Source organism: Poecile atricapillus, chromosome W, assembly GCF_030490865.1.
Source record: "Poecile atricapillus isolate bPoeAtr1 chromosome W, bPoeAtr1.hap1, whole genome shotgun sequence".
NCBI classification, from domain to species: Eukaryota; Metazoa; Chordata; class Aves; order Passeriformes; family Paridae; genus Poecile; species Poecile atricapillus.
The window spans coordinates 26,565,113-26,700,997 of NC_081288.1; the positions used below are offsets into that span (position 1 = coordinate 26,565,113).

Consider the following 135,885-nt stretch of genomic DNA (forward strand, 5'->3'; position numbering starts at 1 on the left):
TCTTTGTTCATTTAAATTACCTCCAAGATCAGATCAAAGTAGGATGAAGAAAGCAATAATAAAATTTACTTGATATAAAACTGTTACCAGTCTTCAGATTTGGTGACAATGCCTCTGACAAGCTTGCATTTGAATCAAAGCTCAGTCATGAGTGTCCATGGGTGAATATCTTCATTTCACTAAGTAAACCAGAAGAATTGACTAAACAATCCTCTGCTCACAGATTAAATGGGAAGCCATTCCCCAAGGAATGAAGTACATCACATGGCCAGTCCCTGGCACCAGGGGCCTGATCAGAGTACAGAGCATGGCCAGGCTCCTACACTGCCCTAACTAATGCCCCATGTTCCAGCTCTCAGAGTGAGCCTGAGCTTAGCTTTAACCCAGTAAGGCATTATGATTTGCTTTTCTTCTATTTGTATTCCCTCTGGTGCTTATGTGAACAGTAAAAAAGGAAAGATGGAATCAAGCAGCTGGGAGATGAGGGAGGGAGGCAGGGAAAGACTGCCTCTGCACAGTGTTGGATCACTTTTGCCATTTGGTGGACTGTCATCGTTCCTGTAGCCAGAGGGACTTCTCTGAAAGTGAATGCAAATACAGGGGGTAGAATTTGTCTGGCAGCAGCTGAACACATTGGTGCACAATAAAAAATGAGAGAGAAGCAACAAGGATTTGTTGCAGGAAGCTGAGTCAGAAAACTTGATTTAACTGCAATAACTCATGAGAAAGGAGTTAAAACAAGAAGATGTTTCAATGCCTCAGAACATAAGACTCTGTGTGTGTATTCTTCACAAGGAGATTCTGACTCCTAATCAAAGTTGGAAGTACTGCAAATACCATCTTAACTGTTATGGCCAAAATAGTCAATGCTTCTTTAACTTATTCACCCACTAGCACTGAAAATCAGTTTGAAAAAGACATGAAGCAAAGCAACTTTATGCACCAAACATAGGACAGCAGGGTTTTCAGTGTTACAGCTGAAAAAACCGTAATTCATTGAATGTCTTTTTCTCTCCTTTAATGCATTCCAGCTCAAAGAAGCTGAATGCTTCTGTTGTCAAGTAGGGTGAATAATGACTTTGAGTACACTGCTCTGTTTTGTACTCAGGACAACATTTTCATTAGCATGATTCAGAAAGAAGAATGTATTTAAAGTGCAGCTGATAGAAAATTTTAAATTTCTACATCATGGCAGATTTCACTGGTCACATCAAATATGATGTGTTACAGGAAAAACATTTTAAAATCACATTTGGAAGAAATTCAGCACTGGTATTTGAGACATTTGTTCATTTTTAAAAACCTCTGAAGAGCCTCTGCTTGAAAAACTAAGAAATTTAACAGTCTTTCCACATTCCTTATCAGTTTGGAAAAGCTCAAGTTTTCTAGCTTAGCCTCTCAGTTGGTGTCAGATTTCCTTTTAAACCAACCATGTTGCAATATGCTCTTCCTTTGGCCAGTTTTCTACTCTTGGCTTTGCCTGCTGCTTCCAATTGAGTTTTTATGTAAACCACAGATAAAACCCCACTCTTGCTCCATTTGTATTCCATGTGTTTGCCAGTCTATTGGCCACAAGAGATCAGAAGCAGTTTGTTTTTCAAACCTCAAAACTTGGATAGGCAATCAGTGCATCATCATACAGTTATTTTTACATTAGAATAATATTTAAAGGTCCCAGGAATTGTAATTGACTTTAAAATAATGTTTCCTTGATTTTGCTACAATAGAGACTTAATTTTCAGTAATGGTCTGGCTAATAATTTTCTTCAATCTCAAACCTTTAAATTTCAGAGATTCATTAGCCTGATTATTCTTTTTTAATCCATTGCTCTCCTTTCCTTGGATTAACATGGTTTCTTTACCAGCCTTACTGGAAGTTGAGTTCTTTATGAACCACTTCTCTGCCCATATCTGAAAAAAAAAGCTGTTCATCTCTCCTTCTCATGTTTTTTTTCTGAATTGGTGATTGTAACTGACATATCTGTGTTTCTGAAACTCTGTGCAGGTGCACAACTCCTACTCGGGTTCAATATACCCAGTACTTTCTACTGCAGTCTTTCTTCCTATTTTGTCTGTCCTCTGCTGTTCTTCCACTGATGATTAAGGCAGCACTTCCTGTTTAAACACTCAGGCAATCCAAGACAGAGGACTAGGTCAGAGTTTCTGAGACCAGAGTTCACACATGACCTCTCTTCTTAGAGCAATAAGTATCAAACAAGAAGGAAGATATAAAACACTCAAATACTTGATTTCAGAATTGTATTCAGTATTGAACTACAGCCATATGCTCCTAACTGACCAGCCACAGCTCCCCAGCCTCAGCTATTGCATGCTGCTGAGGTAGCAAAAGCAAACTGGCGATAAGAAGCTGAAGAGAACAACAACCATTTTTCATCCTGGGCATTTGTTAGAAATGACTGAGTGGTCTTGAAGAACATTTTCTAAAGTAAAAGCATCTGCAGATCAGCTCAGGATTCTGGATTGTCTGGGTGAAGGACATTCCTGGGTATCGATTCAGGAGGAATTCAAGTACATTTGAAAGGAGAGAGGACCTCCTTCAAAAGAAAGGAATGTCCTCTCACCCATTCTTCTCAGGAAGACAAAAAGGTTTAAGTGGTGATTGGTAGGGACTTCACTGGCTTAGGGGCAGAATCTGTGAGAAAAACTGTCAAAAAAGCAACACTGAAGTGTGCAAAGCAACCCCACTTCCACACTGTCTTTACATGAGCAATTGCCCTAAAGAATTTTTTTTTTTTTTTTTTTTTTTTTTTTTTTTTGTAATACAGGGTGTATATCAGTGCCAACAAATCAGCTTTGTCAGCAGGAGAGAGAAAAAATACGTCAGTCTATGCCATCATGCCCTATCCTTCTCCAAATACTGCATCACCTCTCTAGGGTCAGGTGCTATTTTTAGTCCTCTAGTTTCAAACACACATTGAGACTTCTTCCAAATGCTTTCCTTCTTATCCTTTTCAAGCTTTGCATCTTGGGTGTGGAGGTCTGAAATACTACACATTAGCAGTCCAGATTCCCTGTGCTTAGCACATGTCAGTGAATCCAAAACTTAAGGAAGCTTTTTGCACTACTTAGGCACACAAATGAACACACACACACACATGCACAAACAGCTTTGATGTGTTCCAGCTGTCTGGGATTGACAAACACGTACACATCTGTGTGTAACTCTCCTGATTCATGTATGGGGAACGTGTATTATAGCATAGTAAAGGCCTTCACAACAACAAGACTGAAAATTCTTAGTAGAACAAATAGTGTTTAACCTTTTCTTCCCCATTATGTACCTGGAAAAATCACTGGCTTATTTTTTACTTGTTTGAACTTAGAAGATTTGCGTGTTTGATGAGGATGGTACTTGCTAGAAGATTTTCCACATCTCAGTTCCTTCAAGAGAAATGAAGGGCAGAAAAAATATCAGTAATTTACTATATTGTTAGGTTTAATGCCTTAATTCTCATGTATTCCCATTAAAAAGTCTGGCCCATCCCCAAGAAAACACAGCCATCTCTAAGGCAAAATACAGCAGCACTAGTGCTAACAGCTCCATGCTGTAGTCATGGGAAAAGGAATAAAAAGCATCCTCTCCTTTTGAAATTGGAGGAGAAATTTCAGGGTCATAGAAGGCATTTGTAGTCTTGCAAAATAGCTATGACACCAGGGAATGTCCTTATCTAGAAAAAAGCAACTGATGGAATTATTCCACAAAGCTCACAGCCAAGTCAGCTGTCTCCAACAGAAACAAGTTTGGAATGTTTCTTCCTTCAAGATTTATTGACTCCATAAACTGCTTTCACAAAATTAACAAATCACAAGACAGTTGTATGTTTCAGTCTGCCAGCCTGGATAGAAAATGGCACTAGAAAATCACATGGTTACTGTGTTTTTAGAAGACAGTTTTATAAGCAAACTAATTTCTCCCAAATTCCACTCCCTGCATAATTCCTTACTGAAATATGTTTCCCCCTTGCTGCTCCATGGTGATAAAGCAGCACCAGTTAAAGGGCTTTTTCTAACATGCTGTAATGGCAATGCCCTGCCTGTGGCAGGAGGAATGTGGCTGGCAGCATGGCAATATCACTGGATGATACTTAAACATAAGCAAAGACAGCGATTCCTAAAATTAACAAGTGACCTGGATTCCATCAGCATTGCTCTAACAGTGACTATTAAAAGAAAAAATAAACCGAACTCAATTCAGCTTGGTCAAAAGAAGCCAAAGATTTTGCTTCCACTTGTTGACAGAAATGTGGCAGCACAAACTTTCATTACAAAAGTATGTAGAAATCAGCAATTTGAAAACTGAATAAATTGTGTGTTATGCTGAGAGAAGTCATGGGCAGCATGAGTAAATATAAAAGGTTTACTATACCTAATTTCAGATTTTAAGGAGAATAGCTTGCTCTCCTCCCAGCTTGTTTTCAAGGGCTCTGGATTTTAACACCTATTCCTTCTCACCCCACCTCCTTTCCCTGCTTCAATGTACAATACAGGAAAATTCACAAAGTGTATAACAATATAGGCATTGTTCTTAACTTCAATTTAAGAGCACTATAATTCAGTTTAGTTCCAAAGCATTTGTAATGAAATAAATGATTGACTCTATCAATACCAGGTTTTAATATCATCACAGGCTTCTGTATCCGGTGTATTCTGTATTCAGTGTTCCCAGCCTCTGATTCAATGCAGCCCATGTGCATTTACCACTACCATTCCTCCCACTGTTCATACTTTCATCCATACTGCTTTGCCCAAATATCCTTCCATTGATTTTTTTTCCTCCACCCTTACTCTCTTTGCACCCTGTTCTTAGAGCTTTTCCCTTTTTTGGGTGATAAATAAGCATTTTTCCTTTTTCCTAAAACACAAACAAAAAACATGTCCGAAATTCCAGTGGTTTTCTGTTAGACATTTCAAAGTAATTTGCTACTCTCTGCCCAGCTGCAGTGGTCATGCATTATATTCCATCATCCAGATTATTCAGGTCTCAAGATATCAAACCAGGAATTAAATCAAGGGCTCATAATTAAACTAAAATTTTAGTGGTGGGCACCTGCAGTTCCCATTGACTGCAAAATAAATGCTTATTATGGAGTGTTTTGGAAAGTGTCACCACTTGCCTAGGTCACCAAATATTAAATTAGGACATTTATTTTGGATACTGCAATCCCCATTTTTTTACTGGCAGATTATCCTTTTTTGCAGCCCACTGCACAATGGCTTACCTGTCCCAGTTTCTTTACAAGCTTTCTTGTAATCTTGTAATTTCTGGTGTTCTACACCAGGCTTGACATCCTGACATGATCTCTGGCATCAAGTTATCGCTACCAGTTGTTTAATCTTGGAACTGAAGTAGCACATTACTTCAACTGTAAATGAATGAATGAATTGTGAGAACAGTCTGTCTGCTGACCCATGAAAACAATTTCCCTTTCTTTCAGAGTGACAAGATCTAAATCTTCAGTCACTCAGATTTTCATTTGCTTTTATTTCCAAAAAGAATCAAATTACATAGATGTGTGAGCTGGGAACTGTTTCTAAATATGACATGCCTTCCCTCCCATTAAAAAGATGAGATTCTTTACCATATTTAAGCACTTGGTGCGTAAGTCAAAGTTAAGTATAATTTTCCCTGTACCACAATCTTCCCTTACTTCTTTTCTAAAGGAAATGTCTGCTGTATCTTGGATCTTGGCTAGTGAGTACCATATAGGCAGTGCGTGTTGCCTGGGGAATGATGACCTGCAATAAATAAGAATCCCTGAACAGCAGAGGAAGTGCAAAAGGTGCTTGTGGGCATGTGTTTGAAATTAGGGTAATAGAACATCTGCCGAGGACTTCAAGGAAGTCTTTCTGAATGGTTACGGAACAACTTCAGTTTCATGTCATCTGACAAATCGATTAAAAAAAAAAACCAAACAAAATCCAACAAACCCAAACTGACAAACTTTTCAGTTTTTGTAACAAGATGAAGAGTGTTGAGGAACACATTCAGTGCAGGTAGCTCGGAGTGCAGCTGCAGTGTCAGATGCAGGTTGGGCTCTGGGCTGTGAGAGCCCCAGGCAAGAGGCCAAGAACTGGCACTGACCCTTTGCACAACAGAGGGCACAGGACCTGTGGCACAGCCAGGTGACCGGACACTGAGACACAGCAGGAGCCAAGGACTCCGCAGGAAGAGCCAGGACTTCGTCACACACAGATTGGGAGGGTGTAAAAACTCAGGGCTTTCTTTGGGGTCCCTTCTTGGAGGCACGCAGCTTGAGCTGCTATTTTTTTGTTGCACCATGGTTAAATTATTTTAAGGATCCAGATGTCTTGAGATTCTGCTAAGGGAAATCCCAGCTCCAGCCAGTAAGGAAACCTAGTCTGACTCTGGGAGTGTGGGGGGTGGACAGAGTCAAGCGAGGCACCCGCTGGGTCACTGGAGCTGTGTGCTGAGAAAGGGTTTCAATCCCAGTGTGACTGACAGAGTGGCTTCTGGATGGTCAGACAAGAAAAGTTTCCTTAAGAGCAATGAATACTTTTAATGAAAGCCTGAGCTTCTGTGACACATCCGCTTGCTGGCCACACATATTTGTGAATATATTTTTATCCTGCATTCCTACCAGTCTTACCAGTCTTCTCTGAACTGCTTGTCATCTTGAAGGAATCTGAGGAAGGAAAGCAGAATGAAAAACACAGTTCCTAAGTTTAGAATCCAAGACTTAGTTTATGTTTTATTTTCAGTTTATGCAGAGAGAGAGCACCCGCCATTATGGCTCATTTTGCTTGGGCATTTAATGCAAATTCAAAATTTGTACTTTCACGGTTTGCTTTCCCTTGTGAACCAATGAACTTTAGTGCTGCTGAACACACTTGACACTGTGCAGCTACTTGTATGACAGTTGTTGACCAACCGAGATCATCTTCTGCCTGGTCATATGTCTCATATTTGCATCCCTTTTTATCCCCAAGAACACCACAGAATTAGGACAGGAAACCAAAACCAACCAGATGTCCCATTTATTGCTGTAAATACTACTGTACTTGGCTTTCACAGGTCTCAAAGGAATGGATTCTAAATTGACATCCTGGAGTAGTGCAGACCATTTGTGAGCTGTCATCTGCATTCCTCAAAAGCCTGAAAAGCAACATCATCTGCATATGAGCTGGCAGCAGACACCCAAAAGGACTTTCTGGGCCACACTGTCCATTGTCATGTTGTTTCAGACTCCACATCATCTAAAGACCATGTTAATTCCAATTTTTGCATTTGATAAGAGGTCATCCACAGGCATACCTTTCTAACACAAAGAATTAGTGTAGAGTAAGACCTATAGATCAAGGCAACCTGGGGGGAAAAAAGACCACCTAGGTTGGATACAAAATTCTTATTTTGATTATCAGGGCGTCTAAGGAGGGGGTCTATGGAGAATGCTTACCTCAGTGTTCTTATGACTCTCCCTTTGGTGACAGCAGTTTGTTCATCTTGAATCTTTCTGGTTCCAACGGGGAATAGTCCCAGTTAGTGTAGCTTCTTAGCGATGATAGCGTGCCTAAGTGAAAGTATAGAAGGAATGGTGAAAGAACATGGAAGAGGAAAGAATACTTAGCACTTCTCTCCCACCTTCATCGCATGCTATACACGCTGAGCTTCACAGAATCTCATGATACACAAGTGTGTTTGTTTGTACAGGCAAAGCACAGGTGATGCTCTTCTGAGGCCTCAGATGAAATCACCTTGGAAGGAAATTTAGAATGCAGGCCCTGTTTGCTCTCCGTTATAAACAATACAGAAGTGCAGTCCAAACATCTTGCCGCCAGTAGCTGGTGAAGGGTTATAACAGCACCAACCCATACAGAGAGATGCTTGAGACCTTTTCCCTGGTATTCCTTTTACCCAAATCTCCTCATTAGGAACGTGCAGACTAGAGGCTTAAGTTTCATCATTTCCTGGAAAGGACATCTTAAGTGAGCCATGGAAACAGATGACTGTGAAAGTAAGAGACAAGGAAAAGGATGAAATACAGATGTGGAAGCAAGCAAAGAATAGCCAAGTAATAGGAACAGAGTGAAATAAAGCTTAACTCAAGCTTTCACTGCTATGTGGGCTGCACATGTTCTCTGAACCTTTGGTCTCCCAGTTATCAAGGACAGCCTTGTGGAAAACTCTGCCAGGAAGCAATGGATTCTCTCCAGAGCATGTGAGTGGCTCAACTGCCTGCATATTTGTGTAAACTCTTTCAAGTGAACAGTGTGGCCAGAATAGTGAGCAATGATTGGAAAACCTCCTCAGAGGCCTGGGAACTTTGCCTATTTCATGCATGGCTTCATTTACACTTTTTCTGCTTCTCAGAGCAGAAGATACATGTTTTCCACATTAGTACATATTAGAGAGGCCAAAATACACAAATGTAAACATGTTGCATGTATGTGTGAATTCAGGGAAGGAGGGTAAGAACTGAGTTTGAAAGACAAAGGGTAACTCAGTTTGCAGCTGAGGGTAACTTACAGCTTGCAGGAGCTGCTTTTCCTGACAGAAGCAAAACTGTTCTCACCTATCATCCATTCTGAAACTGCATTGCAAAGCTGTGTCTTGGACTCATCAGCACTGAAACATGTGGGAAATAAGCACAGAAGCAGATATACAAGGCTTGACTCAGCAGTGAAGAGAAAAATAAATAGCGTTTAAGGAAAAAAGAATGACAACTTTATATACTTTTTAGTCAAGAGATCACGTACACAGTGTTCTTTTGAATAACAAAGTCTACATTTCAGCCAAAGTAATGACTGCAGCTTTGAAAAGCCAGTAGGGAAGAAGTACATGATTTGCTAAAAAATAAGGATAAAAACATTTCTCCTTCCTCCTTTCCTTAAAGGTCTGGTTAGCAAAATCGAACAATCAGAAAGAGTGTTAGTGCAGATATTTAGAACTTTTAGGACACTATAAAAGCCAGCTGTGAAAAGTGAAAAAGAATGAAGAACCTGTGGATAAGTAACTAAAAGTGAGAAGGCAGAGGCAAAGTAAGTGAAGGCATATTTGTTGGGTGACAGAGGGCACATATGAGGGATGAGAAATATAACCTGTGCTTTACTGCATTTTATTATTTATTTAGGTTACTAAGATCCATACAGAAGACAGAGGCATGAACTTTTCTGGCTATCACTCGTCTATTCAATGAAGGGTACCACCTGCGACAGACACTCCATTATCTCCAAAACTCATGTGTATCAATGATAGTTGGACATTAGGGTACTTGCAATAATTAAAGATGCCTGCACAGTACTCTGAAAGTCTCAATTTATAGGAAAAGTATTAATTTCAGAACACTCTTGTGCGGATGAGTTTCTCCACTTCTTTTCACTCTCCTTGTGTTTTCTTTGCCTAGCTATAAGCGCTGGAATGAGGGCCTCCTGGTGGTGGAATCTGTGACAGTCAAGCTGGAGGAAAGCACATTTCTTTACAAAGCAGTGAAACGGCTGTTCTTTTATCTCTTGAGTTAGCTGTAATGAAACAAAGAAACAGAGAGAGAAAAAGAAGTGCCGGCTTTGTCAGCAAAATATAGGTGAAGTATTTAATATTTAGGATTCTAAAAGAAGGGACATCATTAACTGCACAGCACTGGGGCAATAAGAATTACCTCACTGCTGAAAAATTTAATTGGGCAAGGAATTAATTTCAAAATGCCAAAAAAGTTTTATTTATAGGTTTTAAACTCAGTCTCATTTAGCCCACCAGGTGTTACAGTATAACATTATAGGTGGCATTATAAAGCCACTAGGTTTTATACAGCCTTACCTATAGGTAGGTAACAACCAGGCAACGTAGCAACTTTCACTACAATAACTAAAATAAATACTCTCTTTGGCGTCAGAGTGAGCCTAGAGTAAGTCTACTGAATTCACCAGTCAATGGGGTTTCCCTGTAATTATTGATATAACAGAGAACAATAATAATCCTGTAGTGTATATGAAAAAAAGCAAGAGAAACACTATGGAGTTAAAAGCAGCTCTGAGAACATCTAAGCTATAGATTCTCTATCACTTTTGAGCCAAAAAAGCTGAAGAAGATGCTCCAAATTAGGCTACCAAGAACAGCTTGGGTCTATTCCAAAATTTCCACACTGCCATGTGCTACAGCCTTATCTTCATCCTGACAATCTCTCAGCCTTCCACCAGTATTTTCAAAAATGTCTCCCTGGGAAAATAGGCAGCTTCCTTACACAAGGACTGTAACATAAAGGTTCTTCACCATTGGGGTGAAGAACGGGCTTCTGCAGTTTCTAAGTGATCTCTGTAGTTACTGTCCTGGGAGAAAGAGTGTGTGCTAGGTGTTCTTTTCCCCACAGAGTGACAGGAACAGAAGGATGCATACTACTACACCATAATGCTTTTAACATAGTTGAAAATCATATGTCAAACCATATATAAATATATATATATGTATATGTATTTACCATATACTGAGAGACAATGCTAGAAACAGCAACAGTCCATTCTTTTCTTGGTATCTACCTGATGTAGGTGGAGAAACAATGATGAAAAGCTGCTGCCAAAATACCTTAGGAGACTGGTGCAGTGAGGAAATCCCACAGCATTTTTCAAGGAAATGGAGTCTGGCGAGAAATTAAATTTTGTCAAACCATGAAGAAGAAAGATTTCTGAAGCAAATCACAGCAAAAATCAAGACACTCAGCCTCCTTCTTCTAATCTCCAGGGGAAGCTTTCTGAACTCTTGTTGACAAACCCTTCCAACTATGAGACCATTCACACAGGTATTATCCACTGTGGGCACAGCAACCGAGCACAGAAGGAAGCATTCATCTCACATGCCAAGGTGGTGGGGATGGGCTGCCTGGCTTTTTCCAAGTCTCTGCTCCACAGAAAGAGGCAGTAAGAGAATCACTCTGAGACCCCAGATGCATGAGACAGTTGGGTTTTACAATAATTACAGTGTATTTCTACAGTACTCATCCTGCTCAGCACAAGGAGAACTCAAGTAATGTTTCAACTGTGCTGAAACATACAGGTTTCTTCTAGGAAGGTGAACACTACTGAAAATAACACCCCAACCAAACTGAGCTCAGTCCCTCACTACCCTGTATGGTCTTTGGCTCTTATAAGCACCCAGGTGTGCTGACTTTATTTTCTCATTTCAAAATTGTAATTCTACATGCTCTCAGCTTTTCTTCTGAAGTCCTTGCCCTCCTTTATCTGGACCTTCCTTTCATCTTTCTTACCCAATATATGCACACACGTGTGGGTATTAAATGGTGATAGAAGCCACAACTACTTCACAAAGATGTTGCTCTGAACAGTGAGCATCCCATTACAATCACTTCTCTTATTGCAAAAATCACTGCTTTCCAGTGCACAGACTCTGGTGTACTGAGTCAGAAGGCAACTGTTTTTACAGCATGTGTCCTGTAAGAGCCAGATGTTGGTTAACTGGACTATCAAAAGATACTGCAGCACCAGAGGTTTTTCTTGTCTCAAGTCACTGGGTTTAACTGTGTTATTTTTCCAATTCTTATTCCAAGTGAGCAATTTTCTGGTTCACTTAAGGCAGGGTGCCAATTAAGCACTCTGGGAATGAAAGACTGTTAGATCTTTTTTTTTCCTTCTTCCCTGGAGTACTAATACATCTACAAACCAAATCAAAATGTTGGTGATTCTCTTCTTTTCTTCTCCTTTTGTCTGCCTGCCCCCTGCTTTTTTTTTTTTTTTTTCTTTTTCTTTATTGCTCCCTTTTAACTAAAGTCAGCATCTTAGTATCTCATTAATCCAAAATTTTTCAGGAAAGCCCCAGGAAGTCCTTAACATAAGCTTTTTTAACAATGAAGCAAGTAACTTCAGATCGCTATTCTAACATATTGGAGAATTATTTTATAGCTTAGGACTGGCATTTTGCCTCTGTAACATAAAAAGTGCTGGTGATATGTGTTACATACCCGTACCATTCATTCAAAATATCCAAACCAACTGCCACTGCTACCTCCCATGGAATACAAGCCGGCAAGTAACACAATGAATCTAAATTTATTCCATCATGTGCTGAAGAGGGAGGACTTTGCAATGTGCACAGGAAATGGGGATGCTGGGACTGCTTCAAAGGAAGGTGTGTGAGAAGCTGCTGCTGTGGAGTCACCGTCCCTGGAGGTGTTAGGGACAAGAGTGGACATGGCACTTAGTGTCACGGCCACGTTCACATGGTGGTGGTCGGGGCAAAGACAGGACTTGAAGGTCTCAGAGATCTCTTCCAGCCGAAGTGATTCCGTACGATTCTTCTCTCTACAGCCCCTCACCCATCCACCCCTGAACCCGTGCAGTCCAGGACGCCTGACCTCCTCCACTTCTCCCACGTTCCCAAGCCAGGAAGGGCTTTCTGCCTAATGGCGTTTAGCTATTTACCTGAAAAAATAAACGAAAAATCCCTACCAAAACCATTTTCAACAACTCTTCCAGACGATTCGAGCATTTTAGGGCAGCTGTTAAGGAAAGCGCGGTCAGCACGGCACTAACTCGACGCAGCCCGACCCTGAGCGGAGCCCGACCCGCAAGCCCGCTGCCCGGCACTCCGCCCCCGTCTCCCTCCAGCACAGGAGGCGGAGCGGAGCCGCGGATCCCGTCGCCACGGTAACGCGGCGGCCGCAAACCGCTCCCGGGACACGCGGCGGATCCCACCGGCGGCGGACGGCGAGCGCCGGGAGCGGGCGCGTCCCGACGGAGAGGTGCGGGCCCCCCCCGGGAATAAAGGCGCAGCTCGATGGAACAGCCCGGCCCAACCGCCCCCGCACCGCGGGGCTGGCCCTACCACCGCGGCGCGGGGGGGATGGGGGGTGAGGGGCATTCTTCATCGGCTCCGCTCTTGCCGAGCCCGCTGCTTTCGCCAGTGAGGTGCCGGGAGGGAAAACGGGACAAAGGAGCATGCCGGTGGTGTCCCGTGCGGGGAATAGCGCCCCGTGGGGCTCCCCTTGCAGCTCCTCGGCGTGCCCGTGGGCTGATACAGCCCGTGCCCCCCGAGGTGCCGGGCCGCGCGGTGCTGGGGGTACCGGCCGGAGGCGGGGAGGGCCGGGGCGGGTGTGACACCTCCTGTCCCCAGCCTGGCTCGGTCACGTGGAGGTGGAGGTGCGAGGGACGTGCCCGTGCACCGAGGGCCGGTGCTGCCTGGTGGCAGTGGCAGGGAGGCGGCCAGGACTCGCCCCCCAAATCGCCATCTTGGCGTGAGAGCTGAGGCGCTCTGCCTGGGGGAGAATGGCCACCTTGTCACATCGCTCTCGGTCCACAGCCTCGGACCTGTTGTTTCTCCTTCAGGAGCCTTCCGTAAGCCTGAGGAGCAGCGAGAGATGCCTCTCTTTGGGAACTCCTTCAGCCCGAAGAGGACCCCACCCAGGAAATGGGCCTCGCTGTCCAACCTGCACCTGGTGAGTCCCAGCACCGGGGGTTTGCTGCCTTGGTGGCAGGGGTGGGTGGCTCCTGCTGTGCGTGCCATAATCCTTACAAGAGCTCCCAGCTGCTTCTGGGGCAGGAACAGGTTCTTCACCCAGAGGGTGATTGGGCTCTGGAACAGACTTCCCAGGACTGTGGTCACAGCCCGAAGCCGTTCAGGACGTGTTTGGACAGTACTCTCAGACGTGGTGCAGCTCTTGGGAATGGTCCTGTGCAGGGCCAGGAGCTGGACTCAATGATACTTGTGGGTTCTTTCCAACTCAGTATATTCTATTATTCCAACTGTGCTGCTTTCTTCCTGCAGTGCAGCACCTTTCCTGATCACTGGTGACTATACATGAAGCTAGAAATGGAATAGCCCAGGGAAGAATCATCACCCCACCTGCAGTCCAGAACTATGTCACTGAAAACTTCTCACCAGTGGTCTCCAAGTGCAGGGAGATGAGTGTGGGGGTGGGAGAAGGTGCAGAGCCAGTCCTCTACTGCAGCAGTATATCATCCAATTAGGGTTCCAGGGCCATTTGGACCAGCATCTTCCACTGGAATGCCAGTCACTAAGAAATTAGAAAGCAGGGGGTGGCTCTGGAATTCTGTGAAACTCTGAGTGTGATCTTATCCCTGCAGCTGGATAGATCCACCCGTGAGGTTGAGCTGGGCCTGGAATACGGCACCCCCACAATGAACCTTGCTGGCCAGAGCCTGAAGTTCGAAAATGGCCACTGGGTTTCAGGTAGAGTACAGCTCAGCTTGCTCTGGTCTGAAGTAACCATGGTTGGCTGACAATCTGTATTTTGACCTCCTTCTTTCCTCCAAGAATCAGGAACCTTTGTGGGGGGGGAGCGCAGGGAGCTGCAGCGCTTGCGCAAACGAAACCAGCAGCTAGAGGAAGAAAACAACCTACTTCGGCTGAAAGTGGACATTCTGCTGGACATGGTGAGCCTTTGCCCAACTCCTGCCTGCCCATAGCAGTGGGAATGCCCGAGCAAAGGGTGCTGGGTCCCCTGAAGAAGGCTGCTCTCACTGCACCCCACTTTCTGCTTTACTCTGCTGTGCAACCCAGGTGTAATGGCAAAGTGACTGTGGGAGTAAAGCCTGATCCCCTCTGTGGAAAAAGGGGAAGGTTCCCCCCACATCAGAGCTTGTTGCAACCACTGTGACTGAGGAGAGAGAAGCCCAGGCAATGCCACGTCTCCTGTTTCCCTTTCTGCACAGAATATAGCATTCTTCTTGCCACTCTGTCCTCTGCCCTAACTATGAAACTGAGTTACAGCCACTATCTCTGGTCACAGAAGATCAAAGCTTCCATCTGCTGTCATGAGGGGTGTGACATCTGTCCTATGTGTAAAACTCTGGATGACAGAATTTCCAGTAAATAAACCAAAATTCAACCTTACCCAGAGATCTCAGCTCTCATGCTTAAAATCTGGAGAGACATTCAGTGAAATAGAAACACACATCTATTCTCAGTTAATAAGGGATTTAGCTTTTATGTCACTCTAAACAAATATTTTCTTTCCTTACTCTTCACATATTTTAAAGCTGGAAAATGGCTTTTGTGGCTGGAACATTTAGCAGAAGTGCTAGCTGCTCTCCAGGTTTTCCAGGTGATCTCAGTGAAGCATGACAGGCAGCTTCTCCCTTGCTCAACAGAAACAAATTCCTTCCTGCAGGACCTGGCTTGTGGCTGTAAATCTGTGTGCTGTGAAGTTGGAAAAGCCTCACAACTTTTAACTCCTGTTGTTTCCTGTGCATTCCAGCTCTCTGAGACCACTGCTGAGTCCCACCTCATGGAGAAGGAGCTGGAGGAGCTGAAGCAGCACAGCCGGAGGAAGAAGTGAACAAGAGGTGGCCAGGCTGGTTCTAGGTCTTGGCACACGGGATGCTGGGGCTGGCTTAGGCCTCCCAGCCATGTTGGTACTGTGTGGAGGTACTTGGTTTCACGGGACCACGAGTGCCGAGATGCCTCCAGCGTTGTGTGGTGCCGTGGGTACTGCTAATGGCTGATTTGGCACCACTGTGCTGTTAATTAACACGATTTTCCTCAGAGCACTTTACCTTGCTACATTTCCTCACCGCAGCCCAGCACAGGTACCCTCTTCTCTAAGGCAGCCGGACAAGAGGCGGTGGAGAAGATCCATCTCCATGAGGGCTCCTCCTCGCCTTCCCCACATACAGAAGCGGGGAGACCTCTGCCCGCTCCCCCTGGGGAGCCCGCGGGTGATTGTACAAACCTCACCGTCAGCCTTGGGGGAGCAGGATGCTGGAGTTGCTCGTTCTCGAGAGTTTTTCATATTTTACATAAAACCTTGCAATTAAAACCCGGTTCTGAGGGTTTTTGTAACGCGTCGTGCTGTGCTGCCGGGGCCGGGGTGGGGTGCGGCCGATGCTCCTCCGGGCCGCCAGGGGGCGCTGTCTCGCCCGGGCTGGGTGGCGGGAGGGCTGCCGCGCTTCCGGCGGCGCTCTGGCCGCCGCTCCTTCCGTCCTGTGTGGTGGCGATGGCGGCCGCGGCGTCCCTGTCCCCGGAGGAGCTGCTGCCCAAGGGCGGCGCGGGCAAGGCCGAGGAGCTGGAGGACGAGCTCGAGGAGGAGGAAGAGGACGACGAGGAGGTATCGGGGCAGGCGGCGGGGAAGGCCGGGCGGGCGCGGTGACCCCGCGGGGCGCGCAGGGCCGTGCGGCGGGGCCTGACACGGTGGTGCCGCCCGCAGCTGGACGAGACGCTGGCGGAGCGGCTGTGGGGACTCACGGAGATGTTCCCCGAGAGCGTCCGGTCGGCGGCCGGGGCTACGTTCGACCTGTCGCTGACGGTAGCGCAGAAGATGTACAGGTGAGGGGGCGGCGGGCCGGGCCGGAGCCCTTCGGAGCGGGCCCGGCGGGCAGAGCGGGGGCGCGGGGCGGCTCCGCCGGCTTTCGCGGAGGCTTTGGCCGCTGGTAGCGCAGTGCGGAGCCTGCGGGGAGCGGAAGAACCGTGGCTTTTGTTTAAGGGCGGCTTCTAAGGGCGGGGATAAAGGGACACCCCGGAGTCCGGGGTTGGATTTGGAGGCAGGTTTATGGTTGAGGCACGGAAGGGAAACGCGGGATTGTGCCAATGAGAACTGATTTCTAGGTTTCTTTCTCCTTGATAGATTCTCTAGGGCAGCTCTGTGGATTGGGACCACCTCTTTCATGATTCTGGTTCTTCCTGTCGTCTTTGAAACCGAAAAACTGCAGATGGAGCAACAGCAGCAGCTGCAGCAGCGACAGGTGAGGCAGGAAGGCCCAGCCCTTTGTCCCGGCCCTGCAGAGTTGGCTGGAAGTGCCTGCACCTCCTGCTGCGAGCAGCTGCTGGGGGAGCCTGGGGAGACGGGTGCAGACTGTTGTACACTCTGGCCTCACTCACCCCACCAGATTCTCTGGCTGGATGTTCTAATGGTACAATGCTGCTGATTCCCAGTGTCAGGCTGGAGGCAATCCCTGGCAAGCACAACCTGGCTTTCACCAGTGGAAATGTGCTGTGAGGGGCTAATGGGGGCTGTGGTCGGGCACTGACCTTAGCTGTTGTAGCAAGAGTGGGACTGGTGCTGCAAAGGACCACCAATAGCTTTGGGAGGAGGGACTGCATGGCAAGGTGTCTTGTGTCCTTGATACTCCTCAACCAATTGTTTTCCTTCCAGATCCTCCTCGGACCCAACACAGGGCTCTCAGGGGGAATGCCAGGGGCCCTGCCTCCACTATCTGGAAAAATCTAATTTGCGGAAGCTGAGTTGGATTCATATCAAGTGGGAAGACCTTGCGATTATGATATATTGAACTGTTGATTTGTTGGGCCAGGGCATTTTTTGTTTTTATTTTTGGTTCTCCTTTGGGACATTGACCTGTTCATAACAAGGGAGGGAAGCCCCCCTCTGGACCTGATGATGGCTCCTGTCTGCATCCCCCTCTCCTTTAGAAATCATGAGTATTTCCTTTTATTCAATCACTATGCCATAACCAGTTACAGACTTGGACCGGGGGAGCTCCTCTGCCAGCTTCTTGCTCCCACAGAACACCCTGGGGCACAGGTCAGGCTTTGAAAAGCAGCAGTCAGACACAACAAACGCTTTCGTGCCTGATTTGGAGCTGAAGGACAGTGGTGGCAGAAGAGTGACTTTCCCAGCAGAGGAAGGAGGGGTGCAATCAATACCCCATGGAAAATACTCTTTGGGAAGATGCGTCTGCAGAAACACTTTCACTGCAGCTGTGTGTGTGTGAGAACCGAGGGAGCAGCAGGCCAGGTTTGAGACGATCACATCCACGCAGATTCTCTGCCTCATAAAGTAGAACAGACATCAGCTGCGTATTTTTTTGTATGGAATATTAAATAAATCCAACCTGAGCAGTGTGGTTTTAATAGATGTCCTTGAGGGAGGCTCAGTTCTTTCAGAGCTGCTGGGGGATTTCTGGGTAGGGATCTCTCCATTTCATGCACAGCCTGGCAGTGTGGAAGGGACCGACGTGGTTTTGTCACCTTCAGAGGGGTGGGGAAGCCTTGCATGGCTTAAGGGAATTCTCCAGGAGGTGATCCTACCTCAGCACCAGTGTCCACCATTCAAGGTTTTTAACTCACAGAAACATGGTGGTTTTATAACCAAAGAAAAAAATTTATTCATCCTTTACATACTTTGTTACAGAACAATTCAATTGAACATACAGAAGTGATAGGACATTTATATGGAAACTTTTTTTTTTTCCATTTTTAATATTTGGTTAAACAAAATACATCTCTGTAAACAAACCCAAGACAAGGCTCTAACAAAACCAAACAAGCAAGAAAACAAAGGGGCTTCCCCGCTCCCGAGTGGTGGGACTGGACCAGCTCACCCACCCTCGGGCACTGCAGCCTCACCTCCCACGGGGATGTGATCATACACTTTCCCTTTACCTGAGCAGCTGGATCACACTGTTTCTCCCCCGGGAAAGCAGCTGACACACAAGGAGAGGAAAGCAGCCCCAAAGTATTTTAAAACATCTTTGCATATTGTGCACTGATCCATTGGCTTGCAGTTTCCATGCAAACAGGGTTTTTCTCCAAAGTGCAACTTCAATCAGCATAGAAAATGTTGCTGTTGAGATTTATATTTTCCCCTCTTGAAGAAATGGCTTCAAGTCAGGAGCAGAATGCCTGCAGGCTGAACATCCTGCCTGGAAAGTGTTTAAAAACTCTGCCAGCTGGTATTGGTCATTGGAATGTGTTACGAAATAGGACGTTTTAAAAGAGCAGTTTGCTCTTGACTGTGGGAGGCTGTGCTCAAAGGACTGCAAAAGTGCTTGCCAGATGGCCAGGGGTCAGCAAACATCATTGTCCTGTTGTCATGTGGCCTCTGTTCTCTGTTGGGATGGTGCCACTTTTGGTGGTCTCTCAGGTTCGAGCACCTGCTCATGCGTTTGCAGAGCTCTGAAGAGAAAAATAACTGAGAAAATGTCATTATAATCCCTCCTTTCACCAGCTCAAACATCAGTAATGACAGTTTCTTGCATGGTGGAACAGGATCCTTCGAGCTCCATCAGGTCCCAGAGGTTGCTGTTCAACCAAGACATGTAAAGATGGAAGCAAACAGCAGCTCAGCCAGGAAGCGCTAAACACAACGAAGTCAGTTCCAAATTCAGCATTTCCTCCTCCTGCCAAGGAAGGTATGGCTGAGCTACAGCTCTCCTGGGTGACTGGGAAACAGCCGGTGGAGATTCCTTAGTGTCTCCCATGTCTAGTCTCACTTCCCCATGGAAGGCAGGAAAAAGCAATTCAACCATTAATGGAATGTTTGTTGGCCAGTGCTAAAGGAGAGGTTGGGTTGAACTACCAAGCCAGGGTGTCTCCAATGCCTGAAAGTTCTGGTGGACCCTCTGCATCTCCCACACCAGTGGATGGTAGCAATAAAAGGGCAAAACTGACTGCTATAAAGGCTTCCTCCCTTAGCCCATTTTTATTTTATAACTTGACCTCCTTCATTTCACATGACATCTGTGACTGTGGGCTAGACTTCTGAAGAGAGGAAAATAAAAGGGAATTAATTTATTTGAAAACCTTTTCAGCTTGATTCCTCTCTCCAAGGAGCCCCTAAACTACTGGATGACCACGCACAAAACCTAAATAACTTTTAAAAAATAGTAAAAAAAAACCCACCATAGCATGAAGAAACCCAAGCAGACTGTGGCCTCTCTCCAGTCCAGCAACTTGATACTCCTCAGTTAGCCTGTGCTTGCTGTTTCCATGTCATCTTAGCCAGACACACACTGCCAAACAACTGCTCACCACATACATAAATCCTTGGACACCCTGGGGAAGAATCCTCTAGCTACCCAAAGAATTTATTGGAAGATGACACTGGTTTTATTATTGTTTCCTAATTCCTGGCACAAACCAGCCCTAAGAAGCAGAAGGTTGTGCTGAGCACCGTACCATTCCTAGTGTTTTGAGTGTCCTGAGAGACCCTTAGGAATTGCAAATGTCTTCATGACAACTTGTTTTGGAGGGAGAGAACTGTAAAAAGGTGGCAGCGTGCTCAGCCCCTGCTCCTTCCTGACAAGCCCTGGAGGGAGCAGTGTCCCACCAAACGCAGCCTTGAACCACGTGGGGAAATGGAGGCCTGGGGTTTCCTGGCACTCTCCCCCAGCCCAGTTTTTCCAGAGCATGATGCCTTCCAGCTGGCCAAAGGGCACTGCAGCTCACCCACCTTGCAATTAAAGTAACTGGCTTCCAGTTTCCTCTGCTCTGCCCTCAGTTCTTCTCCACCCATTACCCCAATGTCCTGCGCCATTGCCCTATTGCACCAAGGAAGGAAGGAAGAGAAGAGCCTAACAAAGGAAATTCCAGATGAGAAGAGTCGGGGCACCCATTATCCAGGTTTTAGGACATCAGGAGTTCAGTAAAGGGGAAGAACTGTAGTGGGAGGACAGAGTCAGCCCAGGTCACACATCAGCTCTCCAGGTCTGGTGTGCTTCCACCTCCTCTGGCACCACCAATAGGAGTTCACAGTTCTTTCCTCTCAGCTGGTGTTTCAAAAATTTCCTATCATAAAGAGAAACAGAAGCAAGTGCTACTGAATGTAGAGCTTTGTCATCTGCAACAACAACTACATATGACTAACTATTCAGATGGGACAAGAAATGGGGGAAAACTCCACTGTCTTTAATTATTTTATGACAGAAAAAAACCACAAACAAATATTAAATTTTCCTTGATAGATTCAACCATCTCTACCCAGAAAATTCTCGGAATCAAGACAGGCATTATCTTAACCTCAGCAAAGATGAGTCTATATAGGTGCCACTTTCTTAATTTCCAAGGTAAGAAAACAGAATTAAAACCAAGTTTAGTTTCTTCATATTTCCAAGATCAAGAATCCCACCTTAGCTTAAAATAATTCCAACAAATCTGGGAAAAAATATTTTTCTAGTAAAAAAAGAACACCCATCATTTAGATGTCCTTAGCAGCAGTGTACCACTTAGTCATTTGACATGTTTTTTTAGCCTCTTTCTGCACCTAAGCTTTTTCTAATACCAAACTTCGATTACTTCCAATAAATATGAAAAACAACATTTTCTCCAATATCTTCTGGTCCAGGTTTCCAAAACTCCCAGTAGAGAAAGTCCTTTTTTATTGCTGAAGAATAATAAATGCCTAGGATAAAATCCACCAGAACCTCTGCACAGTAGTTTCATAAGAGAGTTACTTTACCCCAGAAATTTACCAAAACTTCAATGGTACAACTGGCTCTGCAAGCACTGCACATGTGCAATCCCTATCTCAGAACAAGTCTAGTGAAGGCAGCAAAGCTGCCAGTAGGATTTATGGCACAATGGAATGGAAGCTAAACAGCAATCAAGAGCAGGTGAAACTTTACAAAGTATTTACAATGACCATCTTGTGTTAAGAGATTAAAGAGGGAGGGGAGCCAAACCACAAGGGCAGCATATGCTTACATAGGAAAAGTGATTCCTAGCAAACAGCTCTTACTGCTGTCACAGATAAGGCTGCACTTTTAGTCTGGAAAGCCTCTTGCTGGAAGCATACAGATTGTTACTAAAGAGGCAAAGAATCTTCGATGTACTGTCATGTTCAAGGAGGGAACAGGGCACAGCACATCTGTTGCAGGTATCACCCACTAATACCAGAGGTGGCCTCTACCTTCGTCACTGACAGAGACACACACATAAGAGGCCAAGTAAAGCTATCCTGTGCTCATAGAGACACCACTGCCAAAAGCACTTCCCTAGCTTTGCACAAATGGGGCATCAATCCAAGTGGAAGCAGAAGAACCTCATTACTCTCACAATTTTTACTGTGTAAGGTCAACCATACATATTTCAATCTCCAACTGCTTAAGGACAGACTCCTTACCTCCAATATGGAAGGATTAGAGGAAATCCTACCTGAGCTCACTTTCACCTCCAATCCACTCGGGCACCTTGAGCTTGGAGTCGAGGTTGTAGTAGGTGCCTCCCACCTCCCGGACACAGATCCAGTGCTGTCGCTTGAGGGGGAGCTTCAAGGGGCCCCAGCAAAGGCTGGAGGGCAGATTCATAATGAAGCCCATCACGTTAGACAGGTTAATGGCATTAACATCCCTGAAAGAGTACAGGACACAAAACATCAACCAGATTATGTTCTGGTGCTTTCACTCCAATCTCTTCCTCATTTTTGTAAACAGTAGCCACCTCCAGAATTACACAAATTCTCAGTACCTGCGCTTATCCCACCAAACCGCCTCGTAGCCTTTGGTCTGAAGTGCTGCCATAATCACGTTCACATCATAGTTCCCATTCCCCAGCATGCTCTTCTTGTGGGGGGTCACCATGGTGTTGGGAGACAGCCTGCAGACAGAAGAGAATGCTCTAGCAGATGCTTGCTGAACCTGTATTCCACAACTGGAAAGGGGCTACTTGCTGTATAATTTGAAATCAACTTTCAGGAGTTTTGTGCTTAAACACAAACTACTCCATCCCCCCTTATCCTTCATCAAATGGGCTGAGGGAACTAAGTAAGTAATGCAGTAAGAATAACCTTGATGTACAAAGCCTCCAAAATCCTGCCTTTGATGTGTAAGAGATCACAAAGTTCTTCCTCCCTGACCCCTTGAACTGGAACTTCTGAAGGATGCTTCAATTATGATTTTTTCTCTATTTACAGTGGAGTAAACGCCAATTTAGGACAATGGCTATTACAATTTCAAGAGTTCAACAGTCAACACCAGTCTTGAAGACTGGATGAGTAAAAGAGGCAGGAGAGGTTGGCTGCAGAAAGGTTGTTCTTTTTCCTCCTCCACTGGTAGATGAAAGAAGTATTCAGACACAAAGCTGTGAAGATACTTGGGGTTGGGAGCTCTCTAAAGTGTTGCTGTTCCTAGATGATAAAAAAGTATCTGTTGCTGTAGGTAACTAAACAGATAATCCTGATGTGAACAAATCCCTTCAGTTTCGACCTGTAAGTTTGCTTAAACATCACTTGCATTACGACAGCATCTAAAAATGCAGAACCACAGTCCATCACATTCATATAATCACAGAATATTCTGATTTGGAAGGGATCCACACAGAGTCAAACTCCTGGTCACAGACAGGACAGCTCCAAGGATCACACCATGAGCACTAGAGCACTGTCCAAATGCCTCATGAACTCTGTCAGGGGCTGTGACCACTTCCCTGGGGAGCTTCTTCCAGTGCCAAACTCACCCTCTGGGTGAAGAACCTTTTCCTAATATCAAACCTAACCTCTGACAGTGCTTCATGCCATTCCTTCAGGTCCTGTTACTGGTCACCAGAGGAGAGATCAATGCCTGCCCCTCCACCTCCTCTTGTGAGGAAGCTGTGGGCTGCTATGAAGTTACATGCCAAAATATACAACAGCTTTTGCACAAGTTCAGATAACGGATGTGAAACACAACATGGAGATGTGTGGCAAAATACCGTGTTAGCCACTTCTATGGTTTTATGTTTCCCCCCTCCGCCCAAGAAAATTTGTAAGGAGGGAAAACAACAGGATGTATTATTATGAAGATGACAGAAGGAAAAGCAAGTATGGGGGAAACTGGGAGCAGAGAACAACGAAGTCGTGTAATGCCAATCCAAAGAAAGTCAAGCCTCAGATGAGTTCTGTTGTGATGAGTTGTTCTTTCCATTGATAAGGACTCCATTAATTCTACTATTGCAAAGTTCAGATTTCATACCATCCAAACATCTGTATTTTACCTGCCTCCTCCTCCTCCTGTCAGCTCCATCCCCAAAACTCCTAATGTTCCTGCACGTTTCTCGGTCAGCCTTTAGCATGCTGCACGTTCTGCAGGCGTACTTCATCCACTGAAAATCCCTCAGCCCTTCTGCATTCCTGCCCTCATTACCCAACAAATTGTATTTCTTTAAAAAGGCATCCATGCAGCAGTAGCAGAAGATGTTTTTAATTCTTTTTAATTCCTTAATTCTTTTTAACTTTAGCACAATAGTGTTTGATCCCTATATCTATGATTAACACTTCATTTTGTACCATATAGTACTTTGTACACATGCCAGAGATTAATGTGGCTTTGTGTTAACCCCCTACATCTGTGACTAATAGTCTTGTACCAGCTAGCGCTTCCTTATTTACCTATATCAGTGATTAGGATGTACTAGCACATGTCTTAGTTTTGAGAACAGAGATAGATTGCCAGGCCAAAGAATGATAAGAGAAGTGCATCGTGACCTGACAAAAATACTTGAGATATTCTCAAGGTGAAAAGATTCACTAGAAGATCCAGAACCATCAATGGAAAATCTGGGGAATGGGATATTCCCAAATGACTACCAAAGAACCTCAAAAGACCCCTACTGATATCCAAATAAATCCATGGAAATAATTAACATATATGCATGAATTTAGGAAATACAATGCATTTGTAATAGAAATGCAGTGACTATATACTGGTTTCATGCATATAACATGGTCTGGTTATATGACTGGTAGACTGCTGGGTGTACACGTTAGGTGGAGCAATTCCCATGCACCCAGCATGCTGAATAAAGTAATCTCAGCTTTCTTACCTAACCAGCTGTGCAAAGTTTATTTCCCAGTTTTCAGTGACACCCTGACAGCATAAAGCATTTGACAAGAAGAAAGCAGTGGACTGGGTAGGGAGTTTCAGAGCAACCAAGGCTGGAGAGGCTACAGACAGGTAGCCTTTGTCTTCAGCTGTGAGTTTTTTCACAGTGGAGCAGTCTGCAGCAGAAGAATCTGGGAAGTGTTCACTACAGAAGGGAGAGGAGTCCACAAGACCATGGTAAGAGGACAAGCTGTTAATAACCACCGTGGGGGTGTATTTTACTAATCACAGAGATAGAACCTGCAGCTTGTCACAGCTCTTCCAGCATCTCCATAAAGCGAGATCACTTGGCTATGGCTAACTCCTCAAGATCATTGCTTCAAACCTACCAACTCTTCTGAGCGCCAGCGAGCAAGGAAAACCTTACAATTCAGAGAGCCCTTTGGGCTGCAGAAGCACCCTCTCATGGTACCATTTTCCAGAGACAAGTTTATTCAAGAGCTGAAAGAACAGATCTATCTTTGCTCCTTCACATAACTTCCAGAGCCCCAGAAATGCGATGAGGTGACCAGCATGGGCAACAAAAAACTGGCACCTGTGAGCAAACTTGCCCCACGAACCACCTCAACATCTTGAACCACTCATACCTAAGCAGAGTCCACAATCATCAGCTGAAAGATTCTGACTAGGCAAGGAATTATATTGTTGTTCTGGTTTTTTTAATCTAGCTACTGAGCTGAGGAAGACTGACAAAGTTGGACAGAAATCCAGGTAATAATCCTCCTAATCTTTCTACATCAGAAACTTTCATCAACATGTTGTCTTAACACAAGATTCCTGCATGCAGTTGTCTTTCCTAATCAGTTCTCAATATGCAGACTCCAGTGAAGCAAAGAGATTTTGTTTGTATCTCCATGCAACACTTGGAACATGCAATCATACTTCCTGCAACAAAAGCCAGAGGAACATCAAAAAGGTATTTCTTATTTTAGAGGAAAGAAGAGGAAAAGAATACAAAATCAGAGGGGTGCCCAGACCAAGTTTTGGCATATGCTTGAGATGATAATCATCAGACTACCCTGGCCTTACACAATAGGATGCAGCAAAAGGGAAGCTAATGATTAAGCAATGTGGTTCAATCATTCTCCAAAGAATGTGGTAAAAGCTAGAGAGCTTAAGTTTATTTGTGATTTTGTTACTTTGTCAACACCGGGTTTAAAAATCAGACCTCAACATTTTTGCATGTTATTAAAAATATTCATCAGTCTTTTATCAATACATAGAATGTGAGTAGAACACAGGAAAAGACATATAAAGGGCAACTAAATTCACATTTCTTAAAGGAAAGTCAAAGAGCTACAAACAAGTAGTCACGCAACAGAAACAGAAAGGCAGTGGCAATTCTTATGCGTAGCTTATAGATCACCCATTTCCAGGAGGAACATCCATGTGTATTTCCATACTACCATGGGGCTGAACCAATCTGTGTATCTTGATCCGAGTATTAGGATGGAACAACTCCAGGTTGGAATAAAAGACAAACTCTCCCTTACAGGGAAAGAGGTCCAACAAGATTAATATCCAGTCTTTTTCTGGGACGTTTCATGCTGCACACTAACTCTGTCTCACCAAATGCAATGAAAGCCAACTAATTAGATCATCACACTCCTTCTACCACATGAACTGCCTTTGTTTGCTTCAGGCCAAGAGCAATCCAGCTGTGATTAAGATTCTGACAATTGCTGCTCTGGAACAAAACCACAGTGTGTTTACGCTGGACAAAGAGTGCCTTGAGCCTGCCATGGACCAGCTCCACTCCACCAGCAGGAGTTTTATCTACAAAGCTGTAATAAATAGCATTTCAGTCTGACACTTGCTATTGTCCTTCACCACATTATTTTGCCAAAGACAGGCATGAGTTTGATGAGTCAAGCACCAGTTTCATAAATTTGCCAGTTTTCAGGAGAGCAGCAACAGGCCCACAGCTCCCTGCTCATCATCACAGGATACCACGACTGCCTCATCCCACAGCACGTGCTGCCATGATGTGGGGTCTCCTGCCTATAAAAAACACGAGATGCTGGCAACTGCTGGTAACAGGTATTCAACCATAACTTACATAATGTTTACAATGTCTGCAGGTTGAGTATCAGAGATGTGCCCTTTTCCTATATCATCACTTAGCTTCATCAGTGGTGGGTCACCAGAACTTACAGAGGCTCACACAGAACTTCCATAAAGCATCAAAACACCATAAAATAAACACTGAGCAAAATATGAGCTATGGCACAGGCCACGTTAATAATTTATATTCATCCCTGTAAAAGTCAAACCCACTTTATTGATTATCTGAAGCTGCTGGGAAACATCTAGCAATGTCACAGGAAACAGGCATCCAGCTACTGAAATTAAACCCAGTTTAAAAGAGTACAAAGAGTCTTGATGCATGTAAAAAAAAGCCCATAATGTTTGAAGAACTTCACTGAACCTCTTGAATAAGGAGTCACTCATTTGGCAAAACTTCTAATTTCTAAAAAACTTGCATGTGTTGCAGTACTAAGTCAGTAAGTTTTTATGATGACCTGTTAGTCATTCCTGCCACCTTCATTCTCCCAAGGTAATCCCCAAATCCATTACTGACATCTAGGTAGTTTATTTACACAAGGCAGGACAAAAATACAGAAGACAGGCAGAAGAGGCAGCAAGATGAGTAGAGAGGAAGACAGCACTCCAACCACATGATAGCATCTGCAATAAAGCTCTTATACCCAAAACTGGGAGCCAGAACAGGTTAAGAAACAAGTAAAATGAGAATTTCTGCATGGAGGGTAAAAAAAAAAAAAAAAGGCTGGGGTTAAAAAAAAAAGATACACTCAGCTCAAAGCAGTGGCACAATCCGAATCCCTCCTTTTCTTTCCATTTCCCCCCAGGTTAACACCCAAAAATTCCTCCCATCAGCAGAGGACAAGGGGAAGCTAATGCCAGTACAGAGAGCATCCTACCTCTGGAAAATCTCCTGCAGGGTTTCCCTAGTGAAGGCGTTGCTGTCCTGGAAGACATTGTTGAGGGCATGGAGGGCGCACAGCTCCCTGCGTTGCTTCTCATGGTAAATATGCTGTGGTGGTAGCTGGGATGGCTCTGGCGATTCCGATTTGGTCTTGTCACCTTTCCATGGCACACAACTCATTTTCTCGATGGGTGGATAGGGAGTAGGTGGTGAAAAATGAAGGAGGCTAAAGTTCCTGCCTCCACAGTCACAACAGCCCACTGCCCCTTTCGTGGGCTAGTGCTGCTTCCAGCATACAAATCCTCCTCTTGTGCTTCAGTTTATTCAGTAATTGGCTCTGATAGCCGGTTTTAAAAACCACATGAAGATCTGCAACCTCCCTCTTCTCATACCCCATAAAATGTAGTATTTCCCTCCACATAAAAGAACAATTTTAAAATGTCAAAATATATGGTTCTACTTCGTGTCAAGATACCGGCTGGAATTTATCACATCGCTCCTTTTCTTCCATCTCCTTCGGTCTACAGTGCCACTAAAAAAGGTACCCAGACCACGTAACTAGGAGAGACCCACCCCCAAACTGCCAAAGGGAAGAAGGCCAGCGCTTGGTACTGCCTATAGAAGCGCAGGGTGGTTAAGCACTTATCAGCTGCATTCCTCCATTCCTTTGGGAACGACTGAATCCTGGCAGGAAGATACCAACAGCTCGGGAAAGGAAAGCACTTCTTGCTAGGCCACGAGAAACCAAAGTCGAGGCTGCGGGGAAGGCGATTCCTCACAGGTCACCCTGCGCTCCGACAAAGGGAAGTCTCCGTTAGCAACCAGAGGCAGCACAAAGCCCGTGGGAGCGAGGGTAGGGCAGGCGGGACCAGCCCCACGGCCTGCCTCGCACCTTTCCACCCCGCCCCTCCCCACCCTACGCCCTCACAACCACCACCACCAAAACAAAAACAACAACAGCAACAGCAACCCAAGCGGGAGCCGCTTCCCACGACCAAGGCCCAGCGACCCCCGCAGCCCACCGCGCTGAGGAGAGTCCCCCGTCTAACCCCCACCCAGCCCTTCGGAGCTCGCTGCCGGGCCGAGGCGCCCGCCCTTCCCCTCGGGAAGGTTGGAGGGGCCCCGCCGGGCCGGGCCAGGCCGGTCGGGTCCCGCCGCCGCCTCCTCACCGCCCGCTCGGCCCCTCGGGCCGCCCCGCGCCGCCGGCGCACGCGCGCGCCGGGCCCCGCTCGCGCCACTCTCGCTCGCTCGCTCGCGCACGCACACACGCGCGCGCGCCCCCCCCCCGCCCCCCGCACGCGCCAGCGTCGGCCACGCCCCCTCTGACGTCAGCGGCAAAACGAGCCGGGACGCAAGCGAAAGCGGTCTCGCCGGCCGCTGAATAAACAAATGTAAATCCTCCCTCGGCTTCCTCGTGTGCCACAGGTTGGCGCTTGTGACGGTGGTGCCACAAGCATGCGTGTGGCCAGGCGGAGGAGCAGGACAGGCAGCTTTCCCCGCCACCCTGCAGGAGTCACCTGCCAGTCCGCAGAGCCCACTCAGGCAGAAGGGTTTCCTCCTTGGTGCTGGCGTCCTGCCTGGCGGTCCCCGCCGGCAGTCTGAGCACTGTGGGCTCGCATGGCAAGCAGGCGTAGGGCTTTTCTCCCGGGAGCCCGGGGCAGGAGGGGCGGCTGGGTCCTTTATGAACCCCGGGAGCTGGTACGGGTCGTGACAGCAGGTCCCGCGGACTGCAGGCACACCAGCCGCGCTCCCACCCTGTTCCATTGGCTGACACAACTATCAATGACAAACCTCCTCTTTGTCACTGGCTAGCCTGAGAGAATGCCCACCCCACCTGGGCGGTCTCTGTTGCAGCACTTAGTCCCACCCAGGCCTTTGAGATCCCTTATTCGATTGGCTGTCAAGGTTGTTTGTCACGAAGCTCAGCTCTCCTATTGGTCAGCCGGCCCCGGACACGTCGAGCGGGCTCTGTTGTGTGTGTATGTGTAGAAAACAAGCCGAGCTGGCAGTGCTTCTCCCATTGGCTTCGCGCGCTTCGGGGGGGCGTGGCCTCTCCTCATGAATAACCACGACTCCACCCTCTGTCCCCATGACAACATGCAAATTTAGCCGCTGCGCCATCAGTGATTGGCGGGCGCCGCCTTGGCGGGCCTGGGGGCGGTGCCGGGGCGGAGAGCCGGGCAGGGAAGGGAAGATGGCGGCGGCGGAGCGGAGCAGATCCCCGGTTCCTGGGGGGTCCCCGGTGCCGGCCTGTATGTTCGCCCCGGAGCCCGGCTCCCCGGGCGGACGGCCTCGCGTGGCGGCGGCTGCCTGTCCCCTCCGCGCAGCCTTCGACGGTGAGGACGGCGAGGCGCTCAACGGCGAGCCTGAGATCGACCTCACCAGTAAGGTAGGCCCGGCGGGGGGGCGGGCGGCGGCGAGCGCCATCACCCCGCCGGGCCCCCGCTGCTCTCGTCCCTGCCGGTCGGCCGTGCGCGGGGGGCTGCCCCCCGAACCTGACCGCTCCCCGCACCTCAGGAGAGCGAGAGGCTGGGGCCCGCCTGTCTCCGCCGGGACGGGAGGCTCCCCTGAGCGCTCCCCCGGCCCCAGCATCGCCTGGGCGGGCGGCAGAGCCAGCGGTGCCGTGTGGAGGCGGCCGGGAGAGGCGCAGTAAAGTTGTCCCGTACCCCGGCCGGGACGGGAGGGTGCTTGGCAGGTGCTCCGCCCTGCGCCTCCCCCGCCTCGGCTGCCCGGGGGGAATGGCAGCCCGCAGCCGCTGTAGCATCCTCAGGAAGCGCAGGGTTTGGAGCTGTCAGCTGCTGCAACGTCCCGCTGACGTTCGCCCTCCGCGCTGGGTCTTGTAGTTATCTCTGCTGCCAGTTGTACTAGTTCCTGGGACTTTCTTCACAATCTTAAAAGGAGGTCGGAGCTTGTAACTTTTGAGCATAGGAGCCCAGTGACAAGGGTGCCTTGCTCTAGCAAACAGGGTTAAGTCAACGCAGAAAGGGCTTGTTCACCTTGTGCAGCTCCTTTCTAGGATCCTAGTGACAAAACTGCGTGATGGTCTTGTTTCTGTCAGAACCAGTTCTCGTTTCTATCTTGTAGGAAGGTACATTGTAGTAATATGTGTGTGCCAGAGCCTGCCACAGACTACATTAACTGCCTTCTGTCACTGTCTTCTATTTTTTTCCCTAATTGGCTGATCTTTCAACTGCATGCCTTTTGCTGCCATGGGTTTGGTGTACTGTGGTGCTATCTCCTACTCTGAAGTCTCCTGAAAACTTAATTTGCTTCACTTGTAATTATGTGATCCAGAAGTCAGCATAGCTGGTGTTTACTCCTACACCTTCTGTCATCCCTCCTCTTCATGCTTCCAACTTAAGTTGTGCCAGAGTCCTGGACTTTCTTGCCCTCTATGCACAGGGAAAAGGGGAGAGGAATTCTCTGTGGATATGGAAACTTTTTTTTTTGTTAATGGTTATTTTACAATGTGGTACTGTATTAAAGCAAATGCTATGAAGATGTTTTGTAAGATAGTAAAGAACGGAAATCAAACCTGTAGTATCTATTGATTGTGCCTTAATGAGCTGGACAAGATTTTTATACAGGATGCCAATATTGATCTGTGCTTTGTCTTGGACGTGACTGCTGTGGAAGAGGGCCAAGGAGGATGCCAAAGGTTGCATCACTGATTCTTGACAGCCAGGAACCTGACCAAAACTCCGTCAAAGAGAGAAGAGTGCTTTTCTCCCACAAACTCACATTTGTGGTGTCAGTCTGTCTTCCATTCCTAGAAATCTGTGGGTGCTGTGGAGGTGGTAGGTAAGCAATTTTTCACCTTTATTACAATTTACATTTCCATAGAGCGTTGTGCACCTGCTGTCTTTTCCCTGGACTTTTCATTCATCCCCATCTTGGATAAGAGCTAAAACTGTGAGCTCTGCTCCATCTTTCAAAGTTAAGCTCCCACTGTGTGCTCAAAACAGCAATCCCATATGGTGAGAATGCAATAGCTAACCTGTGCCTCCCTGACCTCCCTCCCCCATATTTTTTGTCCTATCAGTTGAATTGTTCCACTCCAATCCCTACTTAAAATGGGTACTCCCATTACAATCAGTTTGTTTGATAGTTGCTAGTTCTGTCCTGGTCCTTCTAACCCTCCCCTTGGCTGTATTAATACTTTCCTCCCAGTCCTTTCCCTGTGCATAAGGTGAACTTATTTTAGGGAGGAACACCTTGGGATTCTGTTAGCAAGTGCACCTTGTCAGCTGGTCAGGGAAACAGTTCTGTTCATCAGCACAAATTCATTATCATGTTGATCTTAATGGGTGTTTGTTTTCCCTTCAGTGCACTTCAGCACACTGCAGCAGTAATCAACTTTCAGGTCAAAAACCATAGCACACAAAGCTAGTAGTGAAACTGATACTTAAAATACTAGATCTACATTGAGAACAGAACATAATAGCACCTGAACAATATATGTCTACAGGGCACAGAAAACAAAATATGACATTACACAAGGTACCTTTCCCCCAGCTTCTTGATGGCTGATGGTGGCTTTCCAGCCATGCAAAATGTCAGGCTCTGGTTTTCCAATAAAGAGCAGTACTATGTACCATACAGTATTTGGTTTACCCCTAATACTTATAGTTTGTGTGCCTCATGGAGGCAGGCAAAGCCACCTCTCCCCAGAGACTGGGAAGGGACTTGAGAGGTGGCATTTCGAACTTGTGAAATATGTTTCTTTCTGCTGTCTTAAGAATAAAACAATAACAGGTTGTTACTTTTTTGCCCCATAGGAAACCCGAGGTTGCTAGACCTGCATGGCTCCTACTGATAACTGCTCAGTGCCCAACAAAGTGGAAAGAACAAAAGTGAACAGCCTTTGACTTTGTGAAGACCTCTTAAAAGCATGCATTCATAGTGCAGGCATGGAGCGGTTGCTCAGAGGTGAAAAGCAAAAAAAAGCCAGAGGAGCCCATGGAGGGCTTTTTTTGACCAAGGAGATGGCAGAGAACAGGCTCTCTCCATCCAGGAAGCTAAAGAGATCTTAAAAACAGCACATAAGTCTTGCAATGACCAAGGAAACTGCACAACTGTCTGGGGCTGCGACTGCAGAAATAGTTGTCAGAAATGCTGAGTGGCATTGGAAGGTGTGATCCATGAAAGCTGCTATTTTATCTACACATACTTCTCTTGATGTCCTGCTGTGTCATATGAGCTGTAAGCTTCATCAGCTCTGGAGTAAACTTTGGAGGCAGTCTGCCACAGGAACACCCTTCAGGAGCACCTTTGCATGGCAGTGAAAGCAGCAGTGTGGGGGAGCAGTGTTGTGAGCTGATGTGAGTGAGCCTGTGCTGTCTGAGTGCCAGCCCTCCTGCCTGGCAACGTGAGGAAAGGGTACTATGAGCTGCTGAGTGCCTTGGTAGTTGTTCCAACACCCTGCCTGCTCACACTGCTGAAGCACTTGGACTCAGAAAAACAAAGCTGGTGATGAGGCTTGAAGAAACTGAAGTTAGTGTGCCCAGCGCTGGTGGCTCCTGCTATTTTATTGATCTTTCTGTGTGCTACAGCCTATTTAATAGATCTTTCTCAGTGTCTGGCTTGTGCTGGTCCACTGGCCTGAAGAGTGGGCTTGTCTGCTGTGCATCCAGGAATTCCTGAAAGTACTTGTAGGGCAAAATGAGCCCTACACATCAAAACACAGCCTTCCATTCCTGCTTGGATTGAGCCTCTCAACAGTTGCTGATTTTGCTCTGAATGCATTTACATCCAGTGGTTTCCCTCAAGAAGAAAATGAAACTGAAAGGAAAACAGAACTGAAAGAAAAACTAATAAAAGCAAAAGTCATTCTTTTATAGCATGAAATAGAAAGACTGTGACCTTGCAGCGCAGAGTGCTTTGGTTCTCTTTGCAGACCATGCCAAGTAGTTGAAAGGCTTAGGGGGGGCATGTGTCCAAAAGGGGCACGTGAAGGTGATTGTATCTCTTGTAGCTGTCTGGCCCTTGCAGACACATCCCTGCTCTCTGGGACCCTTAACATCTGTGGAAAAAGTTGCTTTGGCAGCCTTAAACTTTCTAACCAGTCCCTGCTGTCTATACTTCAGTGTCCCAGTATGCATCACTATGGTTTTGAAAGCTGCTTAAATGTTATTTGTGGGGGGTTGGGTTCCTTTACATTCTAGATTTCCAAAAAAGGCCTTCATCAAGTGTGTAATAGAGGTAGTAATAGTAGTGGTAAAGGTAGGTTCTCCTAGAAAACACATTGTCTTAACTGTGCTAAGCAAGTTGGGCTGTGTTAGAGAATGTTGGGCAGACTTCAGGATGTTATCATCAACTGAGCTAAACCATATGTTTTAGGCAAACATCTAATTTAGCATAGCTTTCAGTCTCAGTGCATAGTGAAGTGCTTCTTTCTGGATGTGATTTTGGGATGTGTATGCAGGGACAGCTGTGGATGTTACTGAGTGTTGGCATGGGTGTGCCTTCCCATAGGGCTCCTGGTGGGTGTCAGCCTTTAATAACTGTTACTAAAAGTGCCTTTTTCACAGAAATGTGTATCTCAATAGCTACAGCTATGAGGCTACTGTACTGGGATGCTCAGCCACCAACAGATTTGTAACCATGGAGGCAGCCAGAGAGCAGGTGGAGTGACTGATGGATGTCTCCTTGGTCTGTCACTGCCATGCCACCATTGTGGCTGCTCTGCAAGTGTCCTCAGCTGTACTGTGTGATCAGTGCAGGTTTCTGCTAGAAACACTGCTATACCGGTCTAGCAAAAATCATTCCTGAATCACTCTCTTATCCTCATTTTTTGCTTTGTTTCTATTTTATTTTTCCTTCTCATGATGTTCCTGCAGGGAAGGGCAAAGGAAGTTTGATTGCAATAGCTACAGTCAAAGTTTGTTGGTAGCACAGCTGCTGGCCTACAAAACTGCAGCTCTCCACTGCTGAGACCTCTAGATGTGCTCATACAAATTGCTTTGCATGTCTGCCCCTCAGCACTGTAGTGTGAAGTACCTAAAATTTGGAAATAATGCTTATTCATGTTCTCTCCTTTCCTTCTGTCCTCTCAGAAAACAGAAGGGAGCATCAAATATGGGAAGGCCTTAGGAGATGCTCTGGATTTTGGTGCCCAGGTGTTCTCTGCAGTGAGGTCTGGTTGGCTTTCTCTGGCTGTGCAGTCATGTGTTAGGGGAGCAGCAGCACTCCGCAGCAGAGAGTGTGGAGTACCCAGCTAAGAAATTTTTGTGGAGAAAATATCTGCTCCCCTTTCTGTTTTCCTTGAATGAAAACATACTGGAGTGTTCACTTAAATGTGGCTTTTAAACATTGGTTACATCAAAATGAGATGCTTGGTGTTCTTACTTGCTTTGAAGTGTATTTTCCTGCATAAATGAACTCTGAGCTCAGACAAACAACCTTGTGTGGTGTCACAAGGAAATAGCTGTCAGCAAAACTGGTTTAAAAAACAAAACAAAACCACCACAAAGCGGTCCTGGAAATATAGTCGTTCTCTTTCAATAAAGCACACAGATTGATTGTGCTTGTAACTGAAGCTGGTTTTGAAATTGTTTGCCTGACATCTGCAAATGGCTGTTCAATCTTTTTTTCCAGCTGGTGATGGTGAGTCCAACTTCAGAGCAATATGACAGTTTGCTCCAGCAGATGTCAGAGAGGATTGATGAGGGATGTGGGGAGACCATCTATGTCATCGGACAAGGATCAGGTGAGTATAGCTTCCCCAGCAAAACAACAAAAAAATATTAAAATTGTAAGAAAAACCTGGTTTATTTAACTAGGCTGCTGCTGAAGGTAATACTTACTTTTCATAATAACTTGAAAATGTCCATAAAATATAGCAGAATATGTGGGGCAGATTCTTTTATCTTATTCCTGCCAACAACTGTCTCATGTAGTGGAGCTAAATAATTTTTTTTATAAAATCATGGAAGTTCTTGTTTGGAAATAAGGCATATCTTGTCTGAGCACACCATGAAAAAACAAAGAATCTACAATTATAGTAACAGCTTTAGTATAGATGTCCTTAATGTCTGTGAAGGTCTTGTTCTGTCTGATTTTTTTCACTGTTCCGTTGGAAATGACATATTTTTACCCCACAAGAATGTATTACAGATACTTCATATAGCCAAAATACGTGCTGCTGACTTTTTTTGTTAGTATGTGTCTACTATGGAGGGAAAAGTTTTCCTTTGCTCAGCATAAGACCTTTATTGTCAAGTTGTCTTGCATGTGACTGCAGTCATTTGCCTTTGCAGATTTTAGCAGTTAGCATGGATTACATTTTTGTTCTTTTTGACAATTTGAATATTTGCATCTGATGCTGGTGAAATAATATGGAGCATGCCCTTGCTTTGGAATTGAAATTTCTGAATATGAAATAGTTGTCAATGGTTATCATAAGGCAAAAAGCATGTTTCAGGTACCGGATATCTACTGAATATAAAGTTGTCATGATCAGACATTTGCTGTGTTTGAGGAAGAATATGAAACCCTGCCAGGGTTGGCTAAAATAATGGAGGGAGGGAGCTGTGTAACCTCAGAACTGCGTGCTTTTTGGGTTTTCTTGGAGTTTTGTGAAGCAGCCAACATAGAGGAGAAGCCAGAATTAGATGGCCAGTGTCCATGCAGCCAATATCACGGGGGATTACGCTCTTCCCTTGGTGTTTGGGATAAGCACATCTGCAGTGGAGATCTAGCTAGTCAGGCTACTACCTGCTTTCTCTTCTCAGATACCTTGTGAGAGTGTTAAGTGGTGGTTGTTGCAATGATTTACTTAGAAGTAAGCATTTGTTTCTTAAAATATGAGGTTAAACTTCTGACTTCATTTTGGGTTGCAGTATAGTCAAGGAAGATGGGGATATTTTCAACAGAGAAAGGATCTTGGTATCCCTGCCACTGTCGCTCCTTCTCATTCCCTTTGAGCATTTTTGATTTTGATAATCCCAGATACCCAACTCAGCTGACTGAGAAGCAATTGAAGACTGCCACAGGAAGATTATTAATTGACCGGTAGTGACCTTTCCCTTTCTCCCTTGGGTCTTGCCCTCTCCTGTCCCCTACTTCTTTTTCCCCTCCTATAATCCAAGACTTGTTTTGATTTTCCTCAGTCTCAGCCAGCTTATGAGCAAGGTTGGAAATCACCCAGTAACTCTGCTAGTTTTAGAGCTGGGCAGTAATTAAAATGCTGATAAGTTCATGCAAACTGCAGTTCCTGCTTACCAGCCAATGAGTCAGCCATGCATATGAACATGTACACACAGCAATAACTTTGGTCATCTGGGTGCAGTGTGGCTCTCCACCTTTGTATGTTGATTTGTGGGAATTTTTTACCCAGAGAGGAGATTCTGGGGTCAAATCTATGCATCTTCACAGCACCTGGATTGGGAAAAACACAGTGGTGGCCTTGACCTTATCTAGATAGTTGTCACTGGCATGCTCTGACCATCAGATTTTTGCTGGGTTAGCTGCTCAGAGGAACCAGTGCCTCCTTGCTTTTTTCTGGTCTTGTGTGCTGTCAGTATTTCTTTCAAGTGCTAAGATGAAGGCAGTGAAACATGCCAAAAACATTGTTTTAACTGGAGGACATGGGGTCTAAAGAAGTTGCTGTGCAGGTCAGACTTGCAGAAAATGTTTATATGGGGTGTGGTTTTATAAAATAAGCTGATTGTTTACAGTGGTCCCACATTTACTGGCTAATTGTGGTGATGCTTCACTCATGCTTTCCTTTTGTTAATGCTTTTACCTTTTCTTTCAATGTGAGAGGAGATACTTTATCTGACTGAAGGACACAAAGTACCTTCAGCACCTGAAGTAAGGGAATTAGACAGAAATGTGTCTTTCTTGCCAATCCCTACATACTTGCTTGTAAAAATCATGAAGAAAACTCCTCTAGTTGAAAGCTGGTGCTTTTCTAGTGTCTTTTAAGAGTTAAAGTGAAGACCATCCGTTTTTATTTTGTGCCAAGGGTGTTTATTCTGTGTACGTGGCTGACATCTCCAGCTCACATTAATCCCGATGGGTATGAGGGTCCCAGGCAGGATGAGATCGCTGCTGCCTGTTGCAAGGTGGTGCTCACTGACTGCCCTTTGTCTCCTCAACACCACCAGATGGGACTGAGTACGGGCTAAGCGAGGCAGACATGGAGGCGTCCTATGCCACGTTGAAGAGCATGGCAGAGCAGATCGAGGCAGACGTGATCCTCCTGAGGGAGCACCAGGAGGCCGGGGGCAAGGTGCGCGACTACCTCGTTCGGAAACGTGTGGGTGACAACGACTTCCTGGAGGTCAGGTGAGGAGCCGGGTGGAGACAGGGTTAGTCAGCAGCTCAGCTGCATTTTTACCGTGTGAGCAGTGTGTGCTGCTGAGCCAGCAACGCCGCTTGGAGTCTGGGTGTTGGAGCTACCCAACAAAGGGTGTCGAGCTTGACCACTCCTTGCTGATGAAATTGCCTTTTTGTTGTTGCTGTGTCTTCTGTGAGCAAACTGTTGGTGGAAATTTGTCTGTGTTTAGCAGAGGGCTGTTGCTCTCTGGGTGACAGCCTCACAGCTGGGGGCATCTTTTGTGTGTTGGGTTGCCAGAGGGGAGTCCCGTGTGCACATGTATGTATGCACACTGCTAGAATACACTACTTTTGACAAAGGATCCAGTTCTGTTCCAAGACTGTGATGATCCAAGTCACCTTTTAATGGACATATACTCGCTTATATAACATAACTTGAGAGTCTGCCCAGGCCTGGATGGAGAGGATTTCTAACATTTGCCAACAGCCATAATAGCCACATTGATTAGAGTCAAAGAAGGAGCTTAGTGGAGGATATGGCTTTCTCCTAAAATATTTCACTTCTTTTTCAGCTCATCCTTTTTGTGAGAACAATGATTTTAATTTTTGTGCTCTACTTAGCGCTTGGTCCTGTTGCAACATGAGAAATGTGAGAGGTGTTCTAGACCAAGTTGGGATTTAGTCTTCCTTTTGAATTGCCACAGTGTTTATGTTGGATTGCAGAGACAAGGAGTTGGAATAGAGATGCTCTGTGTGGCATCAAGCAATGTCACGTTCATTTGACTATGTTCTGGACACCAGTGGCATGTTTCCACATCCCAGTCTCCAGAGTCTGGGATCTCCACTGTTAGATGATAAAACTAACTGTAGAAGAATCTCTGCTCTACTTGTGGAACTTTAACATTTTTAAATCTCTATTTGAAGGATAGGGAGCAAAAGCCAGTTATTTGCAGGAGCAGTGATCTTCGGGTCTTTTTGATCACTTGTTCATTTCTTCAGGTACCATATTTTACCATGCTCCTTTTTCCTTTCCCCTGCAGGGTAGCAGTGGTTGGCAATGTGGACGCAGGGAAGAGCACCTTGCTGGGTGTCTTGACTCACGGCGAGTTAGACAATGGCCGGGGCTTTGCTCGGCAAAAGCTCTTCCGCCACAAGCACGAGATTGAGTCAGGCCGCACCAGCAGTGTGGGCAATGACATTCTGGGCTTTGACAGCGAGGGCAACGTGGTGAACAAACCTGACAGCCACGGTGGCAGCTTGGAATGGACAAAGATCTGTGAGAAATCCACCAAGGTCATTACTTTCATTGACCTGGCTGGTCATGAAAAATACCTGAAAACCACCGTCTTTGGCATGACCGGCCACTTGCCTGACTTCTGCATGCTTATGGTAGGTAGCAAGAAAGATGGACCATACCAGCTGGAGTGGGGCTGTTCACAGCTTTAACAACCTCAACTTCTTTATTGTTGCAAAATGCCTGTAGGGTTTTGGAGCAAGGCAGTGTCTCAGAGTGCAGGAGAGCAGAAGCCTCTTGTGGCCATCTGTCCTGTATTGTCAGGCAGGTGCCCCAGGACTGTCAGTCCCAGACAGGCCCAAGGTTTGTGATTCTTGAAAATGGAAAGATTTCTGAATTTTGGAAAACCTTGTTAAAACTGGGGAGAAATGAGTCAGTACTCTGCCCCAGTGTCCAGCAACATCTGAGATGAGCTGGGTCTGGTCATACAGCCCCAGTGGCACATCTGCTACCTAATCACTACTGCATGTCTGACACAAGGCCTTCTCTGTAATCCATCTTACTGAAGAAGGAACACTGACATCCCTGTGTTTTATATCTCTGGTGTAGGTTGGGAGTAATGCTGGGATTGTTGGAATGACCAAGGAGCACTTAGGCCTGGCGCTTGCACTTAACGTTCCTGTCTTTGTTGTGGTGACCAAGATTGACATGTGCCCTGCCAACATCCTGCAAGGTGAGTCTTACAGGCTCACTCCCAGGCTGTTTCTTACCTCTGTATGTGTTGCTGTCCTCTGCTCGGGTTCAGGAATTACAGCTGGAAGAAAGCTGCTTAATCTGGTTCTGTCTGCATCCTAAACACCTTTCAGAAATCTGTCCTTTTCCCTTGCTCATTTTGCAGGTGGTTGACTTATATTCACCATGTCAAACTTACCCGTGCTGGGAACTCAGCTGAGCAGCCCAAATGTGTTTGCTACAAGGTTTTACTTATTGAGCTCTAAGAGGAGCAACATACAATTGGAGTCTGGGCTTTGCTTTCTCTCTGGGTATTTAAACCTGGAGGAAGAGTCTGGAAGTTCTCTTGAAAGCTGCTTTCCTCCCTGCCCTCGGTTTGATTGTGATCATAAGCTGTGATTGGACTTGATCTCCTGCTGCTATTAGTGAAGGGGCAGCTGCTTGTTACCTGCTGCTCACCTGGGCACTTCTCAGGTATGCTGGCATAACTACAGCAGCTCCTTCCTCTTGTCTGAACAACCAACCAACACTTAATAAATCATGGTTTAAAGCAGCTACATATGTAGGCTGTGGTAGCAGGATGGGAGGCAGGACTAGACACAAGCAGAGATTGCAATAGGTAGCATGGGCTAGTGATTTTTTTCTCAGCAGAGTTAAAGCACCACCTCTAACCCCAGCAGTGTCCCATTAACCCATGCATGACATGTTTTCAGGCTGTGACCTATTCTCACTTTTAAAATTCTCTTTAAGCATTTTTCACACCTTCAGAAACATGCTGTGGTTAATTGGAGCACTGGGTTTTTTTGACAATCAGTCCTAAGAATCAGGGAAGCGAGTGCTCCTGGTACTGTCTGTAGTTCAGTTCATTATTATAAAAATCCTAAATATGTTTCAGGCAAATAGATGCATGTGATCAGAAGATAATCTGTATGTCTCTATACTAGATATTTGGCAATTAAATGTAAGGCCTGTCCATAAGATAATAACTGGGAAGGAAGGAGAGAACCTTTGGCTCAGCATGAGGAGAGAAGAGCTGCTCTTGGGAGAAGCTACTTCTGTGACATGCTCTGTTTAAAGTAAATAGACTCAAGATTTGACTCAAGTATATCTGTGAAGAGCAGATGGCTCTTCAGATTAGATATTTGTGTTTCTGTATCCAAAACATTACTTTCCCATAGGCAATCATTTGTTTACAAAAACACATCTAATTGGATGACAATTGTAGAACATAAATGATTTCCTCTTTTAAGCCCTTAGTACCCTTTTCTGTTTTTTCTTTGTTTATTGTCAGGCACTTAGTAGGAGGTTGATGCTAGTGCATCAGGTAATGTCCCTGCTGGCTGCTGGATATGAGGCTTAGAAAATAAACTAAAAAGAGGCAAAAGCTGAAAACTGGGAGCTATGAGATTTGTCCCAAAACACTGATTTCTGAATCTGGTCCACCCACAGTGTCCTAGTCTATGATGATAATCTTTACCTCTTTCATGCATCTCCAGCTTCCAATGGCAACTTAACTGCCAGGGAAAATGTATTGAGGTTTGCTTGGTCAAAATTGATTTCCAGTTCTCATATTCTCAAACATTTCTGTCACTGAGCCCTGATTTTCAGTCAATTCATTATGAAAAATCCTTTCTAGAAAGAGGAAATACTTTGTAACTGCTTAAAGCTACTAACAGACAGCTATGAAATGTCTACTTCACAGCATTGCAAACTTGTCTGTCTGTTCATGTATGGCGTCGCTTGGCAGCAGGCTACCTGGCATGAAATGGAATGGACCCTAAGTCCTACCTGGGCTGCAGCAAACTCAGTCTCACCTTTAGCCATCTTCTCCTGTCATATCTGTGGCCAGAGCACCCGTCTCCCTTCGGGGAGAGACCCCACAAAAGTGGTTTGTAAAGACGGGAGATGCTGCCCTAACAATATTCATTTCACCCTTTAAGAAACCCTGAAGCTGTTACAGCGACTGCTGAAGTCCCCAGGGTGCAGGAAGATTCCCGTGCTGGTTCAGAGCAAGGATGATGTCATTGTAACAGCCTCCAACTTCAGCTCAGAGAGGTAACGGGAGTAGAGGAGAACCATTTCTCTTTCAATCCTGTGTGGAGACTGGGTGAGGAGATTCAGAGAGTCCCATTGTCTAGATGTGTGAAGGATGCATCTGCCATGTGGTGTGTTGATTCCATAAGTGTGTTGATTTTGAGGTTGACCTGCTTGTGTTCCCCCCTCTAAGGCAGAAGTGAGTGGCTGCTTCTGGGCAGTCTGCAGAAGACGGCAGGGCATTCGGCTGCCCTTCCTTCAGAACCTTACACCTTTTCCCAAATGTCATTGGAAGGCAGAGGCAATGTTGCAGGTTTTCAAATGGGGTGTTGTGCATCTGACTGCTTGCCAGCCTCTCCCTTCCTAGCACTGTGTATTGAATTAGTCCCAAGATTTTGGATGTCTCCCTACATGTGGAAAGCCAGGTAGGAAGGTGAACTAACTCCATTTTCATCAATTTTCCTTTACAGGATGTGCCCAATTTTCCAGATTTCAAACGTTACTGGGGAGAATCTAGATTTGCTGAAGATGTTTCTTAATCTCTTGTCTCCACGGACCAGTTACAGGGAAGAAGAACCAGCAGAATTCCAGATAGACGATACTTACTCTGTCCCGGTAAGGGGCCTGGTATTTGGAAGAATATTCTAGAGCTCTTCTGCTGGCCTCGTAGAGTAACCACGATTACTGTTCTTTCTTTTTTGGCATAGGGTGTAGGAACAGTTGTGTCTGGGACGACACTGAGAGGCCTAATCAAGCTAAATGACACCCTGCTGCTGGGGCCAGATCCCCTTGGCAACTTCCTCCCTATTGCTGTCAAGTCCATCCACCGCAAGAGGATGCCTGTCAAGGAGGTGCGGGGAGGCCAGACTGCCTCCTTTGCCTTAAAGAAGGTAAGATTATCTCCTCTAGACCCCCAGAACAGGAACTGTCCTCTTTATTTTTGAGTGTTCTCAGAGTTCAGCTGCAGTAAGGCTGTTTCTACAAACATCAGCTGCCTCATTTTGCAGTGGAATGGAATCCCATAGAATCTCTGTGGTTCCACATCCTGTTTTTCCCCCCTAGGAGCTGCCAGGGGATAGCAATGCCACTAGATAATGATGTTTGAGATATTTAAGAAAGTGGAGGCATTGCAAGCAAACTCTCCTTTTGTGCTGGAACTGCATTAGTAGCCTGGCCAGCATATTTACACTACTCCTCTTGGCTTGTAGGACCAGCTGCATGGTTTGGGATTTAAAAATCAGCAACATTTGATATGACTCCTCTTGCAAAAGGTTTCTGTCTATAGAAGCTGCACTGATTTTAAGGGGATATAGTTTAAGATAGACCATACTTCATGTGTTCAGGCTTATCATGTTATATTAACAGACATCATGATTTTGGAGAGATCATTTTCTTGGATAATGTGCAACCAGGATGTATGTTTTGCTTTTAAAGGATCAGTGAGGTAAATGTGTCAAGTGTCCAGCATTTCCACTACTTTAAAGCTTCCTTATAAACTTCAGCTGAATTTGATTTTTGCAACCTTTACATAATACCCTATACATAACATACAGCTATGCAGCTCTTGCTTTGCCTTTTGCTGGGCATGGGATAGTATCTGTAAAATCCCTTAGGATTCTGCTGGATGCAGTCAGCCAGAGCAGCAGATTTCTTCCCTGGAGAATCATGCTAAGGTTTTTTGTGCCTCTGCTTTTCAGATCAAGCGTTCTTCCATCCGGAAAGGCATGGTAATGGTGTCACCCCGCCTGAATCCACAAGCATCATGGGAGTTTGAAGCAGAGATCCTGGTGCTCCATCACCCCACCACCATCAGCCCACGATATCAGGCCATGGGTACGTGTGTCATTGTTGGTTTGTCTTTGTTTCCCGTTGGTAGCAGTTTGTATCAGATCTAGCGTAAGATAATTTTGCTCCTGATGTCTCTGACAACCTGAATATATATATATACCATAGTTCCTAGTTTTACCTTTCCCAGCTTTGTGGAAGAGAGGGAAGGGAGCTTACAGAGGAGAGTGGAGGAGACTATAAGCTAAGAAGGAGATGTGTGCCCTCAAGTGTACTTGGAGCCTGACTGTGCTATATCTCCATGGTGGAAAGATTCTCCACTTTCAAATGCTGATGGAAAGATTGATTTTGGGTACTGCCCTGTAGCCCAGCTGCTTAGTGTGTAGGATTCTGTTGAGGGTGCTTCAGGACAGGCACAATTTGAAGGCAGCTGTTCTAGCTTACCTGCGTGTTCTTTTTGGGGATGGAACAAAGGCAGCTGCGTGACCCTGATGGTCTTTGCTGTAGGGTGAGGAGGTGCCTCAGATGTTTCTGAAGCTCATTCCACTAATGGGCCTGGCTGCTGAAAGCCTTTGTGCTTTACATTCACAGTGCATTGTGGCAGCATCCGTCAGACGGCCACAATTCTCAGCATGGACAAGGACTGCCTGCGGACAGGGGACAAAGCCACGGTGCACTTCCGCTTCATCAAAACCCCGGAATACTTACATATAGACCAGCGGCTGGTCTTCCGGGAAGGCCGCACCAAAGCTGTGGGTACCATCACTAAGGTAAAGGCTGCTGAGACCCACTTGCTTTTGCCCATTAGCTACTTCTTACACTGAGAAGCCAGCGGGAGAATCCGGATAGCTCTGGAAAATTGAGGGAAGAGGCTGTGCTTCAACCACAAGCATCAGCCCTGACGTGGATTGAGGATGACCGATGTGCTTTGTCATGTGGTGGGTCTTCAGCTGGTGTGAATGAGGGAATGCAAAGGAAAGGGCTGAGCCACATGCTGCTGGTTCTTAGGGCTCAGTCTCTTTCTGACATCTTGTAGCTGGTTCGTTTGAGTCACGTTGTGGAGGTTATAGTGTTACCTCAGCCAAGTGGCCCTTTCCAAGGGTGGAAGATCAGCGGTCTAGGTTTCTTTGAATAGCTGCTGCTGCATTCTTCTCCTTATGGTTATTTTTACAAATTCTCCTGAGGCTTTTTGTTAAAAAGCAGCATTGAACCTCGCCAGATCAGCCTGACTATTTTAATGCTGAGTTTGGCCTCTTCCTTTGCAATTTGCAGCTACTCCAGACCACCAATAACTCACCAATGAACTCCAAGCCACAGCAGATCAAGATGCAGTCAACGAAGAAGGGAGCTGTTACGAAACGAGAGGATGGTGTTCCCACCACTGGGACGGCAGCTGGAGGCCCAGCAGCTGGGGATGAGGCCCCCTCAACAGCTGCAGCACCACTGACACCTACTGCCCTGCAACCATTGGTAAGTGAGGAAAATACCATGTCTGTCCTAGCTGTTTGTGTCCTGATTTCACTTGTTGAGGAAGGGCACTCAAAAGCACAAGAATTATCCCCTCATACCTCAAACTCACCTTGCCACAGAATCAAATAGAAGTATAAGTTAGTCTCACAGCAAGAATCATAGTTCTCTGATGACTGGATGACTTCATGGCTGACCTTCCAGCAGACAGCAGCTCAGGGTACTGGGACAATTCAGGTTGGACCTCAGGAAGTGTCTAGTCTAACCTCCTCCTTTAAATAGGATTAGCTGTGAGGTCAGACCAGGTTGCTCAGGGTTTTATCCAGTCATGTCTTAAAAACCCCCCAAGGAGGAAGACTGCACAACTTCCCTTGGCAACCTGTTCCACTCCTTTGACCATGTGCACAGTGAAGAAGTGTCTCTGTAGACCCAGTAGCTGAACTAGTGAAACATCTAACACCCAGTCACAGAACGAGTCCTTGATGTCTGAATGAGAGCTAGAATATCCCTCCACTAGAGAAGTTACAACCTAAGTATTAGGCATAGGTCATCTGCCCTGATGAAAAATAAGGATGGGGATATCCAAGAAGGAAAGGTTTTACATTTCTCTTTAGAGACATTTATCCAGGTTGTTTTGTTGGTTAGGACTTCTCAGTTCAGCTTGTCCATGCAGGATACTTCGTCTTTCCGGCCTGAAAGGAATGGAAACTCAATTCTCACTGCAGGCTTTGGGAGCCTACTGGTCAGCTTTAGTACTGATAGAAGAAAAGTCTTCGCCTTGAGGGCACTTCCTCAGGAAGTGAAGTGTTCAGGAACCGATTCTGTCAAGTGACAGGGTGTTCCCCTTCTTAATTCTAACTACATTAGTTGCCATGGTCAAATCTCACCCTCTTGAGCCAGACTGCTTATCAAAGGGGGCCCCCTGGCAGGGGTTCTCTCCCTCTCCATATGCCTGGGGCTTCACACCAGTCCTCCATCTCGTCCTTGTCTTTTTGTAGTGTCACTGTGGTTGTAAATAATGGTCCCAGCTTGCTCTTTGTTTCATCCCTCCCCCTGAGACTCTGAGTTGCTTTTGTTCTTGCTTACGTCTTCCTCTCTCTCCTTGCTGCGTCCCCTCAGCCTGCACTGGATGAAGAGCCCCACATCCGTGAGGGCAATAAGGTATTTGGCTGCACTCAGAGAAACAGTGGCTTTGCTGAGGTCGGGTGAGCCTGAGAGACATGCTAGGGGGTGGGGGGCTCTCCTTCAATTCTGCACAAAGTCAAGGGAGCCTGAGGCTTTGATTTCCTGTATGCAGAACCCCATGGCACCTGCTGGCTCTCATGGGAGTGAGAAACTTGGGAAATCAAAGTCTTCCCAGCTTGAAGGGCAAAACTTTGTGGTGCATCTGTCTCTCCTCCTTCCCTTATGGTGCGTCTGTCTCCCTCCTGCCTTATTTCCTTCCTGCAGTGGTAGAAAGCTGATCAGTCACAACTGCCCTGCTGCTGTCTGAATGTGTGTGATACATCTGAATTCCTGCTGTGTGATATCTCAACTGAGGGGTTGCTTCTCACTAAAGTCAGTCTTGTTTTTCAGTCAAAAGTCGGAGGAGGAGGCCGTCGACGTGGGGGTCAGCGCCATAAAGTGAAATCTCAGGGAGCCTGCGTGACTCCTGCCAGTGGCTGCTGAATTTCTTATTCCTCCTCTCTCTGAGGAATTCCTCCCCTTCCCTTCATTTCTTATCCAAAAGATCCAGAGCAGCGTAAACCAAAACCCATCCCAGCTGATTGGCTGCAGAAGAATCGTCCCTCCTCCCTGCAGGAAGCGATGGCGAGGAGAATAATTTATAAGCTAATGAAGGTGATAAGACAGAGAACTGAGTAACTGACACCTTCCTCCTCCCCGTGTCGACACATTTTTGTACATCATGGGCTTAGTTTTTATTCTTATTAGTTTTTATTATATTTTGTGTGCATGAAGATGAGAGGGGAGTCTGGATAGAGCTGCAAAGAGCCAGTTAGTTGCCTCCCTCCTCCCTCACCCCTTTCTATCCACAGGACTTGCTGCTTTCCCCTATTTGCTGTCTCAGATCCAGGGGTTATCAGATGCCTGAAATTTCAGACTTGAAAAGGTTAAAAGAGGTTGTTTATGATGGCTCCATGGAGCATCATTTCATCACCACTGTGGCCTTGTGCCAAATATGTTTTGGATTCCCTCCCTCTTAAACTATTTCTAAGTGGATTTAATTTAATGTTGTAATGACTGAAGTTTGAAGGAGATGGTAAGAAAGTTCCTTAGTTGGAGATCTAAGAGGGAAACAAACTACAAAGCAGTTGTTGATGTTAAGTTCAGGGATCCTATGCTCTATCTCCTCAAATAATAGCACTTAAAATTTTAACTAGCAACAGAGTTAAATGGACAGACATTTACCCACCCCATTTCCTTTCCCATCGTGCTGCTTTTCCTAGTGTTTGTTCAGTGCACATTGGAGCAAATCTAACCTGCCTCTTAAGGCTGCAGCAGCTCCACTGACAGTATTAAGAACAGTGCAGGAGCACTCAGTCCGTCCCTTGAGCCAGAGAAAGCCTTCTCACCTCGATGGACAGAAGTCACAGGTGGCAGGATACCTTTGGAACAGAGACACCAGGCTAACATGACCTCCCCTTGATTTTGTTTACTCCAAGATTTCCAAAACCTTTTTGGAACTCACAGGCCAAACTTTACCATGGCAGAGGTAGGATTTGTCTTCTCCCTTCTTGGCCAAAGAGGGGAGTGTGACAAATTGGTACCAAATTTATAGAAGTGCTTTGAAGATTGGAAGTACATGGTAATTTTTCTGACTTTCATTGAATTTTTTTTAAGGTTTTGTTTTTTTTAATGAGAAATTCTGACTTCTCCAAGAAGGCCCTGCAAGGACAGATTACAAATTACTGTAGAAATGTTTTTTTTAACCATTATTGAGTTTTTCAAGAGATTGATTCCCTGCTTATATTGATCTCTTTTCTTCAAACCCTGCCTCCTCGCTTGGCTCCGGTGGGGACAGGAATTATTGTCTACTAGCTTGTGGTGAGCTCTGGGAGCGTGGTAGCATTTTGAGGAGGAGGTGGCATCCTCAGCAAATCATGGCTCTCCCCGGCAGGCGCGGTCAGGCTCAGTTTCTCTGAGGGCTTCCTCCTCCAATGAAGGACTTCTATTTTAATTAGAGAGAGACTGCAAAGTTTCTGTCCCTCCTTAGCGGGTTGTTCCTGTTCCTCACTCTGTGTCACCTGTGTAGAGCTCATTCCAGCTCACCTTGTGACTCGGGGTAGGCTTCCAGGCTGGCTGAGTGGCTGAGCGCATCTCCCGCTGCCAACACCAGCACTCCAAGAGCATTAAGCGGCACGGGAGAGGCGAGAAACGTGGTTTGGAGATGAGGGTCCTTTGCCTTAGAGACTGCAGTGGGTGGAAGGGGGAGGTCAGACAGTCCTTTTCCAAGCTATGTGCCTAAATACCAGCACTCTCCTGGCGAGGGAGGAACTATAGGCGGCTACAACACTAATAGCACCCGCATTGTGAGGGGGTGTGAGGTGTGGCTAAGCAGGGCGTGAGGGCCTGGCTTGTTTGTCTTCTGGCCCTGGTAGCAGCATCAAACTGCATCTGATTTCACTGCCCTCTGCTTCTTAGGGGAGCAGGGAGCTCCAGGCGGTTTTCTCTTTCTCCATTCCTTGTGCTCCAAATGAAGGAGACTACCAAGACTGAAAGAAGGTTCACTTCAATTTGTGCAAAGGAGGTGGTGTGATCTCTCTTTTGTGACCAGCATTTACAGATCACTCAGGCTGGTGTGATCTATAAAATAAATTTTAAAAAAGTTTGTTCCAAGTAAAAAGGTGTCTTCTTGATTTTTGTCCCTCTGGAAAACCAGGCTGAAATACAGAGGAGGAAGCAGGTTTGCCTGGCATCAAGTTCCTTTGCTGGCTACAAGAGGAGGCGGTGCTCATAGTGATGGCAGGGCAAGGCATGGCATAGCACAGGAGAGCTGCTGCTGAGCCTCTGCACAGCCCTGACAGCTTTTACTCTGGCCAAAATGAAGTGCACCTTGGTGGGCAGTGGTAAAATGAGAGCATGCGTGTGGTGTGAGGTGTGCTGCGTGAGATGGGTGTGAGTGGGTGTGAAGAGCAGCTCTAGCAAATCACTTGGGGCCAGCCCCATGACAGCACTTGCAGTGCTTCTGTACTCTGCTCCCTGAGGCATGCACCTCACCTGCTCCTGCAAATACAATGGGGCTCTCCAGGGTTTGCAAGGAGCCTTTTTCTGTCTCCTCAATTGGACTCAGAGGTTCACAAAGGCTTTTTCTGCTCTCCACCCTTTCATAGGTAAGTGTTGGGCTGTGGTAGCTGGAGCTGAGACCCAGACAGCCTTTCTCCTGGAGACAGGAGGAAAGCCTGGCCATAGTGTGGTCTTCTGGGAGGAGCTGTATGGGTATTCCTCAACAAGCCTTCCTCCAAGCCCAGGTTAAACAGACAAGGTTGTGACCCTCCTCAAGCCAGTTCAATTTTGTATTTTTCAGCCTTTTTTATGCACTAAGTTAACTTTCTCATGCTAAGGAAAATTATTTTGCTTGCTTTGTAGCTGATAAGTAGTTAACAGCCCACATGAGGGAAAAGAGAAGCATGCAGATACCCTGAACTGGTCTTTGTGTCAGGCTTTGTCTCTGCTAACCCAGCCTCACTTGATGCTCCTCAGGGCCAAGCTGGGCTCTGCTTATGGTAAGGCAGAGAATGGGAAGGCTTGGGAGGCGACTGCAGAATGAGGACAGCCAGGATACCACAGACTTAAGTCTAGTAGAAGTTTTTAGTCCCAAGGAACTGGAGATTTTAGGAGTAAGTCTTGCTTTCAGCATTGTTTCAAGCAGTTTTTGCATCCTTGAGCCTGCTCAATGACAAGGTCATAACTTTGTTAACTGGCCCTAGGGTTAGTACATCAAGCTGGAAAATAAGGATTTGCCATAAAACTACACGGAATAACTCCAATAATAGCTTTTTTATCTACTAGCTGTGCATCATTCCCAACAGCAAATTCAGTTACAAAACATCCAAACCACTGTGGGCAGTTTTGATATAATTTATGTCTTGGTCTTTTTTTTTTTTCCTTGCATAGGCATAAATTACAATCTGTTGATTAAAAAATAAAAGGAACAAAACAGTGCAGCATTTGCAACAGGCTACAGCATCAAACAAATTCCTGTCCATAACCATCTGTTTCTGCAGGGCTAATTTGTAACACGGGTGTAGGGCAAACTGAGAAGGAGGGAGAATAGAGGAGGGAAATGGAGTAAATAAGAGAAATCTGCTCCCACAGCTGTTCTGCATTTCTCCTGCCTCACCAGGCTTATCTTTGGCATCAGCTCTAGGATTAAATACCCCTGGGCAGAGAAGCACATGCTGAAGCAGCAGTTTTCTGTGCCCTCTTCTGCAGCTCTGGGAAGTGCTGCAGAAATGCTGCAAGCCAAGAGCCACTGACCCTGGGCACTCAGCACAGGTTCTCAGGCTGCAGCCCAGTACTGATGCTGAATTTGGGGGCTGAAAACCCACATGTAGCCTCAGTATATATTCCTGGGGATCCTCACACAGATGGCATGGTGAGGCCTCTAAAACCAGCTAGAAAAGAGCATGAAGCCCCAGGAGGAGCTCTCACTGGTGGCTCCAGGGAGTTCTACTTAACAGCAAAGATTTTCATGTCCAAAGGACAGGGCAAGCTTGCGCTGTAAAGCCAAATGCTCCCTAACCCAAGCACAGCAGTTAACACCCACGTGGAAGGAGCAGAGATCCCACTACAACTCCATTTGCAGGGGAAGAGGTCACCTTTCCTGCCTCTTGCCAGCATGCCTGATTTACTACAAAATCTTCTTTTTCTTGGGCAAAGACCTTGTCTGTCCTTACAGTCCAAGCCAGAGACCAGGGAGCCAGAAGGAACATAAGAAAACAGTTTTTTCCAGGTTCACGGTTATAGCTCTTGCTCCATCAGCCAGAGAAGCGTGAGAAAAAGGGAGAGCTTCATCTCTGCTCTCTTTTTTGATTCAAATAAATAGAGGAGCTGGTCTGCTGAGCCCAGAACAGGTCTAAGCATTCATAAAAGCACAGCTCCATGTGCTCAGTGCACTCATGGACATGACTCCAAGGGAAGCAGGCAGCTGTAGACAAGTTTAAAATAACTTTGGCTGTCAATGCCAAGAATTAAGACTACGCTCAATATAGGAGAGAATTTATAGTCCCTGGCTCTGGCTCCAGGTCAGCTTTCTCCCTGCAGCAGGGCCTCCCAGCTCTGCAAGAGACTCCACAGGGTAATTTTAATCTGTTGGAGATAGGACTGTGCCCTCTGGGCTCACTTCCCCTGCTTCGAGCAAGGAGACCCCTTCAGAAGGGATGTGCTGCCACCATCCTCACCCTCCCAGGCTGGCCTGTCAAGGCTCAGATCTGCCTGATGCCCATCAGGGGATGCTGAAAGGAGACCCTTCTTCAGCCCCTCCTCCTCTAGGCCTGCAGTGCTTCAAGCAGAGACCACCAGAGTGGGAATCACTACATGGTGCTCTCATGGTGTCAGGGGAAGGATGATACCAGCACTGGACAGGGCTGAAACACTGACCATGAGCCCTTTAGCTTTTCTTTCAGTGAAACACAACATAAAGCTGGAGGCTGTTAACACCATCCAAGAACATTAGCCAAACTTTGTGATGCAGGCAGGCAGGAGGTGGAGAGGCCAGATGGTCCTAGCACTGCTCAGCCTGGGGAAGGTCCCTGTGCATCCTTCCTGCAAACCCCTGCTGTGCCTCCACCCATCCCAACAGTACAGGCAAGATTTACATGCCCACTACAGGCAGAACTCCCCCTCCTGCTCCAGCCCAGTCCTCCCACAGCCAGGGCTCAGAGAACAGTGCAATGCCAGTGAGGAGAGGTAGGAGGAAAAGGGAGCCCTTCCAAGAGAAAGGAGGTCAGCCTGCACCAGCCATCTGCCATCGAAGAGCTGAGGGAGCCCGGCAGGCAAGGGGTGACTCTGCATGCTGGCACCTGCAAGCCCTGGTGATTGCCCCATCTCCCCCCCAAGAGCCCTGCAAAGCCCTGGGGCAGCAGCTTGTTGCTAACGGTCAAGTATATACAGATGCAGCCATGGGCAAGAGGCCACAGCCACGCATTGCAGTCTCAGAGGACATCCAGAGCAAGGAGGGCAGGAACTTTCTCCAGCACCCCACCAGCAGCAGTGCACAGAGAACCCCAGCTTCCAACCCACCAACAGTGTGAGGCCCGTATTTTAAACAGTTCTGCTATCACATTCTAGCTTATCCTACTGTGTGTGCTATTCTACTAAACAAAGCTCTAGCCCTCTCCACATCTAAGCCACTCATCCAAGTGGCACCATTTAACATTCTCTGGTTAAGTACAAATTGCATGGAAAAAGTATTTTTTCCCTTTGTTACTACAAACCCCCCCAACCCCACAAAAAAACCAACCCCAACATCCCAACTGGAAAATAGCTTCCCACCCCTCTTAAAAAAAAATATCAGAACAAACCCCAAAGGAAAAGCAGGCAACAGGAATTTTCAATAGCATCATCAAGCTTAACACTGGGGAGGCAGCCAGCCAGGGAGGCCAACAGCATCGCCAAGACCCAACTCAGCTACTGGCAGCAGGAGGGCTTGACTGGATGGATGGCAGCACCAAGGTGGGCTCTGCCACCAGCACCTGCCACGCTCCTCTCCTCCTGCTGCCCAAACCATTAGTTTTATGTTAATACTTAATTAATACTGTCTTATTTTCTCTCTGCCAGCCCAGCATTGGAGGGCTGGAGATCTTTACCAAACCAACACCAAGGCAAGAGAAGTGACCCTGTGTGGAGGGGACTCAGTGGCCATGACTGGTGGCTCCCACCTACTCTGGCAGCACCGAGTCAGGCACCGTGCGCCCACACACTGATCTCCTGCACCCAAGCCCGCTTGAAGCACATCACAAAATGACACACTCCTTTCCCAAGCCCTGGCCATGCTAGAAAGGAGTGGGACAACAGGGAAGAGGGGCAGCGCAAACCCGATACAAAGTTAGCTTAAAAAGTTAAAATGTCCCATACCCACTGAAAACAAGCCAGGCTGCGCTAGGACCCACGTGGGATGCTCTTGCCTCACCACCCCGGTCCTTGGAAGAGTGAAAGCCTCACCCCTTCAACACCAACTCTTCTCCTCCCCCCAGGGGAGCAGCTTCCTGGGGTGGCTGCTGGCACATGCCAGGATTTCTATGTGCAAAGCAGTGAACCAGATGCATCCCCTCCTGCTGTCAGCCTGGCAGCATCCTCATCCTGTGCATGGCCGGGGGTCAGTGCGCCGGCTCCCCGTGCACGCGGAAGCGGTAGATACAGGTGTATTCGGGGTGGCCCCAATTGCTCAGCACCCGGAGCTCCACCAGCTGGTATGTGCCCACGGAGTCACCCTTGGGGAGGAGGGAAAAGAAAAACCTGAGACCTTGAGGGCTCTCTAAGGCTGAGATCCCAGAGGCCCCATCTTCTTCTCAGGGGTCAGGTGCTCCACGGGCAAAGTATTTACCTCCAAGTAAAATGTTTGGATGGGGTCGCCATCGTGGTTGTAGGTGAACCGTCCAAGGAGAAGGCCCTCCTCCTCTCCTTCTTCTTTTAAGCCCTATGGAAGGGCAGGGAGGCAGAAAGGGAGAACCAGGGGTCATCAGAGAGGGAGACCAGAGGTGATGCACACATGCAGGGCAGAAGAGGGAGACGCAAGGGTGCTTGGCCCCCACTCCTGCTCTTCCAGGTCAAAATAGACAAATGGGAACAGGGACCAGTGGGGAAGGATGAAGGTGGGGGAAGACCAAAAGTTACACCTCCTCAAGCCCCTTTGCCCCTGTGTCCCCCTAAACTTTCTGAAACCTGGTACTGCCCCTCCCCCACCAGTATTGCTTCTTCCTCTTCTTCAGGGTAAGACCAAGCCCCCGCCCAGAGCACCCCACAACCAGGTGTGAGGTTTGTTAGCAATCCTTTCCAGCACCCTCCCACCGTGTTCCCCCCCACCCTCAGGTCTGGGCAAGGGCACTCACATAGACAGCAAAGTCCTTGGGGGCACTGGGGATGGTCCCCTGCGGTGAGAGGGCTTTTGGGATGTGCTCCAGCGTGACGGCCGTGGGGTGGATAATGCCAGAGAGGCGGATGACAGCAAAGCCCTCGGAGCCACGAAATGCCCAGCAGTTCCCAGGGTTGACGTCTGGCTATGAGCATGGAAGTAAGACACCAAAGATTTTACCACCATCATTTTTCTCCCACCAGCCTGGCTGCTGGCTTAGAGCAACAGTCAAGGCCCAATAAAACCCCCTGAGAACCAGCCCAGTCCTCCCAGTCAACACCCACCTGCAGGATGACACGGGGGGACTGCGAGTGGTACCACAGGGGGATGCCGAACAAGCTCAGCAGCGCTGTCCGTGTCTCGTAGGTCTCTGAGCAGCGAGTGTTGATGACGCTGGCCCCTGGCACGAAAGGGGATGGCAGCAGGTGAGCTGCACACCAGCACCTTGCAGTCACCTCCCCAGGACAGCTGGCTCATCCCCACCACCTACCTGCTGACTCGAGGGCATAGTCAACCATCCCCACACGGTCCTCGCTGTAGCGCTTCAGGGCCTGGCCCACGATGAGATGCACTTGCTGCAGGGGGAACAGGGCACAGGAGGGTGACGAACTGGGGCAGGCATCCTGCCCCCCACCCGCCTGCCCCTGCAGGGACAGAGGGTGCAAGGACCTTCCCGCAAAACAGTCAGGGGAAAGAACAGCCAGGGCATGAATCACCGTGGCAAAAATGAGAGGACACGCATTTGGCTGGGAAGCCTCATGAGAGGTTGCTAAAAATACCCCAGGGGAGAGGAGCTGTGCAGTGAAGGGGCAGTACCCAGGCACGCAGCACTTGCTTATCCCCAGGAGGGGCTGGCCCACAGGGAGGAGAGGTACCACCAGACACAACCTGACAGACTACCCAGAATCATCTGCTGGTCCCTCCTGCCCTGTCCCACAGGATTTATGGGAGCTTCCCCCCATCCAGAAAAGGAGACGGCTGGAGCATCCATCTGGAGCCAAACCCAGCCTAAGGAGCTAGGACCCTGCAGCATCACTTTGGGTCTAAACTTTACGGAGTACACAAAGTTTGCACAGACTATGGGGACTGCTAATCCCAGTTTGATCCCTCCCTCCACTACCTCCACAGGGAATTGCCAGCAACTCTTTCCAAAGCAAGCAGGCTCATTTTTTCCCCTTGGTGTCATTCTGCTGAAATGCTTTGCACCAAACAACGCAGCAGCGCTGCTGAAGTATGGGGATAAGCAAGATGCTCCACCCATGGAAGCTTTGTTGGCACCTGTCCCACGTTCTGGGTGAAGAACGCATGAGCATTGGATTTTGAGGCAGTAAGAGCCTTGCTGCGCTGCAGGCATTATCACATGTGACCCCTTCCAGAGCACAGAGCAGGCACAAACTGAGAAGGGAGGGGCTGAGAAGGAGTTTCAAGAGTCCTCTTGCATCCTGTGAGCCCAGGATCAATATATATCCCAGCTGTGGGGGCAGTGCCAGTGCCTCTGCCAGCCCCATGCACACATGAAGAGGGCCACAGTTCCCAGCCCCACACCTGTGGTCACCTCATATCCCTGGGGCTCGGGCCAGTACTCACCTCCTCTGTCACTCCTGCAGTCCCTCCTTGCCGCAGGGCCACTCCAATACCGGCATGAGCATCCCGTGCTGACAGTCTCCGGTCCTCCAGGACTTTTGCAAGGATCTTGCGCTCCAGAGCCTGGAGCTGTGCCTGCAAGTCTTCCCGCTGGAGGATGAAGGCAGCAGCACCATCCTGCTTGGACTGTGACAGGAACCTACCGATCCACACTGGGAACTGCGCTTCCACCTGGAACGGTGCGGACAGAGCTCAGCCCTGGAGCAGGGACCCTCGCTTGCCCTTCTGCCAAACAGGCTGGGGGCTGGGGACTCACATCAGCCCGCACTGTCTTCAGCTGCTCCAGTATCCCCTCCACGTGCTTTCCCATCACCTCCTGGTCTGACTTGAGGCTTGCCAGCTCCCTCCTCAGCACTGCCACCTCCTGCTCCAGCTTGCCCACCTCCTGCCGGAAGGTCCCTCGCAGGCTCTCCTCCACCGAGCTGTGCCGAGAGAAAGGTAACAAAACCTCCTGCCATGAGGCCCAATTCCCCTCTGCAAACTGGAGGAAGAGGTTCATCCCACATCACCTATGCTCAACCCCATCTCCAGACCTGGTTTTAATTCCAGTGGCAGTGACCTCTTCTACTGCATCCCATGGGAAAGCATCCTCAGCTCACCCCTCAGCTGAAGGGTCACATTCACAGTGATGCAAAATGACACTGGCAAAGGTCATTTGCTGCCATTGCTCTTGGAACCCTGCTGCCAGCCACAGAATCACAGAATGGGTCAGGTTGGAACAGACCACAGGGGATCATCTGGCCCAACCTCCCTGCTCAAGCAGGGCCATCCCAGAGCACAAGGCACAGGATTGCTGATGGTTCTGGATTATCTCCAGTGAGGGAGACTCCACAACTTCTCTGGGCAATCTGTTCCAGTGTGTGGTCACTGCACAGTAAAGTTCTTTCACATGTTCAGGTGGAACTTCCTGTGCATCAGTTTCTGCCTATTGCCTCTTATTGCTTGGCAGCACTGAGAAGAGCCTGGCCCCAATCTCTTATCACTCTCCCTTCAGCCACTGATGCAGTCCCCTCTCAGTTGTCTATTCTCAAGGCTGAACAGACCCAGCTCCTTCAGCCCTTCCTCATAAGAGAGATTCTCCATCCCTTCATCATCTCCACAGCCCTCTGCTGGACCCTCTCCAGGAGCTCCATGTCTCACTTGTACTGCTGAGGAGCCCAGAACTGGACACAACACTCCAGAGATGGCCTTGCTAGGGCTGGGTAGAGGGACAAGATCTCCCTCAACCTCCTGACAATGCCCTTCCTAATGCACCCTAGGATACACTGGCCTTTTTGGCCAGAAGGGCACAGTGCTGGCTCCCACAGACACCCACCTATGTATCCTTCCTTCCTTTCCCCCCCAGACTATGCTTCTTAAGCTCTCCTTTGTCCCAAACCAGGCCTGCAAACCCTTCCTAAGCCTGGCTGAGGGGAATTCACCCAGCTACCTGCCTGCCCCTAACAGAGCAGGGCCTTGCCCCACAGCCAGCGTTACCTCTGCCACTCCAAGTTCAGCTCCAGCAAGCGTGCCTCCATCTCCTACCAAGAAAAGGGGAAGGGGTGAGACCTGTGACACCACTGGTGAGGGTGTCCTGTCCAGGTACCACCACATGCTCATCTGCTTACCTGGGAAGCTTGTGCCATCTTGCCCAGACGCCCGTCTAAATCCCTCTGCACCTGGGCTCGGAGTGCATCCAGCTCACCCTGAAGGATGAGGAACAGGGTGGAATGTCAGAGCCTGGCCCTGCACACCCCCATCTCCCTGCACTCCCCGTTTCTCTCACCTGCAGGTGGTTGGCCATGTCGGTGTGGAGATGCTCTTTCAGCCCCGCGTCCCGGCGGCTCACCAGCCCCTCCAGCAGCGCAAGGATGTCTCCTGGGGGCGGTTCTCCCCCTGCTGTCACTGCTGCCGCCCCACGACGCAGCTCCCACCGTGACAGCTCCGCCTCCAGTGCCTCAAAACGCTTCTCCAGGGACTGGAAGCGAGCCAGGAGTCGGTGTCCCCCCTGCAGTGACAAAAACAGGGTGTAATGCACCCCTCCAGGGGAGTGCAGGCTCCACAGGACCCCTGTGAAAGGGGACCCTGACCACCCATTCTCCAGTGGCATCTTATCCATCTGCTGCTTCCCAGGAGAAGGCAAGACTCTCCTTGGTGTCCATCCCAGGGACACCCAAGAGGGAGAGGGCTACAAGCTGGGGAAGCCAGTGTGGAGCCATCATCTACCCCATTCTCTACCACTCCTCATACCCTAGAAGCAATTACTCAGCCATGGATCACACTGTCCCAGCTCTCCCTGCAAGGCACTCATCCCACCTGGGCCACCATCATGCCTTTGCTGAAGCTTACCTGGTCCAGCGTGGTCAGGTCCCTTGCCCCGGGAACATCAGAGGAGGAGGAAAGCTTTCCAGCTCCCCACCATGGGAAGGAAGGCAGGCTGAGTGTCGACAGCCCATATGGGTAGAAGTACCAAGCTCCTGGGCACAGAAGGATGAGATGGTCAAACCCACAGGTTGGCAATGGGCCACAGTAGTGGACAGGGTGGACATGCAGAGGCTCAGCCATCAGCATCACCAGGGATAACCAGGAGACACTGGCAGGGGGATGCAGATAGACCAGGACACCAGAAAGCCACAAGCACTGAGCTCCAGGCCATCCCATCCCCCAGCTATGGCAGAGGATGCTCTGCACTGCCCCAGATCTCAGGGCAGCACATCAAGGGAGGCTGGCTCACCGTAGGCGGCTGCAGCGAGGAGCAGGAGAAGCAGCAGCAGCAGCAAGGACCTCTTGAGACGTGGGTAGCGCCTGGAGCATGGAGAAAAAAAAGAGGTGCCTGTAGGACTGCAGCCACCTTCCATCACCTTTGGATGGGGGCCAGAGGGAAAGCAAAGATGACAAGACACCCACCATCCCAAATATGCCTCCCCTTTCCAGGGTCCTGCAGGTTCTCCCCACATTTCCACCATCCTGGTGTCCCCCCCAGCACTCTCACCTGGAGAAGGGGACGGTGTCCAGGTGGGAAGCCCTGCCAGTGAGGCGGCGCCAGGCCCCTGCCAGCTTCGAGAACAGCCACCACATGAACTGAACTGCCAGGAGAAAAAACAAACCTCAGGAGGAGTCCTGGCAGAGATGTTCCCTCCATGCCCAAGGGTGGCACCACAAGGGGATAAAACCACCACTCCCTCCAAATCCCATCCACCCAAACAGGGAATAGCACACACAGCATCTGAAGAGTAGAGATGCTGACTGGCAAGAACACTGCTGCTAGAAGTGTCCCTGCCAGCCCTCCACTCACCTGGGGAGGTAAACACCTGCCAGAGGAAGGAGCCCACCCGGGAGGCTGCAGTTCTCAGACCTGACCCAGAGCTACTCTGGCTTGAGTAATAGTGACCTGGAAAGGAAGCAAGAAGTCACCAATGCAGACAGCATCCCAGTGCATTGCCACAGCAAAGGCTTTGCACTGGAGGTGGCATCTAGCAGGGACTGGCAGCACACTGGGTACACCCAGGCCCCGGGCTGGTCCCTCTGGGACCTCCCTGCATTCCTGCCACTACAGACACACTAGTGCATCCCTACCAGCGTAGTCGTCCTCCGAGGAGTACCCAGATGAAGATGTGTAGGTGTCGTATGTCTTGCTCTCTAGCACCCCATTGATCTTACTGGACTCGGTGTCCCCTGTGCCTCTTCTCCTCCTGGTGGAGAGCTCTCCACCTGCCCCCAAAACACAGAGTTCCACTGAGAAATCACCCACCACACCACTTCCACAAGGGGCAACCCAGTCAGCCAGCCTGGGCAGTTGCCCCAACACTCTCCAGTGTCCAGGGAGCCCCCCAGCTGCCCTAGGAGAGTGGGAGGGCTCACCCCAGTACGTGCTGCTGTCCAGGTCATCATCCAGCATGGAGCTACCCAGGGCAGCAAGGCCCCGGCTGCCCCCCAGGTAGGACTCGCTCATCATGGACTCGCTGTAGTAGGAGGTTTGGGTGCTGGGGGCGGGAGAGAGACGCTTTGTGCTACTCGATTTCCTCCTGATCGTCCTGCGGGAGGCGAGAACAGGCTCATCAGACACGTGTGGTTACAGGGTGGGGGGCGGGTCACAGCGCATCCATGGGGGGAAATGGGGAATTCACCCCAATCCCTCGGCCAGCATCACTTCCTCCACACCGGATGGCGGTAGCTTTCAGAGGCTGCAACCTCTGCTTTGCGGAGGCCTCCCGCCCGTCCCGGGCATCGCTTCCGCTCGCACCGCTGCGGTTTTCCGGCCGGCACTTGCAGCGCACCTCCCTCCTTCCCTCCCTCTCTCCTCCCTCCCTCCTGCCATCCAGCTGCAGCTGGCACCCGGCCACCCACGGCAGGCTCCAGTGCCGGGCCCCTGGGGACGCAGAGGTGCCTGGGCAGGGAGCGCGGAGCTCTGGCTGGAGCAGGGGCACAGCCGGTGCCGAGGCGGCCATGCCGGAACGGGCCGGGCTCACCGTCGTGCTCCCTTCTGCAAGCCGTGCCCACACCCCAGCCAGGAAGGTGCCCGGTCCCCGGTGTGGGATGGAATGCCCCGCCCCTATCAGATTGGGGCAGGGGGAACCCCCCCCCAGCTCGTGCCCCCCACTAACCTGCCGGTGGTTTCCTTGAAGGGGAGCTGTGTCCCACCCAGCAGAGATGTGCTGCTGCTGCTGGTCGTGGCATCATCGTCCCCGGGGTAATAGCGGGTGGTGACAAGGCGCTGGCTGCGGCGGGACATGGCGGCAGCGCGGAGGGGGGACTCGGATCACCTGGGGGTGGGGAGAGGGCGGGGGAGAGAAGGAAATGTCAGCGGCAGGGTCCCTGGAGGGACGCGGCCAGCGGGATCCCGCTCGCAGGGACCCCACCCCTGTGGCAGGGGTCCCGGCCCGAACACCGAACACCGTCCCGAGCTGGCGGCCGTGGGATGGAGCCGCCTCCCCGTGCAGGCCGATAAACCCTTTCGCCTCCTTTCCCCTCCGCGGACCGTCCGCGCGTGGGGCGGCTGCCCCCGGCCCCTCCGCACCCCCGGCCCGACACATCTCCCCCAAGGCCCCGGCACTGAGCCAGCCCGCCCGCAAGCTCCCGGCTTTGCCCTGCCGTCCCCCTCGCAAACCCACCGGCAAGCGCCGCGCAGCGGAGAACGATCCCCTCCGTCCTTCCCGGCCGCTCTCGCCGCCGCCTCTCCCTTTTGTTTTGCGGGGGAAGGCGGCACCCGCCTCCCCGCCTTCCCCCCGGGCCCCCCCGCCGCCGCCGCCCCGCCCCGCCCGCCGCCGCGGAGAGGGGGGCAGCCACCGCTCACCCGGCCTCTGGGGACCTCTTCTTTATCATCATCATTAGTGCTATTTTTATTATTATCGCCACCGGCGTATTCTTTTAATTTAATTTTATTTTATTTTCATTATCTGGGGGGGCGGGGGGCGATGATGAGGGCCCAGCCGCACTCCGCTGCCCACCGGGACCTGGTCCCCAAACACCTCAGCCTTGGGGTTCCTCCCGCCATGCCCAGCACGGGCAGCAGTCAGCCCACGCTGCCAGCCAAGGGCACGGGTGATAGCAGCCCAAAATGGGAGCTCCCAGGTGCAGGGCTGCACCTCAGTCCCATTTGGGCTTTGGTTTGGTTTGGTTTGGTTTGCTGGTCCTGGTGGGGTGGGAAATCCCCGCACCCCAAGCGCCACCCGTTCGGCGACACGGCCGAACCTGTCCCTGGGGCGTGGGCAGCCCCGCTCGACACCCGTGTGCCCACGCCGCCCCGACTGGGCTGGCGTGTTCTGCTGCTCCGCGGGCCGCTGGCCCCAGACACCCCGCTGCCATCGCTCGTTCCCACGGGCGGCTGGGCAGGCTCGTCAGGGCCGTGTGAGCCGAGCCGGGCTGCTCCCATGGGACCTTGAACCGCTGCGGCACAGCTGGGACCTTGTGCAAACTCACCAGGCTGAGAAAACAGCCACACTCCCACACCCCGCGTTTTAAACCTGACGGCGCCTCGGAGAAAGATTTGCCTGGGGGAGCTCTGAGAGTCAGGGCAGCTGGCCACCTGTGCCTGGACGCGGTTGTTTAGGCTGTGTCTGCGGGGCACGATGCAGGAATGGTCCCCCTGGCTTTGGGTATGGGACAAAAAGGTGTTTATATAAAGAGTTAAAACAATACGAAGCTGGCAGAAGGGAAGGAACTTATTGCAAAACAGCCCTGAAACCTTTTCCTCCGTGTGCTCTGCTTTGGGGCACAAGCCAGGGCCGTGGCAGGAGGACGTGCTGTCAGCATCGGGGGGGCACACCGCAACAAACCCCCATTCAGCGTCCCCAGCCCCGTTGTGTAACACAGACAGATCCTCTTTGTGTCCCTTTTTTTTTTCCCTTCCTTTTGAGCCCATTTTTTGTTCCAGCCAAAATCTCTGCCTAGCTTTTCCAGCTCCATCTCCCACTGTGCCAGCTGCCCTTTTTCACCCTTTCCTGTGGATTCCCATCCCTTTACGAGTGTCTGGCTGGGACAGAGGACATCTCCCCTCTCCAGTGGCACCTTTATCTCTGGCCATGCAGATGGCAATCCTGTGTCCCGACCTGGGTACAGTGGCAGTGGTTGTCACAATGGCACCTGCTCCAGGTGACGTAACTCTGCATGGATTAAACCCCCTGGGAGGCTCAGGGGATAAGCTGGGTGCTGAGCCACTAGGCGCTAAGTAGGGTGCACAGACCCAGGTCAGTCCATCCCCTCCTCAGAACGCACTTTTTTGGGTGTGAAGGGAGTCAGTGGCAGTTCCTGAGGGATTTAGGAAGATGTTTTGAGGAGAGTGGAGATTGTCCTTGCTGCATCCCTGGTCCTGTGTAGGAGGCGATGATGCCAGAGCCATGGGAGTTTTTGAGTGGGTGTGGGAAGACTGGAGCAAAGATAAGTGGTGTGCAGCTGGGAGCTTCTGCCTCATTTTCCCCACACCAGCAGTGGGGGTGGTCTCAGCTCTCTTTTTGGGGGTCACCAGGGCATCACCATGCTAGGGGTGGGGCAGAAGGAGATTGCCAGCTGTTCCAGTTTGGCAGCTCCTGCTGGGGAAAGGCAGGAAAAATCCCTACCCTTTCCTAAAAGGCTTTGGAGGGCTGAAGTGACACGTCCAGGCATGCAAGGAGAGGCCAGGGCTGGGAAAGCAGCCTTGGTGGGGAAGATCACAGCTCGTGTCTTCTCCACTAGGCCAACCTTTTTATTTAAATTCCCTCCCTGTCCCAGCTATCCTTACAACCTGCTTTCCTGGTTCATCACACCACCAGCTCTGGCACCACTAAAAGCTGACGCTACACAGAATCAGAGCTGCACATTGATCCCCACATCATCCTGGGCAGCACACCAAAACAGCCCAATCCAGCAGGGTACCCAGCCCCCCATCACACCCATGACCCCACATCATCCACCAGCACCTCTTCCTGGCGGGCTGCCCTGGCCAGGCAGTGTCCCACCGCCACCAGCACCTTCCCCAGCCGCCGGTCCAGTGCCCGCAGGTGGGGCTCAGCCAGGACGGGGGCCAGTGGATCTGCGGCCAGCGCCTCCCGCAGCACATCACTCAGGCGGTAGGGCTGGGTGGCCAGCAGCTGCAGCCGCAGGTAAGTCGACTTCTTGATGCTGCCAGAGATGAGGAAGGAGAGGTCTCAATAGGAGGAGCCTCTCCCCAGCAGTAGATCTGGGGTGGGTGGCAGCCCCTTACCTGCAGCATTGCTGGAGAGGGGCTAGGATGGATGGCTCATCGCGTGAGTGTGTGCCGAAGCTGGGGGTGGGGAGAAGCCCATAAGGGTGTGTCAGAGTGGCATTTCGGCAAGACTGGAGGTCTCCTCCACCCCTTTGCTGTGATTGCTCCCCCCTACTCCCCAACTTTACCCGCGACCATTGTCCAGGTGGAGCAGGAAAGTGTCATTCCCAAATTTCTCAAAGGTCTCGTAGTGGTGCCGGTCCATGTTGCCTGTGGCGGGCCAACAAATTTGCCATCAGGTTGTGGGCTGGGAGATAGGAGCAGGGACATGGAGCACTCTGCTGGTGTGAAACTGAAACCCAGAGCCTGAGGAAAAGGGTTGGAGGCACCTCAAAGGAGTCCATCTGGTGGCCATGGCTGTGCAGGGGAACTGAGCAGAGACCCCATGGCCTCCAGGCCCCTTCCCATCCCAGCAGCCCCACAGAGGGACAACAGTGGCAAATGGAGCAGAAGTAATGGCAAAGGCATGGCTGGGTGGTCAGGAATGAGGAGATGGGAAACTCTCCCAGTCAGATGCTGGTGAGGGGACAGTGTAGGGAGGAAGAAGTGGCCCAGGGACAGGAGAGGAAACAAGAGCCCTGGGCAGCATCATCTCCGCCTCTGGCTCTCCAGGGGCTGCATGTGAGAGCGTGCTGGAAGGTGCTTCCCATATCCATGGTATTCAGCTGGGATCTCCTCAGAATCTCTGGACCTTCGACTTCTGCCTGGGAAATGCCCTGGTGGCACAGCCCTGTGCCCTCATTGTGGGTAAGACTGCAGCTCACTGCAGCCTGAACAACAGTTTGGCCAACAAACCTCACAGGGCATGGTACCACGGGACATGGAGCCATTTGGGCCTCTTGGTCCTGAGGGACCTCCATAGCCCCCAGCACAGGCACGGAGGGGCTCACCCATGAGGAAATCCAGGATCGTCATGTCGATGAGGTCCAGGAGGCGATGGCCCCTGTCATAGGGCGGTGTCTCTCGCACCTGAGCGCAGTAGTTGGGATTCAGCTCCCACCTGGTGGCAGAGGCCAAGGAAGGCAATGGGGCCATGAGAGTGGCTGTGGAGAAGCCCCCTCCCATCCCATGGCTCTTCTGGCCCATGTCCCCACACCCCCCCATGCCCCATCTCACTCAGCCTTCTTGCTCTTGTGGTAGGAGCGGCGCCAGGGGCTACGCCAGGAGCGGCGCTTGGCCAGGGTCTTGTCAGGGAGCAGGGCAGCCATGGAGCCTTCCAGCCGGTCCGGTTTGCCACAGAGGGCGTGCTCAGTGGAGCAGTAGTAGGAGCACTCCCCGTAGAAGCAGACATTTCCCGCTGGCCATGGGGACAAAGCAAAGGTCAACAAAGAGAAGGAAGGCAATGAGCCCCAGGTAGAGTGATCCAGCAAGCAGCCAGGGGAGGATCCTCCATGTGCTCTGGCCATGTGCTACCAGCAAAGCAATGGCAAAGGAGGCTGTGAGGAGCAAAGGCCTGTGGCAGGGTACCCATGGGAGCTGGAACAGTCTCCAGTGGGATAGTTTGTCTGAGTGCGGGGGAGCAGCAGCCAGCTCCAGGGGAGCTCCAGCCAGGTGGCCACAGGAGAGGACAGAGAGCATGAAAGCTCACCTGGGGAGATGAAGAAAGTCTTGGCCAGTTTCTTGTCTGTGGTGATATCCCGAATTTCCTTTGTTATGTTGACCAAACGGCCAGAAACTGGGGGGATTCGCCGGAAATCCAGGATCCTGAAACACGAAACTTGGAACCATTTCTTACGGACCTCAGCTGGTTTAATAACAGCGAACTTTTAAAAGTATTAAAACTGACAGGAGACACAGGTATCCCTCACAACAGGGAGCGAGAGGTGGGATGAAGGAGCGGTTTCTCTGGTGCTTTGCCAGTATGGGAGAGCAGGGTTGGATGCAAAGCTTATGCTCACCTGTCCAGGTGGAAGGCTGCAATCTCTGCATTGTGCCGCTCAAAGTCTGAGAAGTAGAAGAAATCAATGGGGGTCTCCTGGTCCCGGGTCTGCCTGGAGGGAGAGGGAATGGTGGGGGCAATCATCATGGATGGGGCCACTCCCGGCATGGGATTAGTTCTAAACCCCCACTCACCTTGTGCTCCCTGGTGACACTGGAGACACAGCCAGACCCAGTCTCCTCCAGTCACTTCCTGATGGGTGGGTGCTTCCAAGCCCCCTATCAAGGCTCCCACACAACCCCTGCCTCCAACTCAAGGGTGGGGAAGCCCTCACGGACTGGAGGCTCCTGGATGGTCCTCATGGACCACCTTCTTCTTTCCACCACTGGAGGTCACTACCCCATCACAAGCTGCATCCAGTTTGCAGCAAGCACCGCCGGAGAAGGCAAGAGAAACGGGACCATCCTGCTCGCCTCGGTTTGGGGATGGAGGTGCTTGAAGCGAGGCAGCACATGAAGCATTTCTCCCCTTCTCCCTCCATGGTCCCCTCTGTCCACTTCTCGCTACCTAACAGGACTGTGTGCGTGAGGTATAGGGTTGTCCCAGGCTCTACTCACTTCATGGGCTTGAAGAGGGCCTGCCCATAGTTTGGGAACGTCATGATGAGCTTGAGCTGGGTCCCACCAGACTTCTGGACTGAAAGGAGGGAGGGGATGAGGGAGGCAGGCAGCAGGCAGCAGGGCAGGGGTGTGAACAGGGGTACAGGCAAGGAGGTGGTACCTGAACTGACAATCCTTTGTGTGGCCAAATCCCGGAGGAGCATGGGCAACAAGGGGTCCCGGCGGGGGTACAGCTCATAGCGGTTGATGCCGATGTGGAATTTGAGCCAGGTGGGGTAGGTGTCATAGGCCGTCTTCCCTGTCGGGAGGAGCGTCTCGGCTTTACTGCTGCTGACCCTGCAGCCCGACAGCCACCACCACCCCAACAACAATGACAGCTTTTAGTCGGGACAGGACGGATCCCGTGTCTCTGGGCCCTTCCTGGGAGCCAGTGCATGAAGGGTGAAGTGGGGAGAAAGCCCAGAGCAAGCCCTGGATGTGTTCCAGGTTTCATGGTGGTGGAACCCCCTGCCCCATATGCCCTCCATGGGGCTCTTGGCACCTGGCAGATCCCACTCAATGTTGGTGGCCAGGAAGACCCACCAGCATGGCTGGATTGGACACAGTGACATGGAAAATCCCTGGGTTGATCCTGCTTCTCTCATCCACGCATTTATTTCTTTGCTGGAAGAGATAATCTCATTGTTTTTCCCTAAGGGATTGGCTCCCAGGAATACAGTCTGCTACACCCCTCCATGTGCTTACTGGGGACACGCATGTGTACACAGAACAAGGGTGGAGAAGCATGGGCTTCCCAGCCATACTCAGCACTGACCTGAACTCCCATCCTCAACAACCCATTCCCCTTGGGTGGGTTTCCCCAGGGGGATAAGTTTGGGGTTAGCATTATCCCTGTCTCTGTGCCTCCTGCAAATTTGCACTTTCCTGGCATTCAAGGGAGCCCCTGGGGGTATCTGCCCAGCCTCTGTGCTAGGACACACTAGCAGTGCAGTGGGACAGTTAGCCCAGGGCATCTTTAACCCAAATCCATGTCTCTCTCTAGGAAAACAGCCTGTGCATTGATTTCATCAAACCAGACCCAAGGGTACCCATAGGTGTTCCTAAGAGACAAGGCAAATGCCCATTTGTGGAAACCAGCACTTAAGCCAGGTTTTATTCTCTCCCAGTTCTGGCAGGCACCACTTTTGGAAGGTGAGCTTTCCATAAGGAAGCTGCTGTGTGTTGCAGTGCTAAAGGTTTTAATATTTTCCCTTCTAATTAGAGGTTAGTAGTCCAAAGATAAAAATAGACAGCCATCAGCAGTCAGCTCACCACACAGCTGAGCCTAAAGAGGTCAGGCAATATCCTGCAAAATGCAGGACAGGAATGGTCTCATGGTTAGAGGTAACCTACATTGCAGGCTTTGCATCTCCAGCATACCATGAGAGGGGGATAAAACTGGTTAGAAATCTGGAGTGGCGACTTCCTCATATACAGAGGGAGACTGAGGGCTAGTCTGCATTGGGGAAGGAGCTGAGATCACTTAATAGATATCCATAATACAATGAGTAATTCAAGAGTCTCCTTTAGCTTTGCTGTGTGCTACAAGCTTATGGGTAGCAGCCCAAAAATTCAGGGCTAGGAGAGGATCTGAGATGTGAGAAATGTGTAGCAATGTGTAGCAATGGGGGCCCCTCTGGGGTAGGATGCTGACCTACAGAAGGAAACTACATGTTTGGTCTCTGCTGCTTGTCCCCTCAAACCCACATATTCCCCCAAATTCAAGCCAGAGCTGAGCTTGCTCCTCACCATTCATCACTCCCGCTGCTGTGCAGGCTGAACTTCTCCATGGGGTTGATGATAAACAGCTTGTCTTTCTCTGTCACCTCTGGGACTGGGATGTTGTAAAGAGGATGCTCGAAGAGTGCTGCCAGCTTGGATCCCTTGGTCCACCCTGCATTCCCTTCTTCGTGTTGCTGTTGGACCCCTGGCTCTCCAGCCCCCAAGTGCAGCCCCACTTTCTGTGGCTGGGAACTTTTCTCCAAGGAGCCGTTGCTTCCACTGAAATCCTGAAGGATTCGCAGGCTCAGCTTTTTGAGGCCAGCTGGCATGGGGCTGCCTGAAGGGACACCCCCAGCTTTTGATGCTTTCGTATCACAGCCACAGGGCCTGTGGGCTGTGGGGAGAGCAAAATCCATCACCAGGTGCATGAGAAGGGCCAGGAGCAGAAGAAGGAGAAGGCTGATTTTAAATTTCCTCTGGAAAAGTGTTTGCAGCCGGCACCGCATCCTTCCTCACGCAAAACACTCAGCAAGGGATGGGCAGCCACACAGGGTTAAAAATGTTGGTGTGGCTGCAGCCTCTGTGCAAAAATAGGAGAGAGGTTTCCCAGATTTAGAGCATCTCAGTAAAAGAGCAACCAGTGCAAGTGCAGAGTGGCAAGAAAGACCTGTCACCACAGCATCTCATGGTGTGACACCACCAGGATGGGACAGGAGGTTGTGGCAGGGTTTATCAGCGCTGATAAGGGTCAAGCTGGCACTGCCAAGGTTAGAGTGAACGGGGCAGGTTCCAAATCAATAGCTGCAATGCTGGCTCAGGGACAGCAATGGCTGCAGATGACTCCCCACTGTCCTGTCTCTCAGTGCTCACACCTGCACAGAATATTTCCTTGAATACAGGGCAGTCAAATGGTTCTGCCCCTCTGCAGCACACACCCTGCCAAGCATGATGTAGCCCCATTCCCCATTTTCATCATAGCTGCTCTCTCAGAATCCAGAAGAATTTTTTTCCCCATTGCTCAGCTCTATCAATTTTATCACCCTCCCTCATCCATTGAAAATCAGTTGTACTCAAGCCCCGTCTCAAAAACCACTCAAACTGGGTAAAACAAAGGGGATGTGAGTATTGACATTGCTGTGAGGAGAAATGCTGGGTGTGCAGTGTAAAGAAGGGCTACCAGGCAGGTGAGTTTCAGGGTCAGGGATATTCCCAGGACCTCTACTAAAGCAGGTAGAGGAGGCAGGCAGGAGTGGGGATACTGCCTTGGACATCAGCACAGAGGGGCAGTGGGACCCACCAAGTGCTGGGGAAGATTGTCAGCTTGTGGAAGATCATTTTTTTTTTACAAGAAATTCATTTTTTCAGTGACACCCAGAGACACAGAGCTGGGATGTGTGCACAAAAATGGTTCATGACTTGTAGGGGTGGAGCTTTGTATTTGATAAGGGACAGAGAAGCACGGGACCACCTGCAATAGTTCTGTGGGCTGGGGTACAGTCTGGCACAACGTTTCTTTTCTTTTTGATCTTCCAAAGGATGCAGAAGGCATTTGAAATCCCATACATCATGTAGTCCTTCCTTGTCGCGTGATGCACCAGCAGCCAGCTTGGAAATGCTCCCATCCAGGGAAGGTATGATGGGCAGTGGGCAGGAGGGGATATTCTGGAGCCCCCCTCCTCTGCTGCCATCCCGGCGCTGCCCTCTCCGCACGGTCCTGTGCCGTGTCCCTGGGCGTGTGTCTCGGTCCCCTGGCAGGCGGCGCGCTGGGAACGCCGTGTCCCCGGTGTTCTTGGCTCGCGTGTCCCACGGCGCGACAGTTGCCTGGAAACCGCCTCCGGCTGACACCATCACCGCCCCAGATTCAGCCAGCCCCGCGTTCCCCAGCCTTCTGCTAGCAAGATGGCCGAGGAGAGCCGGGGCAAGCGAGGAGGAGGAGGAGGAGGAGGAGAGCTTTCCAGCCCGGCTGGCGAGCTCGAAGCCCCGCAGAAGGAGCTGCTGGAGGGCAGCAGATGGCTTCCCTGGGTGGGGGAACACAGCGTCTTGCTCCGGGAAGTTTGCTGAATTCAGTCCGGACACATGGTTCAGACAGAAGGCCCCTAGGAGGGGCTGGAGCTGGAACATGGGATCATTAGGTCATGGCTCAGAAAAACAACCAACCAACCAAAACACCGATTCCATGTTTAACTGGACGTGTACTAACTGATAGCATCAAAGGAGCTGGGCTCGGCTCCCGGGTTTCATTATTCCACAGCCAGCCAGAAGAGAGGAGACCTCCTCCTTCCAGTGTCCCAAATGGAGCTGGAAGGGATAGAAACCTCCTTCTCATATCTTGGAGTCGGGCACAGGGACCCTGTGGGTTGAAGCCACCCTACTGGCTGTTAGTCCCGTACCCAGTTAATGAAATTTGCAATCCTACCTCCTCACCCTGATTTAGCATCCCATTGGAAAGGAAAGGCAGGGGGCTTAGGTAAGGCATTTTCTACCCTTAGTACTTCAATACTGGCATTAAATATTAACCAAAAGATTTTTCAGCGAGTCAGACATGAGCCTGCAGCAACAGAGAAGAACTGGAGACTTTCAAAGCCTGTCCTGATCACCTGACAAGCACTTCGATGTACCTTGTTGCCATGACATCATCATAGAGACGTGGTTGAATTTGCACCTCTTTCTTCTCATCTCCCCCCTCCAGCTCTTCCTCCATCTTCCCAGCAGGTTCGAGTCACCCTTGGGGCGGAGGAGGAGCCCTACATCCGAGGACATTTTCACTGCTGGCTCCAAATCAGGACTCATCGGCAGCTGATAATGATGTTCCCGTCTCCCTCAGCAGGGAGGGATGAAGTCATGAGGCACAGCCTCTGAGCTGCTATCGCAGCTCTAGGGGACGGGTGGATAGAAAGTCATTTTGGCTGCCACCCATCCATCACCCTGCGTTTTTCATCTCATTTTCTACATCTGACTCAGCCTGATGCTTTGATGGGTAATGGCAGCAATATGCAGGGGGGCAAGAAATGAGAGGAAAACGCAATAGCAAGAAAACTGTTGCAAACTCCCAGCTTTCCCCTGAAAATCCATAAGGAAAAATCATCCAGCAACTGAGAGCAATTTTATAGTGAAAAGTAGAGAGGCCTTAGAAGCTCCAAAGTCTCATAGAATCCTAGTTTGGGCTGGATGGGACCTTTGGGGGTCACCCAGTCCAATGTCCTTGCAATGACCAGGGACACCTTGAACTAGATTATATTGCTCAGAGACTCATCCAACCTATCCCTGAATTCTTCCAGGGGTGGGGCACCCACCACCTCTCTAGGCAACCTCTTCCAGTGTTTCACCACTCATTCTAAAAGACTTCTTCCCGATATTCAATGTAGAACAAACCTCTTAGTTTAAAACCTCTAACATTGTCCTATCACAAGAGGCCCTGACAAAAAGTTCCTCTCAGGTTTTCTTGTTGACACCCTTTAGGTACTGGAAGGTGCTATAAGGTCTCTCCAGAGCCTTCTCCAGGCTGAACAACTCCAACCCTCTCAGCCTCTCTTCTTAGGAGAGGTTCATCTGCCCTCTGATCATGTCTGTGGCCTCCTCTGAACTGGATCCAGCAGGCTCATCAGCCACAGAGGGGTATCTTGCAACCCAAAACACAGGATAAGGACCATCTCTTATCCAAAAACCTTACTCCTCTGAAAATTACAGATATGACCAAAGATGTTCCAGCTCCACAGCAAAAGGAGGGTGAAAGTCTTTTTTCTAACACACGGCCAGCAAAGCATTGATTGAACACTTGCCCCAAGCTCTGACACACACAGACACGCTTTTGGAGGCTGATGCTTGTGCCTTCAGGAACAATACCAATGACAGGAATGCAAACCAGCTAACAAGGGTTTGCCTCCTCATGGTAACTTCCTGTAGGAAAGCTGTTACCCTTGTGAATAAAAATAGCCTGCCACTCTCCTGTGAGCTACCTTACGCTCACACCTACCAGTGTGGCAGCTGACTTGCTGCACGTTCACACCTTGCTCACCTCAGTGTTTGCACACTCAGGCTTTGAGAAGGCTGGGGAGCACTCGCCCTTCTCTTGTTGCCAGTGCAGGTCATAGAGACATTAGCTTTGGCCAGCTGGTGGCCAAGAAGATAAACAGGCAGCAAGTCCAAGAGATTGTGTGCTGAGGTCAGCAGCTGCCTGTGGTCATCTGCAGGTCACCACGACCCCACAGAGATTCCCATGACCAGCACGCCTGTGCATATGCGCACAACAGTTAATTATTCATTAGTGTGAAAGAGGCACAATTAAAGTGATGGTGGTATGGCTGAAGGGATCACCCCACTCCAGCATGGGGTATTCTAAAGACTTTACCTCTTGCTCTGAATTTAGAAGAGAGAAAGTTGCAGAAGAGGAAGTAATCTTTTCCACCTGCCAGCTGTAGAAAGTGTTGCCAATAGCACTATTTTCACATAAAGTCAGCCAGCTGGAGGGACACAGAACAACCACACAATGAGACAGCTTAGAGGACTTGGGCTCTTCTACACAGCACAACAGTCCGGATCGTGGGGCAGGAATCATGGTACCAACCTACCCTGGCCTGGCCAAGCACAGATGGTCCAAATTTGAAATAATTCTTAGTTGTCTTCATATTACTGCAATTCCTGGCTCCTAACACAATGAAATTGATTAAGGACATCTCTAACATAACATCTGAGGTTCAGAAAAAGGAACAAAAGGACTTGTAAGACTGGGTTGATCCACCACAACCATTAATGCAGGAAGATCCTACAGACTGGAACTACAGACTGGACTGGAGGTGCCAGCTGGCAACATTCTGAGAGAAAATCTGAAAATTAAGGAAGCTACAAATATGAGACTCCAAGGGTCAGAGTTGAGGCACACTGGTGAGGCAACAGACACAGTTACATTCCCTTGCTGCTACAGCTTAGACAGCACAGAGAGATGTGGCCAGCAGCACCATGGGCCTGGCAACCCTCCTCACCATCGTGGCTTGCACTGGTAAAAGGAGCTGAACAGGGAGGATGAGAGGAAACCTGCTGGATGGAACTCTGTCACTGTCGTTTGCCACACCACAGCTTACTTATTTCCATGTTTCTTGAGCTACTTAGCCTACATAAACACACGCAGAGACATTTTACTAAACTTTTATTGTAAAAACACAGTTCCCCAGGTTTTATAAATAAGCCATACACGTAACATAGTTACGCTCATTCAATCCTCCAACACCGACAGCTTTAAAAAAATTAAACAGGCTAAAAGAAAGCAAGTCCGGAGAGACATTAGGTTTCTGATGACCAAGTTATATTTCACATGGAGCCTCCTTCCTCTGTCAGCCTCCAAACAAGATGCTGAAAGTACACAGCACTTGCAACACCCCCAGGAACTGACAGGGAGGCATTTGAGCCTTAAAAAGAGCTCTCACCCACTCCCCAGGCGTCGTCAGCCGCCTGTGTTTTCATGCTGTCTCAGTGTGCTGTGGGTGAGAAAGGAGGGGGCAGTTTGCATAGCAACCTCCTACACCCAGGCAGCTCAGCTGCTGTACCCTCCCAAAACAGCAGGGAAGGGCAATCTGGGACTGCTTCCCAGTGGCTCACACCTCCACAGGCAGCCTGAAGGGAGACCCTTGGTGCTGTCAGGTCTGCACAGACATCTTAGAAGGGAGGAAGAATGTATAAGCGGCATCCAGAGAGAGGAAAGACAGGTGCTGGTCAGAGCCATGCTGCATGGTAGCGGAGAGAGCAGAGGAGAGAGGAAAACTGTGTGGAATAAATGGGAGTTAAAGAAACCATAGGGCTAGATAGCACCTTTTTGTTTTTCCTTTCCCCTGCTAGCGCTGCTGTGCAGTGTGTTGTGAGATTACCTGTTCCTCGCTTCCTTCCTGCTCCAGCTCAAACACGAAGGAAAGAGCCACAGACAGATGAGAAATCCCACAAGCAAGGACAGGACAGTTTAGCAAGTTTATACACACACACACACGCAACTTTATGTATCCCACAGAACTGTTACGTCAGTATGAAAAAAAGAAATCTTGACATTTAAAGTATTAAAAATAAAGCCCCACCTCCAGATCATACAAAACTTGTCAAGAGCAGGAAGAAATCTCTTGTAATCAGCAAGTCTGGGACCCGGCCAGGGGTCAGGAGCACTTCCAGACGCACACGGCCAGGCTGCCACCAAAGAACATGTACAGCAGGTTCTTCACCTCATGAGTGATCTCAAAGCCAAAACCTTCCCCAATCACCACATGCCAGGAGGACCCAAATCTCTTGTCCATTGTCTCTTTGATCATCTTGGCAGCGCTCTGGAGAACATTAAAGAAGACAGCATAGGGTGAGACAAAGCAACCAGGAAGGTTTTATGCAAACATCTGCCTAATCTTTTCCTCCCTTTAAGACTGCTCAAGCCACACTCAAGCCTGGACAACAGGTATAGCAGCTGCACTGCAGGAACTGGGAGCTCTCCAGAGGTAACCCCAAGGGTAGAACTTGGAGGCTCAGGAGCCTCCAGCACAGCAGTCAGGAGAAATTAAAGAACTGTATCACTTCTGTTGCTCACACAGTCCAAAGCAAGAGTTCTGCTTTAGATGCTGCTGGAGTGACCATGAGAGCTGATTCAGGTCACTAAGCTGCAGCTATTTTTACAGGAGTCCATTTTTTCCTCCAGCTAATTACCAAAACACTGAAAGTAGGCTGACTTTTAAAAGACTTGCTTCTCCCAGATCACACCCTACCTGTTAAAAAAAAAAAAAAAAAAAAAAAAAGCAAGAAGAAGATTTTGCAGTGACAGGCAGTGCCCTGCACATGAAAGTAAGGTATGTTTTCCCCTTATTGTTGGTCCTCAAGCCAAGAGGGAATACTTAACAGACTGTCATGTACTCATCCCCAAAACAAGAGACTCCATGCAGTTCTGAACCAAGCCCTCAGGACACAGGGCAATTTATGAACAGAGTGGAAGCATTTCTCAGGAAGGCAGGATAAGCAAGGAGCTAAGGTTTGGGATCCACCACCACAACTAATCTCTGCAAAGTGCTCCTATGGATCTTGCAGACCAAAGGATCTGAATCTGAGATCTAGCCAAGCTCTTTGCCTCCTTCTACCCTAGCTTAGTGCAGAGAGAGTAATAAGATGTCAGGACCTGACTCCAGTCTGCCCTGGACCCTTATCCCTGCTCCTGCAGGTTCCCTGAGCTGCAGTAACAGCAGGCTGCCCATTGTGGGAGGTGGCTGGTACCTCATTGTTGGTGGCATGCTTCTCACACGCCGTGACGCACAGCTCCATGGTCTCCACGCGCATCTCCTCCGGCATGTCCGAGTGCTGGAAAGGGCAAACGGACAAGACAACTAAGCAGAAAAATAAGAGCTGGACACAAGACAACAGTAAGTTGCTCTAACTTCTGTATTGGCTCCATCAGCAGCTTAGACACAGTAAATATGAAAAGGGCTTATTGCATTAAAAGTGAACCATTGCTCCAGCCAATGAGGAATTCTCTGCCTACATGAAAACCAGCACTGTGTAAGCACAGCTTAAAGGAGGAGATCAAGACATTTCCCAGCTTTTCTGCTATAAGATAAAGGGAAAGCACACAAACACTGTTTCAACCTCAGTCTTTAATTATTGCTATATGAGTAACAAAGAAATCAAAGTTACACAGCCTTTTCTTCTGCTGCTGCTAACTGGCTGGCTAGCAAGATCTTTTGCTCTAGCTTCTCTAGGACAAAAAAAGCAAGCTGCACCTAAAACACAGGAGAGGGCTCCAAAGGCAGCGTGCTCTCAATCTGTTTGATGGATCACTTTGCCCCATGCTTCCTCTGGCTAACATGGGGACACTGGACCTATTAGATTTCCCCAGGAGAGGTCAAGAACAGGGAGAAAAAGCAGCAGTGACAACCAGGATCTCTCCATAGGACCAGCAGTACACATGTTCTCCCAGCAGCTACTCAGCAGGAGAAGCACAGTAAGAATGAAGGCAGATTTTCGTATCTCTGACACTGGTAAATGTGCAATCCATCCCCCTCCTTACCCTAATCAGAGGAAAACTGTGAAGCCTTTTATAATCAGCCTCGTCCTTTTTTTCCTCCTCAGTTTCTTCCATGGTCCCTCCACAGAGACTCCAGGAAAGGGTGCAGGGGCTACCTGGAGTTCAGCAAGTGCTGTGGCACGGCCAGCTGAGAGGAACAGGGCTCTGTGTTCCTCTCTTCAGCAGGAGGAGTCGCTTCTTGGCCTAGAGGACACTGCTTCAAAAAAACAAACACAGGCAAGAGACAGATGGCTTTTGGTTAAAACAAAAGGCAAATGAAACCGTTATGAGAATATCATGCTATCTCGCTCACTTGCCATTTCCTCAACAGCACCTTCACACCCCTTAGCTCACACGCTGACTTAGCTCATAGACCATTAATGCAAACAAATTATTAAACCATTTATTTTTCCAGAAGCGAGGAGCACAGCGTTTCCTAGAAGCACCAGTGGAGCTTGGGGGAAGAGCTGAGCCAAGGTACAGCTTCCAAGAGAGGACAAGAGAACAATATATCAGCCACTACTACTCCTAATTAATTCCAAAAGGATTTTCCCAGGACACTATTATCTGCAATAGTTTCAAACTGTACATTACAAGAGAAGGGTAGGAGTATTTTAGACACACAACCTCCGTACTTGTCTGGACGGAAATGTTTAACAGGAACATTTTGGTCTCGTTTGTGCGCTTGCTCCTCAGATGCCCGAGCATTTGTCAGCTGGGGAGAGCCATATGGGAAAATTCTGGACGTGCCTCATGGCCTCATTACCAGCCTGCCTCTACTCGGGCAGCGCAGAGGCACAGCACTGAGAGATTCAGAGCACTTCACCGCGCTCCTCCCTCTGATTCTTTCACCCACAACAAAGCATCTTCCTCTCCTACCCAGGGGGAGCAAGGGTGAGCCCATATTAAAAGGAAAAAGAAACCAACACGGTGTCAGGCGACACAAGAACCATTTATGCCACATACATAGAGCTGTTGGCTAAAGCACCGAGCCAGACCACCAACCCTCACATGATGGCCGTGGGAGCCGCAGGTGCCACAAACCACGACCTCCGCAGGACAGAACCCCAACCTGGCTGGCGCCACCCCCGGGAGCCACTTCAATACCCACCCCCAGCCCGGAGCATGCCCGCGGCCACAGCCCAAGGGTGTGAGGCAACGGAACGTGGCCCGAGCGGACCACACAGCCGAAGGGGCCCCGCCACACCGATCCGCCGCCCTCGTCCCCGCGGAGGAAGAGCTCGGCCAGCGGCGCTGAGCGGGACCGCGGAGCCCCGGGCGCGGCCTCACCTGCGCGACCGCCGCGGCCCAGCGCCGTTGCTAAGGAAGAGCCGCTCTTGTCATAGCAACGGGGGCGGGAAGTCCCGCCCCCCTCCGCGCCCATTGGACGGGGCGCGCCGCCCGGCGCGGCTGATTGGCTGCCTCGCTGCCGGCCGCCGCGCGGGGCCTTGGGGCGCAGGCGGCAGTGGGGTGGCTACGGAGCGCCTGTGCTGTGCCAGCCCCTCCGACCCCCAACCTGGCGTCCGGCAACTTAATGTATATTTTTCTGACTTAAAACCTCTTAGGGACCTAGTTCTAGTTCTAGGCTTTTTTGGTTTGTTTTGGGGTGTTTTTCTTGTGGGGTTTTTTTGTGGGTTTTTTTTTTTTTTTTCTTTTGAGCGACAAGGATAAATATAAGAACAAAGAGCGTTTTGGAGCAATTTTGTTTATTTGTTTGGTTTTTTTAATCACTGAATCAGGTTAGGAAGGGCTTCTGAGGTCGTGGTCCAACCCATGGCCGAACACCACCATGTCAACCAGACCATGGCAATGGCCAGTCTTTCCTTAAACACCTCCCGGGACAGTGACTGCATCACCTCCATGGGCAGCCCACTCCAGTGTCTAATCACTTTCTGTCAAAAAATTCCTTTAATGTCCAGCCTGAACCTCCCCGATGCAGCTTAAGACTGTCCTCTTGTCCTGTCTGGTTGCTGGGGAGAGCAGGCTGACCCCCACCTGGCTGCAGCCTCCTTTCAGGGAATGGGAGAGTGATCAGGTCACTGCTGAGCCTCCTCCTCTCCAGGCTGAACAGTCCCAGCTCCCTCAGCTGCTCCTCACAGGATTTGTGCTGCAGACCCTTCACCAGTTCCATTGCCCTTCTCTGGACATGCCCCAGCACCTCAATGTCCTTCCTGAACTGGGGATTCCAGAACTGGACACGGTTCTCGTTGTGTGGGAGAGGCAACAGCTCGTGTTTGCATGTCGACAGCAGTGTAAAGAAGGAGAAAGTGATGCTGTGGGGATGAATCATGACTTTGCAAACAGCTCCTATAGCACCAGCCTCCAACCCCACTGAAACCCCCCCCTCCCCCGCCCTCCATAGCTTTATGCTTGTAATGTCTGCTTGTGTTGAGGTTTTCCTTGCCTCTGGGCTTGCTGCAAAACCTCTGGTATTTCTGCACCCTGCTAGCCAAACACCGATTGCCTCTAAACCAGAACTTTAACAGTTTTCAGGGAGGTCTAGCATTGCATTCATCTGAAATTAATGCAGATGGAGAAGCAGCAAGCTCCAGGATAATACCAAGGGAAAGACTTCTGTGCACAGTCCCAGCTGCTGGGTGTGATGCCTGGTTTTCCACCAGTGGCCATCCTTCTTCTGCAGAGTGGCTCATGGGTCTGATTTTTCATGTGGTCCTTCTGGCTGGTGTGTGTTTGAAACGTTCTTGCTGCTCGCCGCCTGCTGAAAGAAGAATTTGCTTTCCAGCTGTTCGAGAAGGAAAAGAGGGGGGGAGGAACAGTCTGGGCACTCTCCTGCCCCTGCCAGCTCAGGAGTCCTCTTCCCTCACTGTAGCACCAAGCTCTGCCCTGTGATCATGGGGAGAACGCCTTGTTACCTCTTTCACAGGTTCAACACTGAATCTGACCTCCTGGCTGTTCTTTGCCTGGCAGAGCAGTGCTAGAGGCAGGGAAGCTGCCTTAGGGGTTGGAAAGACAAAGCTGCAGTGATCATTCATCTTTTCCTTTTCTGTGGCTGCTGGTGGTGACAAAAATGAAGCACTGCCTCCTGTGCCGCTCATTCTCCTACCATTCCTGCCTCCTGGGCTAATTCCTTCTCCTTCCTCTTTTGGGCCTCTTGCAACAAGGCAGGCACAGAGCTAAAATTGTCAAGAGACAGATAAAAGCTAGGAGATCATCATTTTTTCTTTTCAGACAAGATAATTAGGAAGAGAATCTCTGCGAGGAAGAAGATCTTTCCATCATCATTACTTTATCTCCAGGCAGCTACTCTAATCTCTCCAGGGACATGGCGCTTTCAAGCACCGTGTTCTTGCTCTGTTTTTTTTAATGCTTTAATCCCTGTGTAGTTCACCCACTTTTACTACCAAGCAGCAAGTGAGTGTGAGCTGGTGTGTTTGTGTGCATGTGCCTCTGTGCATGGGGCAGGGGGGAGCACGCTTGTCCGTGTGATTCTGGGTTCAATTAAACGTGCTTTGCTTCTGATCAATGTGACCCCTGCGAGTGTTTCCCTCCGGGAATGCTGGCACTGCTTCTGAGGATTAATCATCAGTGGCTCCTAGGTGAGAAGGTAAAGGAAAATGGCCAAACAAAAACTGCAGCAGGCCCAAAGATGGGGAAAACAATGTTTTTGTGATTGTGGTGGTTGATACAGTGGGGCTGCAAGAGAGAGATGCTTCTTGGGGAAAGAGAGAGTTCTGCTGGCCTGTCTCCATCTACTCTGGCTTAACAAAACGTGAGCAGTTGGCTTCTGGACCCTCAAATGCAGGGTTTCCACAGGCTGCCTCTGTGTAACTCCGCAAGCCAAGTCAAAGCCTTGTTGAGCCAACAAAGGTTACATGTACGGGTCCTTTTGCTGCTGGCTCTGATGGTACAGACAGCACATCACCTGATCTTTAGTTTCCAATACTAGTGGACCAGGTACCCTTCTGTAGGCGAAAGCAAGTCCAGAGCAAGGGTTCAGTTCACCCCTGTGGATCTGTAGGTAGCTGGAATTGTTGCTTTGCTCTGGCTCTGGCAAATAAGGCTGGTCATGCCTTATTTGCCACTAATCAGAGGTGGAGACTCTTTCATCCCTTTGCTTTCAGCAGGCACAGTGAAATACATTGAAACAAAGTACCATTTGCCTTCTGATATGAGGGTATGTTGTATTCCTTATCTGAGCACAGAGAAGTAACCACTGACTGCCAAATATACAAATATATAAATACAAATATACTGCCTTGTGCTTTCTTTTAGTCATCTTCATTGACCAGACAGCAAGCTGACCCTTCATCAGGTGTAGGACACTTCTCTTTCTTTCTTTTCTTACCTGTTTCTGGCCAGGTTTTGGGATTTCCCCATTGTCCCTGTGGGCACAGGCTCTGCCGTGCCCCATCTCCTCTTTGTGGTAAAGCAGGAGGGCTGGAGCTTGCTGCGCAGCCTGTCAGCCCCAGCCCAGGCACTGGGCTCTGCTCCACACTGCCTTGGGTAGTAACAGAGGGCCAAGGCTGGGCACTTGGGTCACACCGAGGTCCACCCTGCAGCTGCCTCAGAATGGTGTGGGGGCAGCTCTCAGGAGGCCCCGTGGGAATGCTGAAGCCACGTTTTGCTGGGATCAGAACCCCCACCATGTGGAGCTGAGGGAAGGCAGAGATGGGGACGCTGGTGTGCAGGAATGGGAGGCAGCCGGGAGCAGCTCAGTCTCTGTGCCAGAGGACAGGGCAGCTCGCTTTGGGACAGCCGGATCCCCTGGTCTGCTGGGAAACACAGCACATGATCCCGTAGCTACTACCTCTAGTAACGACAGCTACTGTGAGTAAGGTCTGTTGCTGCAGCACTAGCAGCCGTGCGGGGGCTGTTCCTGTGCCAGATGCTCCGGAATCGTGGTGCATTCCCTGTGCGAGCGCTGCACAAGTCTTAATGAGCCTTCCTGGCTCTGGGAGGGAGCAAGGGAGGCTCCCAGCAGGACAGGGAGGTGAAAGGAGGCAATTAGGCAGCGCCCCATTGCTAGGGCAGAGGAGGTAGTGGGGACTTTGGAAGTAATCTCCTGGGGACAAGTATGGGCTGGCTTGACCTCGTTTGAGGGCACCAGGAGACTGACACACTGCAGGGACCTGTGACATGCAAACTCTGCTGAGGTTGCAGGTGTTGGGGAGCACAGGAGATCCCCAAAGTCCATTCTGAACTCGTGGGTCCCAGGATATCCCATGTCCCTGGGAAGGCAGAGCCCTGATGGCCAGTGGTGCCCCTGGAAGGAGGGACAGGAGCTGGAGGGGTTCATAAATGTCAGCATTTTCAAACACAATAATTAATAGCCATCTGGCCTGAAGGTTTCCTGTTGCCATGTTTGACTTGGTCTTCACTGCCGGACAAAACCCTTTGGGAGTATGGGGTGGGTGGTGCTTGAGTCTGGCTAAGCTCTTGGCTAGCAAAAAGCCCTGCAGCAGCAAGTCCTGCAGATTAGGAAAGGAAATGGCAGTCCCTTTCCTCTCCTAGAAGTGTGCTTAAAGCCGCTTGGCAGGAAGACGGAGGACAGCACATGGATGGCATCCATCACACTGGCCTGTCTCCCACACCATCTCCTCTTGTGCCAGCGCCTGCTGAACTGCCACAGCCCAGCGGTGCCCCTGCACTGCCCAGCTCTTGGGTGCCCTCCACCTTTTCTCCTCTATCCTGGATATCTGGACACTACACAGCCAACCATCTGAAGCACCTACCACAACCACAAAACCTTCTCCACACCATTGTTTAAAATTTCCTTCTTTACCACTCCTCTTTCCCTCATGGCTGACTTTGTTGTTCCTCATCTCTTCAGTGCACAACACGTTTTCTAAACAGCTGCCCTTAGAGAGACACAGGGCTTCTCCTGAGTGCTCCTGGTTAATTTAGAAGCAAGCAATATGTGTAAGCCATTGTAATTACTCCTTGCAGCCAGCAACGCTATTGATTTGTCATCTCCTCTACCTTTTAGGCCCTGTTGCAGGTTTGCAGCTCCTGCAAGGCTTGGCTTAGTGAAAAGAAATGGTCTCATCTTGCTCTCCTCCTCCTCAGACGGTAAGAAGCAGACATCGCTTCCTGCAGGGAACCAGGGCAGGATGAAAATCAAATATTTATTTCTGCTCTTCATTTATGTCTCCCATCCAATTTCTAATCTCTGCATAATGCCTTTGTTTCCTGAAGAGCCTTATGTGGAGGCATTTGTTGGAAGCTTTTAAAAGGTTTGGGAAAATTCTATCAAATTTTCCTGTGTGCCCCCAGGTCTGCCTAACTGGCTGTGAACCTCTGGGGGAGAGGAGCTTGCCCTGCAGAAGCTCTGCCACTGAGCTCCCCCCATTCTCCTGTTCCAGAAATGACAGCTCCACATCCTGGGGACATGGCTGGGATTAGGATCATGCCAGCATCATTTGGCAGGGATGAGGAGGGCAGCACCGAAGGCTCTGATCAAGCATCTCCGCGTGTCCCCTTTGTTTCTGCTTTTCTGGAGAGGATTTACACACAGTTTTAACGTGGGCCGGGTTTCCGGGCTCCGGAGGAGATGGGTGTTTTGCCAATAGCCTACATCAGCAGTGGCCAGGCTGTTTCCATCCTTGTTCATCCTTTCTCCTGCCTTGGCCAGCAGCCCCAAGAGCCCTCTTGCAGTGCTTCTGCAGTTTTGATAGGAGGGGCTTCTGGACCAGTTCCCCATCCTCTCCCCCATTTAATCTGAGTTTATGATCCCAGCAGTGTTTTTTGACATTTCCTCCTCTAAAAAATGTTGCACTTCTCAGTTATGCTGCTGGTATTTGGGCACACGAGCAGATGGCACCTGTTGAACCCTCTCCTCTTAGTAATGAGGGTGTGAGCCTTCAGCTCGGCAAGGCCCTTGAACCAATGTTCCAGCTGAAGTGCATACTTCTCCTTCAAAACCAGCCCTCAGCTTTGTGAAGAAGTGCTGAAGGTGAGAGTGCCAACCTTTCTTTTATGGCATTAAATACTCTCCAGAAGGAGAACTGGGGGGGGGGGGGGGGGGGGGGGCAGCTCTGACTCAGAGAGGAGATCCCACAAGCATGCCAACAATGGAAAAACTAAAACTCAGTCCTCTGGCTTTGTGCTGTTTCCCCCAAATATTGGTGAAAGCTGTGCTTTTCGTAGGAGGAGCAGGACCCACTGAGAGGCAAAAGCACCATGCAGACCTGGTCACGAATTGTTCTACAATAGGAGCTCCAAGAGTCGTGCCTGAACCATCTTGTGCCTAGCTAGGTCAGAAACTCATTACTACTGCTTAATTAGATTTATACTCAATGCAAGTTCCTTGCTATCATGCTCTGACCTAGAGGCTGTGATTTCTTACTTGTTTCTCTCCATGGAGAGGTATTTTCCCCAGCCCTCATGCCCCACCAGCCACAGCCTGTACCCCACAGTGCTCTGCAGTGGGGTAGATCAAAGGTGGCCAGACTGTGACACCATCCCTTGCTCCTCTGGGGCAACAACACCAAACCCCTGTGATGAGATTCCTGTAGTGCCAGCGGTGGGCCCAGCCAACTCCCTTCAGTGATGAGGCCCTAAACACCCTGCAGAAGGTCACCCCATCTATCTTGGGCTGACCGCTCCCGCCCGTCCCCCCAGCAACCTCGCGCTCCACAGGAGGCTCGAACAGAAAACATCACGTTTATTGTTCACGATCAGCTTTACAAAAGAAATGTCCCAACACGGGTGCGCGTCAGGGGCCCTTTTCACAAACGTGCATTAGAGAAAGCGCGCGAGCGAGCGAGGGAGAGGGGGCGGCTCCTCAGGGTGCACGAAGGTCCCAGTGTTTCCACTTGGCACAAGGGCTGCTCCCCATCCCCGCCATGTCATCCCCAGTGGGCTGAGCCACCCCAGCACTGGCAGAGACCCTGGGCGAGGGGATGGGGGTGGCAGGGCTGTCCCTTCCACCAGCTTTGCCTCCCCCAGGCGCGGGGGCAGCTGTCACCCAAAGTGGAACTTGGGGTCGGGGGGAACACTGGAAGCTGAACACTGCATTGAGCTACCATGAGAGCCCAAAATAACCCTCCCACCCCACCCCCAGACACACACACACATGTGCACATACACACACTCACATATCGAGATGTTGGTGACCACACAATGTGGAAACGGCGTATTCTCAGGCACTCCACAGGGAAAACACCAGCCTGCTCTTTCACCCTCCCTGTTTCAAGGCCAGTGGCAGCCCTGTTCCTGGCAAGGAGCCGCTAAAGAAGGGGACCTGGGTGGAACCAAGGGCAGTAGCCCAATCCAGTACCAAAAGATGGGGGGGATGATGACAGGGCTCCTCTGACCGCCACCATTCTCCACCTCTTTTGTTCTTGCTTTTGTTCCCTTTGATGGCAGTGCTGCACTCCTTCCCCCTCGGCCAGCGCTGGGGGAGATGCTTTGCCCCATTCCCCCCATTCCCTTGGTGGCTGACCCATCCCCCAGCTTGGAGGTGGTGGGGAGTGCTCTCTTCCCTCTGCTTCAAAAGTGTGGTTCCCCTTGGGCAGCCCTGCCCAAACAGGCAGCAGAGGCAGGGAAAGGGGTGCTGGGGGGTAAGTGCTGTGCCACTGACTCTCTGCCACTCTCCCTCAGCTTTCCTGGGGCCACATTTGAAAAACCAGGGCAGCAGGAGAAGGATGGAGCTGGGGATGAGATCCTGGAATGCAGGCTCATAAAAACGGACAGTGTGGTTGCTGGAAATAAATAAGGAAAGGGGATGTGTTCAGGTGATGCCTGCACCCTGGCATCCCACTGAGGCTGGACTGCACTCAAAGTAGATGGAGTTCTACTTCCCACTCCCTGTTAGGTCTGACAAGGTGAGGACCCTCACCGTACCAAGGACACCTGCAGGTACAGCGAGTTCCACCCAAAACAGAAGTGAGGCAAGATGAGACTCAGGAGCCAGCCTGCCAGGAATGAGGACAAGCCACAGCACCAGCACAGGGACAACAGGGAGGCTTCCAGGGGCCCCTCTCCCTCCTGGGACACCAGCACGGGGGGCTTAAGCATTGCCCCAGCAAGGCTTACTGGTCTGGGAGGGGAGAAAGGGGCTCCCTGCTTCGAGGCTGCCACCGGGCTCCTTGGCGCTGGGAAAAGGGCTGGGGGCCACTCACGCCTTCCTCCCTTCCTCGCAGGCAGCAAAGCCCGCCTTGCTGGCACCCCCAAAGACCTCCACCGCCTGGTCATCCCACTGGATCACATTCCCTTGGAGGTGGGAGGTGCAGTTAGCCAAGCCCAGGATCTCTGCTGGCGCCAGCATATGGTCCCAGACGCCAAACTGTGCCAGCTCTCCCACGAAGGCTTGTGTGGCATCAAAGCGGCCCCCCATCGTGTCCTGGGAAAGAGCAGGAGAGGTGATTGGACAGGGATGAAGAGAAGAGGAGGATGCATCCACTGGGAAACGGCAAGGGGGAGAGGGAGAAGTTTGGGGAGAAGCAGAGCAAGGTGCTTGATGGCAAGGAGAGGTGGGGATGAATGCATGGAAGAGATTCAAGGAAACAGGGAGGGAATGTCTTGCAAGGAAGGCATTATCTTCTCTTCCCTCTCCCTATCCCAAAGGGATATGACAATGAGGGTGCATGACCAGCCTGGAGGCTGGATGAACAGGCAGGAGAGCCCCGCTGAGCGCTCCTGCCCATGCTATCCCCTCCCCTCACCCCATTTGGGGCCTTTTCCCCCAAGCCAATTCACACTAGAGTGATGCTAACTGGCAGGTCTCGGTGTCAAACTGGTACCTACCTGCTCCTGGCCCAGGATGATGATTCCTTGGGGCCTGATGGAATGCCAGGAGGCCAGGTTCTCACCAGCACCCCGCTGTTCGCCATCCTGGTACGCTGACCACTTGCCATCCCGGGTGGTCCACGCCACGCAGATGTGGTGCCAGGCCTTGTCCTTCAGACTCAGCGGCAGCTGGGCAACCTTTGAGAGAAGAGCAAGATCCAGGCCCTCAGTAGGACTGCTGGGGGACCCCAGGGTCTCCCAGCCCCTCGCAGAGCAAGATGGGCACCCCCGTGATAGTGGTGGCATCCCAAAATCTACAGACATCCAGATGTGCTGTTTCTCCCCCTCAAAACTCACCCCAATGAGCCATCCTTCCAATCCTCCTGCCTCCCACCATAAACCTAGGGCCCATTCCTCCCAGCTCCCCCACACCAGTGCCCCCAGGAATATAATTTCCTAGGGGGATTGAAGCAGGGAAGATGAGAGTAGGATTTTCTCTCCTGCCCCTCCTTCAACTGGGCTGACCTTGTCGTTGATGAGCAGCTCCAGGGGGTTAGAGCCCCACTCCAACAGCACGATCTCGTTGGCTTGGTTGGGGACAGAGTAGGAGAATGGGGTGCCAATGCCTGCCAGGGCCTTGGACTTCAGCCACATGCAGATGGTGAAGGCATACAGCTCTGGCAGGCTCTTCTTCATGCGGGCATACATGTAGTTGTTCTGCACCGGGATGGTCACCTTGAAGGCGTCAGGAGGGCTATAGCCCTGTGGTCCTACGTAGCAAGGATGGGGAGGAGAGAGAAAGGTCAGCACTTGTAATTGGGATGGGGGTGACTTGTCCTAGGGCTCTCCTGGCAATGTACCTCGGGGTAGGAACCCTCTGCCCCACCTCCATCCCCACTAGGCAGGACTCACCGTGCTCCAGCTCCGTCACCCGGTTCTGGAGGGAGTTCAGCTCCTTCTCAATGTTGTGCTGCTGCTGGCTGCGGTCAGTGTTGGCGGCCTGGCGCTCTTTCTGCAGGGTCAGGATCTTGGAAAGGAGCTGCTCCTCCAGCTGCTCCATCTTGGTGTGGAGGGCATCACGGGCAAGTGCCGGGGCAGTGGGTGCTGAGCCATTGGTGCGGGCTGGCAGCTCCTGCTGCATTTGGCGGCAGCCACGATAGCAGGAATAGGAAGCACAGAAGAGAAAATTCAGCACAGTGTCACTATAAGAGTTTAAATAAGGCCATGCCCAGCCTGCAGCACTACAGGTAGTGCTGGGATGACAGTCCCATATCCGCACTGGGGTCCTCTCCAAGAGCTTCCAGCTGACTTTGTACCTCCCCTCTCAGAGCCCCCATTGAGCTCATTACTGCAAAACAAAGCTTGGCTGCTCTTAATGACTTTCTGCTACTTCAGAGACAGAGCAATGATGGGATGTTTGGGTCATCCCTTGGCTCTGCTCCTGCAGGCAGCCTCCCACGATGAGGAAATGATGCGGGCAGGACCTCGGAGCTCCCGGTCACTCCTGCTGCTCGTGAGGCTGCTTACCTATAGCAGCACGCTAACATCACTTAATGGGGCTGTAATCCTCTTAGCCGAGCTCAGCTGGTGTGTGGGGGTGTGTGCACGTGTGCCAGGTAGCTCTCCATAAGCCAACCTCTCCCGGGCCACCAGGATATCAGGGAGAAGTGGGACTGGTGCCAGGCTGTCGTGTCTCTGGTCCTCAAGGCATGAGCCATCACCTGGGGACATCGAGCCTGTCTTGCCCCATCAGGATCAACACTCAGACCAAAACTCTTTCCATGGCACCAACATGGCAGCTGGTAAAGATGCTCCCACCTGCTACTGTACTCTGCAAAGACCCCAGATCCCACCTTACTGGGAGACCCCATCCCAGATGGAAGAAAACCAGTCTGGAAGGGAGAAAGTAACCCTTTGCCATGCTCCTGGGGTTTCTCTGTAAATAGGAGCTCTCTTCTTTCCCCGTGTCCTTAGTGGATTAGTGTCTCTGCCGTGGCCTCTGAAAGATGACAACCACCTTCTCTGTGTTGCCAGACTTTCCCAGAGGTGCTGGAGACCCTTGGCTTGGCTCCTCCGGCACCGAGGGATCTGCATGGCTGCTTCAGCCCTGGACATTCACGTGGCTTTTGCTGGCAGGACATGGGGATACCATCCCTGTCAACCTGAACAGCCTCCCTCCTGCCTCAGAGCTGGCCTGGGGGAGGTCAGCATGCTCACCTGTGGTTGTGGCTTCCTGCATTTTCCTCTTTCTTACATCCAGCTTCTCCAGGCTGGACAGGATCTGATAATCCCGCACACAAAGCTGAAGGAGAGGGATGCCTCCCCATGTCACCCCTAATCTTTGATATCCATCATGAACAACAGAGGGGAGGGGAAGGCTGGAAGAAAGTCAGGTTTGGCTGGGCAGGATGCAGCCTTGGCGGATGGGAACAGCAGGGAGAGGAAAAGTGAGAAGATGGTGCTGGTGTGAGCACAAATGTACCCACTTTGGGCAACAACATGCTTGGGCTACAAATAAAATGGAAGTTGTGATGCCCCAAGGTCTGCAAGAGCTGCCAGCAGTGTCTGCCAGGGCAAACCCACAGGTTCTGTGAGGAAAACCAACCTGGAAAAGCAAAACCCAACAAGAAAAGAGAGGTTGTGCTGGGGACATCTGCCAGCCCTGACCAAATGCCAGCTCTCACTGCCAGCTTGCTCCGGGCAGCCCAGCAAAGAGAATCCTACCTTTGGTCTTTGCAAAACTGAAGGATTAGCCAGTGTGAAAGGAGCTTTAACTCTTTTGCTTTTATTTTTTTTTTAAAGGGGTCTTGGGGATCCACCTGATGGAAGGCAGGGTAGAGATGGAAGGGAATCTTGAGGGAAGTGGAAAGGTTAATTCTCATCCTCTTGGCAAGGATAGTTCCCACCTGGGGCTGTCTGCATTTGTACCCAAGCTGAGCTGGCTGCATTTTGGCAGGAGGCAGCCCAAATGGGATGGGGTTGCCTTTGCCTCTGTGACCACATCCCGTGGGCTCCAAGAGCTTTTCTCATCCTTTCAGGCCGCCTGGCTACAGCGGAGGCTGGCACGCTCCTGTCTGCCGCACGCTTTGATTGCTCGAGCTGTGGGTTTGGAGCCTACGTCCCTGCTTTCATGCATGGCTCCATCTGTTAATGACGAAAAAAGGAAAAGCTGGGAGATTTTGTCACTCTGACTAGCCCCTGATAGCCTGCCCTACATTATTCAGTAGTGACTGAGTACTTTTTTTAACCTCACTCTTCCTCCTGCTTTTCTCCTCGCTGCTATTTTCTTGCCTCTGTAACTTTTCTCCCTATGGCTTTTTCATTTCTCTGGCTGTAGAGCATCTCTTCCTGATGCCTCTCCCCATGCACACACATTGTGTCTTTCCCATTTCATTCACTTTCTTCCCCCCTCCCGAGTTTTTCCCCATCCAGCCCTGTCTCCAGCTCTTGCTGGTCCTCTCAAGTTGGCAGCCAGGGCACTGACAGCCGGAGCCACATGGCTGACTTAAACCATTGCTGACCCCATGTTCCTTCTGGAAAGGGCTTGTAGCCAGTACCCCTATCTGGCAGGGTTTCAGGGCCATCCCAGCAAACACCATCCGTATCCCTGCAGCCAGAGGATGGCTGGACAGGAGACTGGACTCCACGTTCTACCCCGTGCAGCCGAGTTGTGCTGGGTGATGTCCCTGACGCCAGGCTGGGCTGCATCCCCCAGCCATGATCCTCATCTCCGAGCTGCCGCTCGAGCATCTTTCCCACAAGGCAAATTATTTGCAAAATTATTAATGGTTGATGTGCAGCTGTTATTTACTGGTGACCTTTGGGGAGGGGAAGGGGGGGAAGCGCCTTCTCCCTGGCTGTTCGGCAGGCACCCGGCTTCCCATCTGCCGCCGCACAGGCAGCAGGGGAGTGGGCAGTGGCTGTGGGGGAGGCTTGTTCCACGCTTTTTTGGCCACCAGAACCGGCAAAAAAAGATTGAAAGATGCCAGATAAAATTAATCACGTTAAATGTCAGCGGCTGGCAGGGGGTGGGGAGGGGGAGGTGGGGGCAGGGGGCTGCGGCAGCGGTGCCGGTGTGTGCTCACTGGGGCTGCAGCCCTCAGCCAGCAAATGCACTTTGATTTACATAAGGAGATCAGAGCCTCATTTACTAATGCACCGGCAAGTCCGGGTGCTGCTGCTCCCCCTCAGCCCACCAGGACCCACCTTGGCTGCTGGGACAGGGCAGGCAGGAGCACAGGATGATGCCCGTGGGATGGAGCCCTGGCACATCCCAGGGATCATGCTGCTCAGCTGGGTGCGTGCACACAGCGGGCCCATTCCGTTCCTTGGAGCCGTGGATCCTTACAGCCTGCACAAAACTCCTCAGTGGCTGCTACCCTGGGATGCTCACTGCTGCAGGACAGCACACCTGCTGCACCAGGGGGTTTTGGACCCTGCCACCTCTTTGGACCCAGGCAGGACCTTGGGGATGATTAAACTCAAAAGGGACTGCATGGACTAGAAGAAAAACAGGAATGGATCAGCCTTTCCCTCTTCCTCACAAGAGAAGGGCTCACCGTTGATCCTGTTCCCCTGAAACCTCTCAGGGCAGGCTGGGACTGCCACAATTTGGGTGTTTACATCCCCACACTGCTGGAGATGAAGGCAGGAGGGAAGCAGCTAGGTCACTACCATTCCCATTCCCTTACCCGAGCATTTCCTGCCCGCAGCCAGGTCACCAGCCACCAGGCACAGCCATGAACCAGCTGAGGGGCAAACAGGCTGTTGCAATTCCACCAGGTCCCCCCATGGAGCCCATCAGGCTGTGCCCTCTCCCGCTCCTCTCTCCTGCAAGGGATGATGGGGAGAAGGGGGGCATCCGCATCTCGGCACAGCCCAGGCAGCCAAGGTGATTCTCTCCCTGATCCCTTTCCCCTTGCAGCAATAACTAAAAGCATGGAAAAGGAGCACCTGGGACCCTCGGCTCTGTGTTCCAAGATGCACCAGAGTGCACATACATGAGCACGTGCTGAGAGAAAGGGGGGGGACCCTTGAAACCGGGATGAAAAAGCCTAACTAGGCTGTGGTGCACGAGGAAAGGACGATCAGTGCCTCGGGTGGCGTTGGGAAGAGGTGAGGGAAGATGTGTGAATGCTGTGCTGATGCTAGCCCAGCCCCACAGAAATGGCAGGGGACAAAAAGTGAGACCGTGGGGGCCCTCCCTGCATCTTCTCCTGGGAAATCCTTCTGCCATGCCGACAAAATTAAGAAACAAATGCCTTAATAGGTTTTTCAGTGCATGAATAAATCTTGTTATGCCTTACAGACAGGGCTGAGAGTGCCCAGATTAGATCAGCAGTCTTCTACCAGCCCCCTCCCCGCAGTCTCAGCTCTGAAACACCCAGCAGTAATCCCTGCTGGCCAACCTGACTGGAGACTCCCTGGGATACAGCCTTCCCAGAGTGGCTCATGGCATTTTGTGTCATCTCTCTTCTGAGACTAAGCCACCACAGAGGTGGAGGCAGCATTTCCTCTCCTCCCCAGTGGGTTTTGCAGAGTCTTCAGCACATGAGAGCCACCCCGGGACTGTCTCCATCCAGGTCACCTTTTGGGATGATCATTGCCATCATCCAGGATAGCTGTGGAGGCTGAGAGTGCCTCCTGTGCCATGGGGTACCCCAGGAAGGCTCCCAGGGCTGACAGCTGGAGCCAGGCGGGACGGGAGAGTGCAGGTACCCCACCAAGAAGTCTTAGGTGTCTGCTCCTGGGGTGGGGTGGGAGGCAATTTGGAGAGGGAGGCCACAGGAAACTGTCAGTGGATGGCTGAGCTGTGACCACAAGGCTCAGCTGGCAGGGCTGCAGCCATCACAGGGGTGTGGTGCACACAGGTGACACTTTGTACCAGGTGGGAGCCAGGACAGACAAAGTCCAGCCCACCTGTAACACACTGCCCTACTCCCTCACCTGACAAGGCTCACTAAGCCTTAGGGTGCTGTGTCTCCCCTGCAGAGCAAACTTGGGACCCTCAGGCCCCTGGCAACACAACACAAAACATTTTTGGTCATGTGCCACTTGGCTTCCTCATCAGTGTGTGCATGAGCCTCATCCCAGCACCACTTTAGGCTCCCTAGGTGCATGTGACAGCCTGCTCCAACCCTTGTGAGCTTCACCCTCCTCCTCCACCCCAAACCTCCCACCATCATCAGAAACCCCAGGAGAGGGGCCAGGGCAGCTGATGGGTGATGCTGCCCAATGGAGAAGAGGGAGAACATGCCTCTGTAGCCTGATGCTCCCAAGATCCAAACTGATATGCTGGGCGCTGTCCCACCATGCATCGTCTAGTGTATGTGTGCAGATACTTATTTCACTGCTTTATTTTTGGGTGAGTATACCTGCTGTGTTATTCCACTGATGGAAAATCATTTGTTTAGGGCTGCAGGGTTTTTCGGGGGGGGGGGGGGGGGGGGTGTCTGTCGCTCCCTGCAGCTGCATTTAGCTCTGGGCAACATGTCAGATAGGCTGCTCATCCCACTCTCCCTGCATGTGCCCGGCATGCCTCTGTGTTTCTTCTTGTGCCTGTGTGTGCATTACCCTGGTAGCTCACAGGTGCTTCCTCTCTGGTCTTCCAGCTCTTTTCCTTCTCTTGTTCATGCATTTATTTGCGTTTCTGTCTTTTTATTCCTGTTCATGTCTCCATTGATTATAATAACTCTCTCCCAGTCTCATTTCTCAGCCTGTGACCTTAGTGGCTCTGAATTTCCCATCCGTTGCCTGCTGCTGCACCCACATGTCTGTAGTGAGTGGGGTCAAAAGAGCAAAGCTGAGGAGAGGGACCCCATAATGTGCTGCATGACCCCACCTCCTAGCTCCAGGGAAGAGTGGAGAGGGCAACAGGGAACTGAACAGGAAGATGAGAGGGTTGAGGGCTCGCAGGAGGCTCCTTGCAGGTGGCTCTGACACTTGACAGACCTCAGGGAGCGATCCCTACCTGGAGCAATTCCCACAGGGAAAACAGACAACTCTCCTCTTGCAGCTCTCACGTGCCAAAACCATTGCCACAGCCATATCCTGCAAAGTCTGCCAAGTTCCGTGGGACTGCTGAGCCCAAATAAATCAGTGCTCACATGCACTCCGTGATGTGCCCCATGACAAGCATCATGGTAGAGCCTTTGGTGCCACTGGATTGTGGCTGGCCCAGGGCTGAGCCTGCCAGGCACACGCTGCACAGCTGCTGCAGAATGGGGACCAGGGGGCTGCATCCCAAGTGCCAACAGCCCAATGCCACAGGAATGGACACAGTGAATGACTCCAGCTGTGCCCTTCCCTCTCCAGCTCCTATGGACCATGTGGGGAAAGGGTGCCAGGCTCGTGGTGGGTGGCACTGCACTTCACTTCGTGAGACGTCCCATTCATAACCACGATGGCATCAGATGGGATTTACCTTTTTGCTAAAGGGCAGGATTTGGCCCTGAGCTGCCAGCCTGCTCTGGAGGAGTCCTTAGCAGGTGCTCTGGGGCAAGCAAGGTCCCCTAGCTGGGTGCAGACGGGGGGGAAAGTGGGCAGCGCTGGTGCTTTGGGACTACCCTGCGTGGAAAGAGAGGAGAGCTCAAGGTGAGTTGCTTGCCCCTGGGCAGATAGCTCAGGAAAGAGGGAGGCAAGAACAACCTTCCTGAAGCCTCACGAGGGGGACAAGCTAGGTGCATGTGGCTGCAGGCCGGGGGAATGCAACGTGTGGGAGCATCACCTCCTGGGACCATCCCTCCCAGACCCCAGGAGCATCTTTCCCTGGAAGTGTCATCCCCTGGGGCCATACCTCCCAGACCCCCAGGAGCATCCCTCGCACCTCTATCCGGTCGATTCGGTCCTGGAGGGTGCGGACAGCCTCCTCCAGCTCCCGCACGGCGGGCGGCTCGTCGGGAGGGTGGCCCATGGTGCCGGGGCGCGGGGCGGCGCGGAGCCCGGCGGCAGCGGGGGGCGCGGCGGCGGGGGGGCTCCGCAGGCCGCCCTCGCAGCGGCTGAGCTTGCCGGTGAGCTCCCGGATGGTCTCCTGGTCCATGCGGATCCGCTCCTTCTGCTCCAGCGCCGTGCGGCGCAGCTGGGCCGCCGCGCTCCGCAGCGCCAGCAGCTCCTCGGGGCCGGCGGCGCTGCCGGCGGCGGTGCCGGTGCCGCTGGCCGGGCACTCGGTGCTCAGCGGGGTGCAGACGAAGCGGCTGAAGAGCGGCGGCCCCCCCGGCAGGCGCGGCCCGGCGCTGGCCAGAGCCTCGGCGGGGCCGTGCAGCGCTCCCAGCCCCTTGTCGGCGGCGGGCAGGAGGGCGGCGGCGGCCGAGTCATTGTCGGCGGCGGCGGCTGCGGGCGCGGCGGTGCCGGCCGGGTGGACGCTGGCGATGATGCAGATGATGGCCCCGAGGAAAGCCAGCATGCCCGCCGCCAGCAGCACCGCCAGAAACTTCAGGGTGGCAGCGGCGTGGGGGGCCCGAGCCCGCGGACGGCGAGAAAACAAAGCGGGCGGGGATGGAGAAGGGGACGGACGGTCGGAGGGATGGACGGGCAGCCCGGAGGGAGCTGGCGGACAAGGACGGTACCGGCAGCAGCACCGGCGCCGGGGCCCCGCCGCGCCGCGCCGCGCTTATATGTGCCGGGCGGCGCCGCCCGCACCGCACCGCCCACGCCGCCGCCGCCCCCGCCCCGGCCGTGCCCCCGGCCGTGCCCCTCTCAGTGTCTCCCCCTTCCCGCCGAGCACCCTCCACGGGCTGCAAGGGCGACGGTCCCAGCCGTGGGAAGCGAGCGGGCAAGGAGACGGGAAAGGCAGGGAAGACGGTCCGGGGGCACTCGGGGACGGGGCCCGCCCTGCCTCGGGCTCGCTGAAGTCAGCCCGGCGGCAGCCTCCGGCGAGAGAATGCTGCTCCGGCACAGCCCAGGGGATGATTTTTCCCCTGCGAGATACCTAGGCTGGAAGTAAAGGGCCCTTTTGATAACCCGAGGGTGAGAGTCTCGTTGTCAGTCATTCCCTGTGATGGTCTTTTGGCCTTTTCCTTCTTGGCTTTCTCCTAAAAATTAAACTAGCAAACTTAGCTGTCTTGCTCTCCCACCTCAGACAGGACTGTTGCAGAGAGCTGCCGTGGGATGCCTCAGCCTCTGCCCCGCACGCCCATGTTACCCATTTGGGAAATAAAGACAGATGTTTAATCTTCCCCCACCATCACTCTAGTCTGAACTGCTCATAAACGAGCTACTTCTGACAACCACTTTCTCCTTGCTCCTACAGAAGCTGTGCCATGCCCTTTCCTGTTCCCCAGGCACACTGGAGCCTTGGCGATGCAGCCCTGCCGAGAAAAGAGGAGCAGAAGAGGGAAAACAAACAAAATCAATTTCAAGCTCTACTCAGTAATGGCAGGAAATCCTTCCTAGCCTGCAGAGAAGCAGGAGCGTGTGTGTTTTAAACAGCTCTAGTGCTGGGTATGAAACAGCAGTCAAGGTTACCTCTTCCTTCCCCCCAGGCATATTTGAGTGGATAGCAAGGGAGCCAGAGCTACAAAAGGCTCCTCAAATTTGGCTGTTGACAGTGTACAGTCACCCTCTCTCCTTGCAGAGTGCATTGTACCCCAGCCCCTCAAAACCCTCACCCTGGAGCCAGCAAGAGACCTGCCTGACTTGTGGTGGTGTAAGGCTGTGGGGAGGAGGAGAGGAAGACAGATGGGGCAGTTCAAGGAAGAGGTAGAGATGAAGGGAATGCTGAAGAGGAAAAGTGGAGCTGGACATGGAGCAGTCTGGGCAAGAAACAGTTTTCTGGTGAAGAAAGCCCAAGCAACAGGTGTCTGGCCCTGGTGGTGAGGCCAGTGAGCGCTCTGGGAGGGTGAGTGCTCAGTGTGCTTTTGGCAAGTGGGCACTGGCTGGGATGCAAAGGAAACAGAAGCCTGCACCCCATGACATGTGGGGAGGCCACCTGCCTCTAACCTGTCCCTTGCTAACAGGGGCAGGGGATTGCACCCTGCTGCATCTGCCCCTGCCTGCTGCACGCTCACCCCGGCAGCGCCGTCCACGGTGGGAGTGGATTGGAAAGGAACCCATGTGAGTGCTGCACCAGGCCACCCTACCCCACATTGTGCAGATCAGGGTGGGAGAGGTAACCTTTATCTGCAACCCTGCAGAAAAATGTGCCATACGCTTCTACAAAGCTTCTTGCCAGGGAAAATGATGCTGTGCTGGGGACTTTGTGCTATCCAGGTTTTATTACCAAAGGTTGCAGGATCGTGGTGGCAGGGTTTATACCTCTGGCTGGTGCTGCTCTGGCAGTGGGGGGAAGCGTGAGCCCCTCTGCACCAGCCCGGCCCCGCTCACCCATGCTGGGATGGTGAAGGCTTGGGTATCACAGCAGGGCAGGGCTCACCTCTCCCACGGTCCCGACCTGTCCCTCAGCAGGGACCACAACTTCTTCCCAGAGACAAAGAGGTGACAAAAATAGATTTTCACAGGGGGTGATGACTCAGACTGGTGAGTGGCCAGAGCAGTCTCCCCGTCCCATGAATAACTATTCAGAGATCTCGCTGGGCAGCCGGCCATTGCAAGGATGCAGTGTGGTGCGTGACAGGGTGGGGGAAAGCATTGTGGGGCTTTTTTGGTTCCTGTTCTGAGCAGGATTGGTGACAGAAGCTGAATTTAACAAGAGCTCATGGATTCAGCCCAGAGGGAGTAGGAGCAAACAGTTAAGGGATTTTCTTCCACCTAACTAACACCCAGTGTCTGGGGCCAGCAGCTGTCCCCAAGGGGCGACTGCAGGCAGGGCAAGGTGGGAGAAAGGGTCACCCTGTTGTGCCCCCTGGGTGAGAGGGATGTTTGGGATGTCTGGCTTGAGGGGAAGGACACCTGCTGCTCCAAGGCTGCATCCAACCCTCCCCACAGGAACCAGGCAGCTCCATCCTGGCCAGCATGAAACCCTGGCCCATTCGTGATGCTGAAGCCATCAAGGTGGTGGGGTGAGGGCAGGAGAGAAGCCTTTTCTCAGGGGGGTGTGAGCTGATGTCTCTGGGGTGGAGGATTGCCTCCTCTCACATTATTACTCAGCTCAGGAGCATCCTCAGGGCCACCCTAAGGAGATGAAAGGGCTCCTCTGCCACTGCCACTCCAAGGACTCAGCTCCACCATCTCCTTAGACCAGGAACCTTCAGATCCTGGGGACCTGCAGGTTCTACATAGCATGGAAATGATGGCTTCTTTCATTTCCAGCTTTCTCAGCCCTGCAGATGTGACTTGTACCACCTTGCACTGGTTACTGGGTCTGCCTGCACCAGTGTGCTGATGCAGGACCTCACTGGATGTGTTCAGTCAGGCTGGGGTTTGTCTCTCCAGCCTTCCTTCCTCCTGCTCCAGAAAGTACGAGTGAGAGTTGGCTTCATTTGGTGTTCTCAAATCCAGCCAAAAGCCCACTGGCTTCTGAGCAAAACCAGGGGGGCAGGGGCAAGGGAGGAGGGAGTGCTGGCTTTGTGAGTGTTTTGGCACACAGAAGAGGCAAGGTGAGCCTGATGTCATGACATGAGTGACACCTGGGCTGTGCTTGGCTTTGGTGGGCAGCATTCCCTGCTGCCAGCCACGTCACCACTGGAGCAGGCCCTGCTGCAGCTTTCCAAAACTCAGATGCAGCAGAAGTATCTCAAGGCAGCAACTCTCTTGAAGGAGCTCACCCCTCCAGGCGAGACCTCATCACACGCTCCTGAAGGGCAGCCCGGAGGGTGTTTTGGCTGGAGCTGTGCCCAGACCCTGCCCTTTCCCAGTACCCAGAAGTGCTGCCTTCCTGCCCTTCTCTCCTGCCTGCCTGAAGCCCATCTCTGTCCAAAACCCACCACATCTCCCACCACCAGCACTTCCCCCCTAGAAGTTTAGCTGAGCTTTTTTTATGCAGCTGCTCCAGGCTGGAGAGTGATGGAGTGAATCTGGGGCTTCATTTACACACAGGGAGATTTTCCACCGTATTTCTTACACCAGCTAGTCAGGAATTGCACTTAAGCATGTGTTCTGGAGTTTGGAAAAGCATAAAGCATTTTTCAGCCACCAGGTGCTTGGTTGTACTCTGATCTAATTTCATTCTTAAAAGAAAAAGATGTGAGAGACCCATTGGGGATTCTCCAAAGCACTTGGGAAGAGGGCATTCAGGCTCCACTTGCTACAGCTTGGCCTTCGCAAACATTCCCTCTTCCCTTAACACTCCAGAATACTCCCTTGTCTTTTGTCAGAGCTCCTCTGTGTCCAGAGAAGTCCAAAGACCAAACCAGGGCTGATCCACGGTGCCCAAGAAGGCTGCAGGTGCTCATGTTTGACTGCAGAGGTGATCGGTTCTGGCTCAGGGCAGGCATTGCCGTAGCTACCCTCCTCCCAAGCTCCACAAGTCACAGCCCACCCAAGGAAAACAACAACAGGCTTTGGAATGTAACAATTTATTGGGGTTAATTTTTTTTAAATTTTTAACTCCCCATTTCTGGCATTGATACAATATTCAAGAGCAGCAGAAAGAACAAAATGTACAAGAATACGAGAGTAATTAGCACAACCCCCACCCCCAAACCTGGAGCAAACCAGTTTCTTGTAGGAAGCACCAAGGGAAGGGGTGATTCAATCACCCTTCCAGTGGCTCTGCCTCCCACCCATCCACTCTAGACAGAGTTTAGCCAGCTGGGAACTGGATTAAAAAACAAAACAAAACTGAACAAACACTATATTTAAAATGAAAATTGCAAGACAAAAAAAAAATATAGATATACAATTCATCCGTGCACAATCCTTAAATGCATTTTTTTTCAAAATAAAAAAAAATTACAAGATACATATTTAGGTTTATTTTAAATTAAAAAAAATTACCACCTTCACTCTGTATGCCAAGTGAGGGGAAATGAAGAGACAGATGGGTTGCACCAGAACTATCAGCACTCTTAGAGTTAGGACTGACCTTCTCCAAGAGAAAGGAAGGGCTCTGATGCTGCCAAAGCTCAAGCACAGGCAGAATCTGAAGCACCCAAGCACCACAGAACTCAGTGGGGTCACTCGCCTGCTCCAAGTTCAGTGTTTGCAGGAATCTGCAGCATCTGAGCCTAAGCTTGGCACAGGGGAAGGTGAAAGGAAGGAAGAGATGAAGCAGGCCCCCATCCTCCACCACTGGCAGACAACCTTCTATGCAAAAAGAAAACAAATGGGGGAAAAAAAAATCCCAAAGCAGAGAGTCTCCTCTATTCTTAGGGAGTGTACAAGGCTTAACGGCACAGGGGAGAAGAGGAAGAAGGACAGCACACAGAGTCGATTCGCTTGGGGGAGGTGCAGACATGACAACTCTTTTCTAAAAAAAGTCATCACAACAATTAATTTTTTTGTTCCATTTGAGAACTTGACCTAAGATTGTGTCCCCACTTTGCAGCTAGGGGCTGGAAGCAGCAGGCTCCCTCCAGGGCAGCTGAAGTACAACCTATCTGTGCAAGAGCACCTACCTGCTGCTCTGCCCAGAGGGAAACCCTCAGCATCCCTAGAGAGCAGCTGGGGGGCTGCTTGGGAGCACGGAAAAGCCCCACTAGTCCTATGAGGCCCTGAAGCCCCACCAAGTGCTTTGACCCACCCAGCTGTGTTCTGGGGATTTAATGTGAGCTCTAAGTGCTCAGCTGAACAAGGAATGAAGTAAAGAGCCGAGGTCTTGCAGTGGGAATTAACACTTTGCCTGCATGTCCCACCATGCCCTTTCTTCCCAGCAGACACATTTTTTAAACTTGCAGAACTCTGCATCTTGCTGCAGTTCTGTCACCTTACCTCTTCCCTGTGCCACAGCACGCTGCCTGCTGCCCACTTCCCAGCTTCACTCAGCCCAGGGGCACAGAGGGCATCCCACTCCTCCATCCCAGTGCCATCTGCTGGTGCCTGGAGGGTGTGGGCTCAAAGCACACAGCTCACCTGGGGTGGAGGGACCCTCATCCCAAGGACTGTGCTTCTGGATGACTCTGGAGTGATTTTGTTTCCCACCAGAGAGAAGCTGGAATGGACAGAAGAGCTGCCAGAGCAGGACTATATCTCCCTTCACTCCTGGAAGGAGAAATTTAGAGAAGGGAATAAAGAAGAACTCAGGGCCCCTGCTGCATGTTTACAGGTGAGGCAGGTGGGACACAGGGCACCTTAGAATGCACCACACAGAACACAGGAGAAGCTCCTGGTTCCAAGACTGACCCTGCACAGAAAAGGGTGCAAATACCTCCGACCACATCAGTCTGACACCAGGCAATGACAAAATGTGAGAAAAGCAGAGGACAGAAAGGCAAAGGTGAGGATGGAGACAGACTCCAACATCTCCTGCCATCTACACCCCCAAAAAGAAACCATACACATTGCACTCTGGGGAAGGATTTCAAAAATAGAAGTAAAAAAAGGAAATAAAGACACTTATTTTCTCAACCTCAGAGCATTGGTGAAATGAAGAGACTTCTGGGAGTTACCTGGGGAAGGAAGCACAGACAGGGAGTAGGGGATTTCTGAAGCAACATTAAGCACTCCATCTCTGCGCAAATGCCTCGAGAGCTGGGCTGCCAGCACCCTCAGCAGGATGGTCTCCTCCACCCCATCCCCTTTGCACGGGGGAGACACAGGCACAGGGCAGTGACACAGGTGGCAGAAAAACCACGGCAAGCCAAGAAGAAACAGAACTCCAGAGGCACCAAATCCCCGACCCCAAACGAACCCTCTACAGCAGATTGCCTTCAGAGCGGAGATCAGGGAGGCTGCGCACAGGGCGGTGGGTGAGATGGGGAGAAAGGGGGGGAGGCTTTATATATTCATATATTTATATATAAGAAGTAAATAAGATCCCAGCTCTTGCGTGATTATTGGGCAATTGAAAAATGCAGCAAAAGCAAGCGACATTGGAGTAAAAGGATGTGCCAGGCAAGGAGGAAAAAGTCTTGTCAGAAGGTGGGGAAGGAAGCAAAAGGGAAAATAAGCACTTAGCCAAACACGCACTCCAGGTTTGTTACACCTCCCTGGGAAGAACCTGCTCCTGAGCAGCCCCACTAATGCCATGGCCTGGGATGGGCAGAAGTGGGGGGGAACTCAGGACACCATCCTTCAAGCATGGCAACCTCTTTCTGCCAGGAAGTGCCCAGGAAGGTGATAATCTCCAAACGCTAGGAGCTGCTGAAGCCTCCTCTACAAAGAGGGGCTGGAGAAGGGAGTGATATCCCTAGGAAGACTCAGCTCAGAGACAGCTCCTACCTGGTAAAAAGCATGATTGTGGTTGTGATTATTTTTTTTTAATTTTTTTTTTTTTTTTTTAATTTATTTATTCCACAAAATCTCCCTGGGAACTTCAGTAAGGGGAGACACAGAGAAATGCTCCCTTTCTCTTTTGAAAACAGAATTTAAGCAGTGGCTCACCACAGCTGGGCCTGCTCACCACAGTATTTCTGTTTTTCATCCCCAAAGGAGCTCATATCACATTAGCTTCATGCCCCTCCAGTCTCATGCTGCTCATCATTGAGAAGAGTGCACGAGACAGGAGGTTTCTGTTCCAAGTTGAAAGCCATGGGAAGCACCAACAGAGTTTGATGGGCAGAGAGAGAAGTTCCCATGTGCGGCCCAGGGTATGGGAAGCATCGAGACATCAGTCATCTGCCATGCAAAGCCACTGCAAAGGGCACCAGAGAAGTCCAGACGGGAAAAGCTGTTCAAGCGTCCCTGCCTGCCATCTTCTGTTCAGACACCAACATCTGGTGGTTTCCCTCTTCCCTGCAGTCACTCCCACGTGCCAGATGAACACCAGACATCTTGGACAGGGAAGCCAGCACTCAAGAACTGCCTCCTCGCTCTGAAGGAATGTTCAGGCAACTCCTGCCCACCACCCCAAAGGAAGCTGGAGAAGAAAGCTGCCCTACTTGAGCACAGTCCTGTCAGGGTGTTCCTCTCCCCTCTCCACCCTAAAATCTTCCAGCATTTGCTGGCCTTGAGAAGAAGGTGCACATCCCTCAGCAATACAATCAGAGCACAGAAGGCAGCTCTCTTACCTGCCTCGAGAGATCCAGCCACTGTTGGAGAAGGGGTGCTGCAATACAGGAATACACACACTAACAGGACTCAGTTTTCTGTCCTGATGTGGTGAATTTTATACAGAAAAATGCCACCGCCCATCTGGAATTGGAAGAAGTTAAGAAACCTTACAGAGGTGAGGCATATCTGCTTCCCAGGAAATAAGCCCACCATGATTAATTTTGCTTGGATATAGGGGATGGAAAAGAGAAGAGACAGCAACTTGGCAGGAAAGGTACATGCCAACCCCAAATGTTAGCAGCTTGCTGTGCATGCAAAGTAAGTCAACTGTTTCCATGTTCGTGACCTGATCCACATTCTGTCAGAATGTGACTGGCCATCTCTGAGGGCTGCTCAGCCAGAAAACCACTTGGAGACTCCACCTTAGCTCACAGGAGAGGTATGGGAGGGAAGGGAACTCACTCCAACACTTGGGAGGCAAGGACGGGAAAGGTTTGTGGACAGGGTTCCTCCAACATGCAACTTGCCTTTTCAGCTCAGAGATCGCTGCTTAGTCCTAGAATGCCTTTCCCTCCAGTTCAAGCAAGCCAAACACCATCCCAGACACACATGCTTTGATACTACAAAATACTCTTTTCTCTAAGGACCATCTAATACCACTACTTTTTGTGCAATCACTGCATTTATTATTCATTTTTAAACTCTCTCTCGCTCTCTCCCTGTAGAAATTTTTTTTAAACTTTTCTTTTTTTATGCAAAACTAATCATTTCACTTTTTCCACTCCATCATAAAATCTCCTCTAAAAACACGACGACGAGAACAAACATGGCACAGACACAGAGAATATTTCCCTGTTTTTGTTGATTTTTTTTTTTTTCTAAGGGTTATGGGGAAAGGAAGGGGATACTTTCAAATAAACTCCTCCCTCAATTCCATGCCCATTTCAAAAGGCATGGATGAATCTTCTTTGCTATCTCCATTAAGGAGCAAAGGCAAAAATTCAGGAGGAGGAGTGCAGCCCATGTGAATATAAAGGTAGGTTAGTCAGCCTCAAGTGCCTTGTCCACCTGAGGGAACTTGAGGCGACTGCTGCATTCAAGTTAGCAAACCTCTAACTCAAAACAGCATGGGATCCTCAATTTGGATCCAGAGGTTCAGGGTTTGGTTCCCACCTGGTGACCCACTCAGGGAGGGATTTGTCACACAAGCAGGTGAGCTGTGTCTGCAAGCCGGATCATACTCCTTTCTTCCTCCACAAAGAGGATCTACTGCACGAGTTTCTCTGCTGCAACAAGTCCCCTCAATTCCTCACCACAGGAAGAGCCTCCTTGCGGAGCATCCCTACAATGACCCACTGGTTTGCTCTTCACAGACAATTCCCTTGCTTGCCACTCTGGAGAAAGGCAAAACCCCTTCAATTAAACAATTCCTGCCCCTTGCCCCCAAAGAACACCATACAAGAGACACTGGGGAAAAGAATTCTGCCAAGCAACACATCTTGGCCAAAACACATCAAGAGTTTCCTATTAAAGTTCCCTTTTATCTCCCACTTAAACGCTTCAACACTTTTTTCAGAACCTTGATACCACAAAACAAAACACATCACCACATACACACCAAACAGTAACTTAACGACCTAAAGTGACTGGCTGGTTTGCATCCACCCCATAAAGCAGCTCCTTTTATCTCACAGCCACAGATTAGTTCTTATTCAGAAGGGGGAGGAAAAAGAGAATAATCTCCTTGCTATTTTCCTATGAAAGAGCTTTTCCCTATGCCTACAAACTGCTCATCTTTGAAGCTGCAGTCAAATGGATAGGCTATGTTAACATAAGGGACCCCTGGGTGTGCCAGGCACAGGAAAGATGCGCAAAAGAAAACCCAAACGAAAAAAACATCCACAAAAAATACAAGCAGGTATTAACACAGACACGCACACAAGTCCAACAAGTTATAGAAAGCCTTAGCTTGGTGAATGGATCAGGGAAGTCCCTTTCTCCCTGCCCCTAGCTTCAGCTGTGAATGAAAGCACATCCCCAAAGAGTCAACTAAGCTCTTTAACCAAGAAAAAGGAAGAGGTGTACCAAGGGTGGTGCTAACAGCACCTGGAATCCCCCTCAGACTGTCTGCACAGACACCCAACCGCAACTGGTGTGAATTCACCATTTCCCACAGCTTGGAATGCCACCCACTGCAAGGCAAGGTTTGTGGGGAGGGCAGGAAAGATTTTATTACACCAACCCAAGCGCTGGAGGCAGGGAATAGACAAGCTCTGGGCACAAAAGCCCTAATTAAGGTCAGAAGCTGGTTTATCCCTCTACCACCCTGACAATGTCCCTTGGGCAGACAAATATTACTTCCCTCCCACAAATTGCCTCCCTTCTCTCCTCAGATCACTGCAACCACAAAATCACTACTGCAGGGGAGCACTCCTGGGAGCCAGCAGCTCCTGAATATCCTTGAGTGAAAGCACCAGAGGGGCCAATTCCACTTGTGTTCACCCGCCCAGGGCATGTTTGTAAGTAAATGAGCCCTGGCATGAGGAATTTTTTCCACCCTTTTCACCTCTGCAGCATGTTATGTAGAAGTGACACCCCTCTGCCCCATCCAGGGACAGGGCTGAGAGGGTGAGGCTCTCCCACCAGTTCATCAGCACCTCCTTTTCTTGCCTCTACAGGCTCAGTCCTGTTCGAGAAGAAGAAACAAGGAGAGCAAAGGAACGGCTTCTCACCGTGAAGCTTACGACCCACACAGAAACAGAGCAAGCCAGAAATGGCAGGCAAAAAAATAGAGCTTATTTTGGATGTGAACAAAGCTGGTCAGGGAAAGAGGGAACTTGTGGAACAAACAGCAAGCTGTGGTCTTGCTCCCTCCTACTTGCTAGGGGTGAAGAGAAGGAATTTCTACATCAGCTCACAGGAGCTTTAGGGGGAAGAGATCCAGCGCACATGCATAAAGATGTGAGAGAGACAGGTATTTCTTATGAGCACCTTTGGTTGACAGTTGTAAGGGCTATTTCAGATGCTGAAAAGACAGAGGGGAAACCTCTTCCAGGCCACCCACCAGAACGAGGAGAGCAGGAGGGGCAAAGGCAAGCAGGAAGAACAAACAACCTGCCTTAGCATCCACACCTCCTTCCTTTGGAAGGAGCAAGAGGAAGCAAAGAGGGCCGGGGGCAGCCTATGCACAGGGCGGGAGAGCAGCCTCGTGAGGCTGGGGCAGTGTCACGGTGTTGGCATTATCTCCCCACAGACTGAAGGATTGATGCACAGCCCACTCCTGCTTCCGGCATGGAAGGACCAAGGAAAGGCATTTCATGTGTCCCTCTCTCCCAAACTAGTGCAAGTGATGAACATCAGGAGGAAGATATGGGCTGGAAGCAGACTCCTCTTTTCTTCCCTTTCTCCTGAGGAGCCAAACAGGTTGGAAGATGCAGGAGGAGAGGTGGGATCAGGGCACCTGAAAGCGCCCATACAACTGCCAAGGTAGCACCAATAGTCAAAGGAAAGGGGAAGCCAATATGAGGTGTAGGCTGCATGGGGCATCCCCCACCACCCCAGCTTTATCTCAAGCACCTTCCAGGCATGACATTTCACCTGTCCTTCTCCCCCTCACTCTGAGGGCATCTGGATCAGCTACTGCCACAAGGACAGTAGAAGAGAGGGCAGATCCAGTCCGCAGGCCAAGAGGGGAAGGATGGCAGGATGGTAGTCATGGCAAGGGGGAAACAAGAATGGAAGAGTCTGCATGCACATTGTGGGAGAAGGTCTGGAGGACATGAGCAAGGGCTCCAATCCTCTTACATCCTCCCCTCAAGGGTTTGGAGCTCCTCTTCATTTTTTGTCAAAGAAGGGGAATGAGGAAGCACAGCACCTTCCTCACCACCTGCACAGGCACACAGACACATGCTCACTCATCCCTCTGCCCCAAAGGCTCCACCGCCTGTTGGACAACACCACATTCAAGGACAAACAACCACTCCCCAGCCCCACCACAACCCTCCCTGCCTCCTCCTAGCAGTACCAACACCCAGGAACAGTGAGTGCTCCCACAGCCCCACTGACAAACTCCAGCCTCCAGGCAAGAGGAAGTGGGCAGGAGGAAAGGAGGAGGAAGGGTGGCAGTGAGGGCAGAGGGACAGCCAAGGGGAGAAGGAGAACTAAGGACAGCCATTCGCACCACGACTTCTCTCAGGTAGAGCTCCCCCCACACCCCTGGAGTGAGGGGACCTGGATGCTCACTTGCTGCCTCCTCCACCACCACCTGCTGCCACCTTCTCAAAATCCTCTGCGTTGCAGAACTCCTTGATGGTTACAGTGAGGAGGTTGCTGGTGACATCTGTGACCACCACATTAGAGCAAGGGGACATCTCAGGACGCCAGTTGCCGGCCTCCTGCTCCGGGTCAGAAGAGGAGAGGGACAAGGAGGGCGTCTGCCCCCCACTGCACCCTCCCGAGGGAGAACGCTTGCTGGTGGCAGCTGACTCAGGTGGGATTGAGAGGTCTAGGACCTCTGACTCACGCCAGTCGGGGATGGCTGGGCTGAGGGTCTCAGGGAGAAGCTTTGGAGGGGAATCATCTGGGTCAGAGGAGGAGTGGGGAGCAGGTGATGGGCAGCCAGAGGAGCTGGAGCTGGGGGCATCATAGGGGGTGGAGCCCATAATGAGCCCACAGGAGGCTGCCTGGGAGCCTTCGGACTCCCCCTTGCCCTCCAGAGAGGGGGTAGGTGCAGCAGACGGCTTATTGTAGAGCGAAAAGGTGCCAAACTTCATGTGGCGGATCTGAGTGCGGAGGACGCTCTCGCTGAACTTTTTGCTCTTGCCAATGACACGGTTTCGGGATGGGATCTTGGGCCGAGCCAGGCCCCCAGCCCCATTGGCTGGCTTCCCACCTTTGTCAATGACTTTGAGGTTGAGGATGATGCGGCTGCGTTTGGGCTCACGGGGTTTCACCTTACGGTTGATGATGCGGACGGTCTCCGAGAAGGGCGAGACAGGAGGACGAATGCCAGCCCCGCCACCCACGCTCCCGCCATTCTGGGGGTCTGGACGGGGCAGGGGGCGCCGGGACATGCGGTGGCATCGCCGGATGTCTTTCTTGAGCCGGTGCACTGCGGCGCTGGAGTGGAGTTTGGGAGAGGAGGTACTGGAACCAGGCTTGACAGAAAAGTGTACATCCCCAATGTGGAGGGCCTCCGCTTGGGCCCGAGCCTGCGGTGGTGGGGAGAAAGAAAACAAACAGGGTCAGAGAGGCAGCCTAGGTGCAGACAGATCTCAGATCAGACACTGCTCACTTCAGGCCAAGCACTCACCAGCACTACCAATTTATAAATTTACAAATTTATACCCAACACCAACGACAAGCACAGGTACACACCTACAAACTGTTGATAGGTCCAGCACAGCCCCCACACAGGCACAGGACTCTGTATCATTTTTGGGCAGCTAATGTTTCCCTAGGCTGTACACCTGTTGACACATGCTTTTCCTAGGGAGAAACTTCTACTTCCCAGGCATGTTTCAGAGTTAAGAGTTAATGGCCTCAAAGCCCCCCTTGGGGGGCTGATAATCAGTCAATGTGCACAGCCTCCCACTGTCAGTGCATCATCCTTGGCACTTGGGGCTGTCAGTGCTGAGACAACACCCAAACTTACATAGGTATTGTACCAGGTTCTCTACAAACTGAGCACAAGGTAAGAGAGAAGAGGCAGAGTAATACCTAATGAGAATCACCTCTCAAAAGTGTGGTAGAAGTGAGTCTTGAGGAACACAGATGGAGGCTGGTGAGAATGGTCTGATGGAGCAGTCTTTGTTAAACACAAGAAATTTAGAGATCTGATTTTTAACTAGGGTCACATGCAAGTCATTCATCCATCCTGTGCTGTGGGAGCAAGGTCCAGTGTTTAAAGTCAGAGATGAGGCCAGCTGGAATTCAAGTAAAATTTAACTGCTCCTTTAAGGAAAAGATTGACTTTTGAGCACCACACCTGTTTGAAACCTAGCACTGGACCAGAGCAGGAATAGCACCCATTCAACTGCTCTGTGCCAGCCCTCCCCAAGAGCCAGGCCAGGGGAACAATATTAAGCTCTTCTGGTGCCAAAACCTGACCTGGTTCATGCACCAGAGACAGGAACATTTTCTGGCAGCAGGAACAACAGTTTCATTGGTAAGCTGGTGCTGTATGACCTATGGGCACGGAAACCCAAAGCCTATTCTTACATCACATCTCATCAGAGCACTGTTGCTTGTATAGCTCATCCTTCCACCTGCACCCCAGTACTTGCCCCAACCAGCCCCCTTCCATATTCCCTCTCAGCAGTGGTGACATGTAGAAGTCACACAGGCCTGGAGGGGACAGGCGAGCCCCCACCCTGCGACTGCCCATCCTGTGAGCAGCTTCCCCCACCTCGTGGGCACCGCAAGAACTGCAGTGCTAGAAGACGACAGCTGCTTTTCCTCCCCAACTTTTCCATCCCCTTGCCCCTTCCACACGCCAAGATCGGGATGGCTTCTTGCCAGCTAAGAGCTTAGCACTCAACTCCATCTCCTTTGTCACCCTGCAGGCTGTGCCTCCTACCAGAGAAATGCCTGGGGAAAAAAATGTGTGTGTAAAGGCAGGGATCTAACAGATCTAAGCAAGGGGCCCAGCCAGCCCCTGCACAAAAAGCTCAAAGTCCTGCCCCTACAGCTCCAGAGCTTTGCTGCTAGCCAGAGCCCCTCTTCTCCCAGAGAGATACCCAGGGGAACCCCAGAAGATCCTGAATGAGCAAAGAACAGAGACGTGAAGACATTTTGTTCCTCTCTGACTAACACTGGATGATCACAGCCTTCAATACTACTTGTATTCTGGCTTTAAAAGGACTGCAAAAATGAGGCTTCCTTCTCTGTCTGTACAAGAAAACACAAACTGAAGGCTCATCCTGACTGGGGACCTAGACTCCATGTTAGCCAGCTGACAAAGAAACAGGAACAAGTCAGCATAACCCCAAGGCAGGCACAGACACTCTGCATGTTAACAAACAGGGCTGTTTTCCACCTCGCTAAAGGGAAGTGTTCCCAGCACACACAAACTCCAACACACCCTGCTGTAGCCGAAAGCATCCCAATGTCCATCTAGTTACTTTTTGCTCAGCCTTGTGTGTTACTCCATGCCCCAAACTGTTGAGAAAGTAAGACACAGTTCCTGTCACAGGCACTGTACAGGCCTGAGCACAGCAACAACACCAGATGAACTCCCTGCGCTACACATCAGCTCTTCCCCTCCCATCTCATCAATACACAACTTGGAGACACTGCAGACCCCATCAGGAGGTCACAGGCAAATGCACATTTGGGCTGTACTTGCTCCATCTTCACAGGTCCCTCTGAAGCAGATGGCAGACACAAGGACGAGCTAAAGTTTGCTTTCTGACATTACATACCAGCACAGCCTGAATTAACAAATTTGTTCCTTTTCACCCTGCTCCACATCACAGCCAGCCCTTCCAGCATTGCTGCTCTTGTGCTTTGGGTTTCTCACCAATTTACCACTGCTGAGCCAAGAGCAAAATGCAACACAACATCCCATTCCAAAGTACACAAAAGAGAAGCCAGGCAGAGGTTATAGACAGATGCATCACTGAAAATCCTTCTAATTGCCTACCCTCTAATCATGCCTTGGAGTGAGGAGTTCTGCCCCCTCTGAGCCATTCTGCTCCAAGTCAAATCTAACTGCCACCTTCCACCAGCACCACCTTCATCACCCACGAGAGAAAGAAGGCAGCTTCCCAGAAGTGTGGGAGAAGCCATCACAAACACCCTCAGTTTCCTTATACACCCCAAAAACTCAAGAGCAAAGCTTCCCATCAGCCATATTAAAGTGATAATGCTGGGATGGTAACTACCTGGCCACTTCAACAGCCCTGCTGATTTTACTTTCTCTGCCTGTACACATTAATCAGCTCCTGTCCTGTTTTCAGAGAGAGCTGTCTTAGTTTTGCGCTTGCACAGCAGTCCTGGTACATGGCCTGGACTTTTCCAGTGTACCAGAACCAGTAGATCTCATTTACATGCTATGTGTCTGCGTTTCCAGTTACTTCTGGGGCATTTTCTCAAGGCTGAAGCTGTTTCTAACTCATGTTTCAGCTATCTGCCTTTATTAAATTCCAGCTTGAGTAGTCTCCAGGTAGTCTACACGCAGCATTGATACTTTGGTCAGATTATTAAGAGAGAGGGTAAGTTAGGCCCCAATAGTGCTCCCCTGCTGCTACACTGCTATCCCCAGTGACCAGCTTCAATGCTAGTTCCAAAGAGCATTATGCAAATACTCAGCTTACCTTGAGATTGTTTTTCCAGGTAAGGTTTCAAGAAAAATCGTATCAGATGCTTTATCTAAGACCAGCCCCCAGAGCTTTCTCACTTGGGAAGCTCAGTACTCCTACCACAGGATCAGGTTTATTCAGGCATCACCTACATGAACTTGTCCCTTCACTGCAGAGGACAGCACAGAGGCTATGCCTCCCCTGTTTCCAACTTCAGATTAAGTAACTTGCTACCTTGGGTTTGGAGAAGACTCAACATTCAATTTTGTCTGCTGGAAAAGCACTTCTCCCTGCTCTGGATCCATTCCTCAATCACATTCACAAGCCATATGAGGATAAGGTCTTTGAAAAACAAACCTGCTGAATCCTTTCAGCTGTGTCATCACAGTTTGCTACACGGCTCACAAGTTTTCCACATGGAAACTACCTCTCTAGGTTTTGCTGCTTTCACCCTCAGGATGTGCTCACTGCTGAAGAGGTACTCAGCATGTATACGAAGCAATTCACTCTCTGCTTACAGCTCAGCCTACATCAGGATGCAGCTTCTGGAGGCTTGCTGCAGTGCTCTGTCATGAGAGCAAGCCAATTGCTGGGATTGCTTCCCTTCCCCCTCTTCCCGTCTGGGATATGTATCACCTTTATTTATCTTGTTCAGCTCTCCCTCACTGCCCCTGGGAACTAGTGTATCTCCCCCATTCCCTACTATTTCTGAATTAAGTGTCCCTCGAGGCCCAGCAAGCATATTTGTTCATTCATTCCCTTAACGCACTGAGGCACATAAGCACGTACACAGACACGTGCTTAGAAAGGCCTCTCTTACCTGATTTGTATCAAAATCTCTCCAATTTGGAAGAAAAAAAAACAACCAAAGACCTTGCAAGGCAATGGATTTCTAGTTAATTATTTCAAAATCTCGCCAATTCCAGTGGTGCTCCTGCACCATAGTAGCGCTACTCGCTCATGAATTACTGGCTCTGCTTTGTCTTTTATTCTCCACCTGCATTCCCCCAGTCTTTGCTCCAAACAGCATTTGCAAGAGCTCTTCTTTCCCCTTTTTGGCTGCCATTCTGCCTTTTTATCACCCTCTTTCTTCTGCAGTCTTCCAAGTGACAAGGCAAAAGCAAGCCAGTTCATAGCACAGTTCTCCCAAGCAACACCACCATAAACTAAAGTTTCCCTCTGGATTGGGAACAAAATGCTACAAAAGGGGAACAGTCTGTTTTCAAACTACTCAGGATAATTTACGAACAGGGAGGAGATCAAAAGAAACCCAATTCCAGCTTTGGAGTTCAAGAAAGGGCAAAAGGACAGAGCACCATGCTGCTCAGCCCCTTCTTCCCCCACTCTCCTACTAAGAATCCCTTTACTCTTGTTCTCCCTTACTTCTTCCTTCCCATTAACCTTCACTCCTGTCACCTTAGTATTTATGGCCACCCCGACTAGGGGTCTTTGCCAGCCACCCACTGAGCTTGCAGATTTGGGCTCTGTCTCTGAATAGCACTTGCTAGACTTTATTAGATGAGTTGGTGAGGTTTGCATTCCACACAGCAGAGTGCCTAGAGAAAAAAGCAAAATAAAAAGAGCAAACTGAGTAGGAGAAGAAGAGAAAGATCCCTACTAGCACGTGCTACGTCTCTTTCTAACCTCACACCAATGTCCATGTCCTCAAGGATAACTTCTGCCAGACACCTAAGAAATAAGGTGAGAGCCTTACATACAGCACTGCCTGATTCAGACCGAGAACTTAGTTTCCCACCCGCTCAGCACAGGGCTGCAGCACACCAGCAGCCTCCCAAGAATCACAGCCTCCTTCCAAGCCTGAGCTCAGCTGTGGGAAAGTTTGCCCCTAGCATGCAAAGGATAAAGACCCATTTCCTGCCCAAAACTCTGCAGCTGAAGTTTGCAGGGGTCACTTTCAACACCAGCCATCTTGATAGTGGGTATTACAAAGCCTGGACTGTGATGTGCCTCTGCAGTCTGATAGAAAGGGCAAGTGTTAGACAGCTCTCAGAAACAGGAGCCTGGCTTAAAAAGGCAGCAGGTGGTCAAAGATGCAGCTTTTCAAAGCTTTTCCAAAGGCATGGGCCACTAACCTGCTGGAATGCTTTCTGCAAATCCCCCTGGGTGCCTATCTGCAACTTTTGAGAACTAATCCCAGGATAAACCTAGTCCCAACTGCAAGCTAAAACACCCACAACAAGCCAAGGGACTGAATGGCAGATCAGGGCACTTATTTTGATGCCATGCTGTAGACTCAGAAGCCTTGGTTTAAGCACTGATACACATGAAAAATCCTAGCAAGCCACCAAGTCTTGCCACTAGTCAAAGGCAGACTAGTCTATCAAAGCAGTCCTAGGCCAGATTTCTGCTTAAACGTCATTGCATCCAGGCCTAATCTGTTCAGTTAACAGATCAAAAAGAATATTGTTCTAACTGCCAACTCCAAACACTCCCTCTGGGATACAAGAATCAAATTTCTTTCCCTGCTTCCGAAATTCTCACTGGCAAGAGATTCTCCAGCTGAAAGAACTGAAAATACCGTTAGTAATGCACAAGGTAGAACCCAATCCCACTCCTCCCACGGCAGCACCGGTGCCGAGGGGCTGGAAGAGGTCAAATGTGCATCGCTGGGGGTCAGAAGAACTGAGCTGCAAACCATTTCACCGTCTCTGTTGTAGCTCTAGCTGCAGTTGTGTTGACTGTGCTTTGCCTGAACAGAGCTCAAACAAGTTCAGATGGGTCTGGCTCAAACAGAGTTACTTCTCTCTGCCTGGTCTGGGGTGCTATTTTTAGGGTAGGATCCAAAGTCGCAGAGGAACAGCAAGTCAGAGCACTAGCAGTTCCATCAGCTCTGTTTCCCAGAGGTGCAAACCAAGCGGCAGTGGTAGCGCTCTGCCCTGCCAGCCTCTCCCACAACATGGCACCAGCCTTCAGCAGAGCTGATCTTGCTCCCTATCACGATTCATCTTCTACAAAGTACCAAGCCAGCTCTGCAAACCTACAGGTTTCCATTACCGTTTGAGGAGCTGGCAGAAGGAAGATGTGCCACAGAAACGTGTCATGGATGTGATTCAAAGGATGCTGCTGAATAATTCACGTTAAGTTTAGGGGGGTTTTAAAGGGTAAGGGGAAAAGAGAAGCAATGAGTGGGTTTTGAGTTCGGGGGTTGGCTGTAGTTTTTTTTAAATGAGTGAAAATGAGCGATTTTTTTTTTAAATGACTGATACGGCAATAGATATGGCCATATCACATTCAGAATCAAAAATAAAAGAAACTGATTACACACAGCATAGTCACCTCTCTACATCTCTGAACAGTGTCAGGTGTTACAAATACCAGTATTTTTTAATGCAGGCAGAGAACTATTTCAAGCTGGTGAGTTTCCCCTCCAAGTGTTCCTTTGCATTGCTAGAAATCTAAACACAAGGGTTACATTTAAAGCACTGCCAGAAAGAGGAAAGCCAAATAGCCTGGGTTCCCTGAATACAGCATAAGAGGTAGGACATATCAGGTATGTTTGTAATTCTCAGGCTACAGATACAGAACACTGTTAGCAGAAAAGGAGGTGACCAGGGAAGACAGTTCCATCAGCAGGACTTCCCAAGGATTACCATGGTCCCCTGGGTTTCACACAGAACATCAGAATATGCCTGTTCCTGCATTTCTTCTGCGTGCTTCATTATGCCCTCTCAAAGCAGAGAAGAAGTAACACCCTACCCCTCACTGTGCTTTCCGGTGCTCATGCAGTTAAAAGTGCTGTGCTGACTTGAGTAAAGCTCCTAGTGCTGCCAGGCAAAGGGAAGTATTAACCTGTTTCACAGATGGGGAAACACACACAAAGCCTAAGTGACTTGCCCAAAGCCACAGGATGACTTGGTGATAGTGATGCTTTACTACAGCGTCCACACTGACTGTTCCAGGGCTTCCTATCAGAATAAAACCAAGGGAACTGACAGCTTGCTCATCTGTCTGAGCTGCACAAAGGTGTGTTCTTTCTTTGCTTGTTTGGAACTTGAGATTGTGACAGTTGGAGAGGAAGGGGAGGGAAGAGGGGACCAGAGCAAGGCATTTCATCTGTAAACTAATAAATTCACAGAGCTCACATAACAGTCATGCAGCTACCATAGTTCTTAATTAAAAAAAAAAAAAAGGTAAAAATACAGGACAAGAAGGCCTGCACTAGGGACTACCTTCCTTGTTCTTCTCTGAAAGCAAGCAGAGATGCTACGACATCTTGCAGAAATGCTGAGTCTATCAGAGGGAAACTGGAAACTTCAGCTGCCATCCTATGCAGAGGTGAAACACTCCTCCTCCTCCCAGCCACCCCCCACCCTCTGCAAAAGCAAAACAAGCCTGCAGTTTACAGATCAAAGCATGAACCCTTCACGAAACTCCCGTGGAGCACCTACATCCTTAAATGCAATCAGAGGAGCACAAGTGGCAGCGGGATTCCCGCCTCTGCTGCCTGACCGCTCAGCGTGCTGCTAAGTTGCAGGGCACGGGTCGGATGGAACAGCCTGCTGAAAGAAGAGGGAATAGGACTGGCTAGCTCTCCACTGCGGCAACAGAAGGCCATGAGAAGGAGAGGATACTGGAAAAAGAGGCTGCAGGCTCACCACGCACATCTGCGTGTGCTGACCGTCCTGCTGAGGCACCCATCGCACGCACACGCGCTCTCCCCTCACACGCTTCTGCGCCTCTGCCCACCCCCCCCTTTCCTGTTGGGTTTTCCCCGCGCTCACAGAGCCAGGCATCAGGCACAAGTCACTTGAAAGTCCAGTCCTTCCAAGGGCACGCACTGGCAAGGTTTGAGAGATTTTTTTGCTAGGCCTAAGTTATTTAAATGAGAGTTACCTTCAGCAGAAAAGTTTTAGGTTTAGGTCCTCTCTTCTTGGGCCCGTACAGTTCACGCTCTCGTTCCCTTTAGGGAATCAAATTTGTCAAGAAGTTAAAACTTTTCCCAAAGGGAAAAACAGAAGCATACAAGTTAAAAAGAAAAAAAAAAAAAGAAAAAAAAAAAAAAAGAAAGGAAAGGAAAAGGAGCGCCTGGACGCTGTTTCCCGCTCGCCCACCCAAAGCCAAACCTGCTGCTGCAGCCCCCCCAGCCCAGGGCGGGGTATGAACACTCACTTCTGCTCGAAGGCGGCGATGAGGCGGGAATCCAGGATGTTCTCCTCGGGTTCCCAGGTGCTGTACCTGCCGGGGCGGGAGCAGCGGAGGGGACAAGCGAAGCGGTTAGCGCACAAATCCCCCCGCAGCCGCACACACAGATACCTCCCCCTCCATTCCATTCTGCCCCATCCCATGCCCCCCATCGCCGCAGCCCGGGCGGGATACACTCACTTGATGGCCCAGCCTTTCCATTTCACCAGGTACTCGATGCGCCCCTGAAACACACGGGGGAGAAGGCGTGGGGGGGGGCGTGTGAGGCGGGGGCCCGGCGGGCGGGCCAGCGGCGCGGCCGGGGCCCGGCAGCGAGGACCGAGGTGGGGGCGGGGGGGGGGGGGGGTCCCGTAGCCCCAGTGGGGACGGCCTCTCACCTTTCGGATGCGGCGCTTGATGATGGACTCGGCGGCGAAGACGCGCTCCCCCACTGCAGACAGCTCCATCTTGCTGCTCCCCCTCGGCGGCGGCGGCGGCGGCGGCGCCCACAGCCCATAATAATCCCGCCCGCCCGCGCGCGCCGCCCCGCCCCCTGCCCCCCGGCCCCGCCCTCCTCGTGCCGCCGCCGGCTCGCGCACGCCCGCGCGCCCCCTCCCGCCGCGGCCGCGCGTGACCCGCCCCCCCCGCGGTTCAAGGCCCTTAAAGGGGCCGCGGCTCGGGCGGGGCGTGGGGGGTCCGGATCCCCCGGCCCGAGGGACGGCCGAGCAGCGGGGAGAGGAGCGAGGGGAAGGGAAGCGAGTCCCGGCCGAGCAGATCCCCGGCATGGCGGCGGTATTGCCCCTTCCCGCCCGAACGGGGCCTTTTTTTTTTATTTAAAACAATGGCGGCAGCCTCTTCTTCTCCCGCTGCAGATGCACCGTCACCTTCTCTCGCCAGAGGGGAAGCAGGCAGCCTTAAGCACGTACCAAGTAAAAACTAGCACTGAAGGCCCGTAAAGATTTTCTTTCCTTTTTCTGTGTTTTATTCTGTTTATTTGTCTGGCGTGAGTGTGTGCCAGTATAAGGTACAATTTTTGAGCCGGTGTAAGGTACTGCTAGGTAAATGGGCCAACCATGCTACATAAACCTGTAAGGAAACCAGCAAAATGTTAAGTCACATAGAGGAATTCCCTGCCCTGACTATTACTGCAAACAGCTAATTAATTTGCAGCATACTTTACACTCTCTTGCGGGTGCTAAAAGACAAAAATCTCAGTCAAAAATCATACTCTGCAATTCAAAATGGAAGCTCACGGCCCTGCAGCTGTTCTCGTGTGGAATACAGGGTCCTCCCTTACCTGGAGGACTTTATCTGGCCTGTTCTGCTTTCTCACCTGGTTTTTGGGTAAGAAGGCTGTGCATTTCATGTACCCTCTGGAAAAAGTGGGAGCTGTGATGAGTGCTATAGGCAACGGTTGTCCTACATTTGCTGCTCATTCTAAACGCACAGTGACCAGCAAGGTACCTGCAGAGCATTGCAATCCCTCTGCTACCTGTTCCTCAGCTCAGCTGGCAGGGACCCCTCAGCCCCTGTGGCCCTTGCTAACCCTTTCTCCATTTGCACTCACCTTCCCCTTCCCTTTCCACCTCTTGCTCAGGGGTTTCACTCAGAGGGAATTCTGGAAATGGCCATATTATGGCTATAACGTCAGCACTAGCAGGGATGGATTTCCCAAAGTCAAGACAGGCAGGTAGGACAATGAATATTTTCCTCACTGCCTGTGATTCAGGCAAGATCTGTCAGAGTGTTTTGTTCTCTTTCACCTTAGCAGCTGAAATACTGCAGCCAACACAAGCTCTCTGCCCGGAGGAAAAGTGACTCAGGAGAGGATGTGCTCCCCACTGCCATGTCCCCATTTAAAGAGGGGTTAATGGAAAAGTTGCTGAATGCTGGTGGAGACCATCACACAGACCCTGGTTCAGGACATGTGAACAGTTCGGAGAACGACGTGTTTGTGCGGTCAGGGACTGAACCACAGCGTGCTTCATCACTGATAATTCTACATTTAGGTCATACCCCTCCTTCAAGAATAGGCTCTAAGAGGCCCTTTCTCAGATGTTTGGCATCACAGGCCAGGCAAGAACAAAAGCCCAAGACTGTCACCTAGAGTGGGTCAAGTCCTTCTGGACTGCATCTTTTCTCTGGACACCACCTTTTTTTAATCTCAGTTCTTCATGTGCTTGAAGGTGACTTCAAAAGAACAAGTCCATCACACCCACTGCATTTTGCTTTTCACTTTTTAAACTTTGCACATTAAGTGTTCATTAACACCATCCATGTTAAAATTAGCATTTGTTACTGTTCACTTTGTTTAAACTGCTTTTACATTTGTAGCTGAGTGTCAAGCAACTGAGCTTTCAGCCAGCAACATCATCCACCCTATAAAGCAGGCACCCTTAAATCCAAAGGGGGAAAAGTCTTTACATGGCTACACAAACACATGTGCAGCAACCAAGACTGGTGGCCTTGTCCCAGAACAGATGTGTGGGTCACAAATAGCACACCCCACCTCAGGACACGAGCAAAAGGCACCGTAATCCACGGACCAGAAGGGGCAGTAGCTTTTCAGAGAGCTCCATGTGCTCTTTCTAGTTATTTTCTCCTTCCACCTGTCAGCAGAACCTTCTTTCCAGCCACAGCCACTGCTCAAAACACTGCGAGCTGCCGTTGCACAGGTTTGGCCTAACACTTTCATCTAACTTTTACTCTCACAAAGCAAAATAGTAGCAGAATATCCAGCTGTTCAGGGCATTGTTGGGCATTTCCTTTGTTTCATTCACATTTCTAGTAAAACACTTTAAAAAAAGACCAACCCACCTGGGAGGACAGCTCTCGCTGAACAGCTATTGTTCACTACAGTCACTGAAATAAAGTATTTTTCTTGCAACTGGCTTCCTACAAAACTCTGGTGCCGTAGGATACCCTGAAACACTTCTTACTAGCACCAGGAAGTCAGTTCCTGGAAGCAATGAGCTTCGGGAGAGCAAGGAGATCTTTCACATTGAAACCCCTGGACAGCAGTGTACAGGCACAGGGAGACAGCAGCAGGTGCAAGAACATTTTTGAAATTATGTGTTTTTGAAATTATGCTTGATAATGGGGAACTCACCTGCTCAAAGTCAGTAGCTGCCTCCAAGCTTATTTTTTGTGGACCTGGCAGGAGCAGCAGCACTTATCTCCAGGAGAACAGCTCCAAGAGTTCATCAACTGACTCTGCTGCTCTTCACTCCAGTGAGGTCACTGTTAGGAGCAGCAGATTTTGGAAAGCAAATGGTCAGTCCCTCATCTATACTAGGAACAGCTGCACACAGCCCAGCCCCTCATGCCAATGCCATGTACGTTTCCAAGCAAACCCTCGGCACTATGGGCATCCAGGTAAATGTGTGCTGGAATTTCCCAGCTGCAGCTCTGAAACACACACAAGCAGTTTGTGTCAGGTCCCTTGGAGCTGACCCTGCACACCAGGTACAGGTGTCTCAGCATGGCCCAAGCAGCGGCCAGAACAACCAGCCCTCCAGCCCGCTAACATTTTGATGCAGCAGAGAGAGAAGGCCCATGGGGCTTGTGCTGTGCCTACACTAGTGGGATGCTGTGATATCCCTGGGGCTTGCCTAGGAGTTCCCAAAGAAGGCCCAGCTGCCCAGGCTGCTGCTGGCTCAGGATGATTACACAGGTCCCGCAGATTTTCACTTTCTCATTTCAAAAGCAGTCCCTTGGCAAGCAAAATGCTGTGAAGAGCAGGGAAGTTGTGTGGCACAGAACAGACGGGAAGTGACTGCCATTGCAGGGGTCACACAGGCTGCATTTCACTCTGCTTCTCAGAGAAGACTGAACTGCTCAACCCTTGTGGTTTCCCCTTTCGCCGAGTGCCCTTGTTCTCAGGCATCCGATGGCAAGAGCTGTGCAAGGCAAGTCGGCCTCACTGCATGGATCAGAGGGGCAGCATAGCAACAGATTATCAAAAAAAAGAAGGACTTCCCAGATTAACCTTTAATCCAGCTAACACATGCATGCTAAAGGACAAGCTCTTTCTAGTACCAGCCAGCCTCTGCAGCATTGGCAGAGGTAGAAAGACACAATCTCCAGAGCAGGCTTTCCCGTAACTCTGCACTGCAGTTTCTTACAACTTCACCTGACTCACTAGCAGCTGCCAGAAAGTAAGTGGCTGGCTGGAGTCCTGCTCTGATGGCATGACTCAATTCCAGCTTCCCTGGCTCCAGGCAAGCATGATGACAGCACTTTGGTAACAGTGGCAAGACCTAACCACGCTGCCTTGGGCCATGACTGACTCAGGAAATGCACCCCATCCCCCTCTGCTTTTGTTCCAAATGCTTTGGTGATTGATGCCATCTGCACTCAGGTGCAGGGCTCACCCCCACATTACATCTATTAGAGGTATCTCAGACAGCCCCATTCTCTTGCCCAGGTACCTTGATAAACACCTGGCCTCCCCCTCCACAGGGGATGGAGTGGGATACACCTTGAGGGAGCAAGCCAGGCATCCAAGTGGACTAAATGACATTTGGGATTTTCTCCATGGAGTTTCAGCAGTTCCAGGACTCGGGCTCCTTGGCTAAACCCTGGGATGAACCAGGGGCCAAACTGTACCCAGGAGCAGCTATGCTCCTGAAGTGATCCCTTGGAAGCTAGCCAAACCATTGGAGACTTTGGCTTGGAGGAGGGCTGCTGTCCTGCTGGCAAGCACTGCAGAGCATGCCTGGCAGCCCAGGTCTCACCTCAAACTTTCTCCATTCCAATGAGATGCAGGATATGGAGCACACCAGCACTCTTCTGGTGCTGGCACTGCAGCCTTGTGCAAGGATGTAGAGAACTCCCTAAACCCAGAGCAACAGCCATCCTGCCATCGGCATTCTCCTCTTCAAATTATAATCCATCAAAGACCAGTCATCCCAGGTCACCCCTGGACAGCTCTAACTTACCCAGTGGGTTAAAAATTAATAAAAACTTGACCTACTCCAATCAAAGTAATGAGCAATGTCAGAAACAGCCTTTTGCAGGCTCCATTCTTCATTGATCCTTCTTTACTGATCTTCCTCACGCACGCATGCACATTTTCCATTCTTTTTCCAGCTGCACTGCATGTTTATACACCAATAGATGTGACTGTTGGAAAATAATTCAGCTGTAGAATTAAAGCAAGGGGGGGTAAATGACCACACAAACATACCATGAGGTAAATGTCAGTTCTCATATTTAATATTTTAATAATTTTGTTTGCAACATTTACCACATAAATCATCTAAATAAATAGATGCTGTACAGTCTTTGATCCATATCAGTACAAAAATAAAACCACACTTTGTGTCAAATTATACTTGAGCCTGCCCTCCCTTTGCTATTACAATCTCCTTTTACAGCACATACTCGCTCAGAAAAGGCATTATACTCTGATTGGTTTGTTTGGAATTGGTTTACTCCCTATTTCCCCCCCCTCCCCAAATACATTCAATTAGTCTGTACAAAAGCTAGAAGCTCATTCTGTGCAAAAGGAAGCTTTCTGTGTGCAAAGACTCCAATACTCTAGCGTGCTGACAGGAACAACAGCAACAACTGAAGAGACAGGAACAAAAATAATCAGGGACCCTCCCCTCTAACTGACCCCATTGTGCCCCATCTTCCCCCTGCAACAGAAAGGGAGCACACCAAATCAGATGAGTCAGTGTGCAAAAGCGTTCTAACGATGTGCGTACGCTGAGGGAAAAGGTTGGTGCTGAAGACCCAGCGAGAGAACTGGTGTGTTGAACCCCCACGCCACAGAGCTGACTAGGTGAGGGAAAAGGGTTCTCTGCCCTTAGCCTGCTCAGAAGGTTCTTGAGATACATAGAACAAAAGCTTCATCAAAATTATATTAGTTCTTTTGTTGCTGTTCTGTTGGAGATTAGGTGAGGAAATGGCCTCTGGAGAAATCCAGCAGCTACTGAAGACAGCTCCTGGTTCACCCTCCCTTCCTCTCCCCACTCCCTTCAGAAGGACAGACATCTCCTCGTTCCTCAATTAAGCTAATAAGGTGCAATTTTTCAGACAAGAAACTCTATAAAGATGTCTCTGGAGCTGGAAGAAATGGTCATAGTTCCAGACTAGGACCACTCAGACTGAAACTCAACTTCATTTTTCCCTTTCCTTGATCAAAGGAGGTGGGGACGGAGGAAGCCAACCTGCGCCCCAATGGCAAGCGAGGGATTTAGCAGGTCTCCTCCCTTAGGGAACCCTCTGCTCCTGGCATTGCCTCCCCATGGGAGGGAGGCAAAAGGCTGGGTGACAGCTCTAGAAAAATGATAAGGAGCAGCCAGCGGCCTGAAACAGATACGTCTTTTGCTTTTCAAATGCCACTTTTAGACAGACGATAAGGAGTACTTAGCACTCCTAGTGCTTTGCATTTCCAAAGTGCTTCGAAACATACTTCAGATTTAAAAGCAAAAAAAAAAGCTGCTTAACATTTTGACAGATTTGCAAAAAGCCTCTTTGTGCTGACACTACATTTTCTGGTTAAAAACCAACAATAATAATAAAAAAGGTTTTCCACCTCCTCCTCCTCCAAAATTCCCCTCCCAGCCAAAACTTTGCTACCCCAGTAATGAGATAAGCTGTGATGGAGGTTCTGAACAGTCTTAGGAATTCTACCCCATCCCAACTTTGTAGCAATCCACAGCAGCCCCAAATGCTCCCATGGAGGCCTGCACCTCTACCACTCCCAGGGATCATCTCCCGCCTGCTCCCTGCACTTCAAGAAATTAAGGGGGAAAGAGAAAGAGGTGGAAGAGAAAAAAAGATCATCTCTACAGCAAGTGCTAGTTACAGGAAAGGATTTGAGGGGTCTGAATTCCATTTTAAGTGATTCCTTCTCTCTCCTTCGAATTGTCCTGGGGCTGTTTTATAAGCCTTCCTATCTTGACCACCTTGATGTGTGGAATCCAGGTGGTTTGACACCCAGAAGCTCACACTTTCTCTGTGAGGACAGTAAGTTCAGGCACTGAACTAAGTTCAGGCCTGTTGATCATAAGCTACTGTCTCAAAACAGGGAAGACCTTTACAACAAGCATGGCAAAAGCAATGTGTTCCAATGCGGTACATTTTCATGTAGTAATTTGTCAACGTACACATCTTCCTTGCATTCCCAAACAGCAGAAGACTGATACATAAATGCAGCTCTCACCTCTCTGCAGGCCCATTCGATTCACAGATGCAAGGGATCAATTTCACTACAAGTTCTTTGTTTATAACACACCTTCTCTCTCAACTGCCAGCTCACCCAAAGGCCTCTCCTCAACCACCTAGTGAGAGCAGCTCTGAGGCAACTCTGTCCCTCCTTTCCCTGACCAGCATTTGTCCCTATTATTTTCCTGGAAGAGGGAATATAAAATAATAAAGAGGGCCCATCGCCCTCTTCTTCCTAGGTTGCAGGTAAGCCAGGGAGGAATATAAGATGGGTAGATACCAATCTGCTTTTAAAAAGGAGGTTTTTGTACTTTCCCTACATCTGAAAACAAAAGCTCAAAGCTTGAGAGCAGAGGAAGAGGTGGAGAGGAGGTGGTGGTAGACTTTGCTTTGCCTAAATGTGGCTGGCAGCCCCCACTGTCTTCCACACACTGGCCTCTGTTGTGGCTACCATGGAGGGACTTGCCTGAGGTGCCCTGCTTATTTTTCAACCTGTGTGAGGCCTCCCTTCTCTATTCCAGTGAAACCATCAAGCAGCACTAGCTGGCATACAGCATGAAACAGTACTGGGACCAAGGGCCCCCTGTGAGGTGAACAAACAATTTTATACATTCAGTCACAAAACACCAGAAGAACAATTCTGGACAGTTTCACAACACTAATAACAAAAAAAGCCATTCATTTCTCAAAAAGCTTCTCTATGTCTGAGCTCTGACATAAACAAGAGTCAATTCACTAACAAATTTGGGCTTATTTTGGCAAATGGAACTGCTTTTGGGTGTTCTCACAATAATATCCTGGTCTTGCTTGGAAAAAAAAAAAAAAAGGGAAAATAAAATCGTAAAATCACCTTAGTCTGACTTCACAAGCAGAAGGGCCCCCAGGCAAATGCAAGACAATAAGGAGCATGCAGGAGGCTACTTAATGCCACTATTCACGTGTTAAAACTTGCTGTTCCAAGGCATCACTTGTAAATCAGAGCAATAACATTTATTTTATAACCATCCAGGAACAGAGGCAGTCCTTTCCATATAGATTTTTTTTTTTTTTTTAAACACAGTGTTAACAAAAAAAGGCTTTCCAGCCTCATGAACTCCCTCAGGTCTATCACAAATACAGTGAGTTCACTGCAAGATCTATAAAATAAACACTTCTGTCCCCCAACACTGCTGGTAAATTTTCACATGGAAACAGTTCTAAGAATGACTATTAGAGCAGTTATCTGAGAAGGTTGTTTCTTGTGTACAGTTCAGTAATTTCCACTGGCTGAAGTTTATTTTTTTTTGTTTACAGCCATGGAGCCAAACAAGGTATGGGAGAGTTAGCCCATTTCTATTCTCAGCCTGTGCTTCAAATAGAATTATTAAACTCAGCTTCAGCTGGATGCTATTCTGGCTCTTCTAATCAAACGGAATGCTTAACAAAGATCCAAACACAGCATCTGATTTTCATGATATGTTAGCACAGGAGGTCCCAATTCAATTGCCAGGTTTTGGGTTGAACTGGCAGATCGGCAGTATTGGGGAGAAGAGACAAACCCAGACAACTTGTCTTTCCATCACTAGTGAAACCCTCTCTATACCTGCAAAGATGGAATAAAGTTAATTTTAAAGTCCCTGAAGACCAGCTCTACCAATGAAGTTTACAGTGATATGTCAGCAGACAGTGTGGAACAGAGCTACATTTTTAAAAGATCAGGAGAAAAATCTTCTCAAGAAGTTCTTTGAGATAAACAAGAATTCATGAATGTCAAAAAAAAAAGTCCACGACAATGAAGTAACTGCTTAGTTTCCTACCACAAACTCCCAATCACACTTTCTCCTCCAAACCCACGCACATGCAGCTTGTTGTGTCTTAACCCCATTATGGTTAACTCCTCCTTGACACAAAGCAGCATGGCAGACAGGTACTTTGTTCCACACTTTGTGTAGCAAGATGATTAGTCACCAGCAGAACACTAGACAGCCTGATCCAAAAAAATGATTAAGATATGAAGCTGTGGGTGGATCCTCTTTGAAAGACCACCACAGGTCTTTGAAAATTCCACTGCAAGAGACAGAAAGTATGTTTAAAGAAAAATGCCAAAACAAAGTGTTGAGAAGTGTCAGCTGGAGAGTGGAGAGAAAAGCAGAGGATGGAAATCTAGTTTATTAGGACAAGCTTTTTCCTGCTGCAGGATTGATATTGCCTCCAATGTCAGCCAAAGCCAGGAACTTAGTAAATAGAAAGCTTTTTTTGATGCATTTTTACACTGAGATGAAGACATGACAAAGGCACCAGTTGCTGCATTAGAATAAAGAAACCAGATCCTATAAATGCCACAAAGCTTTAGCAGGATGAGCTGCAGTTCAAGACTTTTTGAAAAATGAGCTAAAACACTACGCTTCTGCAACCATCACTACCTGACCTGCTCCAACCCACAAGAGTGGACTGGGCCATGTGGCATGTCCACCAGTCACAACAGAAGAGAGATGCCATGTATTCAGCATATTTGGCAGGTGTCAGGAAGAGGGGGTGTGTGGGTGATGGTAACAACACCGTCTGACCCCACATCCTGCAAAAAAGGGTGCAACTCCAGACACAGAAGCCTCGCTCTGGACACCCACGTTCAACAAGCATCCTGCGCCTGCATGCTTACCTCATCAGCTTGCCCTTGCTAGCTATTGCAAGCTTCTTTCCCACTCACTCTTCCTCCCACCACATAATTCCACCCCAGCTTCCACTTCTCACCCTCTCAGATTTCTCCATAATAAAACTCCCATCTTACTTCTCTGAGAGGCAAAAGGTCAGTCCAGAAATTCAAGATCTTCCCAGCGATCCTGAAACTGCTCTGATGGCATGAAAGACAGACCTGCTCCAACAGCTCTGAGATGGAAGAAGAAATCCTAAATCTGAGCTGCCATATCCTAAATGAGGTAAAAACTGCTTCTAGTAAAAATCCACAGTGGCAGTCTAAGCACTTTATGATAAGTAGATGTTTGGAGGATCAGAAACCCTAGAGCTCCCAAATTGTGCATGCCAGGAGCCAAGCCCCTCAAACAAACACATTGAGGACCTCCACAGGTGTCTTTATCTCAGAGCTAAGAAGGCTCATAGCTTCATTTTGAATAAATACAGCAGATAAGAGATGCTTCAGATGGGGTGGAGTAAGGAAACATAGTTTTTGAGGACAGTAATCATGACACTAGCCAATGTTACCCTGCAGTACTCTGTCCCACAGTTCCCACTTTAGACTACCTTACTTTTCTTGCTTTCCATTGGAAAAGGTCAATATTTAAAAAGTTAAGTTATTGAAATAAAATTTGCTTTTAAAAATGGAAGAGAACATGCATGTGCAAGAATAGATGCTATGCTAAACTACCAACTCAAAATTCTTCAAAATTCAAGCAATTCTTCAAAAACCTCAAAGTGTCACAGGCAGTCCAGCACAAGGCATTTTTAAGTGCAAGATTAGGCGGGTCTACTGAAATGCAGTCCGCTTCCCTTGGCAAAGATTTTTAAGTCTTCCAAGGGGAAGTTCCTATCAGTAAAGTAGTACAGGATCACAAATACTGTGAGGATACTGGAATCATGAAAGAGTATCACTCAGGCAGCACAATCCAAGAATTCTCACTGCTAAGAATCAGGAATTTTTCCCCTGCTCAAATCTAATATATGCCTTCCCCACATGTTGTTTATTTTGGATCTCTCTATGGGATCCAATAACAGAATCTGCTGCTAATCAAGGTCCATTTCTAGCTCAGTTCTGTCCAATTCCCATGTCCTGGGCCTGTGCCAGTATCTTGGATATCTCTGCAGTGCCAGGCAAAGCTTCAGTTGTCCTATTAGTCCCTCCTCTCAGGGGAGAGGAGTCAGTTTTCAACCAACTTATTACCACAGATTCAGGGCAGAATTTGTTATTAATACTGAATTTTGCAAAGGGTAAGAAGACCCTACTTTCCACAACACATTCCTCACGCAGCAGAGCCAAGCCCGGAAATCCTGTTTAGCATATACAGAATGGTATGTCACAACTGTGCTGGCTTTCTGAGCTTTTAATGAGGGCAAATTGAATTTATGTTGCCAGTTTGGATTTCAGAGATGCATTTCACTCTTTCCGCATGACCAACAACCAAAAGGAGAGAGCTCTGCTGTCTATACGGACCCGTGCTGCAAAAACTGACTTACCACAGACAGGCAAATACGCTTCTGAAGTCCTGACAGCAGGCCACAGGGAAAACAGCACTGGAGAGAAAGTCTTAGCAGGCTGGAGTTATCTACACAGGTAGGATCCATCACCTCTCACTGCTGCAGGAAGAGAGGGAGGAGGAAGGTGGGAAGAGCAATGTACAGGGATGTATCTTTATCCAAGGGATATCAATTGCAGAACAAGGCGACAGGCTAGAGATCCAGCTCTCTTTCCACCTCCACATGCCCTCTCCCCACAAATGCAGCTGCTGCCACTTAACAGGATAAAAGGCGAATTGTTCAGCTTGCTGCTTTCACATCAAGGATGGGAGTCTTTGCCCGGGAAAGGGCTGTCAGTTTTTCAACTGGACAAAGCAATGACAAATACACACCCCCTACACTGCCCTTTTTTGCGTATCTGAAAGGGGAAAAAGGAGAAAAAAAAAAAGGTCTCTGTAAACATTTTAAGAGGAGACATTTTGGATTTTTTTTTTTCTCTTACGGGATAACATAACCCTTCCCTAGCTCCACCCTAAAAGATCTGGTTTTGGGGAGCGCTGCAAACAGAGATTCAGAACTGCGCACTCCGGTCTCGAAAGAAGCCCTCAGCCACTTGTGCTTCTCTGAAAGTGACGGTAATGGAGTTTGCTGTGATGTCTGTCACTGTCACTTCGCTGGGGGGCACAGTGGGGATCCAAGGGAGACTGGCGTCCACATCTGCTGCTGAAAGAATGGCACATAAGAGCATGTTAGTGAAACAGAGAAGGTGAGGGAGAAGAAAGGAAGAAGGGGAAAAGGAAGGATGGAAAAAGGATCTCTTTTCTGACAAACCGTAGGTGAAATCAGCCTGTACTGAATCTGCATGTACAGAGCAAGAAAGAACATGTGCAACCCCTACCCTTCAGAGGCTATGGGGAAATGGAAGATCAGGTGTCCAGATACACAGTGGTATCAGAGCAGCCTATGCAGAGGTCAAAAGACCCTGTAAAACCACCCAGTTTATCTAACCATCCACAATTTCCCCAAACCCCTCATCCCATCTCAGCCCCTAATTTGGTTTTGTGTCAGGAAAGCACACTCACCCTGGTTTGAGTTCACTGTCTTCTAAATGCCCTATCCTACTGAAAAGGCAAACATTAAAATCTCTTACACACACTCTTCAGATACTCCTAGGGGAGTCAAAGGGAGCCAAAATGGAGGGTCTGCCTTGTACTGCACCTGCAACACAGCCTGGGTGTGATGCTCTCAAAACTCCCTCAGTAGTGCTGTATGGAGAAGCTGCTCTTCCTTTCTCATATGCCTCCTTTGCTCCCAGACAGCTCCATACAAGAAACCCAAGCAACCTTGCACTTTCTCACCGTAAGAATAATTACCAACCCCTCTGCCACCCAAAAGGCTCGCTTCCTCAAAGCCCCCAGAGACTGCCACATAAAGAGAGAGGAAGGAAAACATACCCTCTCCCTGTCACTCTACCTGTCCACTATATACCTTGTTGTCCCAATCTGGACAAAGAATGAGACCCCCTTAAAAGAGTGTATTTCCTGGCTTCTGTCTCAAACACCTGGGGTGTCTACTTCCCCCCAGAAAGAGTCCAACTCCCCCTAACAGTAACTGGAATTCCACACAGGCCATGTGTCAAGGGGAGAACAAAAGGAGTTTTACAATTCCGTAGTGCCACACACTCTTCTGATCCCCAAGTGCTTTAGTGCCACACACTTCTGGGGAGAATAGCCCCACACATTTCCTCACTGCCAGGATATAACACTGGGTTCCTCTGTGCTACTCCCATTGTTGCCTCCCTGGATTCTGAGCACCATTCCAGCCTCCCTCAGAAAGGAGGGAATAGTGCTGATTCCCAGAACACAGCCTTATCCCTAAGATCCTGCCTAATCTAGCCTGCCTAACAGCTACTCCTTGCAAGGAGTAACAGGATTCCCTTAGCTACTACAAGCAGCACAAGCCCCAGTTTTCCACTCCTCAGGAAAGCTACGCCTTCAGAAGCTCTAATAATGCAGGGATAGTTTCCCTGGTAACTGAGAGCAACACACACATCCCACAGCCCTCCTGCACAAGATGCTGGTATCCTTCCCTCAAATGCCAAATGTGCTTGGACATCTCCCATGCCTACACTCATGCTGCCTACTCATTGGGATCAGGCAGGAGTTACCATCCTCACTTCATCTATCTCTCCCCTTCTTGCATAGCTCTATAGCAAGAGACTTTAAAGGGGTGTGGAGAGGAAAGGGAAGGAGGGGGCAGGGAGTACATTGTGAGTTCCTAGCAGCATTCCTGTATGCTTCTTAAAGCAGCACTATGAGAGGAATGCCACTGTCCAAGCTTGTCCACAGCTAGCCAAAGTCCTTTGAGACAAGCAGCAGGCTGAGCACATGTGGATAATGTGGACAGAGGCAGAGTTCATCTGTCATACTTGTGTGTCACCTCTGCTGTGAGGAAATTTTAAGAGGGGGAAAAACTTGCAGTATCTTCTGCATGTTTCTAACACAGGGAGGGGCATCAGGGATGTAAGACTACATAGAGCCAACAGGGCCAAAAAAACAATTAGTCTGTGCTCTTTTAACGAGAAAGAAATCTGCAAACAAGAGGGACATAATACAGGCCAGCAAGGGATGCTCTGAAGACCTGATCTAAACCACAATCCCAGGAGGATGTAAGCAAGGCAGAAGGATGCAGAACATCCTTCACATGCCCCAGAACTTCACCAAAGGGTGACTGGCCTTACCTTCTTTGCTGGTGTGCTGCGTGGCCTCCCAGTCCTCAGGGCTCTGCCTGGCCTCTAGGCCCACTGCATCATTCAGGAAGAACTCATGCCTGCAGTTCCGGTTCTCCAGACTCGCCATGCGGGGGAACTTCTTCCTTGACAGTCGTAGGTACTTCTGGTTTTTGCGTTGCTTCCGGAGAGAGAATGGCAGGACTGCACTCCCAGTCTTCTCAGGGAACTCTGCCTGCCCTGTCTTGGCCCCTGGCAGGCTACTGTCTCCTCCTCCAAACCTCCGTGCAAGAGAGAAGCAGAGCTTCTCCTTTCCCTTGTGAGCACTCCTCAAGTCCATGCCATACAGCCGCTGCCAAGACACCAACGCAGCAAGGGTCAGAGCAGACATCTGATCATGCAGTGAGGGCTCCCTACTGGGAACCAGGAAAATATTCTTTGTTCAGTCTGTGAACATTTAGATGAACTAGGATAAGGTGTGCTGCTTTTTTTTTTGTTTCTCTCCCCTCTTCAACTGCCTTTAAGCTCTTCCTAATATCTACTTCCTAGGATTGGCTGCTTTGCTTGGCAACAGCAAAAGCGTGCTGAAACTCCGCTTCCAACTATGGGCTACCTTTGACTTGATGGAAAGTTCAAGCTCAACATGAAACTAAAAGAACACACAAACCAGGTAACCTGCAACTACCCAGGTCCATCCTCTATAAAATCCTAGCTCAGAAAGAAAGAGCTGCTGTTTTATTTTATTTTGCTTTTTTTAAGATAAATTAGCTAGCTCTTCAGCTAACAGGTTAAAACTATCTGCCTAAACACTGATTTCATGTTATTGTGTTAACTTGTCACCTCCAATTTTGTCCATGCAACAGCAAACAGACAGTTTCCACCTCACTGAGAGCAGAGGAGCAGCACAGCAGCTAAGGAGTTAGAAATACACAGAAGAGCAAGAGGCTACCTGCAGTAGGAGGCGCTTTGGTTTGGGACCTCTTTTCCTGTACCCTGATGCACGGTCTCTCTCCTCCCTGTGAAAAAGGAATACAAATCAAACTGAGTACTAAATACCACAGCATAAAACCTAGTTGGGACTTCAACCTTTTGCAGCATAGCTCCCTCAATTTCCTTCAATAAAACCCAATGGTTACCAGTGTGAGCTTGGAAAACATCCCAGAATTGCTTCCTGTAGGAGTAAAAACCTTGCAATAGGGGAATTTCTCTGACACAGCTAATCAAGGATGGGTTAGAGAAACTTCCCACCTCACATCACTCTAGTCCAGGTCTGGACCTGATTAAAACCTGAGTCCGATCATTCTCTGGCTCAGTGCTGCCTGTTCTTGGCCTCATTTCCTGAACAGTGCCAATCAAAGCTGCTTTAACCCTGTCTTCTCCATCTCAACCAACACCACGGCACAAAGATCAAGCAGGATTCATTGCTATACATCTCATCTTTGACTGAAGTAGGGACAACAGGGGCATTTTATGCATATAATGAAATAAAGACACTATTTCTTTTCCTGTGTCCAAGGAGAGAAAGAACATGTGCCCTTACTTTTCTTCATAAGCCACTACCAGGCGAGGGTCCAAGATATGATCCTCTGGCTCCCATGTGCTGTATCTGAAGAAAAACATAAGGAACAAAAAGTAAACAATATTTTAATGAAACATTCTCTCTGCAGGCCTGCTACCAGTGTGCTGCAGCCCTGGATACTATCTTCACAAGGGTCAGTGGGGCCTGCCACAACTTTGCGAGAGCTCTGAGGAATCCCAGCCATTCCCTCTCCAGCTTCCCACAGACGCCACCTCCCCTTCCCAAAACAGGCAGGGCCAAGCATCAAGCAACTCTTTGTACAAAAACAGGGAAGACTTTCCTCCCCAGGGCCCCCTCCACATTGCGTGCAAAGCCTGTGCAGACACTCACAAACTGTTTTTAAGTCCATGCCTAAACAGGTCTCATCTGCAGCACTCCCCTCAAATCCCACAAACACCATGGAACAATGAGGCATGGTCTGATACATCTTTCTGAAAAATAGGTCTCTCTTAATTTAGAGTGCTCAAAGAGTAAGTACCCTTTCTCACTTGAATTATTAATTACTTCTAATCACTGAAGCTGAAAGGATTCATTTAACAGTTTAATTTTTTCCACTGATGCCGTTCAACCAAACATGTTGGGAGCTGGGCCCTGGGGCAAGCTGATGGCCACATGCCAACGCCTCCTCCTACTGCTCGGCTCCCCCTACAGGTTGTTCTACCGAGCAGAGCTCATCGACACAAAGTACCCCAACACCAACACGGTTCCCAACAGGCTCCATGCTTCTGAAGCAGCCTGGGAACAGCGTCACTCATTGCCCCAGCTCCATTCTCGACAGCCGGATAGCTGTGCCAGGAATCAGATGCTCAGGAAAGGACTGAACCCACCTAGCAGGCAACTCCAAAACTGGTTCCCAAAAGAGTGCAGATGCACGTAACACTAGGGAGAAGCAGCCAAAACGCTCCCACTGTGGAAGCTGAAAGAATCACAAAGTGGTCCTTGGGGTATGTTTACTTCTTAGGGGTCACGCTTGCCCAGAAAAGGTGGGTGCTGTGTCTCTAGTATACAAACACTAAGGCAAGAAAGCAAATCTGTATCCTCAAATGCCTCAGAACCCTAATTTTCCTGAAATGTGAGATCCAGGCCTGGAGGCAGAGCTCCTCCCAGAGCCTGGGGAGGAAGACCAGAGAGGAGTCACATGCAGGTACACAAGGGTGCATTTGTATCAGTGGCTTTAAACAGCAAGAAAGCATTTTAGGATGTTTAAATTTCTGGATGAAGCACAGATTGCATGTGAGGACACGGGATACAGAGGTACAGAGGGGAGGTGTTTCGGGCATGTTTTTCCCTTTTACTTCTCCGTTACAGAGAAGAAAGGTACTGTAATATAGGAACATTACTGGAGGATGGGTCTAGAAATGAAAATACAATTTTTTACATAAGGGAGAAAGAAAAATATGACATTCAGATATCCCCAGGTGCCCTGTACATCAGAGAGTTAAGAACAGATATGTCTTCATAACCAGCTGATCCCTCCTTCTCTCCATCCCTCATTTGCTCATGCTTCCTGCAGCAACCTGACTGTGAGCTGTCAAAGCCAAGATACTGTTTGAAAAGAGGAAGGTTTCCTCCCAGCTGCAGGGATTCTGGCACTCGTCCTACAAATTTGAGAAAATAACACCACAAGGGGGACAAAAAGTCATCGGATTGCTTTTCATAGGCAGGAGAAGAAAAGAGATTTGCTTAAAAAAACCCGCCCTGGTGGACGTTGCCTTCTTCTCTGCAGCTCAGATTCTGGCTTCGCTGCAGTGGCAAAACACTGCATATAAAAAAAAAAAAAAACCATGGTTGAGTTTGCTATGCGCGCGCGCACACAGAGCTTTATATATGGGTACACACAGCCCAGGCTGCAGCAAACTGCAGAGAGCAGGCACTCTGGAAAACACAGATCATATGATCTTCCTTCCCCCTCCTTCTACTCCTCCTCTTCCCCCTCCTTTTAACTCCAACACAAGTTGTAAACAAGCTTGTAGCTAGAATCAGATTGTCACTCTTCCATTCCCTGACTCCAGCAGTGCAATCCATAAAGCTGAGGTGTAGGGTATGAATAAGAATTTTTTATTAAGAAGAGGGGTAAAAAAAGTGAAATATGAATTGCATGTGAAAGCAGTAAACTACTGACCTATCTTTATTCCCTTCCACGATACTTCCAATGGGAATAATGGGATAATAGGTGCAGAGATTACAAAGAGCAGTGCAATAGGGCTGGTAATTAAGGAAGGAAATAACGTGGGATGAGGAAACAGGCACAAAGATACAAACAGCCTGCGGTGCTGCATGCCATCACAGGCATATGTATGTTTAGAAACAAGGAACAGAGACTGCTAGTGGGATGAAAGTGACTCCAGTACTCTGAGCATCTTGAGTTTAAGTAATTCAAACCACTGAGGCAACAGTTAAAGTGAAGGCAGGCAGAAGAAAGGAAAAAATATAACAGTCTTCAAATTTGGAGTTTGGGGGAAGAGGGAAGATGCTTGGACATGCCATATATCAAAGTAAGAGAACCCTGACATCACCTTGCATCCAGGGAAACTGTGTTTTAAATTCCCCAAAGTGTTTCTGTCTCCCCCAGTGTTCCAAGACGCAGGGCAAGGAAAGGCAGCAGTTAAGAATAAGGTCTGCTCTGTCCAAGAAACATTACGCCATGCCTCAGCCCACCTTCTTGGCAAGGGACTTTACAAGAGAAGGACTTCAATGTGTTTGTTGAAAGGAGAATGGGATAAACACCAGTATTCTGGCCAAGAGGGGATAAGGCCTCCCAGGCTCCAAATACATTTCCCACCCTCTATCAATGATGAAGTAAGACTTGGCTATTTGAGGCTGAAGCGGTCCAAGAAGTGACCCACGCTACCATGGCAGCTGGTGCTCGACAAGTGCACGAGGTTACACTCTGACAGCAGAACACTCAAGAATAAAGTCACCCTCTCCCACCAGCACCAGAGAGGGGAAGCTGCTTATCTTCACACATGGCCTATAATCATAAGCATTAGGCACGACACTTTGGCACCCAAGAACACATTTCAGCTTCTTGGACACCAGGTACAGCCAGTCAGAACCATCCTGGCGGGCCCCGTTTTGCAGCTGTGAGGATGAACCCGTAACAAGCAGCTCCCATTGCTTAGCAACACGCAGAGCAACTGTGTGTGTAACACTGCTGTACCCACGCACATTGTGTATGTACACACACAGGCACAAACAGAAAAGCAAAGACGGGGCCCTTAGGGGGTGGCCAGGAGGCTGTTCCACTAGGCTGCTAGCTGACATAGTAATATTCTCCAGTTACCTAATCCTTCTAATCTCAGTGCATTTCACAGACTGCTTAAGCACAAAGAAATTGCTCTTCTTCAGAAGCAGCTGCATTTTAATGACAGAAGTGTCTGTAAACAGTGCACAGTAATGACAAAAAAACCCCAAACTTTTCTTCATTTTTGCAATGGAGAAACTAAAGCAAAAGCAGAAAAGGCACTCAAAATAACAGGAGGTTTCAGACAAGGAAATGAAGGCATGGTGGTAATTTTCAAAGGACAAAGATCACCTGCATTTGGCTACACTCAATAAATCTGAAACATTGCCCCTTTCCATTGGTGGATTGCAGAGGGGAAACAGTAGGAGAGGAAGACAAGACCATCAACACGTTTTCTATTTTAAAAGACTGCAGACAGCTCTAAAAATAAAGTGGGGTCCTCTTGGTGCTGACTCAGAAAAGCAGGAGCCATTCCAAGTTCAAAAGAATCTGGATTCTTTGTTGGACTCATAAGGAATTTTAAAACATTTGTATTTAGAAAGTATCTCAATGAAATATTTCAGTGGTGGCAAAAACCAGTCAGAATAAACTGGCACCCAGTTTGTATTCATGAGCTGCCAATTCAAAAAACAGATTTGGGTTTGGTTTGTGGCTCTTTGGTTTTGTTTATTGTTGTTGAAATGAGTGACAAGCCATTACCCATTATGAATGAAATGCTCAGTTGCAGAGACACAGTGCAAGCTATTATGGAATATTAAAGAAAAAAATAGACGAGTAAACACAACTTACTTTGGGGGCCATCCTTTCCACTTCACTAGGTATTCTACTTTACCCTGAGGGTAGAAAAAGGCAGAAGAAAACAGGTGAACTATGGAACCAAATATGGGCTACAGTATGAGATGCAACCAATCAAGAAAAAGCTTGTTTTCCATCACTTTATTTCAAAACATAGCCACTTCCCCATTCAGCCACACTTTCATGTATATACCTTTTCCTCCAAAAACTGGGCACACACACAGGGACATGCTAAAACACGTTTATGCTTGTACTACCATCAGCTTGGAGCATAGCTTTGCAGAAGGCTTGCAGGCAGAACACTGAAAGCCAACCAGAGAGCGTGACCGAACCATTCACACATTCACAGGCAAACCTACAAGAAGTCAGCACACATAAATGCAGGAAGGAGATGTATGCCAGGAGTAAATGTCATATGAATTTATTTTTTTTTTAAGCAGAGAGGAGAAACACAGTGTATCAGAACCTATGAAGCGTCTCTGGCATGTTCTTTTCCATTTGCTACACGCTCTACTCAAACATTGTTCCATCCATCACATGCACTCATCCTTTCAACCCAAGCAACCAGCAGCTCACAGCTGAAGTTCAGAGCTATTCTTTTTTTTTTTTCTTTCACTCTAAGTACAAGATTTAAAAAAAAGAAAAAAAAAGAAAAAAAAAAGTGTAGTGATTGGAAACTGCGTTCAAGGACTCTGCAAGCAATGTGAACAACTATCAGAATATTTAATGTTATACTGAGGGGTTTGTTAAGCACTTCCCAAAGCATGGCAAAGGCCTTTGTGCATGCAGGACGACCACTCTCCAAGAGCCGCTGCTGCAGCCACAGACGCCCTTACGGGAGAGCAGAGCAAGGAAAGCACTCGGGTACTTGAGGCAGAGAACCAGTTTCATTTTCCTCTTGGGGGGCTCATCAGCTTCTCAAGGTTGGAAAACACTGCCCTATAAGGAACTTTCCACCGGAGGATCTCTACACGCTGCATGCTTACAGGTTAATCCTTGCAACACTCTGCGGGGACGGGAGCGCTTCCACGACTGGGGAAACTGAGTCACGGGAGCTTTCCCAAACCCTCTCCGGTTTGGGCTCTCCCGTTCGGTGTCACCTGCACTCATCCTGCAGACAGGCTGAACCCCAGCAGCGACAGCCCCCCCTGCGTCCCGCGGGCAACACGTGTGTCCCCTGCCCGCAGGTGCCGGTGCCCCTCCGTGGGTGTGAGGGGACGGGGACCGGGGCACGGGGACCTGACGGCCGCGCGCGCGCCCACCACGGCTCCCCGCTCCCGGTGCGCGGCGGGAGGGGCGGGGGGTGTCCCGGTGCGCTCCCCCCCGCCCCGCCCCGCTCCGCTCCGCCGCTGCCCACCTTCCGCACGCGCTTCTTGCGG

General features: G+C 49.7%; 10 protein-coding genes across 23 annotated transcripts in view; 3 read left to right on the top strand and 7 right to left on the bottom strand.

The window, feature by feature from the left end:
- Positions 1–12,581: 12,581 nt before the first annotated feature.
- LOC131592341 (protein chibby homolog 1-like) lies at positions 12,582–15,760 on the top strand. 2 transcript variants are annotated; one of them, XM_058863776.1, is made up of 5 exons: positions 12,582–12,725; positions 13,309–13,418; positions 14,068–14,173; positions 14,258–14,376; positions 15,201–15,760. In XM_058863776.1, exons 2-5 carry the CDS (start codon positions 13,341–13,343, stop codon positions 15,279–15,281), a joined length of 384 nt encoding a protein of 127 aa, XP_058719759.1. In that variant the 5' UTR covers positions 12,582–12,725; positions 13,309–13,340; the 3' UTR covers positions 15,282–15,760. The 2 variants fall into 2 exon arrangements, with proteins under 2 accessions (XP_058719759.1, XP_058719760.1); XM_058863777.1 differs by having other exon boundaries at positions 14,264–14,376.
- A 134-nt stretch (positions 15,761–15,894) lies between these two features.
- On the top strand, positions 15,895–17,813 carry LOC131592344 (mitochondrial import receptor subunit TOM22 homolog). The gene is made up of 4 exons (XM_058863783.1): positions 15,895–16,049; positions 16,149–16,267; positions 16,566–16,683; positions 17,094–17,813. The coding sequence occupies exons 1-4, from the start codon at positions 15,939–15,941 to the stop codon at positions 17,166–17,168; spliced, it is 423 nt and encodes a 140-aa protein (XP_058719766.1). The 5' UTR covers positions 15,895–15,938; the 3' UTR covers positions 17,169–17,813.
- A 116-nt stretch (positions 17,814–17,929) lies between these two features.
- On the bottom strand, positions 17,930–29,072 carry LOC131592343 (josephin-1). 5 transcript variants are annotated; one of them, XR_009280590.1, is made up of 5 exons: positions 27,474–28,453; positions 22,142–22,270; positions 21,830–22,024; positions 20,130–20,464; positions 17,930–18,869 (listed from the first exon to the last, which is right to left on the bottom strand). XR_009280590.1 is itself a non-coding variant. In XM_058863781.1 (5 exons), the coding sequence occupies exons 2-5, from the start codon at positions 27,656–27,658 to the stop codon at positions 20,365–20,367; spliced, it is 609 nt and encodes a 202-aa protein (XP_058719764.1). In that variant the 5' UTR covers positions 27,659–28,265; positions 28,996–29,072; the 3' UTR covers positions 18,879–20,364. The 5 variants fall into 5 exon arrangements, 4 of the variants coding, with proteins under 4 accessions (XP_058719764.1, XP_058719762.1, XP_058719763.1 ...); XM_058863781.1 differs by lacking the exon at positions 17,930–18,869 and adding an exon at positions 28,996–29,072 and having other exon boundaries at positions 18,879–20,464; positions 27,474–28,265; XM_058863779.1 differs by lacking the exon at positions 17,930–18,869 and adding an exon at positions 28,648–28,755 and having other exon boundaries at positions 18,879–20,464; positions 27,474–28,265.
- A 554-nt stretch (positions 29,073–29,626) lies between these two features.
- LOC131592345 (GTP-binding protein 1) lies at positions 29,627–49,559 on the top strand. 2 transcript variants are annotated; one of them, XM_058863784.1, is made up of 13 exons: positions 29,627–29,867; positions 35,075–35,186; positions 37,588–37,768; positions 38,800–39,148; positions 39,603–39,726; positions 41,666–41,780; positions 42,230–42,374; positions 42,467–42,649; positions 43,457–43,592; positions 44,136–44,314; positions 44,817–45,014; positions 46,131–46,172; positions 46,587–49,559. In XM_058863784.1, exons 1-13 carry the CDS (start codon positions 29,673–29,675, stop codon positions 46,677–46,679), a joined length of 2,052 nt encoding a protein of 683 aa, XP_058719767.1. In that variant the 5' UTR covers positions 29,627–29,672; the 3' UTR covers positions 46,680–49,559. The 2 variants fall into 2 exon arrangements, with proteins under 2 accessions (XP_058719767.1, XP_058719768.1); XM_058863785.1 differs by lacking the exon at positions 46,131–46,172 and having other exon boundaries at positions 29,628–29,867; positions 46,587–49,558.
- A 49-nt stretch (positions 49,560–49,608) lies between these two features.
- Positions 49,609–60,948, bottom strand: LOC131592346 (SUN domain-containing protein 2-like). Its single transcript, XM_058863786.1, has 18 exons — positions 60,819–60,948; positions 60,312–60,470; positions 59,569–59,741; positions 59,284–59,418; positions 59,003–59,098; positions 58,700–58,793; positions 58,442–58,512; positions 58,057–58,184; positions 57,494–57,715; positions 57,336–57,413; positions 57,205–57,248; positions 55,985–56,150; positions 55,672–55,899; positions 54,575–54,659; positions 54,369–54,484; positions 54,062–54,229; positions 53,557–53,649; positions 49,609–53,443 (listed from the first exon to the last, which is right to left on the bottom strand). The coding sequence occupies exons 2-18, from the start codon at positions 60,437–60,439 to the stop codon at positions 53,330–53,332; spliced, it is 2,139 nt and encodes a 712-aa protein (XP_058719769.1). The 5' UTR covers positions 60,440–60,470; positions 60,819–60,948; the 3' UTR covers positions 49,609–53,329.
- Positions 60,949–63,068: 2,120 nt separating this feature from the next.
- On the bottom strand, positions 63,069–68,193 carry LOC131591882 (extracellular serine/threonine protein kinase FAM20C-like). The gene is made up of 10 exons (XM_058862991.1): positions 67,715–68,193; positions 66,087–66,262; positions 65,924–66,002; positions 65,326–65,418; positions 65,016–65,131; positions 64,544–64,724; positions 64,318–64,427; positions 63,556–63,637; positions 63,386–63,445; positions 63,069–63,303 (listed from the first exon to the last, which is right to left on the bottom strand). The coding sequence occupies exons 1-10, from the start codon at positions 68,191–68,193 to the stop codon at positions 63,069–63,071; spliced, it is 1,611 nt and encodes a 536-aa protein (XP_058718974.1).
- Positions 68,194–72,813: 4,620 nt separating this feature from the next.
- Positions 72,814–77,051, bottom strand: LOC131592366 (dynein axonemal light chain 4). 4 transcript variants are annotated; one of them, XM_058863827.1, is made up of 4 exons: positions 76,992–77,051; positions 75,705–75,915; positions 74,915–74,998; positions 72,814–73,986 (listed from the first exon to the last, which is right to left on the bottom strand). In XM_058863827.1, the coding sequence occupies exons 2-4, from the start codon at positions 75,774–75,776 to the stop codon at positions 73,822–73,824; spliced, it is 321 nt and encodes a 106-aa protein (XP_058719810.1). In that variant the 5' UTR covers positions 75,777–75,915; positions 76,992–77,051; the 3' UTR covers positions 72,814–73,821. The 4 variants fall into 4 exon arrangements, with proteins under 4 accessions (XP_058719810.1, XP_058719808.1, XP_058719809.1 ...); XM_058863825.1 differs by having other exon boundaries at positions 76,813–77,037; XM_058863826.1 differs by having other exon boundaries at positions 75,705–75,918; positions 76,813–77,037.
- Positions 77,052–83,305: 6,254 nt separating this feature from the next.
- LOC131591606 (neuronal pentraxin receptor-like) lies at positions 83,306–93,967 on the bottom strand. Its single transcript, XM_058862453.1, has 5 exons — positions 93,217–93,967; positions 86,304–86,526; positions 85,917–86,161; positions 85,410–85,589; positions 83,306–85,005 (listed from the first exon to the last, which is right to left on the bottom strand). The coding sequence occupies exons 1-5, from the start codon at positions 93,790–93,792 to the stop codon at positions 84,781–84,783; spliced, it is 1,449 nt and encodes a 482-aa protein (XP_058718436.1). The 5' UTR covers positions 93,793–93,967; the 3' UTR covers positions 83,306–84,780.
- A 4,774-nt stretch (positions 93,968–98,741) lies between these two features.
- LOC131591607 (chromobox protein homolog 6-like) lies at positions 98,742–115,356 on the bottom strand. 4 transcript variants are annotated; one of them, XM_058862458.1, is made up of 5 exons: positions 115,216–115,356; positions 115,019–115,062; positions 114,806–114,871; positions 114,530–114,596; positions 98,742–106,531 (listed from the first exon to the last, which is right to left on the bottom strand). In XM_058862458.1, the coding sequence occupies exons 1-5, from the start codon at positions 115,282–115,284 to the stop codon at positions 105,614–105,616; spliced, it is 1,164 nt and encodes a 387-aa protein (XP_058718441.1). In that variant the 5' UTR covers positions 115,285–115,356; the 3' UTR covers positions 98,742–105,613. The 4 variants fall into 4 exon arrangements, with proteins under 4 accessions (XP_058718441.1, XP_058718438.1, XP_058718439.1 ...); XM_058862455.1 differs by having other exon boundaries at positions 98,742–106,585; XM_058862456.1 differs by lacking the exon at positions 115,019–115,062 and having other exon boundaries at positions 115,216–115,335.
- Positions 115,357–120,012: 4,656 nt separating this feature from the next.
- Positions 120,013–135,885, bottom strand: part of LOC131591781 (chromobox protein homolog 7-like) — a 16,059-nt gene continuing 186 nt past the window's right edge. Inside the window, exons 1-6 of one of the 2 annotated variants that reach the window (XM_058862829.1) lie at positions 135,864–135,885; positions 134,501–134,544; positions 130,429–130,494; positions 129,838–129,904; positions 128,901–129,240; positions 120,013–126,880 (exon numbers count right to left, since the gene is read on the bottom strand). The exon at positions 135,864–135,885 is cut by the window's right edge and continues 186 nt beyond it. In XM_058862829.1, coding sequence (XP_058718812.1) covers positions 126,732–126,880; positions 128,901–129,240; positions 129,838–129,904; positions 130,429–130,494; positions 134,501–134,544; positions 135,864–135,885 — 688 coding nt within the window. In that variant the 3' untranslated portion in view covers positions 120,013–126,731. Of the gene's footprint in view, positions 126,884–128,900; positions 129,241–129,837; positions 129,905–130,428; positions 130,495–134,500; positions 134,545–135,863 lie in introns of both variants that reach the window. The other variant, XM_058862827.1, reaches the window with a different exon arrangement.

Excerpts from the sequence above, each read along its gene's own strand:
- LOC131592341 (XM_058863776.1), top strand. The coding sequence starts at position 13,341 with ATGCCTCTCTTTGGGAACTCCTTCAGCCCGAAGAGGACCCCACCCAGG. Across the intron at positions 13,419-14,067 it reads CGCTGTCCAACCTGCACCTG|CTGGATAGATCCACCCGTGA; the intron begins GTGAGTCCCAGC and ends TTATCCCTGCAG. Across the intron at positions 14,377-15,200 it reads TGGACATTCTGCTGGACATG|CTCTCTGAGACCACTGCTGA; the intron begins GTGAGCCTTTGC and ends TGTGCATTCCAG.
- LOC131592345 (XM_058863784.1), top strand. The coding sequence starts at position 29,673 with ATGGCGGCGGCGGAGCGGAGCAGATCCCCGGTTCCTGGGGGGTCCCCG. Across the intron at positions 35,187-37,587 it reads TGTCATCGGACAAGGATCAG|ATGGGACTGAGTACGGGCTA; the intron begins GTGAGTATAGCT and ends CAACACCACCAG. Across the intron at positions 37,769-38,799 it reads AACGACTTCCTGGAGGTCAG|GGTAGCAGTGGTTGGCAATG; the intron begins GTGAGGAGCCGG and ends TTTCCCCTGCAG.
- LOC131592344 (XM_058863783.1), top strand. The coding sequence starts at position 15,939 with ATGGCGGCCGCGGCGTCCCTGTCCCCGGAGGAGCTGCTGCCCAAGGGC. Across the intron at positions 16,268-16,565 it reads GTAGCGCAGAAGATGTACAG|ATTCTCTAGGGCAGCTCTGT; the intron begins GTGAGGGGGCGG and ends TCTCCTTGATAG. Across the intron at positions 16,684-17,093 it reads AGCAGCTGCAGCAGCGACAG|ATCCTCCTCGGACCCAACAC; the intron begins GTGAGGCAGGAA and ends TTTTCCTTCCAG.
- LOC131592346 (XM_058863786.1), bottom strand. The coding sequence starts at position 60,439 with ATGTCCCGCCGCAGCCAGCGCCTTGTCACCACCCGCTATTACCCCGGG. Across the intron at positions 56,151-57,204 it reads CTGAACTTGGAGTGGCAGAG|CTCGGTGGAGGAGAGCCTGC; the intron begins GTAACGCTGGCT and ends CTCTCGGCACAG. Across the intron at positions 53,650-54,061 it reads CCAAGGACTTTGCTGTCTAT|GGCTTAAAAGAAGAAGGAGA; the intron begins GTGAGTGCCCTT and ends GCCCTTCCATAG.
- LOC131591882 (XM_058862991.1), bottom strand. The coding sequence starts at position 68,193 with ATGCGGTGCCGGCTGCAAACACTTTTCCAGAGGAAATTTAAAATCAGC. Across the intron at positions 66,003-66,086 it reads ACAAAGGATTGTCAGTTCAG|TCCAGAAGTCTGGTGGGACC; the intron begins GTACCACCTCCT and ends CCCTCCTTTCAG. Across the intron at positions 65,419-65,923 it reads GCCCTCTTCAAGCCCATGAA|GCAGACCCGGGACCAGGAGA; the intron begins GTGAGTAGAGCC and ends CTCTCCCTCCAG.
- LOC131591607 (XM_058862454.1), bottom strand. The coding sequence starts at position 115,334 with ATGGGCTGTGGGCGCCGCCGCCGCCGCCGCCGCCGAGGGGGAGCAGCA. Across the intron at positions 114,872-115,215 it reads TCAAGCGCCGCATCCGAAAG|GTACAGCACCTGGGAACCCG; the intron begins GTGAGAGGCCGT and ends CCGCCCCGGCAG. Across the intron at positions 114,597-114,805 it reads ATCGCCGCCTTCGAGCAGAA|GGAACGAGAGCGTGAACTGT; the intron begins GTGAGTGTTCAT and ends GATTCCCTAAAG.
- LOC131591606 (XM_058862453.1), bottom strand. The coding sequence starts at position 93,792 with ATGCTGGCTTTCCTCGGGGCCATCATCTGCATCATCGCCAGCGTCCAC. Across the intron at positions 86,527-93,216 it reads ACCGAATCGACCGGATAGAG|CAGGAGCTGCCAGCCCGCAC; the intron begins GTGCGAGGGATG and ends CGCCAAATGCAG. Across the intron at positions 85,590-85,916 it reads AGCTGCTCATCAACGACAAG|GTTGCCCAGCTGCCGCTGAG; the intron begins GTCAGCCCAGTT and ends CTTCTCTCAAAG.
- LOC131592366 (XM_058863827.1), bottom strand. The coding sequence starts at position 75,776 with ATGGAAGAAACTGAGGAGGAAAAAAAGGACGAGGCTGATTATAAAAGG. Across the intron at positions 74,999-75,704 it reads ACAGTTTTCCTCTGATTAGG|CACTCGGACATGCCGGAGGA; the intron begins GTAAGGAGGGGG and ends TGCCCTTTCCAG. Across the intron at positions 73,987-74,914 it reads AGCATGCCACCAACAATGAG|AGCGCTGCCAAGATGATCAA; the intron begins GTACCAGCCACC and ends AATGTTCTCCAG.
- LOC131592343 (XM_058863781.1), bottom strand. The coding sequence starts at position 27,658 with ATGAGTTGTGTGCCATGGAAAGGTGACAAGACCAAATCGGAATCGCCA. Across the intron at positions 22,025-22,141 it reads GTTTGGTGGGATAAGCGCAG|GGATGTTAATGCCATTAACC; the intron begins GTACTGAGAATT and ends GTACTCTTTCAG. Across the intron at positions 20,465-21,829 it reads GGAGGTGAAAGTGAGCTCAG|GAAATTTTTGAAACACCAGC; the intron begins GTAGGATTTCCT and ends TCTTTATGATAG.